The sequence below is a fragment of the Apium graveolens genome, chromosome 9 (genome assembly GCF_009905375.1).
Source record: "Apium graveolens cultivar Ventura chromosome 9, ASM990537v1, whole genome shotgun sequence".
Taxonomy (NCBI): Eukaryota; Viridiplantae; Streptophyta; class Magnoliopsida; order Apiales; family Apiaceae; genus Apium; species Apium graveolens.
The window spans coordinates 179,492,617-179,636,795 of NC_133655.1; the positions used below are offsets into that span (position 1 = coordinate 179,492,617).

Here is a 144,179-nt window from a genome sequence, read left to right on the forward strand (position 1 = left end):
TTGGACAAGTTGGTTCACATGTATTTGAAGGAAATAGTAGTTCGTCATAAAGTCCCTATGTCTATTGTATCTGATCGAGACCCACGATTCAATTCAAGATTTTGGAAAAGTTTTCAAGAATGTTTGGGAACTAAGCTAAATATGAGTACATCTTATCATCCACAAACCGACGACCAAAGCGAAAGAACAATTCAGACTATTGAAGATATGTTATGTGTTGTTACCATTGATTTTAAAGGAAATTGGAATAAGCATTTGCCCTTAGTAGAATTTTCTTAAAATAATAGTTATCATGCCAGTATTGGAATGCCTCCCTATGAAGCTCTTTATGGACGCAAATGTCGATCACCGGTGTATTGAGACAAAGTCGGAGAACGTAAGATACTTGGACCCGAGTTGTTGTAGCAGACAAAAGAAGTTGTGGAAGTCATCCATAAAAAGTTAATTGCAGCGCAAAATCATCAAAGGAAATATGCAGGCCAATCCAGAAAAGATATGGAATTTGAAGATGGAGATCTAGTGTTACTAAAAGTATCACCCTGGAACGGATTATCGAGATTCGGAAAGAAAGGAAAGCCGAGTCCTAGATACGTCAGACCTTTTGAAATTTTGAAACGTGTCGGCAAGGTAGCATATGAATTGGCGTTACCCTCGCAAATGGAGCACATTCATAATGTTTTTCACGTCTCGATGCTTAAGAGATATAATCCAGATTCTAAGCATGTAATCGAGTACGAGCCGATAGAACTTCAGGCAGATTTATCATATGTAGAGAATCCAATAGATATTCTAGAAAAGAGAGAAAAGGTATTGAGAAATAAAGTGGTAAATTTGGTAAGAGTATTGTGGCGAAACCCAAAGGTTGAAGAGTCAACCTGGGAGTTATAAAGCGATATGCAAGAAAAGTACCCTCTGTTGTTTACTTAGCAGATATCGAGGACAAAATCCTTTTAAGGGGGGAAGGATGTAATATCCGGGATATCGCGTGTAATTATCAATAAATGATTGTTATATAATTATTATGTGATTTTTGGTGAATTATCTGTTGATTGATATTGACAAATAGATGTATATATGTGATTAAATGTTACTATGTCAATTAAAATATGTCCAGAATAAAATATAGATAAGTATGGTATTTTTCTGATAATTTTTGGAGTGTTATATGACTTTATATTAATTTACGAATTTAATAATTATTTTCTGAATAATTATAAAATTATTTTATAAAGCCGGGAATCGTCCAACCTCAACCGTTTTTACGTTTTACAACCCGAAACTCTTCTGAAAACTCCTTCCTAACCTAATATGGTAATTCCAGACATTTTCCGTGTTTTGACTTTTTCGATCTGAATTACGGTTTGACCCGTACGCGTTCCGGCGTATAATTTTCGATACGATAATTATTTCGATATATCAACAAAACCCATATTCTCGAAAGACGGGATAATATTACATTATTTTTGTATAAAGTGTTTATAAAAAGCCCGGTTGGGATAATCATACAATACGGGTATTAAATCGGATCGTTTTTACAGTTACTTAGCGGCTAAGTAACTAATTTATCGATCCAAAACAATCCAACACGAACCAATATTCCATAAATATATATAGCCCTTTTATTATTTCATTTTATTCGTAAAATCATAATCGATCATTAAACATATAAGATTTGCATAGAAAAACCCTAAAAATATTGTGTTCTTCATAATCAAACCTACAAACGAAGGCGTTATCGAACTCCGATTCGGGCGTGCAATATATCAAAACGAAGCTCTCGAAAATACCTTTCTGAATCAACCATCAATTTTTGTGCAGGAATCAAGGTATTTTTCTTATTTAATTGTTTTATTTCAAATTATTTAAAGATTAAATTATAAAAATTTGTTCTTAATGTTGTTGATATGATTTGATGATTCCATCATATAGATAATCTTTTTCTGGTCAATTTGGTATATTTTATGTCAAAAATAGAGTTCATTAACATAAAGAAAATGATGTTTGATTCTGAACACTTGAAATTAAGGTTTAATAGGTTGAATGTTCTTAATTCAAAATTGGGGGTTTCTATTGTGATGATTCTGGGTTGAAACGAGTTACACCAGCTTATAGATCGTGTCAAGAAGAGTTGAATGATGGTACCCGTTTTAACGGAGGAAGTCGGAGTCGACTTCGCGGAAAAACGAGCCCAGCGGCGGCGCATTTTTCAATCGAAGTTTCCGTCCGTTTCTGTGAGTTGATGTTGATATTGTGTACATGAATAAGTTCCTGGAAGCAAGCCGGTTAATTCCCTGTAATTTGGTGATGTTCTGGGCTAGTTTCAGGCGACCGGAAAACCTCCATGGCGGCGGCCATGGAGTTCCAACCGACGGAAGGAAAAGGACGAGGATGGGGAATTACCATTTCCACCCCTGTCGTTTACAAAACCTGCAAATTTTGTATTTCAGTATTAAAATAGGTAAAAATCTTATTTATGTTTTAAAACTTTCAAAAATCAGATTCTTGTTTTATTATTTTCATGAATTGTATTTTCTTTTTATATTGTTTTTAAAAATTGATTTTTTATTATTTAGAAATTCTAAAATTCATTATTTAATTTCTGAAAATTATTTTTTTAATTTAAAAATAAATATTAATTATTTAATTAATTTATTTTAGTTGACAATTAATTATTTAATTAATCAATTAATTTAAAAATTAATTGATTAATTAATTTAATTAGTTAATAATTAATTTAATTAGTTAATAATTAATTTTAATTGATTTAATAATTAGATTTAGTTATTTATTTTTGATTTAAAAAAATTCCGAAAAATAGTTTTGAGCTTTAAAATATTATTTAAAATTATTTTCAAGGCTCGATAATTATTATAAAATTATTTTAAATCCATATTCGAGTGTTCGAACCCTATTATTTAATTATAAAATAATTCCGAGTCCCATTTAAATTTCAAAAAATATTCAGAAATTCGTATTAAATACCTGGAAAATGATTTTAACCCCGAATCTTCTTTGAAAAATTATTGTGATTGAATATCTTACATGCTACGTGTTATATGTGATCTGATTAATGCATAATATGACTATACGTGCATTGTTTGGCTGTTTTATTAATAACTTTCAATCCATACGTCGGATTTGGGTGAAATGAAAGGTAGTTAGAAGCTTGTAACGAATAGAACGAGATGAGAATGAGTATTGATAAGTACATGTGATGTTTATCAGAAGAAGCGAGACATAGAAAGGGAAAGCAAGTGATTGACGAGTGGGAACCAACTGACAAGTATTAGTAAAGTAAAAGCGGATTGATAAGGCAAGTGTTCCTATTCTTCTTGATTATATTACAAGTATTTTGAACTCTCTTCATTATGTTGCAAATATTCCAAAAAGTTCTTATTCTTATTATGTTGCGACACTTGCGGTGTTTCGAGGTGGATTATACAAGAGAAGAAAGGCATTCCTGATAACAATGATCCCCCAAAATTGATTTATAAGGTGCCATCAAATGTAATGAGGTACTTTCCACTACGACCAAGGTTACAAAGGTTGTTTATGTGCAAGGAATTCTCTGAAATTATGAGATGGCATGCAGTGGGAAGAAAAGAAGATGGAAAACTAAGACATCCGGCTGATGCTAAGGCATGGAAGTCAATGGATGCTCGTTATCCTAATTTTTCATCAGAAATTCGAAATGTTAGGTTAGGTGTCGCAGCGGATGGATTTAACCCATTTCGGTCTATGAATTTAAGTCATAGTACATGGCCAATAGTGTTGGTAAACTACAACCTTCCACCCTGGTTATGTATGAAACAAGAAAACTCATTCTTTCAACATTAATATCCGGTACAGAATCTCCCAAGAACAATATCGACGTATATATGCAATCCTTAATCGCGGAATTGAAATCATTATGGAATATCGGCGTTGAAGTCTATGATGCCTTGACTGATGAGAATTTTCAATTACGTGCAAGTGTGTTATGGAAAATCAATGACTTTCCAGGACATACTATATTGTCAGGTTGGAGCACGAAGGGGAAAACTAGCATGTCCTGTATGTAACTATGAGACTACATCAAATTACTTGAAATATAGTAAAAAAATGTGTTATATGAACCATCGGAAGTTTCTTGATCCTACGCATAAGTGGAGGCTAGATAAAAGGAGATTTAACGGAGAAGTTGAAATGGGGACCATTTCCAAATATTATCGGGCACGGATATTGATGAATTATTGTCGGGGTTTGAAAACCAGTTTGGGGTTAAGAGAAAGAAAAAGGGTAAACGTAATTCCCCTTTTTAAAAAGAAGTCAATATTTTTTAACTTGCCATATTGGTGTCATAATCCACTTCATCATAATCTGGATCCTATGCATATAGAGAAGAATATATGCGACAAAATATTAGGTACTTTACTTAATATTTGTGGAAAAACAAAGGATCACGTAAATGCTCGAATGGATTTGCAAGAGTTGGGAATCAGAAAACCCCTTCATCCTGTTGACTGTGGCGATGTGAAGCATCTTCAAATATGAGTAGCAATATTTGACATGACAAATAAGGAGAAAGAACAATTTTGCTCTGTATTGAAGAATGCCAGACTTCCCTACGGCTGTGCCTCGAATCTTAGTCGGTACGTGCACTTGAAAGAAAGAAAGGTTGTGGGGTATAAGAGCCATGATGCTTATTTCATACTTCACTATTTGTTATAATTTTCGGTGCAGAAAACACTAAAACCTCAGGTTGCTTTACCAATGATCAAATTTGGCGCATTCCTTAGAGGTCTGTGGAGCAAGGTTATTGATTTAGATGACCTAAAGAGGTTGCAAACAGAAATTGTTGAGGTACTTTGTGAATTTGAAATGATTTTTTCACAGGCTTTCTTCGATATAATGGTACACCTGCCCATTCATTTATGCGGAGAAGTCGAATATAGTGGTCCTGTACACCTCAGATGCATGTTTCCAATTGAGCGCTATCTAGGAAAGTTGAAATCTTATGTTCGAAATAGAAGTAAATCGGAGGGTTTCATTGCAGAAGGTTATTTGGTTGAAGAGTGTGTGACGTTTTGTTCAAGGTTTTTAAGCGTTGATGATGGAATAAAAAATCCAGTAACTGACTTTGGAAGATATCCAGCTAATGAGGAATATCATATTGGGACAAAAAATAATAAAGATAGAAAGATATTCGGTCACTGTGTAGGAGAAAGGAGCAGGTAAAATTTGTGGTTATCTTTTCACTTGTTCTTAATCGAGCTATTTAAATGATATGTTGGATTTCAATTTTTCCCTCTAAATTATTAACATATTTAACAAAAATCGTTAATGGGGGTGTATATTATATTTCATATTAAAAATTAAGGGTTGAAAACTATATCTTACAAAATAAATATATAATTTTGGTTTTAAATAGAAGGTGAGGGCTGTAAAATAAAATTAAGTCTTTATTTAATTATGCAATGCTAAACGTAAGTCTTTAATTATAAAATTCAACTACCAAAGAAGATAGTACATGAAGAACTTAAAAATTTATATATTATTTTATATAAAATAATAGGTATTTGTTTTAAAAATTAAGTCTTTCTTTAATTATACAATGCTAAACTTAAGTGATTGTATATAAACTTGCATGCATACTGCATTTTTCTGATAATTTCCTTCTTTATTTTGTTTGAACCTGACGTACTAAGTGCAAGCTCCAAGAAAACCTAACGGGCAGTCAAAAATGAGCAAGGTTCATGCAAGGGGTTCCGCCGAAAAAGTAGTCATTACTTTGAATAAAAATGGTCAGCCAATTTCTGATGATCAAAAAGTCATTACAGAGTTAAGTAATTTTCTCGGAACAGTGGCTAAGGATATTTTGTGTCTCTTACTTAGGTCAACTGGCACGTTGTTCCTTCCCAATTAAAGAAGCAAATGTGGGAGTACACTTTGGTAAATTTCATCACCTTAAAGCATAAGTCAGGTGAATTCCCATATTTATGTTTTCAGTAGTTCAAGTTATTTATTTAATTGTATGTTTCATGAAATGTAGGCTACGTATGTTATTCCAGATGAGGGGTACAAGTGGGTCATGCATATGATAAATGAGTCTTAGAAGCAGTTCAAGTGCCGTGTGAAAACAAAGTATTATAAGAAGTACGAAACTGATGAGGAAAGACTTGAGAGAAGTCCTGAAACAGTTCCACTTGAGGATTTTAAAATGCTTTTGAGGTATTGGGGTGATGATGCGGTTTAGGTACTGATACTAATTAATTAAATGCCGCTTTATAAGTAAACAAAAATTATAGAATTGAATTGCTTTCTTCTTGACCTTGTTTCCTATTTTGGCAGTCCCTAGCCGATGATAATGTGGCGCATCGAAATACAATAACTCAGACACATACCATGGGTCCTAGAACTCATGCACAATCTAAAGAAAAACTAGTATGTATTTTCCGAATATGTATTAATTAGATTGGTGAATTATTAAGGTTGCAAAATAAATTTGTTTAATTTTTTTTAAAAAAATTTTAAGTTTATTTTATTTTATTGTCCATTGTTCTATTTTTCAAAATTCTAATATGTGATAGAAAAGACTGGACCCAAATATTGTCGAGCCAGTTGATTGCTGAAATTTATCTGGAAACCTATAAGCGGAAACTGGACCGAAAGTATAAAACAGATATGGAGGAACAGAAAACCAAATATGTAAGAAATTTTTATTAGATAAATATCGAAGCAACCTGAATATATGTATAATTTTAAAAACTTGATGTTGTCGTTTCTTCTAGATGAAGATAAAGGCACTGGTAGATTCAGGAAATATTGCCGAGGAAAATGCAATGGTCTCTCGTAGAAAGAAGCATGGGAGGACCTGGCTTGTGGGAAGGCAAGGTCAAAAGTCTGTAGAAACTTCCACTCCTGCTGGCAAAGACAACTATGTGCATGAGATGACCTTAAAAATCAGGCAGGAACTTGAGGCTGATTTGGAAGCCAAGGTCAACTTAAAAGTGAAGGAGAATATGTCATGGTTAGTGCAAAAGCTTGGGGAAGCTAATCTAGGTCTTAAACTTGATGTTGGAGACTTTTGCGCAACCTTATCATGTGATCATTGCATATATATCATTATTATATTCATAAATATGTTTAAATATGGTGTGTGTTCGTGTGTGTGTTGTGGAACCCAAACTTCTGACCCGGGTTTGGAGGGCGTTACAGTACAGGGTTAGCATTCAAGGCTCCTGAAAGGTAGAAATCAGAAAGGAATTTAACAAAGCACTTGAAGGTATCAGGTGCTTAGTTTGCATCCACAAAAGCTAGGTAGTTGGTTCCATCCTTGGGAATAACAGCTCTAACATTTTTGGCAACCATTGAAAAAATTTGAGTTTGAGTGGGAAAGTGTTTAGAGGAAGAAAGAGCTTGAAACGGTTAAAAATGGTGAGAATTTGCATAAATTAGGTCAATTGAGATCTCGAAAGCGTAAAGAGGGGTTATGTCAAGATGTTTGGGTATTTATAGGCCAGAGATGTGACTTGTAGAGAAGTAAGGAATAAATGGTTGAAATTTGCTTATCGAGAAGTCACATGACCTAAAGAACTCATGTCGAGATGTCACTATCCTGACTTTTATCGAGAACCAGGTAGTGACTTATCGACGTGTTGTACAAATACCTAGTTTGTCCTGATTGGACTAAATTATTCTAATTTATATCGAATAAATCAACATAAAGTTAGAATTGATTTTATATCAAAAGTATATTACTGAAATAATTTATTAAATTAATTTATTTCAGTTCTGAGTTATCGAGAAGTCTAAAATTTGAACTTGTAGAGAACTCTCTATATATATATGTATATCGAGATCTCTACAATACTTATTGAGAATTCATAAAGAGGCTTATCGAGAAGTCCATCGAGAAATCATGGAAAAGATTTATCGAGAACTCTGTCGAGAACTCAGTTCTCAATATACTTTTGTTTTTTCTCAATTCCGTCTCATATTAATTTCACATATTGAAATGTGAATTAACATTTAGACATATTTACTTAGAATTAGAAAAATTCCAAGTTAAATTTAAATTTTGAAAAATAAATATACAGAGAATCCTGAAATATTTTTACATAATATTCCAGTTAATTTCTAATTAAATCAAATTAATTTTGATTTATCAGAAATTAATCTGCTGCAACGCATTAGCCGAGTTCATGCCTTTAGGATGAAGAATTTAATATACCAACTTCAGCTACAAGTCTAGTGAAAGTTGCTTCATCCAAAGGTTTAGTGAAAATATCAGCTAATTATTTTTCTGTTGGAACAAAATTAAGCTCAATAATACCATTTGCAGCATGTTCTCTAATAAAATGGTACCTTACATCAATGTGCTTAGTTCTAGAATGATTAACAGGATTAACAACAATATATATGGCACTAATATTGTCACACATGATTGCAATCATATATAACACTTGGCCATAGTCCATTAATTAATTTCTAATCCAAAGCACTTGAGCATAACAACTTCCAACAGCTATGTATTCAGCCTCAGCTGTGAAAGTTGACACATATTGTTGTTTCTCACTATACCAAGATACAAGTCTTTGACCAAGAAATTTATAGCTTCCACTTATACTTTTTCTATCAACCCTGCATCTAGCAAAATTTACATCTGTGTATCCAACAGCTTCATAACCAGTTCCCTTGGGATACGACAATCTCAAGTTTGTTGTTCCCCTCAAATATCTGAAAATCCTCTTGGCAGCTATCAAATGTGATTCATTAGGATTTTCTTGAAATCTAGCACACAGACATGTTGCAAACATGATGTCCGGTCTACTAACAGTTAAGTACAACAAAGATCCAATTATTCCTCTATAACCTGAAATGTCTACACTTTTTCCTTTCTTATCTTCATCCAAATTGGTAGCTGTAGACATAGGTGTTGATGCGGGTAAGCAGTCAACCATTCCAAATTTCTTCAACAGATCTTTGAAATACTTGGTTTGACTAATAAAGATGTCATTACTTCTTTGACTAACTTAAAGGCCAAGGAACTAAATTAGCTATCCCATCATGCTCATCTCATATTCACTCTCCATGAGTCTTGAGAATATTTGACACAACATTTCATTAATAGAACCAAAAATAATATCATCCACATAGATTTGAACTAAGATAATGTCATCACCATGCTGCTTGTAGAATAGAGTCTTATCAATTATCCCTCTACTGAATTCATGTTTGAGTAGAAATTCTAATAGTGTGTCATACCATGCTCTAGGTGTTTGCTTCAATCCATAAAGAGCTTTTAACAGTTTATAAATAAAGTTTGGAAATTATGGATCTTCAAAGTCAGGTGATTGTTGCACACAGACTTCTTCTTCCAATTCACCATTAAGGAATGCACTCTTCACTTCCATTTGATACACCTTAAAATTTAAATGTGCAGCAAATGCAAGAAAGATTCTTATTGATTCAAGCCTTGCAACAGGAGCACAAGTTTCATCATAGTCAATTCCTTCTTCTTGTGAGTAGCCTTTGGCAACCAGTATTGCTTTGTTTCTTGTCACAATTTCATTTTCATCCATTTTGTTCCTATACACCTATTTTGTTCCAATGATACTTTTGTTCTTTAGTGCAGGAACCAATTCCCAAAATTTATTTATTTCAAATTGATTTAGCTCTTCGTGCATAGTAGTTATCCACTCAGGATCAAGTAGAGCTTCCTTAGTTTTTATAGACTCAATTTGAGACAGAAAGCATGCATGTAAGCATTCATTTACAGAGGAAATTCTAGTCCTTACTCCAGCATTGGGATCACCAATTATGGCATCTCTTGTGTGACTTTTATCCCATTTTTTGGTGTGATCTTATTGCGTATAATTGCCTTCATTTTCTCCATTATTGGCATGACTTGCAAAACTGTCATTTCCTTCTCCCCTTGAGTTTATGCCATCAAATTTAGGTGTGCTTCTGTATTGAGATGAATTCTTATTTTCACAATTCACTAGTTCATTTGATTCTTCCTCCATTCTATTGCTTGTATTGATCTCAACTTCATCTTTAGAATCACTGTCAATATTGAGATTTACAGACTTTAGGGCTTCAGCTTCATTTTTATCAAGGCATTCCAAGCCTGGACACTTGTCATCATCAAAGGTTACATCCGTGCTTTCAATAATTTTCTTTTGCTCTAACACATAAACTCCGTAGGCAGTTCTTTCCAAAAAATATCCCAGAAAAATAGCTTCAAATACTTTAGATAAATTTTCCAAAATATTTAGAGTTGTCTTTGAGCACAAATCATTTGCTTCAAAACACATGCAGATGCTTTACATCAGGCTTTCTTTTTGAAAAAATTGAGTAGGGTGACTTGCCAAGGCTTTTATTGATTAAATATATGTTTTAAGTGTAGCATGTAGTGTTAACAGCTTTTTCCCAAAAACCTGTTGGCAAATTGGCATCTTGCAACATTGTTCTTGCAGCCTCAATTAGAGTTCTATTATTCCCTTCAACCATACCATTTTGATGAGGTGTTCTTGCAGCTGAGAACTCTTGAATAATGCCCTTGTCTTTACAGAATTCACTTAAAGTTGTATTCCTGAATTATGTGCCATTATCGCTTCTCAATCTTTTGACATAATTTTGATCCTCAGCCTGCTTCTCAACATTCTTTATGTGTTCAATGATCATGTGTGGAGTTTCATTCATTGAATGCATAAATTCCACCCAAATGTATGTTGAGTAGTCATCCACCATCACCAATGCATATTTTTTTCTGGATATAGATAAAACATTAATTGGTCCAAACAGGTCCATGTGAATAAGCTGCAATGAAGCACTTATAGAATTTACAGTTTTGCTCTTATGACTGGACCTCTTCATTTTCCCTTTTTGACAAGCCTCATAAACTTCATATTGAGCAAATTCCAGAGTTGACATGTCTCTCACTAATTTCTTTTTCACCAAGGTGTTAATTGCTTTGTAATTCATGTAAGAGAGTTTCTTGTGCCAAAGTTTGCTTTGCTCACTGGATGCCTTGGGGTAGAAGTAACATATTCCATCCTTGTTTGCTGAATTTAAATATGCGATAAACAGGCTTCCTTTCCTTGCTCCTTTCAGAGCAACTTCACCAGTTTTATTGTTAGTGATTGAAAAATCTTTTTTGTCAAATATTACTTTAAAACCTTTATCTGTAAATTGGATGACACTGAGAAGATTCACTTCAAGACCAGTAACTAATGCTACATTATCAATGACAGCATTACCATAAATCAACTTACCATATCCCACTGTGAATCATTTGTTGTTGTCTCCAAAAGTCACCAATGGGCCAGCCATATCTGTTATTCCCAAACAATCTAAACAAGAATTACAGTAGGGGGTTGAATGTAATTCTGGCTTTTTTTTTGATTTTAAGAATGATTCTTCTACCAATAACTAACTATGTTTGATTTGTAATGGTGCGGAATAAGAATATAACATAAATCAAATCACAAAGCAATTAAATACAAGTATTTAAAAACTTTCTGGTGGATTGAACTTTTCCACCAGAGATATATATTAATTAATGAACCCTGTAATACAAATAGTACACAGCTGCTTACAAATTAAATAACAAGAACTACAGAGAAATTCTTTACAGATTTTGATTTTTCTATTTCTCTAGTCTTTCTTGCTAACTTGGATACTTTTCAAGTTGCTACACTTTGGTTTATATATCACCAAGTTACATAATAAAAGACAAGATAATAAGACAAACTATATCTAGTCTAACTTCATGCTGCTACACCTTTCCTTCAAGCATCTTTGAATATCATCTGTTTAGCATGGAAATGCTTCTTTGTTCTCTAAATCCTTCAAACAGACTGCCACATTCCATTTGCATACAATCAACGCATGTGACTGTCAAGTCACTATCAACTGCTCTTTTGAATTTAAACATCCGTTGGAACTTTATCTGAGCATCCGTTAGAACTTTATCTGAGCATCCATTGGAACTCAGGTTGATCATCCGTCGAGACTTGTGTTGATCATCCGTTGAAGCTTTGTAAATCATCCGTTGAGACTGTCTTCTTGATAGTTAACTCTACTTCATTTACACAAGATTACAAGGCATCTAATATTTATAATTAACCATCCTATCTTGCATATCAATCTAGTAGTTAACATAACTTGGACAATCTACAATATTTAGTTCACTAAGCTATCCAAGTATGCAGAAATGTACTACTAGTCTTATTGTTACATAAGCTACTCTTTTAACGGATGTTGATAATGATCATCCGTTGAAAGCTACAAATTCACTTAACTACAATCTACTAAGTGTTTTGATCAAGTTATCATCAAGTACAAAACATATTCCTAACAATCTCCTCAAAATGTGATGGTAGGGCTTTATCGCCTGTCATATTCCTGGAACATCCACTGTTAATGATCCATATGAATTTAGTCTTTTCCATGCACATAATGAGGATTAAGTGTGTTTAGCTACCCAAGTAGTGTTGGGAACTTTCTTTTTTTTCATAGAAGTTGCAGAAGTGGAATTTGAACATTCAAAAACAAAAGCATTCATAGTTTGATCAACATTATCCTTTTTAATTACATATCCAAGGTTGACTTCCTTAAGATCTTTTCTCATAGGTTGTCATAACTTTCATATTGTAAGGGATGTAATCAAACTTATCACAGAAGGAATAGGGATCTTCATCCAGTGCCTCATTGCACTTGCATGCTCCGAATTTTGACTCACTAACAACCTTTTTACAAAGGTGAATTAGGTGATTTGTTGAGCTACATTTATGACATTTCTTCCTTGGAGCATATGTAACATAGGCATAATTGTTTCTCTTGTTTACACCTATTTTTCCAATTCTGTTCTTTTTCTTTTTCACAGTGTTTTCAGTCTTGATCTCCTTTTTTGTGTTTTATTAACTTGATCTACTACAGGCTTCTTCTCACATTCAGTGATGGGAGTAGATTCTGCATCTTTCTTCTCTTTGTCTTCATCTGCAATTTCTTGCTTGATTTCCAACTCTATGTTAGTCGCTAAACACGCGCTAATAATACACACAAGTATACGAGCTCGCAAGTAGTATATAATCATTTCTAGTTCGTTCCCACATAGACTGTATTGGTTAACTAATTAATTCACACACTTAAGCAACAATGTATGGTTTTTATTCAATGCTAAGATGATAACTAATTGAGGTTGTTTATAACTAAGAATTAACTAATAATTATAACTACGAGAATAAGATTGATTGAATTAATAATTATGACAAACATGGGATTCTAACTTTATTAAATACTTCATTCAATAGCCTTATTGATCTTAACCTTAGCATGCAATGGTGATGACACTAATCAGATAACACAAAACTGATAAATGCCAACTTTCATTGCGCGAGTACCATACTAACAGACATCCATAAAAGAGATAGAAGCTGAATAGACACCAATTATATTGAGACCCTATATGTCTATAGAATTTGACAACACAACGGTTTAAGCAGAAGTTATCTATCTTGATTACATAGGGCAAGTAAGATGGTTAAAATTACCTACGAATCATGCATAACAAATACATGAACCTATACTATCATGGCAAGTTCTAAATCCTTAAATTCACTTTCGCTTCATTAAGAATTAACACACTATCTTATAAGTTCATGACACTCATAAGACGAATACACACAACCAATACTAGGATATCATACAATCACCACATACTAAGACATCAATCAATTTAACTAAAGAAATCCATAAATAAATCCGCTAGAACCCCACGATAAAGACTAGCCCATAATCGGACTCATCATCAATGTGGATTCCGATGAAAGCATGGTATATAAATTGTAGTCTTTATAACAAATAAATAAAACCAAGTACAAACAAGAGTATAGGTTCAACAAAACAAGAAACGAGCATCCAAGATTACAACTCAAAACAAAGATTCACAAAAATAAACTAGATCATCTTCGCCTTTGTTGAATTGTGCTATATCTCTTGTCGTCTTCTCCTTGTGCTCTGGTAAGTCTCCTTATTAAAAAATGATCTTGAGTTATCAATATATAGCAGTCCAATTAGCCCAGGAGTCCAGATTATAGAATTGTAATAGAATCAGGATTTTATTATCCCGACACGGTGCGGTGGCACGCTTCATTTGTGCGGGCGCGCTGGCTTTCTGTACTTCGGCGCGACCGCGTGCTTCATCAGCGCGGGCGCGCTGGCCTTCTGCTAAAATTGACTTCTTCCATTTATTCTTGCAGATTCGACCGATCTTCACGAGCTTTTATTCCAACACCACCTAGACACTATATTAGCACCAAAACAATGCTAATTCACCTGATTTCCTAGATAATGCCTGAAATGCAAAAACACTAGAAAACATGTTAAAACACTTAACAACTTGAGTACAAATGCACCAATCCAAAGCTTATTAGAGCATTATAAAGTGTCATAAATGCCACTCAACATACCCCCCAAACTTGAATCGATGCTTGTCCTCAAGCATAAACAGACTCAAAGAACAGGAAATAAAAATGCATGAATGCAACTATATAATGATCCCCATAGAGTAACTAAACCAACCAATAAGCAACACCTCAGCAAATGCAATTATTCGCATAAAGATCAATAAAATCTCTCAAATCAACCTACAACCCAGAGACGTGCGTGTGTGCAAATGCTTATAGATATACTATTGCTACTAGATCGGCAATCATGACTCACTACTTATCAAATCAATCGCAAGTTTATAAATAGAATAAAAGTTAGACTCAAAATAACTTATAACACTTCAATTTTTATATCATAGTTTTTATGGATTTATGCTTTTATACACAATAACACAACACAAGTATGCTTATTTGATCGTGCAATTAGCGAGGTCCACAAAAGACTTATATAATAGTACCCATGTAGCGAGCGTTAGGTTAGCATATCCCAGACTATAAAAGCCTTAGGTACTAGGCACAAAGTCCCCTAAGAACTTAATAAATCGAGTACTAAAGAGCCCACTCGTGATCAATTATACATAACTCTTATTCTTTTTTTTCTTCTTTTTTTTTATATTCACAAATTTCTGAACGAGTGCGTTTCGCTCCATCTCATTCAACCCTAGACTACTCATATAAATATGAGCTGACTACTAACCATTTGACGTCTAGCCTTATTCACAACTAGCAATGAAATCCAATTTCTCTAATTTTTAAATATCCATGTCTTTTATTATTAAGAGAATATCCTAAATTTCAAATATAAACAAGCGATTAAACCTCGATAATCAAACAAATCATGACTATGATCTAGCACCTCTAGCAACCTATAAGACTTAGTGAAATACAAGTGTCTCTAACATGCAAATTAATAATCCAAAAAGACTCAATATCACCAAACACGCCATCACTACACTAGCATCAATATCACAAGTTAATCGGAAAATTATCTAAGGGATTATGTTATAATATAAATGCATGAAACTACATGAACAAAATATCATAAAACTATCAAAAAAAGACTACATGGCAAAATATGCAACTAAAAGAATTAAAACTATCATGAACATGCAAACTATATGAGACTCACACAAACTATATTCCTTCAACTACTACCCCCAAACTTAAAATGTTCACTGTCCTCAGTGAAGGTAATAGTAAGAAATCAGGCATACCTACTGTGAATCAGAATCCTCACCCTCAACGGGTGGAGTGTCAGGCGTGTCTGGAGGCGGATACACTAAATCCTCACCAAAAACTGGCCACTGGATGTCAACACTGGTGGCTCTAAAAGCTGTCCCAAGTTCCTGGGTGAGATCGTGTGCAAACCGACTATGGATATCGTGCATCGTATCCATCCTCCTCACGAGACACATATACTACATCGAACTCAAACCAGCTCTCAACTCTGCTCCTACTGCCTCCTCCTACTGCTGCTGCTGCAACAAACTAGCCTCCTCTCCATATTGAGCTCTCCAAGCTGCTCTACGGGCGTGCTGAGAACCTTCTTCTGTAGCTGCTTCCATAGGCACACCACCTGGAAAATGATCATATGAATAACCAAGCCCCTTAGAATCGGTCTTCCCTCCATACCACTCTTGCATGCTCTGCAGCGTAGCACTATCAATAGGAGCACTGGGAAGCTGAAGCTGCTCATGTGCTGGCCAATAAACTCCAACCACCGCGCAGAACTTCATCACAACTAAAGCGTACGGAATAGCACCTATAGTACCTCCCCTCAAGAATCTCAAAATCCCCTGATGTATCACCATCCCCAAGTCAATGTAATCACCCTGCAGAATACCCCACAGCAGACGAGCACGCTCCACAGTAATCTCATGCACATGCGAAGATGGCATGATGTTAGCACAAATAAAGGAGTTCCAAGCCCGTGCAAACCTGTTCATGCACGCCGCCGGGAATGGGAGCAATCAATAGTGCCCCTCTTGAACTTCCAATGAGTCTTAGGCATACAGAGAGTAGCAACGATAAGATCCAAATCAAAGTCCTTCGGAGTCTTATCGTTTCACGTGTCCTGACCCATCTTCCTTGAGGGCTACTCAATCACTGCCCTGATAGCATCAGCACTGTACTCTACAGTCCTCCCCCTCACCACTGTGAACCCATTATTCTCTGCCTTGGCATTTACATAGACCTCCCGCACAACACTTATAGGCACAGCAACGGGAGCCTCACAGAAAGGTACCCAGCCCATCTCGAGAATCATCTCTAATAGCTTACCATCCTTCCCTGATGGTAGAAAACCTCGCTCCTTAGCAATAGGCTTCGAGAGAAGTCTCGTGTACTCCTCAGCCTTAGGAGTAGAAAACCTGGGCCTCACACCACCCGCAGATGAAGAATCGGTGGTGCTGCTGTCAACTTGTGTTCTTTGTCACTTGAGTGCCATCGAGATTGAAGAAGAAAGAATAAAAGCTTAAGTGTTTAGAGAGAATTTGTGTTTGAGAGTTTGTGAATTGGTGGAGAAGTTGTGCGTAAGTGTATGATATATAGGTGGAGAGGTGTGAATTCTATAAGGAATATAAGTGGGAATTGATTATGGGAATCGTGGGAATATTTGAATTGATTAGGAGAGGGAATTATGGGATGTGAAAGAGTAAAAATCGGGTTGGAATTGATTTTGGTATAAAAGTCCCTATTTCACTTTTATTATTGCTTCTTCTACCTACTAATGTACAACATATTTGGGTTGCCTTTCAAGAAGCGCCTCTTTTACGTCGCTAGCTCGACGTAGACTCTTGTGATCAAATGTACAATAAAACGGCACTAACCACCTCGCGGTTTGCCGTGTCACCATAATAATGCTTCAACCTCTGACCATTTACCTTGAATGCTTGGGCCGGATCATTTTCAAAAATTTCCACCGCTCCATGTGGAAACATAGTTTTGACAATAAACGGCCCTGCCATCTTGACTTCAACTTACGAGGAAAAAGACGGAGACGAGAGTTAAATAAAAGAAATTGTTGCCCCGGCACAAATGACTTGAGCAATAGACCCCTATCGTGCCACCTCTTGACTTTCTCCTTATACATTTTATTATTCTCATAAGCTTGAAGTCGGAATTCATAAAGTTCATTTAATTGAAGCATCATCTTCTTTCCAGCCGCATCTAAGTCCGGATTCAACTTTTTCAAAGCCCAATATGCCTTATGCTCGAGCTCCACAGGCAAATGACACCCTTTACCATAAACCAACTAAAACGGTGACATTCCCAATGGAGTCTTATATGCTGTTCTATACACCCAAACAACTTCATCAAGCTTCAAAGACCAATCCTTCCTTGATGGACACACCACTTTCACTAAAATACTCTTGATCTCTCTGTTAGATACCTCAGCTTGACCATTCGTCTAAGGATGATAAGCCGTAGCAATGTGATGATTCAAATTATACCTTTTCATCATAGCAGTGAACTTGCGATTGCAAAAATACGACCCCTCATCACTGATTATGACTCTTGGAGTTCCAAACCTTGTGAATATCTGCTTGTGAAGAAAATTAAGTACCACTTTCGCATCATTCGTTGGAAACGCCTTAACTTCAACCCATTTCGACACGTAATCAACCACCAACAAGATATACTGATTGTTACAAGACTAGACAAATGGCCCCTTGAAGTCAATTCCCCAAACATCGAAGACCTCAACCTCGAGAAGCGCATTAAGAGGCATCTCATCCCTCTTAGACATATTACCCACACATTAACATCGATCACATTTCAAAACAAATTGATAAGCATCATTAAAAAACGTCATCCAAAAGAAACCTGCTTGAAGAACACGAGATGCTGTCTAATCTCCACCATAATGTCCTCCATAAGCCGTTGAGTGACAATCTCGCAAGATCACCCCCATTTCGCTGTAAGGAATACATCTCCTGATAATTTGGTCAGCTTCTTGGCGAAAAAGAAACGGCTCATCCCACATATACCACTTCACCTCATGTAGAAACTTCTTCTTTTGAGCATAAGATAAGTCGGGAGGCATGATATTACTCACAAGGTAGTTCAAAATGTCTGCAAACCACGGTTCTTCTTCTTGTACTCCAAATAGTTGCTCATCAGGAAAAGACTCATTTATCAATGTCTTATCTAATGAAGTAGCATTAGGATTATCTAAACGCGAGAGATGATCGAAGACTTGATTTTCAGTTCCTTTTCTGTCCTTGATCTCTAGTTCAAATTCTTGGAGCAAAAGAACCCATCTAATTAATCTAGGCTTCGAGTCCTTTTTTGAGACGAGATATCGAATTACGGCGTGATCAGTGAAAACTGTCACCTTAGTCCCAAGTAGATAAGATCGAAATTTCTCAAAACCATAGACAATAGCCAAAAGCTCTTTCTCCGTAGTACAGTAGAAACTCTTTAAATTAATACTCGTTAAATTAATAAACTCTCTAAAATAATAAATTTGTCCAGTCCCAACTTGAGCCAATGTAAAAAATTGAAAAACTCGATAAAATAATAAGATAATAATTTTTCGGGAAATCCCTTTATAGCTTTTAGTCCCAAGAAAATCATAAATTAATAATTCATATGAACTGAAAAAATATATTACACCTTATTGAAATATGATTCAATAGTTATTTTTTTTATTTTAAAGTTCAAGTCTATTTGGAGCTTATCTCTAACTTTTCTTATTGCATCCAATAACTCAGGTGTTGTATTTTTGTATTATATCATAAAGTCGTGAAGAGTATTCGACGCCATAAGAGCTTCCTTTCTCATAACAGGCTCTAAAGACACTGTATCATCTTCGCTGTCATCATTTGTATTATCCTCAATGATAGTACCCACAATATCTTCTAAACTCTGAACCTCAGAACATGCTTCATTTTCACCTGGGTAGTTCATTAGATTGTTGATATCCATCTTATTATGATAGCTACATTGATTGATTATAGTCTCGAGGTCTTGAGTTTCTTCATTAAAAGCGGGTTCATCCAAATTTCTTGCAACGTCACTAGTTGAACAAATTTTACAGTGTCGGAAACAATTCACTATTGTTTCTTTTCGAACATCTATCATCCAAGCTGGGATTGCCAAATTGATAGCATCAAGGACATTTATCTTCCCTGGATCAAATTGTCCTACCTCATAACCTTCCAATATTTTACGATATAACCTTCTACGATAATGCATCTTGAAAGCCCTTATTATCCCAGCATCGCAAGGTTGAATCTTTGATGTCATGTTGGGTGGCAAGAAGAACAATTCAACATTTTTTAGCCCTTCAATATTTTTTGGATGTGCTGGACAATTATCCATCACAAGCAGAACTCTTCTACCATGCATCATTTGGTCAAATGAACGAACATATTCATCAAAAAACACACTAGTCATCCATGCTCTTTTGTTAGCTCGATACTGACAATCCAAGCTATTCATGTTGATATTCTTGAAGCAACGAGGCTTTGCATATTTCCCAATAATCCATAGAGGGATTTTTTCAGAGCCATCTTCATTGCAACAAATAACTATCGTAAGCCATTCTTTATCTTATTTTCTTCCTTCAAGTTATTTTGTTTCCTGTGAATGATTAGCTTGTAGCCTATAAAACAACCCAGTTTCATCCATATTGAAAACATCTTTTACAAGGAATTGATCAATTTTCTCCCGAATCGATACCAATTTCTGCTCCATTTCTTGTACATCAACAGACCCACTCTCGCCAAAATGACGAAATGACTTTATGTCATGCCGCTGCTTGAATTTCCCAAGCCATCCTATAGAGAAGTTCAAATCTGAATCATCGTGAGGGTACAAGAGTTTCATTGTTTCTCTTGCCTTCTGCAAAATTAATTCTCCTGTGATATTTACTCATTCTTGATGCTGGAGAAACCTGTTAGGGCGGAAAACATGCGCTAATAATACACGCAAGTATACGCGTTCGCAAGTAATATAGAATACTTTCTAGTTCGTTCCCACAGAGACTCAGACATTTTATGTTCAATTAACACTCACTCACCAATGTATAATTACTTCTCAATGTCAAGACAATAACACTTAGATTTGATTAACTAATTATTAACTAGAATTAACTACAAGAATTAAACACTTAATTGACACTTGAATTAACAATATTAAACACACATGATATCACAACTTCATTACTACTTCCTTCAATAGTTATTGTTATTACCCTCAGCATGTAACGGTGATGATATTAATCGAACAACACAAAACTGATAAAAGCCAACTTTCATTGTACTAATAGCATTCTACCAAGCATCCACAATTAAGATAGAAGTTGAATAGTCATCAATTATGTTGAGACCCTATATGTCTACAGAATTTGACAACATAACGACTTAAGCACAAGTTATTCCTTATGATTACACAGGGCAAGTAAAACAGTTAGAGTTACCCACTAATCATGCATACACATACATGAACCTATGCTAGCATGGCAAGTTCTAAACCTCAAGATCCACTATCGCTTCACAAGAGATTAACACCCTATCTTATATGTTCGCGACGCACATAAGATGAATAAGCACAACCAATACTAGATATCATACAATCATCACACACTAAGGTATTAAACAACTAACTAAAAAATTCCATAGTAAATCTGTTACGACCCTATGATCACGATTAGCCCATGATTGAATTCATCGTCACCATGGGTTCATATGAAAACATGATAATAACACACGAGAATAATTAAATAAACTACTTATATTAAACCAGAGTACGTCACAAGATTAATTAGGTTCAAAGTAAAGAAAACTAGCATCCAATGTTATAACGAAATAAAGAATCACAAGAAAATATGCTTCCTCTTCGTTGCTATGTGCTAAAACGGTCTTCTTCCTTATCTCCTCGCTCCTTGATTGATACTACGATTCAACACCACGTGAAATATCTCTGAAAACTACTTATATAGAAGTCCCACAAAACCCAGATATCTCAGAAGTTGGAAGCTCAACAGAATTAGGAGTCTAAAAATAATTATTCTAATTTTACGTCCCTGAGCAGCCGCTCAGCAATCCTGAGCGGGCGCTCAGCTTCCAGAGCGGTCGCTCAGCAGAGCTGAGCGGGCGCTCAGACCCCTTCTGGAAAAATCTCTGTTTTGCTCCCATTCTTCGCTGCATTCTGCTCCTAACTTCCCACTTGCAATGCCAAACACATGCCAAAACTTATTCTTGATGAAATCTCTCCACAAATGCAAGTAATACCCTGAAATGCATAAACACTAGAAAAACGCATCAAATACACAAAATAATTGATTTCAAGACATCAATTTAAGCTATTATAAGACGTTCTAAGTGGTATAAAATGCCACTTATCACACCCCCAAACTTAAATCGATGCTTGTCCTCAAGCGTCACGGACTCAAAAACAAAAAAAAAACATGCATGAATGCAATCTATATGAAATGCAGCGATCCCCCTTACTACGACCAAACCAACCAATTCACGACATCTCAACAAATGCAATTAGGTGAATAAAGATCAATCAAATCATGCACACTAACATGCAACCAGAAACTTGGTGTGTGCGGATGCTTAACATATATGCTTCGAAACTAGATCAATTATCATAACTCAACTATCCTCAAGGTAATCATATGATTATACGAAGAATAAATTTCTAGGCACAAAATGACTTATAACACTTCAAGATTACTGGAGCTTATTACGGAATCGTGATTTTTATTTAACACAACAATAATGCTTATTTGACTGTGCAATGATTGAGATCCACAAAAGACTTATACAATGGCATCCATGTAGCGAGCGTTAGGTTAGCAAATCCCAGACTTTTAAAGCCTTAGGTCATTAGGCACAAAGTCCCCTAAGAACTTAATAACTCGAATACCAAAGAGCCCACTCGTGATCAATTATGCATTAACTCTTTATTTTTATTTTTTTTCTTTTTTTTTTATTTTTTTCTATTTCTGAGCAAGTGCCTTTCGCTCCATCTTGCTCAACCCTAGACTACTCGCATAAAAATACGAGCCGGCTACTAGCCATTTGACGCCTAGCCACACTTAGCAATAACTTCCACTTTTTACTCCAATTTTTTTTTCTTTTCATGCCTTTTATCACTAAGAACCTATTATAAATTCTAAGCATAATCAATAGATTAACGTTAAAAACTATCAAACCATGACAACCATCTAGTCCTTAAGCATTCTCTAAGACTTAGTGAAATTACAAGTGTTTCTAGCATGCACGTCAACCTACAAGACTCAACATCACTCTAACACTATCACTACACTCGCATCAACATCACAAATTAATTGGTAAAGCAACGCAAAAGGGATCATGGTATATGCATGAGCTACATAACATGATAAATAAAGCAATAAAAATAAAAATAAAATAAAATAAAATAAAACTATATGGCAAAAATATGCAATTATATGAACTAAACTATCATGAATATGCAACTATATGACACACACATAAAATATTCCTTAACTACCACCCCCAAACTTAAAATCTTCACTATCCCCAGTGAAGGTAGTAGAAAGAAACACAGGGTATACCTACTCGGAGAAATCATCATCATTACCCTCAGAGGGTGGAGTATCAGGAGGCGGATACGCAGAGTCCTCACCAAAAACGGGCCACTGGATGTCAGCTCCAAGGCCTCTAAAAGCAGTCCCAAGTGCAAGGGTAAGCTCCTGAGCAAACCAGCTCTGCGTCTCGTACATATCATCCATCCTCCTCGACAGCCTCCTATACTGGACATCAGCCATCCCAGCACCCTCCTGAGCTCTAGAAGAGCCTGCCTCATCATGCCCCGTTCTCGCCATGGTAGCACCGCGTGCTGGACGCCCTCCTGGAAGACGATAACCCAACCCATGCTCCTCGGGCTCTCCACCAGTCCACTCCTGCATCGCATTCAGAGTCCCAGAATCAATAGGAGCGGCCAGCAGCTGCAACTGCTCATGAGAAGGCCACTGAACTCCCACTTATCGGCAAAGCTTTGTAATAGTAGATGCATAAGGGATGTTCATGTGCTTCGCTCCCCTCAAAAACTTCAGAATTCCTTGGTAGATGAACTCACCAAGGTCCACATAGTACTCTTCATTCAAAATACCCCATAACAACTGTGCTCGCTCAACTGTAATCTCATGTGCATGTGAAGTAGGCAGAATATTAGCACAAATAAAGGCATTCCATGCATGGGCATACCTATTCATCGCAATCGCCGGAAAATGACGATACTCGTTAGTCCCGGTCTTGAACGTCCAAACCATGCCCGGCCTACAGAGAGTAGCACAAATTAAATCCAAGTCAAAATCTTCAGCAGTCTTTTCATTCCAATTCTCCTTCGTGGGCTTCCTCTAGCGCTGCCCAATCACACGGCGAATCGCCTCAGGATGATAATCCACCGTCAGCCCCCGCACAACAGAAAACCCATTCTTTTCAGCTTTCGCGTTCGCATAGAACTCGCGAACCACACTCATCGGAACTGCCTCCGGTGACTCACAGAAAGAAATCCAACCCTTTTCAGCAATCATTGGCAACAACTCACCATCCCTCCCCGATGGTAAGAATCCCCTCTCCTTCAAAATCAGCTTACCCAGAAGCCTAGTATACTCCTCCTCAGCAGCCCTATCAAACAAACGAGGTCTCGCAGCAGTACCCCTCGAAAAATCAGCAGTAGGAATAGTGCTGCTGCTATCAATCGTCCTGGATCTCTTGGGTGCCATTGAAACTGAGAAAAAGTGCTTAAGATTTGTGTTTTTGAATATGGGAGAGAGTTTAAGGTTTGAAAGTGTATGGGGGAGTATATGGAATAGTTGTATGTATATATAGGGTAAAGATTAGGGTTAAAATTTGATTAGGAGTGGGGTTGAAGGTTAAAAACGTGGGTAATGGAAAAATAACTCGTGGGTAGTGGGTTTGCGTTTTGATTTTTGTATTTTCTGATTAGAGGTATTCCTCAAGTGGAGTTTTCTAAGGATGGATTGTGTGATGTCTATCAAAAAGGAAAGCAGATTAAAGCATCATTCAGGAAGAAGCTTGATTCAACAATTGAAGAACCTTTGCAACTGCTATACATGGATTTGTTTGGACCAGTCAATGTGTTGTCCATTTCAAGGAAAATATATTGCCTAGTAATTGTAGATGATTTCTCAAATTTCTCTTGGACATATTTCCTAAAGTCTAAAGATGAGGCTAGTGAAATCATCATCAATCACATAAGGCAAGTCAATAATCATCCTGATTTCAAAGTGAGAAGAATCAGGAGTGACAATGGAACTGAGTTCAAGAATTTTGCCATGAGAGCTTTTTTTGAAGAAAATAGAATTTTGCATGATTTTTCAGCAGCAAGAACTCCACAACAGAATGGAGTAGTGGAAAGGAAGAATAGATCACTTATTGAAGCTGCTAGGACAATGCTTGAAGAATATAAATTACCAACATATTTCTGGGCTGAAGATGTAAATACTGCATGCTACACTCAGAATATTTCTCTGATTAATCAAGAAAAATGCATGACTCCCTATCAATTGTTCAAGAACAAGAAGCCAGCTCTAAATTTTCTTCATGTCTTTGGCTACAAATGTTATATCTTGAGAAATCAAGCTGATCAGAATGGGAAGTTTGATGCTAAAGCAGATGAAGGAATTTTTGTTGGATATGCTGTTGGTAAAACATATAGAGTCTACAATCTAAGAACCAACATTGTTGTGGAATCAATACATGTTATGTTTGATGATAAAAAGATTGAAGGACTGCAAGATGGAGACTACCATGAGAGCCTTAAATTTGACAATGTGGAGATGGTTAGTGATGATAGTGATGATGAAAGTGATCAAGAAACAGTATCAAAGGATAATGCAGAAAAATCTACTACCAATGAAGCACAAAATTCAACATATGTCGAGTTGTATAATGCTTCATCCGTCAAGAGATAATCTTCCTTATCCGTCAGAAGGCAACCTGCTTCATCCGTCGGTACTCAAAATTCACCATCCTTCGGGTTATCAAAAGAAGCCGGGAGTCAGGATAGATCACTTACAGAAAGCACCCCTTTCTCAAATCAAAGATCCATTAACTCAGGGGGAGTTTCTAACAATCAAAACTTAATCACACATCAAGACAACAATGAGGCCTCGTCATCTAGAGCTAATCTACCTCAACAAAGAAAATGGACAAAAGATCACCCCTTTGAGCTCATCATTGGTGATGTATCTTCTAGAGTTCATACAAGGAGAACAACTCAAGAAGAATGTTTGTACAACAGCTTTCTTTCTAAGGAAGAACCAAAGAAGGTAGAAGAAGCTTTGTTGGATCTTGATTGGATCTTAGCTATACAGGAGGAGCTAAACCAATTTGCGAGGAATAAGGTATGGAAGCTGGTGCCCAAGCCTAAAGGAAAGAATCCAATTGACACCAAATGGGTATTCAGAAACAAGATGGATGAAAATGGTATAGTAGTCAGGAACAAAGCTAAATTGGTTGCTAAGGGCTATTGTCAACAAGAAGGAATAGATTTTGATGAAACATTTGCTCCTGTTACAAGACTTGAAGCCATCAGAATCTTCTTAACTTATGTAGCCCATGCCAATTTCAAGGTCTATCAAATGGACGTCAAAAGTGCCTTTCTGAATGGAGACTTGGAGGAGGAAGTCTATGTTAGTCAGCCTCCTGGTTTTGAAGATCCAAATTTTCCAGAATATGTCTACTATCTTTTGAAAGCACTTTATGGATTGAAGCAAGCACCTAGAGCCTGGTATGACACTTTATCAAAGTTCCTTTTGGAAAATCACTTCAAAAGAGGTACTGTAGATGAAACTTTATTCTTTAGAAATGTTAATGGCTCTAGTATACTTGTTCAAATTTATGTAGATGATATTATTTTTGGCTCTACAGATGAAAAACTTTGCAAAAAGTTTTCCAAATTGATGCAGAGTAAGTATGAAATCAGTATGATGAGAGAAATAACTTACTTTCTTGGTTTGCAAGTTAAGCAAGTTAGTGATGGAATATTTATTAGTCAAACTAAATACATTTATGATCTTTTAAAGAAGTTTGATCTAATGGATTGCACATCTGCAAAAACTCCCATGGCCACTGCAACTAAGCTTGAATTAAACACTACTGAAAAGTCTGTGGATATTTCAAGTTATAGGGCCATGGTTGGCTCACTTCTGTACTTAACAGCTAGTAGGCCAGATATAATGTTTGCTACATGTTTATGTGCTAGATTTCAGGCTGATCCTAGAGAATCTCACTTAGTAGCTATTAAGAGAATTTTCAGATATATCAAGGGAACACCAAAACTTGGCATTTGGTACCCTAGAGATTCTGGTTTTGATCTAACTGGTTATTCAGATGCAGATTATGCAGGTTGTAGAATTGATAGAAAAAGTACAACATGAACCTGTCAATTTCTAGGAAATAAGCTTGTGTCCTGGTTCAGTAAAAAGCAAAATTCAGTTTCTACCTCTACAGCTGAAGCTGAATATATTGCTGCTGGCAGTTGCTGTGCACAGATTCTGTGGATGAAAAATCAATTGCTAGACTATGGTCTGCAAGTTGAGAGGATTCCTATTTTCTGTGATAACACAAGTTGAATTGCCATCACTGAAAATCCAGTACAACATTCAAGGACAAAGCACATAGACATCAAGTAACACTTCATAAGGGAACATGTAATGAATGGTACTGTGGAACTACATTTTGTTCCAAGTGAAAAGCAGCTTGCAGATATTTTTACCAAGCCACTGGATGAATCTACCTTCTCAAGGTTGGTAAGTGAGTTAGGTATGCTTAATTATTCTTAAATCTCTTCAGATAATTTGCAGGTTGTTATGCAGCCAGAAATTTAATTGATTTTTCAGTCTAAGATGGAATTTTGGCTAAGTCAAAATTTACATCTCGACGGATGATCTTTATCCATCGAGTTTGATCATCCGTCGGAATATTGCTTGTAAATAAAAATCAATTATTTTTCTGGAATATTTTATAACTCGACGGATAACAGTTTATCCTCATCCCTCGAATTGTCTTAATCTTAGCCGTTAATTTCCTGAACATTATCCATCAAGTATACTTACAGTTTGTATGCATAACACGACAGATAATTGATGGAATTTTTACAGTTTATTTTTAAACGGTTATTTTAGGCAATTTTCATTGGTTACTTTATATTACTTTATTATTTTTTATCGTTATTTTTGAGATAGTATAAAAGCTTATTTCATTTACATTGCTTTTCTTTTATCATTCTCAAATTATCTGCTCTAAATTCTCTCTTTCTCAAAAGCAATTAGCATCTCAATCTCTGCAATTTCCACTCACTAAAAATGGCACCAGTAGTCAAGATCATGTCACAAACTGGATACATCTATGAGAAGAACAACTTCACGGCTCTAGTTAACAAGGGGATTCAACATTCAAGTGACTACCACAAAATGATGGATTTTGTGAAGAACTGCAAACTCAGCTATGCAATGCTAGAATCACCCACCATCTTCTGTGAAGTTGTTGAAGAGATGTGGACTACTGCTTCATATAACTCGACAGATAAGACCATCACACTTACCATTATAGGTAAGGAATTCTGTATTAATAGTGATGTTATCAAAGCATGTTTCAAGATTCCTGATAATACTGTGACCTCGCCACACACAGATACTAATATAGTTAATATGCTTAATTCTATGAACTATGCTCTCTCTACTTCTAAGTTGAGTGACATTAGGATATTGGATCTTAGGAAGGAATGTAGTTTCATGTGTGATGTAGTGACCAAGGCCTTTTCTGGTAAAATCAGTAATTTTGATTATGTCAATATTTCCATGCTTAATATGCTTTACATGCTATTTATAGATAAGTTCTATAATTTCAATGATCTTTTTTTGTTTGAGTTGGGATTTAAATTAAGAGAGTTAAATAAGAGGGGAAAAAATGTTTATTATGCTAGATTTTTCATGATGTTAGCTAACCACCTCTCTGAGGAAATTGTACTTGAGAACCCAAACAACAAATTAGATTGTTGGGTTCAAGAGAGAAGAATTATTGCATATTTGAACAGGGCAAATCATCATAGAGAAGTGCCACTCTTCTATTTCCCTGTAATGGACCACCTCAGGTAAGTGAGGTAAGTTCATCTGTCCCTACTATTCCAACCTCACAAATTTCTTTGAATACTAGTGTAGCAATGGAAACTATGTCAATGAGCCAACAGTTGCCTACCCAAGCTACTAAATCATCAAAAATTTCAAAATCCAAATCAAAGAAAGCCCCCTCTGGTATCTCCCAAAAGATGCGAGTTGCAAAATCTACCAAAATCAAAGAGGGGAGTGTGAAGGTGGGTAAGGTAGGTGAGGGATAGGGTGAACATAAAAGAAACCCTAAGAATAAGGATGGAGAGTTGAGTGGTTCCCGACCTAGCCACACTGCAGTTTCCCAACAAACTGCAGTGATTAATAAGGATAAAAGCTCATTTCTAGTTGCATCCTCCCAAAAGGATGTGGCTATTGAACAAAACTCTCAGCCAAGAGCACAGGCCAAGAGGGTAAGGGACACTAGCTCACCCCAAACTTATGCCAGAAAGAAGAAATCCAAAACCTTTGGGGATGCACAGGGTTCACACACTGTACAAACTGGTGCTAAAGACACAGTCACTGCACCTTCACAAATTCAGCTTGATGTGGCTCCAATAAATGTGGAGTCACAGCCAAAATCATTAGTTATAGAAGCACCTCAAACATCAAATTCTCCCACAAACTCTCTGGATGTGGACATGATCAACATATCAATTCCTAATTCCCCTTCTTTAACTTTGCTGGGGATGCCAAAATCTATTGTAAATGAGCATCATCTTTTGGATGATTTGTTGGCTCACTTGCCAATTCTTTCAGGAACTATTGAAACATCTGTGCCCAAAATCTCATTAATCCGCACAGAGTCCACAATAGTTTCGATTCCAAGTTCATTCATTTCTACTCTTTCGATGGATATTGCTCATCCGTCGAGTAGTGATTGTATCCCGACGGATAAGCTTAACAGCATTTATCCGTCGGATAGTCAAACTGCTAACCCGATGGATATTCCTCATCCGTCGGGTGTCTCTGCATAACTTCAAATTTCATCTATTATCTCTATTGCAGAAGACTTAGGTGGTAGTACAGTCACTATTAGGATTGAGGGAAGAGAGTGTTATGAGTGAGAGTCTGGATTGCTCCCAGGAAAAAGGAGAGCAAAAGAGTGAAAATATGCAATCCATTCCTTCAGGATTGGAAAAAGAGAGTGAGAGGAGTCCCACCTTAGATGGTGAAGGTGAGGGTGTGAGGGTGGGAAGCCAGGGTGAGACCCTGATACAACAAAAGAGAGAACAAGAGAGAAATGCAGGTACATAGCTATAATGATGGATGTCATTGCTAGTGAGTTAATGAATGTCCAGGATGCAGACAGGGAGGGATTATCTCAGCAATCTCAAGCTGTTATAGATACCACCTCCCTTGATGCTGAGGCATTTACTCACCCTATTCCAGCTTATCAACTTCTAGCTGAACAGGACAATGACAATGCAGAAAGGATGCTCAATTTGGTGCATACCACTCAGTCAATGCTAAGAGCTAAGGATGCCATCACAGCTTTTCCCTCTACAGATGGTGATGTTGATTATGAGACTGGTGGTTCAGCAGATTTCTTTGGAGATGAAGGTGGAGATAGTGAAGAAGAACCATTGGACATAGGGGGGAAGTAGGTTCCAGTTCAAGATCAGGCATGCCATCATGGGCATTTTCAAAACATTGTGATAAACACTACTTCAAGACAACCCTGATCCAACTCATAAATCAGACAAATTATGCCCTTCAAACCTCTACAAATGCCAACACCAAGAAGCTCCTTCAAGCACATCTTGCTTCTCTGCAACTACAACAGATTCAAGGTTTCCAACATGCTAGAGATGTCAACACCATCAAGGGTGATATTGATGAGATGAAAAATGCTATTTCTGATAAGATGGACTCTAAGCTTCCAGAAGCTACAATGCTTGACATCAAGAGACAACTCAGGAAAAATTCTAATCTTACCACAAAGATTGATGCCTTAGATACAAGAATGTCAGCTATAAAAGCATCTCTAACATCCATTCATCTGCATAAAGCCCAACAGACAAACTTGCTTCAGAAACTGGTGGCTGCTCAAACCTTCTCCTCTACTCAACTTGATGATAACAAAAAGGGGGAGAAAGGACCAAGTGAGGGGGAGAAACAGCTTAACATTCAAATTAGTAAAGTAATTATGCCTACAATTGCTTTCACCAAGCCACCAGTTACAGACAGTATTGATCTGATCAATGCAGCAGCAGCCAATTTAAGAGAAGCTGAAAAAGAGCAGTTGAAGCCAATCAACTGGGAGAAAATTGATGAGGACATACAAAAGAATTTTGAGATAGTAAAGGAGCCAGTAAAGTCAGCCATTCATCACTCAAAAGTCAAGCAGATCTCTGTGAATGAAATGAGCATGAACTATCTGGAAAGAGGACAACCATCCCGCATCAAATATCCAAAGGCTGAAATTATTCTGAAGCCAAGGGTGAACTATCCAAAATCATCATTAAAGAACCGTTTGGATACAGTATACTATCCAAGTTTATCTATCAAGATCAATTGCCTTCTACAAGGATCCAGCTGATTCAGCCTTAAAAAGGAGAATTTCTAAAGTTTTCAGGAATGGGAAAGAAATTTGTGTGGTGGTTGGACATCCTCAATTTGCTCAAGCAAAGAGAGAAGAAAAGGCAAGATTGAAGTAGGAAAAGAAGCAAGCTATTCTAAATGCCAAAAAGGCTAAGCAAGAGAAAGAGCAAGCTGCTATCTTGGCCAAGCTACAAGCTGTGAAACCAACACAACAGATTCCTGCTCAGCCATCTGAAATCACTGAATCTCAAGATCCAAAAAAGCAAGTTGAATCACAACAGAAGAAATCTCAGATATACAAGGAATTGGAAAAAAGAACCAAAAGGAAATTGAACTTTGTTGGTAAGGAATTGGAGGATCAATTTCCTAAGGAATCCACTCCAACTACAACTCAAGCATCAAAACCCTCTGTAGTATTTGAAGACATCAAGGTGGTGGATCCTTATAGGAACATTCATGGTGAACCTATTGTGCCTAAGGATGAACCAATAGACTAGGAGAGCCTACCAATTCCTGACTTCAATCTGCCAATCCTTAACAAGCCAAAGAGAACAAAGTCAAGAGCAGTCAAGAAAGTGAAGTTGTCACCTCTCAAATCCAAATCTCTAGTCAAATCTCAATCTAAAGTCAACAAGGGAGATTACATGTACTTGTGTGACTCAAGGAATTCTCTGATCTAAATCTCTATCTAGATGAACTAGAAGAAGTGAGAGGAATTGATGCATACAGAAATCTACCTGAAAGGTTAGTTTTCAAGTACAAGGGAGGAAAGGAGATTCAATGGCCACTTCACAGGATCCTTCAAGAAAGCCAAGATGTACTGATAAAGGTTTATTCATCTTTCAAGAAGAACTTTGGGTTCAATGTAACTGCAAGAAGACTGGTTCTAAAGAAGATTGAAGAACTGAGGAGTATTAGAGCTAAAGATGCACTCCCAAAGACTCTAATTATTCCTTACACAGGGAGAAGAGTGCATCTAAGGCCCTACTGGCTGATGGAGTTCATGGATGACAAATGAGTTAGAAGATTTTTCAGATTAGAAGACCAATTGAGCATCTCTAGCAATGAGACTCTCTTGGAGATGCAAGAAAAGCTGAATCTCTCAGAATCTGATGAACTGGAATCCCACAGACAGCTCCAAAATCAGATAGAAGAAAATAACAGAAAGCTTGGAAAGAGATCCAGACCTTCAAGGAACTAGATAAATCTGCTCAGGCTAGAGGAGCACCTTGAAAATGACTGTGAGCTAAACTTTGTACATTTTGTTAAATGATGCACTTTACAGTTTTATCTACTTATTTTCAAAGGTGTATTTTTAGGGTGTTTTGTTATCATCAAGTTTCTCTTAATTTATGGCTACAATTCCAGTAGACATAAATTCGAGGAGATTGTTGTGTATATGTTGTGTACTTGATGATTTCATTAACAAAACACCTTGGTAGATTTTACTTAGTAAAAAATGTAGCACTCGACGGATAAGGATTATAGTTCCGACGGATAACTCAATATAGTCTCGACGGATGATGATTTATTATCCATCGAGTGAGTAGCTTATGTAACAATAAGTCTGTAGCACATTTTTGCATATATATTGTTTAGATTCTGTAGTAGTACTCAAGTCATGTTAACTTTAACTAGATATGCATAATAGGTTGATTAATTATACATAGATGATGTATTGTAATTTTGTATAAATGAAATGAAGTCAAGTGCCGGATTGCTACCCGACGGATAAACAACAATGCCATTCGACGGATGATCAACAAGACAACCCGACGGATGATCATGAACTCGACGGATGATCATGAACCCGACGAATAAAGAATTCAAACATCTGTTGACAGTGACAACACAGTCACATGCGTCGAGTTTATGCAAATGGAATGTGAAAGCCTATTCAACTGGGTTTTAGAGAACAAAGAAGCATTGCCATTTCCATGCTATTATGAAGATATTCAAAGACGCTGGAATAGAGTAATGAAGTAGCATAGTATTAGACTTGATAGTTTTGTTTTATTATCTTGTCTTATTGCTTTGTAATCTTGGTGATATATAAACCAAGAAGTAGCAAATAGAACAAAAAAAACTAAGCAACCAAGAGAGAAACATTTGTAAGCTATATTCTTAGCATTTCTCTACAATCTTAGTTGTTGACAATTTGTAAGCAGCTGTGAGCTAATTTCTACACAGAGTTCTCTTGATATATTATATATCTCTAGTGGATACATTCAAATCCACCAGAAAGTTTTTAAAGACTTGTGTTTTTAATTACTTGTATTTTGATTCATTTCAAGTTATTATTCCGCACTCTGCAAATCAATTCACACTGATATATATTTAAGTTAGAACAATTTTATTTATGAAAAAGTTTCAAGAATTCCATTCAACCCCCCTTCTGTAATTCTTGTTGCATTGTTAAGGGACTAACAAGTATGTTTGATATTGTTCCTTGACTAACTTTTAACTGAAACTTTCCCTCAAGCCACTACGCCATAGATGGCCTATCGCAATGGTTTAATCATGAGTGTTACCAAAATATGTTATATTAGGTATGTAAATTTCACCCTACCGTAACATAGTACTTTTGATGTTACCATAGCCTTTGCAAAATGTTATTATAGCTACAAAGTGTTAAATGCTCTAACATGTGGAACCTTAGGTTACAATACGGTATTAATGAATTTAAAAAAATAACATTTTACAAATAATTAAATATATACAATTACTTGACTTCAAAATTAATTAAGTTTGATAATACAATTAAGCAATAATATTAAAATATACTTTCGGATCAATTAATTGAGTAATTATATTATTTTAAATATTAAAGTAAATATAAGTTTTGAATTATTAATTACACCATTTTTAAAAATAAAAATATTATAAATAATCATTATATTTGACTTTAAAATTAGTAAATTTTGATTAATTAATTTTTTGTTTAATTTTATAAACCGTACTATGTAACTGATTTTTTTTATTAATAAAAATTTGAATAATATTTATAATTAAAAATTCTATAAAATAAAAAAAAAGTTAAATTACCAATTTTTAGTTGGGCTAGGCGTGGTAAAAATGCTCTAAAATTTTGGACAAGCGGGCGATTTCTTTTTCTATTGGGCGGGTTAAAATTTCAGATCACTCAAAACTTAACATCTCTCTGCAAACAACTCTCTACCTACCCTATCTAAACACCTCTCTTTTTATCTTTCTCTCTCGCAGCTCTTACTCTCTGTGCCAGCTCTCTTCTAATTGAAAGTAAAATTAAAGCTAAACTTTCATAGATCGATGAAAACGGGTACTACTTCAACCGATTCGTGTTCAAACAAAACTAGGGTTTTATGTTTGAATTAGGTATTTTTTTTCTTTGTTAATTTCCTTTGTTCTAGTACTAGTTTCTTTTTTTTATCTCTTTTTCTAGTGCTAATTTGGGGTCAAATTAGCTTTAAGGTCGAAGCAACTTTTGGATCGAATCAACTTTAGTTTAGGTTGCGTTTCTACTATAATGATGATAATGATTTTGATTCAAAATGATTTGGATTTTTCGGATGAGGTGAGAGCTCTGGGAATTATGGGGAAGAGAAGGTTACGAAGAAGTGAAAAAGGTATTTTATAATTTTCGATGGTTTTCTCAAATTGGTAATTGAATGCTACTATTTTTTAGAGTTTTTAGATTTTGGTACATTGTTTGGGATTATAGCATAAGTTTATATCTTGTAGTAGTTCATATGAACCCACATGGTCAATAAAGGCAAGAAATTTAAGTTAGCCACTTTAGCATAACAAGAAGAAGAGGTCTGCTCTGGAGTCTCCTCATAACCCCCTATCATCGCTGTGTATTAAGATAAAAAATGAGGGAAATCCAAGAATGCTCAAACCACCACTTCAAACATAAATCCAAGAAAAGGGTACCTTTTTTTACTCCTTGTGTATATACATATATGCGTTTGTTGTGAATTTATCGGTGTTTATTTTGTCAAAGACATACTACAAGAACAGGATCGTAGTAACCACTCACGAACCGAACTGTGTCCCTACACAGTTTGGTTTTGTGACCATCGATGAGAGTTCATCTCCTGAACTTCATATTGAATTTACCTATCATAAGAAGGGTCCAAAAATGGAGACGAGAACAATGTTAAATAATATGATGAATTACATAAATGGTTGGCATAATCGAACTATGGTAAGAGGATATGTGTTTAAATACTGGGAGATTCAACCAGGGATGGAGGGCTGAGTAGACAACCAAGAGGAGTGAAGTGAGTTATTCTTATCATTCTTTTAGATAATGAATGTACTTTCGTTATCCATAGATAGTTGTATAAGAACATCGATTTGCAATTTAGCATTAGTAAACTTAGTCAACTTGAGCCAAATCTTCTTCTTTTAGTTTGTCCGTGTGTATATGTAATTGTGCTAATTTGATTAGTTTTTATTATAGTTTGTAGATTGTCCTGTTAATTTGATTAATCCGTGTTTGCCAGTTCCATGGTCTTGGGTACAGTGTAATTCAGATCCTCAACCCAGAATAATTTCAATGTATATTCATTTCCCTTCTGTTCATGTAATTTTGTATCGAGCCTTTTAATACAAAACAATATATGCCACAATTAGAACTTATTGCTTTTATCTCATCGTTACATGAAAATGCATAAAATTTACTAATCTTATTTCTTCCGACTCTCAACAAGTATATTTATTGTAACCTATCAGCAATATATCGGAGAAGAATTTGACGGGGAGTATTCCATTGGACTTGACAAAATTGGGCAGCTTAACTGAGTTGTAAGCTTTAAATCTCATTTGCAATTTTCTCCAGTAAAGTTTTCCTTTGCTTTCTGCTTTATTTTTTACTATCTTCTACTAACTCGAATATTTTTTATAAACATTTTGAAAATAATCAGTTGAGCAGGGAGCTGCCTTCCTCATTAGGTGACTTGCCCAATTTGAGAGAATTGTAAGTTTCTAGAATAATGTTTGCAATTGTTGATAGAGTCAATTTGTTTCATTATTAATTTAATTTCACCAGATAACAATTTCTAAGGGATTATATTTCATTTGTACTTTCAAAATAAACTTGTTGTTGACCTCTTGACTGGAAGATATTGCAGTGTATATACTTTATAATACAAACCATATTTTTGACTTTATGGTTTTCTCTTAATGTTTCTATTCATTCATTACTATTTTTTTCAGTATGTTTTCTCTTCAGTACATGTCTATATAATTTCTGATATTGGACGCAGGTACTTGCAGAATAACAGATTATCTGGAGCAATACCATCATCTCTTTTAAAAAAGAATCTGGTTTTAAAATGAGTACCTTTCCTTTGTTTACAGTCTAGTCTGATAAATTGTTCAACATCATATCCTATCTGCTATTTTTTGGTTTAATGCATTAACTGATACTTAATTGCAAGTCAATTACCACCAGGTCTGTTATTCTGCTATTTTTTTGGTTTAATGCGTTTGTTTAGCATCAGAAGTGTTGTATAACTAATTTGTGCATTGTTATCTTTGGGGTCTCCTGCAGTTAGGGACATGCTGGTAAAGGAGGACACTTAACAAAAAGTGGACCAAACACTTGCGTCTGAAGTCTAGGAGAATGTGAAGAGTTTCTAGTGTTACTATTTTATTAAGTTTATCTTTTTTTCTAATGTTTAGTAAGGAACCTGAACTACTTTTTTTGTTAAAATAATTGTTGTTGTCGTAGTTTTAGACATATGGTGGTTTGAATGTTTGAGTTGGTTTGGATGTAATACATTTTGTGGTATGTATTGATATTTTGGGATTGTTCGATTTGGAATAGCGGAATTTCATGTAGTATTGTTTTTTACATATGAAATATATGTTAATGGTACAATTTACAAACGAATCCTCTCAAATTAATATAATATAAATCATTATAAAAAATGGGGTCCACTAGTGTGCCCCAATATGGGCCCCACAAGTGGGCCCCATTTTTTTTTGCAAATTCAAAGTGTGTTAGGTCCCAAAGTGTTTGTAGAAGGGGGGTTGAATATAAACAATACCGAATAATCGAATTTAGTGCGGAATAAAAATGTGAAACAAAATTCAAGTTAAATAAAAATATTATTAAACTTAAAAGGTGTTACAACAACGGTATCGATTACAAGGGATTAATCTCAAATTAATTATCACAAATCTAGAATAAATTTGACATGAACTTTTTCTATTTTTGCTATAAAAAGATTCAAATGCTAAACGCAATTTGAGATTAAGTTCTAGGGATTTTGATCTGCTAGATAGTTACACAAGAACAAGAGAATGATTTCTAGTTGTTTGGATTTAACTTTAAAACTAGAAATGATGATCTTGAAGTATGCAGATGAAAATGAAATATTGTCTGCTTCTTTTCTTTTTGTTCTTGGTTTGTTGACTTGTGTTCTGTTGGATAAAATGTGTCTTCTGCTGCTTCTGTCTTTTTAATTCAATCAACAGAATTACTTGAACTGGAATGACAATCAGTTGAACTGGCAAGACAATCTGCTGAACCAGTAGAACTTTCGGTATGACAATCAGTTTAAGCTAGTATGACTTTCGGCAAGACTATCTGTTGAACTAGCAAGACTATCAAACTGAACTAGCATGACTATCTCCTTCCAGTAGAACTTTCGGTGAGACAATTGAAATGACTTGGCATAACAATCGGTATGACAATCCAGATTGTCATGCTAGTTTAATTTCAATTGTCTTGCTGAATTAAAACTGATTTTAATCCAATTAAAATTCTGAAAATTCTTAATATTAATTCAGAATTAATTAATCAATTAATTCAATTAATCAATAAATTTATCTTTGCAGATATAATTTATTTTCTTAATTAAACTATATGACTTAATTAGAGAATTAATACTACTCTTGAACTGTAACCATTCTTCTGAAAATCTTCTGAAAATCACTGAAAATTATGAATCAATTCCGCCACTTTAATGTTGACACTCGATGTACTGTCTGGTTCATGAGTGACTAACTTCCGTGACGTTTCTTCATGTCTTGACTTTGATACTTGATTTTCTTCAGATTAAATCCCTGTAATTATCTGATACCCTAACAAGATCTCTGTCACTTGATTAAATCCACAATCTTGATTTATATCACTAAGGCTTGATCAATTTCTTGAACTTCTTCCAGTGAAGTAATTCCTCAAGTCTGTAGATGAACCTTGTTTCTGAATCCTTTGACAGATGTTACTTTAAGAGATCTCTTTGACGGTAGATCCACTATTTACTTATTACATTCTTATTTGAGTTGAGTTAAATCCTCGAATATACAAATAGGCTATGACATATGCCTTACAATCTCCCCCTATTTGTTTGTTAGACAATAACAACAAATACCTAGAGGATAACTCAACTAACAAATAAGAAAAAGATGTAATCAGAAATGCAAAGTAAATAGCAGAAAAGTTCTGGATTATATTTAACATTTTCCAGATTCCAAATAGATGTTCCTATAGACTGAACATATCTTCAAGTAGTTTTATCTTCTTTTGTACAACCATATTTCCTGTTGAGAAGCACATATCTCTCTTGCTTCTCCCCCTATGAGAATTAACTGATTAAAGAAGATCACCTTCATTTACCACATCTCCCGTACAATAGGATCCACAGATAAAAACCAATGGTACTCCCCTTTTGGAAAACAACTTCTTCCCTTACTAGAAAATCACCTTGTGTTTACCACCTCTTCCGTACAATAGGATCCGTAGTTACAAACAACAATGGTGTGGTGTAGTGTACATATGTAGGATCTTTTTCCTCCTCCCTGCTATTTCTCCCCCTTAGTTGAGGAATCCTCCAAACTATTACTTAAGCTTTTATCTCCCCCTTTGAGAAGGAATGTATGCCGTTGTCTGAAGGAGTTCTCATGTTTCACTTGGTTGGAAAAGAAATAACAAGTAGTTTCTCTTTCTTCCTCACTATGAGTGTGTGATTATATTTTAGTGTACCTCACATGTGTTTCACTCTTCTCTCCACTCGTGTTTACAGTCATTCTTACAAGTGTATCACTCCTCTCATAGCTCCAACATTCAGCTGTACCTGCAAGGAAATCACCTTAGCCATCCTTAAAGAGGTCACAGGTGGTGCAATGAGAGTTCGCAAATCCCCATCCTTGTTAAACTCATCAGATGAATCTGAGTCATAATCTACAAGTTGTTAGTTTCCCTTTTAGGGTTCCAGATTTGAATTCTGGGAAGGTAAACAATGATCCAACGAATTTAGCATAAAGATCAAAGTTCCCTTCTAATGTCTGTGAAGACATTTCCTTATAACTCATCAGGTAATATCTGAATCATTGTCAACAAGTTGCCGATCTACACCTATGCCAGATCCACTATCCGCAGATGCATCCAGGAGATTTAAGCCTGAGGAGGTAGACACTGACCACTAACATATGGCTTTTGGATCAGTATCCTCTCCTAACACCTGTAAAGGCAATTGGTCCATTAATGAATCTTGAACCATCGAATCTGACCTTAAAATGGTCGAAACTCTTATTTCCGTCAACTCATCCTTTGTGTGTGTAACCTTTCCTTGTGCATCAAGAATTGTTTATGTTTGAAGTGGTGACACTACATCGGATACCTTGGCCGATAGGCAAATTTCAATAGATGCACCCTGTTGAGAGAATGAATCTAGTAACTATTTTTGAGCCTTTTCAGCCATTACATCTTTTTGAGAAGATGTATAGGGGCTAGCAGTTGTCTCGGTTTAGATACTACTCATCTTTGTAGGAGACAGAGCTGCTGGATTGACTTCAGAACCTTCCTTATGTGGTGCACTAAGGCACTATCTCCCTCACGCTCATTTATACTACATTTTAGTGGTAAGAGAGTGTTGGTTGGTTCTGTTTATGTGTTTGTCTTTACAGTCTGGGATAGAAGTTGTTGGTTTTCAACCTCATGACTGTCAATGAAAGAAAGTCATTGGAGACTGAACCTGTATCACAGAACATATGGCAATAGAGATATATAATGTACTTAAGATCTTTAAGGAATAAAAATTATTCATTTAATCTTTTGAGAGAAATGATGTACAATAGTGATTTCAAAAGATTTTAATGAAATAATAAATCACTAATGTAGAAAGAAGTTTAATTTTCTCCTAAAACTCACTGCACATATAAAACAATATGTTTATGCCTAGTGATAAGACAGTTATTAATATGACGACTCAACTAGTTCATATTAAACTGTAACTTCAGTTAGAGTGCCATACCATGTTCTTGACGATTGCTTGAGTAGTACACTAGTTCATACCAACCTGAAGTGAGATTGTGAAGAAGAGATTGCATAGTCCAATAGATCTGCAGCTGCAAAGTCCATGAACTGTGGTGCACTGACTTCCTCTTTTGACTCACCAACCAGGAGTACACTTGTACACATCTTACTAGAGTCCAATTCCAACTGTAATGTGCATCAGGTGCCTGATATATCGTAATATTCTCAAGTCTCGTCACTGGTGCGATATGTTAGATACAGCTTCCTGATAATAACCTAGCACAATACACACATTTTCAATGATAACATTCCCAGCTTGCAAATAGCCATATCCCTCAGATAAACCTTTGCTATTATCTCCAAAGGTAACCAGTGGGCCAGCTTTCTCAACCACATTTGATAGCAGGGCTCTATCTCCGGTCATATGTCTTGACGATCCACTGTCAAGAATCCACACTACCGGTTCCACCTGTTTAATGCCCTGCACTACAAATGGATTAGACCTTCTTCGGAACCCAAACTTGGTTGGGCCCGGCATACTTGTAGAATTGACCTTTTTCAGGCAAAACAACATTCTTAACTTTAATGGTCTCAACTTTCTCAATGACTGAACATTTGACCTTGTAAACAGCCTTAACAAATTTCTGTTTAGGCTTAGGCACAAATGTCTCCTTTCTAGCCTTAGAAGGACTAGTAGTCTTAGACCTATCATGCTTCCTATTATTCAAATGTTGACGAGGAGTAGTCTTATCACTATAAACATGCTTACCATTAAAATAAGCATACATCAAATTAAAAGCACAAGACATACAATTAGCAACACCACATGCTTTATGAGAGGGATTAACAACAGGAAAAATATGCATGGTAGACATGGCAGTTTTTTTATCCAACTCATGTGTGTCTGAGTTAGTCTGAGTTGCTTTCACAACTTTGACTGGAACTTTCGACACACTTGACTTGGAAACAACCTTCTCATTAGCATGATCTTCAGCACGTATTTCTTCTTGAATAATAGAGGAGGTCGCATCAAATGGTTCAGCAATTGATGTTTTATAGAGGGGTTTATCAACACCCTTAAGCACATGTGGTACTTCCCTACCTTTAGCACATACATGAGGAGGGGAGTTTATGCCTAATTCTCCAATAGCAGCATTGTAATCATAACCTATTCCAGATGTTTGATTAACAGCTTGCTTACTGTAGAACTCTTAAGCCTTCGAACAAGAATTGAAGTAGGCTCTAACCTTAGTCTCAAGACCGGTGATCTTGTCTTTGAGAATAGTTTCGAGTTGTCTATAACAGTTAACTCTATTCTCTAGAAAAGATACTTGTTCTTTTAACTTGTCTTGATTAATGTGCACAAGTCTTAATTCATTGACCTCTTTCTCAAGGTCTTTGATCTGCTGACTTAACAATTCATTATCACGACGAGCACAATCTAAGGAACCTCCTAGATGATAAACTAATTCAGCATCAGTAAATTTTACCTCTTTTCTTGACGATGAAGCTTTTCCATCAATAGCCATAAGAGCAATATTCTCATCTTCTTCATCTTCACTATCAGTATCATCTCAACTTCTTCCCTTTGCCAGGTAAGCCCTTTCAGAGTTACTCTTCTGATTTGAATCATAAGAGTTCTTCCTTACTTGCTTTGGCTTCCTGCATTCTATGGCAAAGTGTCCCAACTCATTGCAGTTATAGCATCTAATGGTGCTCTGATCAACCATCCCTATTTTGTATCCACCACTACTGGTGTTAGAGGATGAAGATCCACCTATCTGGAATCTGTTATAGTTGGACTTGTACTTGAACTTGGGATTTCTCTTGAATCTGACATTGGAGAATCTCTTGACAATCTGGGCCATTGACTCATATTCCAATTGCTCCAGCTCTTCCAAGGAATAAAAATCATCACTGGATTGATTTGTAGTAGGAGGATCATTGTAACACCCCCAAATCCGGGGTCGGGAATCCGGGTTGTCACGAGTTCCATTTCCCTTAATAATACTTAATCTTAATAATCAACCAACTACTGCGTACTGTGACCCCAAAATATACAAACACACCATAAGTTATAGTCTCAGAGATGAATACCAAACAATAACACAAGTCATTTTATTCCACAATTATAAGTCATTACACCTCAAAAGGGTTTCTGAATAAATTTACATATTCTTCGCCATTATTACAATTCATAAATATACATAAGTCTGGTACATCAAAAGTTGAAAGCCTAGCCTATTGGTAGACCCTACCTCACCTACAACGGCATCAACGCCTACAGGAAACTACAGAACGTTTCCTATCCGCTCGCAAATTGGGAGCTTGATCCTGTTCATCTTGTCTATCTGTTGTTGTGTGATGAAAGAAGAAAGTAAGGGTGAGCAACAAGCCCACCGAAATAATATGTATTATAATTAATAATATATGAGCATTCTCATAGTACTCATGAAAGTCTTGGTCAAGAAAAAATGAACCAAGTTTGTTATTTTAATGCGACAAAGTCGCAAAATATTCAGTATACATATATACTTCTCAAATCTTTGAAATTCTCTGACATGTATAATATACACAGAGTTCCAGTTTATAACTGTATAAAAATATCGTTGCAAGGTGATCTCATATATCTAACATTATCTCAACGTTTTTCCGAAAATCTTTGACATGCACAAGATAATCATTTACTAGATATAAGTTTAAAAGATGAAGTTACAAGATACTCCAATATACTTATATCTTTCCGAATACTTCTTGAACTACCACCGTTCAAGTTATAATTAGTTTCAAAAGTTAATTACCCATGTAATATCCGGGATATATCGTGTAATTATTTTTGCTAATTAAATAATTATTATGTGTGTTCAGTATCTATTCTGTGAATTAATTGCTAAGTGTTATTTATATTTGGATATTCAAAAATAATATTAATTGAGTATTTTAATTTTTATATGTTCAAAATAAAATATAGATAATTGTCATATCTTCCTAATTGTCTTTATGTTGATTTATAAATTTATAAGAATCATATGAAATTTATAAAATCTTTTTCCGAGTATTTAAAATCTATTTTATAAAAACGGGAACCAATCGACATCATCTGTTGTTACGTTTTTGGAACCCAAAACTCTTCCGAGAACTCCTTCCTAACCTAATTATAATATTCCGAGCATATTCCATGTTTCGACTTTTTCGATCCGGCGTACGGTTTGTTCTGTGCGGGTCCCGGCGCACCATTTTCGATACAATATTCATTTCGGTAAATCAATAAAACCCGTATTTTCGATAAACGAGAGCTTTTTATTAAACTATCACAATTATCACTTCGTAATACGTGTAACTAGGCGCTGAGACCAAGACCGCAGTACAAATTGTACTGATTTAAATAATTATCCCGAAAACCGATACCGTTTGGATCAATTTTTATAAATAAACGTACTGTTTTATATCCGGAATGATCGAACGGGATACTAATTTTCCGTAAATATAAATAGCCTTTTACCATATTTTATTTCGTATCAAAATCATTTGCAGACAGATAATTATATAATTTTACAGAGAAAAATTATATATTCATAAACCCTTCTGAGAATCAAACCATAAATTCAAGGTGTTAGTGAAATCCGTTTGGAAAGTTGGAGTAACCAAATTGAAGGTCTCAAGGAGTACTATCAGATTCCAGAACCTATTTTACTGCAGAATCAAAGGTTGATTTTATATAAATTTATTTATTTTTGAATTATTTTGATTAAAAATAGGAATTTTTGTTCGGATGATTGTTTGTATGATTTGATGCTTGCATGTTGTAGAGCTTGTTTTCTTGATGATTTTCATATGTCATACGTCTGATTTGGAGTTCAATAACATGCTCAAAAGTGAGTTTAATTTTTGAATTTCAAAATTAGGGTTTATAACCCGTATGAAAGTTCTTAATTGAAATTTGGGGGTTTCTTATTCTGGAATAGATTGATGTTGTGGTATAGTGGATTGTATTCTCTGTGAAATTTGCAATCTAGTCGTATAAGTTTCATGAATCACCGAGGTCTGTAGAGAAGGGAGTTGTCATTGTGACTTGCTGAGCTAGTTAGCTCATTTGTGCGATGTTGTTTATATTCTTTCCAGTTAAAAAGGAACCAGTTGGTAGCAAGGATCCCCAGTCCAGCGCGAGAGCTAGGGATTAAGGTTGAGGAAGCTGAGCTAGTAGGCTTCTTTTGGAATAAAATTAAGTTAGTAAAGGTTTGTAATAATGTTTAATACTCAGTTTGAGTTTGAATGATTGGGATTTGAACGATATGTAATATAAGTAGATGTGTTTGGCTTGTGTGCATACTTTAACCTGTTGCGATCCGTGGTAGTTGATAAGTAGGGTCACTGCATATTATTATTATCTTGATTATTGATATAAGCAGGTTATAAATAAGGTGTGTGTGGACCCCAAACTTCTGACCCGGGTTTGGGGGGCGCCACAGGTTTGGTATCAGAGCTACAGGTTATAAGTCACTGACACAAGCCTAGTATTGACGGGAATGGGTAGAGGGTTAGGATTAGAAGTAAGGAATAGAAAGATAGAACATCGAAAGGTTGAGTGCTTCGGTATAACAGGTATTAGTATAATTCGCGTCGTGGTTCGAGATTCTTATATTGCGATATGATTTCAGATAACAGCGATGGCCGACTCTTTTATCCCCGTATCAGCTGATCACTCAGAGCCTTCAGTTGGAGTACCGTCTTCGGATCCACGTCATGTTGTTCCACCAGTGCTGGCTATTCAACCTCCACCTGCGTTGCAGCCCGTACCACTGCAGGCTATTCCACCTCCAGGCATGAGGCCACCTATCAGAGGACCCCCACCTGCTGATTCAGTCTTTACTGGTCATTCAGTTACAGGAGTACCTTTCCAGTTCTCTTCTTATCCTGTCCCATATTATCAGTTTGAGGCTTGCCTTATGGAGCAGCGATTCCTACAGGGTCAGATTCAGGAGTTACTACATATCATGCGTACCAGAGAGGTTGGGAGTGGTGAGAGGAGACTTAGAGAGAGGCTCCAGGTATTTCGTAGAATAGCTGCTGTGAGGATTGCTGAGGCTACACATGAGGACATCACCCCTGATTTCTTAGTGGAGTAGGCTAAGTGGGTTCTAGAGGAGCTTGAGGAGATTGGAGGTCCAGACTTGCCATGAGTCAGAGATCCAGAGATGGAGAGGCTGAGCAGTATTGTATGTTGGTGTAGTATGTACAGTAGTGTGTAGTGTGTATTAGTAGACTTTTGAGTTGTATTTATAGACTAGCTATGCTGACTAGTGAGTAGGTTGTTGTACCCTTTTTGCTTTTACTTTCGAAGCGTCTTTACGCTTGTACTACCCAAAACTTTTGATCTATATATATCTGCACCTTTCCTTTCCAGTATTATCATTCATTTTACTGCACCTGTTTTACTTTACCTTATTTATTGCACCAGTTATACCCCTGTGATACCATGTACCCTGTTTACCATAACTGTTTATATTCTGTAAAGAAGCATGCAATTTACTTAGTTATAACTGTTTTCAAAAAGAAATATTTCTGTTTTACAAAACTTTTCTTTTCTGCAAAGAATTTGGTTTAAAAGCTAAATAAGTTGTTTGATTCTTTACAAAAAATGCCTCCCAGAAGAAATACCCGCACCAACACCCAGAATGAATAAACCAACAACAACAACAACCAAGATGATACAAACCCGAATGTGAACCCAGGACCCATGGACCCAGCAATAGCCCAGATTCTTCAAATCTTAGCCCAATAAACAGTTCACCTGGTACAACAACAACAAAGACAGACCAACCCCCAGGTAACTTTTAAAACTTTTTAGGCAGTAAACCCACCAGAATTCAAGGGTTCCTTAGAGCCAATTGAAGCAAATGTTTGGTTAAAGGAAATAGAGAAGGCATTTGCCTTGGTGAAAGTAAAGGAAGAACAGAAGGTTGAGTTTGCAAGTTACTATCTGAAGAATGAGGCCACATATTGGTGGGAGATGGTGAAGACATTGGAAGGTACAGATGTAATTACTTGGGAGAGGTTTAAGGAATTGTTTCTAGAAAAGTATTTTCCCCAGTTTGTTCAGGATCAGATGGAGCTGAAGTTTTTAGAATTAAAGCAAGGGAACATGTCGGTGGCAGATTATGAAAGTAAGTTTGAGGAATTGTCAAGGTATGTGCCGTCGTATGTAGATACTGACCGGAAGAAAGCCAAGAGATTCCAGCAAGGCTTGAAGCCATGGATCAGAGGGAAGGTAGCTATTTTTGAATTGGAGACCTATGCAGGAGTCGTACAGAAGGCTATGATTGCGGAGACAGAGAGTGAGATGTCCCAGAAGGAGAAAGAAAGCAAGAAAAGGAAAGTTGAGGGAAGTGAGGGTCAGCCACAACCAGGGAAGTTTTTAAATTTTAAGAAGGGCAAGTTTCAGCCAGGGAGAAATTTTAATTTCAGGAGACAGAATGCAGGAGACGAAGGCCAGAGCAACCGTCCAACTAATAAAAATCAGCCAAATCAGTTGAGATTAACTTTTCCAGATTGTCAAGTATGTGGAAAGAAGCATGGAGGAGTTTGTAACAAGTTGAATGTAGTTTGTTTCAAGTGCAATCAGAAAGGGCACTATTCGAGGGAGTGCCGAAATCAACCAGCAAAAGAACCAGCAAGTAAGGATCAGTCTATCCGGAATCCAGCAGTGAAGGTTCCAGCCATTGGATTTATGTGCTTTAAATGTGGAAAGCCCGGACATATAGCCAGGGATTGCAAGACACCAGCCCCAGTCAGTAATGCATTAAGGATTATGGGATCTACCCCAGCAGTAAATGAGACTCCAAGGGCTACAGTTTTTGACATATCTGTGAAGGATGCTATCCAGGATACGGATGTCGTGGCAGGTATGCTTAATGTGAATTGTTTATATGCCAAAGTGTTAATAGATTCGGGAGCAACTCGATCGTTTGTTTCACAAGATTTTGTTAGTAAGTTAAATTGTCCAGTTGAGTATTTAAATGAAATAGTGACTGTGGAATTAGCAAATCAAGAACGTGTAACTGTGAATCAAGTTTGTGGGAATTGTGAGGTTGAGATTTCAGGTAGTAAGTTTTGTGTAGATTTGATACCATTTAAGTTAGGAGAATTTGACGTTATATTAGGGATGAATTGGTTATCTAAGCACGATGCCCAGATAGATTGTCGAAATAAGAAGGTAATGGTGAAGACGCCAGACGAAAGAATAGTAACGTTCAAGGGTCGGAAACAAGTAAAGAAGTTTTTCACGATGATTCAAGCCAAGAAGTTGTTACGACAAGGATGCGATCATTTCATGGCATATGTGATTGACAGGAGTCAGGAGCCAGTGAAACTTGAAGATATTCCAGTAGTAAATGAATTTCCAGACGTGTTTCCCGACGAATTACCAGGACTTCCTCCAGATAGAGAAATTGAGTTTGCAATCGACTTAGCACCTGGAACAGAACCGGTATCCAAGGCCCCGTATAGAATGGCGCCCGTTGAGATGAAAGAGTTAGCGAAGCAATTGCATGAGTTGTTAGAGAAAGGAGTAATCAGACCCAGTGTGTCCCCGTGGGGTGCACCAGTATTATTTGTCAAGAAGAAAGACGGAAGCATGAGACTGTGTCTCGACTATAGGGAGCTTAATAAGCTTACAATTAAGAACAAGTATCCGTTACCCAGAATTGATGATTTGTTTGATCAACTAAAGGGAGCCAAGTACTTCTCCAAGATTGATTTAAGATCGGGATATCATCAACTGAAGATCAAGCCAGAAGATATACCAAAGACAGCTTTCCGAACAAGGTATGGACATTATGAATTTTTAGTAATGTCTTTTGGATTGACTAATGTCCCGGCAGCATTTATGGACCTGATGAACAGAATTTTCAAGGAGTATTTTGACAAGTTCGTTGTTGTGTTTATAGACGATATTTTAATTTATTCAAAGACGGAAGAGGATCATGCGAAACATTTGAGAATAGCTTTGGAGATTTTAAGGAAAAAGAAGTTATATGCTAAATTCTCGAAGTGTGAGTTTTGGCTACAGGAAGTTCAGTTCTTAGGACACATAGTTAGTAATGAAGGGATCAAAGTGGACCCAGCGAAGATCGAGGCAATTACGAATTGGGAGAGACCCAGAACACCCACCGTAGTAAGAAGTTTCTTAGGATTGGCAGGATATTATCGACGATTCGTCCAGAATTTCTCAAGAATTACAACACCATTGACAAAGCTTACACGGAAGAATGAAAAGTTTATATGGAACGACAAGTGCGGAGAAAGTTCTCAGGAGTTGAAACGAAGATTAATCACGGCACCTGTTTTGTCACTTCCAGACGATCAAGGGAATTTCGTAATTTATAGCGATGCTTCTCACAAAGGATTAGGATGTGTTCTAATGCAGCACGACAAAGTGATTGCGTATGCGTCAAGGCAATTGAAACCACACGAACAGAAGTATCCTACTCATGATTTGGAACTAGCAGCCATAGTGTTTGCTTTGATGATCTGGAGACATTACCTGTATGGAGAGAAGTGTGAGATTTATACGGATCACAAAAGTTTGAAGTATATATTCACACAGAAGGAACTTAATATGAGGCAAATGAGATGGTTAGAGTTGATCAAAGACTATGATTGCTCGATTAATTATCATCCCGGTAAAGCGAACGTTGTAGCAGACGCATTGAGTCGGAAGGAAAGGTTGAATGTGTTATCAGTACCTGAAGATATATATAAGGAATTTCAGAAATTAGAATTGGAAATTAGAGTTTGCAAACCTGAGAAAGAGAAAGTATACAGTATGACTTTCCAACCGGAGTTATTGGAGAAAATAAAGAAATGTCAGGAAGATGTAATGGATCAAGATATAAATCGTTTGGTAGGTGAAGAATTATGCACGCAAAAGGATGACCAAGGTATTCTGAGGTTTTCATCTAGAATTTGGATTCCACCGGTGACGGAGTTGAAGAATGAAATTCTACAGGAGGCACATAATTCAAGGTATTCCATCCATCCAGGAAGTACCAAGATGTATAGAGATTTAAAGAAGAACTATTGGTGGCCAGACATGAAGAGGGTAATTGCAGAATGGGTTAGCAAATGTTATACCTGTCAAAGAGTTAAAGCAGAGCATCAGAGACCAAGCGGATTACTACATCCATTGGAGATTCCAGAGTGGAAGTGGGAACACATTGCCATGGATTTTATAGTTGGATTACCAAGGACAAAGGCTAATCATGATGCCATTTGGGTTATAGTGGATATACTTACCAAGTCAGCTCATTTTATGCCTATAAATGAAAGATTTTCGCTCAACAAGTTGGTCCATATGTACCTAAAGGAAATCGTAGTTCGTCATGGAGTTCCAGTGTCTATCGTATCTGATCGAGATCCCAGATTTAATTCAAGATTTTGGAAAAGTTTTCAAGAATGTTTGGGAACAAAACTGAATATGAGTACGGCCTATCACCCCCAGACAGACGGCCAAAGTGAAAGAACGATCCAGATAATCGAGGATATGTTACATGTTTGTGCTATTAATTTCAAAGGAAGTTGGGACGAGCATTTACCTCTGGTAGAATTTGCTTACAACAACAGTTATCACGCCAGTATTGGAATGCCACCCTATGAAGCCCTTTATGGACGCAAATGTAGATCTTCAGTATACTGGGACGAAGTAGGAGAACGCAAAATACTTGGACCTGAATTAGTGCAGCAGACAAAGGAAGTTGTTGACATTATCCAGAAGAGATTAATAGCCGCACAAGATCGTCATAGGAAGTATGCAGACCAGTCAAGGAAGGACATGGAATTTGAAGAAGGAAACTTGGTATTACTGAAAGTATCACCATGGAAAGGACTAACAAGGTTTGGGAAGAAAGGAAAGCTAAGCCCAAGATATGCCGGACCTTTTGAGATCCTAAAGCGCGTTGGCAAGGTAGCTTATGAATTGACGTTACCACTGCACATGGAGCACATTCACAATGTTTTTTACGTATTAATGCTTAATAAGTACAATCCAGACTCCAGGCATGTAATAGAATATGAGCCAATAGAGCTTCACGTATATTTGTCATATGTAGAGAGTCCGATAGAAATTCTAAAGGAGAGAGAGAAGGTACTAAGAAATAAAGTGGTAAAGTTAGTAAGAGTATTGTGGAGAAACCCAAAGGTTGAAGAGTCAACCTGGGAGTTAGAAATTGATATGAGAGAAAAGTACCCTCAATTATTTTCTTAGGAGATTCTGAGGACAGAATCCTTTTAAGGGGGGAAGGATGTAATATCCGGGATATATCGTGTAATTATTTTGGCTAATTAAATAATTATTATGTGTGTTCAGTATCTATTCTGTGAATTAATTGCCAAGTGTTATTTGTATTTGGATATTCAAAAATAATATTAATTGAGTATTTTAATTTTTATATGTTCAAAATAAAATATAGATAATTGTCATATCTTCCTAATTATCTTTATGTTGATTTATGAATTTATAAGAATCATATGAAATTTATAAAATCTTTTTCCGAGTATTTAAAATCTATTTTATAAAAACGGGAACAATCGACGTCATCCGTTGTTATGTTTTTGGAACCCGAACCTCTTCCGAGAACTCCTTCCTAACCTAATTGTAATATTCCGAGCATATTCCATGTTTCGACTTTTTCGATTCGGCGTACGGTTTGTTCTGCGCGGGTCCCAGCGCAACATTTTCGATACAATATTCGTTTCGGTAAATCAATAAAACCCGTATTTTCGATAAACGGGAGCTTTTTATTAAACTATCACAATTATCACTTTGTAATACGTGTAACCAGGCGCTGAGACCAAGACCGCAGTACAAATTGTACTGATTTGGATAATTATCCCGAAAACCGATACCGTTTGGATCAGTTTTTATAAATAAACGTACCGTTTTATATCCGGAATGATCCAACGGGATACTAATTTTCCGTAAATATAAATAGCCTTTTACCGTATTTTATTTCGTATCAAAATCATTTGCAGACAGATAATTATATAATTTTACAGAGAAAAATCATATATTCATAAACCCTTCTGAGAATCAAACCACAAATTAAAGGTGTTAGTGAAATCCATTTGGAAAGTTGGAGTAAACAAATTGAAGGTCTCAAGGAGTACTATCAGATTCCAGAACCTGTTTTACTGCAGAATCAAAGGTTGATTTTATATAAATTTATTTATTTTTGAATTATTTTGATTAAAAATAGGAATTTTTGTTCGAATGATTGTTTGTATGATTTGATGCTTGCATGTTGTAGAGCTTGTTTTCCTGATGATTTTCATATGTCATACGTCTGATTTGGAGTTCAATAACATGCTCAAAAGTGGGTTTAATTTTCGAATTTCAAAATTAGGGTTTATAACCCGTATGAATGTTCTTAATTGAAATTTGGGGGTTTCTTATTCTGGAATAGATTGATGTTGTGGTATAGTGGATTGTATTCTCTGTGAAATTTGCAATCTAGTCGTATAAGTTTCATGAATCACCGAGGTCTGTAGAGAAGGGAGTTGTCATTGTGACTTGCTGAGCTAGGTAGCTCATTTGTGCGATGTTGTTTATATTCTTTCCAGTTAAAAAGGAACCAGTCGGTAGCAAGGATCCCCAGTCCAGCGCGAGAGCTAGGGATTAAGGTTGAGGAAGCTGAGCTAGTAGGCTTCTTTTGGAATAAAATTAAGTTTGTAAAAGTTTGTAATAATGTTTAATACTCAGTTTGAGTTTGAATGATTGGGATTTGAACGATATGTAATATAAGTAGATGTGTTTGGCTTGTGTGCATACTTTAACCTGTTGCGATCCGTGGTAGTTGATAAGTAGGGACACTGCATATTATTATTATCTTGATTATTGATATAAGCAGGTTATAAATAAGGTGTGTTTGGACCCCAAACTTCTGACCCGGGTTTGGGGGGCGCCACAACCCAGATGAGACTACAAGATAAGACTTGAATAGATTCAATCTTTGAAATATTATTGAATGAAATGAAGTTACGAGATACTTCATTAAGTCCCGATATATATCCATATATATATATATATATCTCTCTCTCATACATTTCCTGAAAACCTTTGTCATGTAAAGTATGAACAGAGTTGTAATATCCAATGAATTTTGGAAAGAAAAGAATTTTGGCATAAACCCGATATCTTGCTGATCAGGCAAAGATACCAATAAGTAACATTTTCTACTGTAGATGGATGAATTCCTCGCCGGTCATCACCCAGGCCGCATTAGGACCTCGCGCTAGACCGTTACCCGGCCACTCACGCGTGGATGGACTGTCACCCAGCCTCTTACACCTTCATAGACCGTACCCCGGCCTGTCGCTTATGCCGACTCAATTAGATGGACTTACTTCCCGAACATTAGGCAAGTAATCAAATTGTTTTCTCAAAACAGCAACCTCGTTGCGAATATAAAATACACCACAGAGCCGGATCCCTAAGATTTTTGAGCGAATATTCAAGTCTCCTTCGAAAGGAAGATCTTAAATCTGGAAACGAGTTTTTGGGATCCGCTCTAACTTTTAAAATCATTTTGAAGACTCGAAAACATTTTTAAGAATGTTTGGAGTAATGCTGATTTAATAAAATAAATCAGTCCCAATATATTAGAAAATATCTGAATATTATTATTTAAATAATATTTCCATAAGGATAATCCTTATAAAAATAATTGAAGTAAAAGTTTTAAAACTCATACTTGAAATGAATAATAAATAACCAAAGATATACTTATACAAAAGTACGATCTTTATCGAAAATAGGTTTGATTATCGAAACATTATTCTTTAATAAAATAAAGAATATTATTTAGTAACTAAACGGAGTCATAAGTCCTCGAATAAATATTCAACTAATATTCATTAATTAAAATAAACGGAGTCATAAGTCCTCGAATAAATATTCAACTAATATTCATTAATTGAAATAAACGGAGTCATAAGTCCTCGAATGAATATTCAACTAATATTCATTAAATAAAATAAAGTTATTGAATAAAAATTATTCGATTAATAGTTTTCAAAACTATATCAATATATATAAGTATATATATATATAATATACTCGGGAACATCGACTCCCAGTTTTAGAAAATGTTCACCTTTGGGTCCCCTATACTAAGGGTATACGCAACTACTGCTTATCTCTAGCATAGGTATTATGCAACTTATAAGCAATTGAATCAACAATATATATCAAGATTACGAAACAGACATGCATATATACCATATCACATGCTCCAATATATCGCAAGATTTGCTAATTAACCAGCATGCATCTATCACAAGATAATGCATATACATATGTATACATCACAACAACAGTATAACGGGTAGAAAACTTGCCTGAGTGTTCCGGGGTAGACTTAGGCTTAGAGTGGGTCCGGTAACCTATAAACAACAACATAAGTCGGAATTAAACCACGATCGCTTAAGAAACTAGACTTTAACCATTTAGAGCCCTAACGTTCGCTTTCGCGTTTAATGATTCACTTAAGTCGCTCGAGTACCCTCGGCTCCACCATTTTTAATAAATTAACCATTAAGAGTTTTAAGGCGATTCTTTCGCGAGTACCTTACCAACTGCCTAATCCACTTAACATAATTGTTTCATACCCTAATTAGTCATTTAAAGTCCTTAACCAAGGTTTCAAAGTAAGGCAAGGGGTAATGGTTCGGTCGCGAGCGCCGTTACTTAAAACGGTCGTTTCTCCTAAACCGTACATCGGATTCAAACGAACCACATATCAAAACGAAGCTCGTAACATGAAATATCTAATCATGGTAATGGTCAGAACCTAACAGTGAGTTCATGGGTCCTGATGTTAAGAACAAAAATAGTTTAAAGTAAATCGGGCATTACGACAGCTATGTTTACGCGATTACCAAATTTTATCCTACTCCAAATCAATCCACAATCAACCACAATTCAACCATACAACCAAACTCCATCCATACATTACTAAAACAGCCCCAACACCTCAAGTTCTCAAATTTATATTATTCTCAAACATGAACTAAAACTATTCTTAAGTTCATTAACTAATAACCAGGATTTACAACTCCAAAAACATCACAAAACCAACTAATCTCTACATATTCAATCACCATGCTTCTCATGAACTATCCTACTCATAATAAGCTCTTAATATTCAATAACAATGCTAGGTTAAGAGATTATACCTTCCTTGGTGAGTAAGAATAACTAAGGAGCTTGGAATCACCCTTGAAAGTCCTTACCAAAGCTTAATCTAACCAAAAACACAAGATCAAACAATTTAAATTTCTTGAAAACACTATTAACTCTCTTCTTAAATGATTTATTGAAAGAGATTGTGAAGGAATTTGGAGCTTAAACTCCTAGGATAGCCATAACTAATCATAAGGAATCTTGGATAATTACCTTGCAATTTAACAATGGTTGGATCTTGGATTTTGAAATTTTCCTCTTTGAAAAATAAGAAAAGCCGAGAGATTTGTTGCTTGAAATGAAGTCAAGATGTGTTTTTGTATTTGTGATTTTTTTTTCTTGGTTGCTAGGCTTTTGTTTTGTTTAATTACCCTTTTAACCATGTAAAATTGTGTGGTTAATAATCAACCACACTTCCTTCCTTTTTGGCCATGCTTAGGTCATCAATCTTATGTCATCTTCCCATGCTTGTCCTCTTCTTATTGGTTTGATGACATCATCCTCACTAACCTCTTTGATTAGCTTCTAATTACTTGGCTAATGACCGTTGATCTGTTATACGGTTCGCTTAACTTTCATTTTCGTTTATCGTTTGAAGGATCATACCCGGGATCTTATTACTTGGGTTCCCTTAACCTTTCTCAATACATTATATTCCTTTTATGATCCTTTCTTATAATCCTTGAATTTAAATCCTTTTTATCCTGTTCCCTTATATTCAATTCTTTCGGTATCTGGTGGATTTTCGGGAAAAATCAAAGTGTTCGAATTTGGATTCTGACGATCTTTACATACACTTATATCCCATATAAAGTACTAATAAGATCTCAGAATAACAATAGAAGAACCCCTACATAGTGTGGCATGGAAAGTTTTTTTATTCAGCATAATCAGCAAATCACTATTCATAAGGGTTACTAAAAGTTCAAAAATTTTGGGGTTATTACAATCATATTCTGCTATTAACACATTTTCCTCAGCCTTGGAAAACTGTACCATTCTCTGCGACTGTTGAGATTGTTGTTATTGTTGACCTTCAGCTACAAGAGCAGTAGATGTGCTGACCATTCTATCTTTCCTGTAGACTTCCTTCTGTTGAATCTGCTCCAACTCATAGGTTTTTAACACACCATAGAGTCTATCCAAAGAAATCTCACTCAGATCTCTAGCTTCTCTTATGGCAGTGATTCTATGTTCAAGATGAGTTGGCAGTGTTAAAAGGAACTTTTTGTTGACCTCCCTGATTGAATAATATTTTCCATTTATGTTCAGGTTGTTGATCAATGCATTGTACCTCTCAAACACTTCAGTAATTCCTTCTCCTGGATTGGATTTAAAATGTTCATGCTCAGAGGTTAGGATCTCCAACTTGTTCTCCCTAACTTCCTCTGTACCTTCATTAATCACCTCAATAGTTTCCCAGATGTGTTTGGAATTTTTACAGTTCATCACATGTCTGTTCATCAAGGGATCGAGGGAATCAACTAAAATTAACTGAAGGCTGGCATCCAAGGAGGCTTCTTCTTTTTCAGCAGGAGAAAAATCCTCAGGCTCTTTTGGATAGGTTCTAGCTTTGGTAATCACAACATCATCTACTATCACCCCTGGTTCAATAACCATCGGAGTTTTGGACCCTTCTTTAACAAGTTCAGATATTTGGGATTTGTAACTTGTAAAAATAAGAGCATCTTCTTCTTCCACATGATATAATTTTCTTTATCAAATAGTGGAATTTTAACGGTTCCAACTTTTTGTGAAGTCATTATGAATTTTTGAATAAATAAAAATTCAAGGAGTTGAAAAATCATAAAAGTCTAGGATCTTGATTTGTTCGTTAATCAGAAGGCTCTGATACCAATTATTAGGTCCCAAAGTGTTTGTAGAAGGGGGGGTTGAATACAAACAATACCGAATAATCATATTTAGTGCGGAATAAAAGTGTGAAACAAAATTCAAGTTAAATAAAAATATTATTAAACTTGAAAGGTGTTACAACAACGATATCGATTAAGGGGGATTAATCTCAAATTAATTATCATAAATCTAGAATAAATTCGACATGAACTTTTTCTATTTTTGCAATAAAAAGATTCAAATGCTAAACGCAATTTGAGATTAAGTTCTAGGGATTTTGATCTGCTAGATAGTTACACAAGAACAAGAGAATGATTTCTAGTTGTTTGGATTTAACTTTAAAACTAGAAATGATGATCTTGAAGTTTGCAGATGAAAATGAAATATTGTCTGCTTCTTTTTTTTTTCTTGGTTTGTTGACTTGTGTTCTGTTGGATAAAATGTGTCTTCTGCTGCTTCTGTCTTTTTAATTCAATCAACAGAATTACTTGAACTGGAATGACAATCAGTTGAACTAGTAAGACAATCTGCTGAACCAGTAGAACTTTCGGTATGACAATCAGTTTAAGATAGTATGACTTTCGGCAAGACTATCTGTTGAACTAGCAAGACTATCAAACTGAACTAGCAAGACTATCTCCTTCCAGTAGAACTTTCGGTGAGACAATTGAAATGACTTGGCATGACAATCGGTATGACAATCCAGATTGTCATGCTAGTTCAATTTCAATTGTCTTGCTGAATTAAAACTGATTTTAATCCAATTAAAATTCTGAAAATTCTTAATATTAATTCAGAATTAATTAATCAATTAATTAAATTAATCAATAAATTAATCTTTGCAGATATAATTTATTTTCTTAATTAAACTATATGACTTAATTAATTAATAGAGAATTAATACTACTCTTGAACTGCAACCATTCTTCTGAAAATCTTCTGAAAATCACTGAAAATTATGAATCAATTCCACCACTTCAATGTTGACACTCGATGTACTGTCTGGTTCATGAGTGACTAACTTCCGTGACGTTTCTTCATGTCTTGACTTTGATACTTGATTTTCTTCAGATTAAATCCCTGTAAGTATCTGATACCCTAACAAGATCTCTGTCACTTGATTAAATCCACAATCTTGATTTATATCACTGAGGCTTGATCAATTTCTTGAACTTCTTCCAGTGAAGTAATTCCTCAAGTCTGTAGGTGAACCTTGTTTCTGAATCCTTTGACAGATGTTACTTTGAGAGATCTCTTTGACGGTAGATCCACTATTTACTTATTACATTCTTATTTGAGTTGAGTTAAATCCTCGAATATACAAATAGGCTATGACATATGCCTTACAGAGTGGAAAGGTAACATACATAGTGTGATACTATAGAAATATATTGATGTTACCTTTGATGTCTATTGTAACACAAAAGTCTATGTTGCATCAGGGCAAAGGAAATGTTACCTTATGGGTCAAAGGTAACTTGAAAAAAAGCAACTTAAATTTTATGTTACCTTAGGTCTTTTGGGTGGCTATGGTAACATTTTTTTGGCCTATTGTAACATTTTTTGGGTGTTGATGTAGGCCATCTATGGTGTAGTGAGCCATCTCTGTAAGTCTTTTTGTGTGCTTGCAGGATTATCTCTCTTGTACTCACACAACTCCTTACATATTTGATCTGACACAGTTGATTTTGCAACACCTTTTACATGAGAAGCCATCTTGTGAGATATGTTTTAAATACTTTAACACGTTCATGTAATTTATATATGCCAAACTTGTTTGAGAATACATTGAACACATTATTAATCTTGTTTACATTAATTATACAGTACAACTTCAAAAGTCATTGTTAATTTCCCAAGGTTAATAATTACGTTGAATCCCAAGGTTCGTTGATTCTAAGAGGTATGTACATTATAATTGGTTAAAAACTCTTTAAATTAATAATTATTAATTTATTGATAAATTAATAACTCTCTAAATTAATAAATTTCTCCGGTCCCGACATTATTAATTTATAGAGTTTTTACTGTAGTATAATTCAGTTGGGCACCATTTAAGGTCTTACTAGCATAGTAGAACACATGAAATATGTTATTCTTCCTTTGCCCAAGAACTGCTCCAACTGCATAGTCACTTGCAACGCACATCATCTCAAAAGACTCATTCCAATCAGGTGCAGTTATGACCGGTGCCGTGATTAAACTCTTCTTCAATGTCTCAAAAGCTGCAAGGCACTCGTCATCAAACTTGAAAGGAACATCTTTCTCTAACAGACTGCACAAAGGCTTTGAAATTTTCGAGAAGTCCTTCATGAAATGCGTGTAGAAACCCGCATGACCAAGAAAACTGCAAATTCCCTTTACAGAAATGGGTGGAGGAAGATTCTCAATGACCCCCGCCTTGGCCTTGTCCACATCTAGACCTTTACTAGAAACGTTGTGCCCGAGAATGATACCCCGTCGCAGCATAAAGTGACATTTTTTCCCAATTGAGAACTAGATTGGTCTCAACACACCTTTTGAGAAATGTCCAAGATTTTGCAAGCATTCATCAAAAGAATCGCCAAAGACTGCGAAGTCGTCCATGAACACCTCCACATTATGGCCAATCATGTCAGAAAAGATGGCCATCATACATCTCTGAAATGTGGCTGGTGCCCCACACAGACCAAAAGAAACTCGTCTAAAGGCGAAAGTACCAAATGAACAAGTGAAGGTAGTCTTCTCCTGATCTTCTTGAGCGATACAAATCTGATTATAAACCGAATATCCATCCAGAAGATAATAGTACTCATGACCGGCCAACCTGTCAAGCATCTGATCAATGAAGGGCAAAGGAAAGGATCCTTCCTATTGGCTTTGTTTAGCTTCCTATAGTCCATGCAAACTCTCCACCCCGTGACTGTCCTCGTAGGAATAAGCTCATTCTTCTCATTTGCTACCACAGTAATTCTACCTTTCTTTGGTACACATTGAACCGGGCTTACCCATGAACTGTCAGATATAGGATAGATGATCCATGCGTCTAGCCACTTAAGAATTTCCTTCTTCACTACTTCCTTCATGATAGGATTAAGTCTTCTTTGCTGCTCGACTATAGGTTTGTTACCTTCCTCTAGCAGAATTTCATGCATACAGTAAGAAGGGCTGATTCCCTTGATATCTGCTATAGTCCATCCGATTGCAGACTTGAACTCTCTCAGAATCCTCAAAAGCTTTTCCTCATCACTACCTGAAAGGTCAGATGCAATAATAACATACAGAGTAGATGCATCACCTAAAAATGCATACCTCAAATGTTTAGGTAAAGGCTTAAGCTCAAGAGTAGGAGCTTCCTCAATAGAAGGCTTGAGGCATTTAGGAGCTTTGTTTAATTCCTCCATTCCAAGAGATTCGAAAAGCATATCAATTTTCCTTTTCCATGGGGAAGCATTCAAATATTGCAATTTTTCTTCCCCTTCGTCATCTTCACTATCTGAATTCCCCAATAAGGCTTTTTCTAAGGCATCAGACCTTAGAAATTGATCAAGTTCCAATGTGACCACCGAATCGACCAACTCCACTTTTAAGCACTCTTTATTATTAGTAGGAAATTTCATAACATTGAACACATTAAAAGTAACATCCTGATCCAGCACTCACATGGTGAGCTCACCCTTCTGCACATCTATCAAGGTTTGGCCAGTCGCTAGGAAAGGTCTTCCCAAGATTATGGGAATCTTCTTATCCTCCTCGAAATCAAGAATTACGAAATCAGAAGGAAAGATGAGTTTATCAACCTTGACCAAGACATCCTCCATAATACCTCGCGGATATGTAATAGAACGGTCGACCAATTGTAAGGTCATATAAGTCGGTTTGGGATCAGGTAAATCCAACTGCTTAAAAATTAACAAAGGCATCAAATTGATGCTAGCTCCCAAGTCACATAAGCATATGTCAAAAGACACTTTTCTAATAGTACATGGAATAGTGAAGCTTCCTGGATCTTTAAGCTTCGGAGGCAACTTCTGTTACAGCACAGCACTGCATTCCTCCATGAGAGCGATTGTCTCTAAATCATCTAGCTTCACCTTCCAAGAGAGAATACCTTTCATAAACTTTGCATAATTAGGCATATGCTCGAGAGCCTCGGTGAAAGGTATGTTGATATGAAATTTCTTGAACACCTCCAGAAACTTCTCAAATTGCTTGTCCAGCTTTTTCTTCTGTAGCCACTTGGGAAAAGGTGGTAGAGGGTAGATCTATTTCTCCCCTGTATTACCCTCAGGTGGAGTGTGCTCAACAGTAGTCTTCCTTGGTTCCACTTCTTTGTCCTGCTGCACTACTTCTTTCTCAGTACCAACTTCTTCAGTCAACTCTTAAGTTTGTTCGGGATTCGCAACCTTTCCAGACTTTAAGTGATTGCCTTTACCTGCTCCTTAGCTTCCCTCTTTCCTGGCACTTCAGTGTCACTAGGTAATGTACCAGGATGATGATTTAGCAAGGCATTGGTAATTTGCCCGATTTGATTTTCTAAGGTCTTGATAGAAACAGCTCGACTCTTGTACATAAGCTTCAACTCCTCTGATTTAGATTTTTTATTAGCTTGTTGCAGCTGGAGTTGCTGTCTAGGTGCATACAGGGTGGTTGCTGAAAACCAGGGGGGTTGTACTATTTAGCTGGGTATTGCTGATAAGGTTGTTGAACCGCATTCTGAGCATTGCTCCAACTGAAATTAGGATGATTACGGTTGTTGGGATGATAGGTGACTGGCGCTGGATGCTGTGTTCGCTGGAAGTTGCTCACGAACTGAGCTGATTCACTAGAAATTACGCATTGATCAGTCTCATCGGCACCAGCACAAAGCTCACAGACACTTGTGATTTGATTTACTCCATAATTAGCCAAAGTGTCCACCTTCATCGTCAAAGCTTTAAGTTGGGCAGCGATAGCAGTAGCTGCGTCCAACTCCAGAATTCCTGCGACTTTTCCTTGAGTTAGTCTCTGGGAAGGATTATGGTACTCATTAGCAGCCATCAGTTCAATAAGTTCATATGCTTCATCATAGCTCTTAGCCCACAAGGCTCCTCCTGATGCTGCATCAAGCATGGGTCTAGAAGTAGCACCCAATCCATTGTAGAAGTAATTAATAATCATCCAATCAGACATGCCATGGTGTGGGCACTTCCTTAGCATCTCCTTATATCGATCCCAAGCCTCACACAGAGATTCCCCTATTTGCTGAGCAAACTGGATGAGAGCATTCCTGATTGTAGCAGTCTTCGCCACGGGGAAGAATTTAGTGAGAAACTTTTGTGCAAGATCCTCCCAATTGGTGATAGATCCTGCTGGCAGAGAGTGTAACCAGCACTTAGCCTTGTCCCTTAGAGAGAATGGGAACATGCGTAGCTTGATAGCATCTTCAGTTACATTATTGAATTTGAAAGTATCGCAGATCTCAATGAAATCCCTGATGTGCATGTTGGGGTCTTCAGTAGGAGAACCCCCAAACTGAATTGAGTTCTGTATCATCTGAATCGTGCTTAACTTGATCTCAAAAGTGTTAGCCCTGATGGCTGGTCCGATGATGCTTGACTGAATGTCATTAATCTTAGACTGAGAATAGTCCATCAAATTCTTCAGATTTTTTGCTTGATCTCCCATCGCTACTACAACTGGTTCTTCGACTTTCTATTCTTCTTATACCTTCTTTTCTTCCTCAAAAACTTCCTTTTGAACTACCACAACTTCTTCATCGGCTTTATCCAGTGTTCTCTTATGAGTACGCGAACGCGTATGCATACACCCTCGCTAGAGTACCTGAAATAAGACAAGGAAACAGATAAGTAACAATGTACGAGTCAATGAACTTTAACGACCACTGATGGAAAACACATAAACTATCAATTAACACTGCAATCCACGGCAGCGGCGCCAAAAACTTATCAGTCGCTAAACACGCGCTAATAATACATGCAAGTATACGAGTTCGCAAGTAGTATAGAATCTTTTCTAGTTCATTCCCACAGAGACTGTATTGGTTAACTAATTAATTCATGCACTTAAGCAACAATGTATGGTTTTTATTCAATGCTAAGACGATAACTAATTGAGGTTATTTATAACAAAGAATTAACTAATAATTATAACTACGAGAATAAGATTGATTGAATTAATAATTATGACAAACATGGGATTCTAACTTCATTAAATACTTCATTCAATAGCCTTATTGATCTTAACCTTAGCATGCAATGGTGATGACACTAATAAGATAATACGAAACTGATAAACGCCAACTTTCGTTGCGCGAGTACCATACTACCAGACATACATAAAAGAGATAGAAGCTGAATAGACACCAATTATATTGAGACCCTATATGTCTATAGAATTTGACAACACAACAGTTTAAGCACAAGTTATCTATCTTGATTATATAGGGCAAGTAAGATGGTTAAAATTACCTACGAATCATGCATAACAAATACATGAACCTATGCTAGCATGACAAGTTCTAAATCCTTAAATTCACTTTCGCTTCATTAAGAATTAACACACTATCTTATAAGTTTGCGACACTCATAAGACGAATACGCATAACCAATACTAGGATATCATACAATCACCACATACTAAGACATCAATCAATTTAACTAAAGAAATCCATAAATAAATCTGCTAGAACCCCACGATAACGACTAGCCCATAATTGGAGTCATCATCAATGTGGGTTCCGATGAAAGCATGGTATATAAAACGTAGTCTTTATAACAAATAAATAAAACAAAGTACAAACAAGAGTATAGATTCAACAAAACAAGAAATGAGCATCCAAGATTACAACTCAAAACAAAGATTCACAAGAATAAACTAGATCGTCTTCGCCTTTGTTGAATTGTGCTATAGGTCTCTTGTCGTCTTCTCCTTATGCTCTGGTAAGTCTCCTTATTAAAAAATGATCTTGAGTTATCAATATATAGCAGTTCAATCAGCCCAGGAGTCCAGAAAAGAGAATTACAATAGAATCAGGATTTTATTATCCCGACACGGCGCGGCCGCGCGCTTCATCAGCGCGGGTGCGCTGGCTTCCTGTACTTCGGCGCGAGCACGCGCTTCATCAGCGCGGGCGCGCGCTTCATCAGCGCGGGCGCGCTTGCCTTCTGCCAAAATTGACTTCTTCCATTTTTTCTTACAGATTCGAGCCGGTCTTCGTGAGCTTTTATTCCAACACCACCTAGACAATATATTAGCACCAAAATAATGCTAATTCACCTGATTACCTAGATAATGCCTGAAATGCAAAAACATTAGAAAACATGTTAAAACACTTAACAACTTGAGTACAAATGCACTAATACAAAGCTTATTAGAGCATTATAAAGTGTCATAAATGCCACTCAACACTCCACTTCACTGAAATTTACTTCACAAGCTTTAAACAAAGGTGCATTTACCCTTTTCAGCATCACATGAACATCTTGGTTCATAATTTTGTTTTTCTTTGTGTACTTCATTTTCTTATGAGTGTTCAAAGCCTCATAGTCCAAACCAATAGCTATGTTTGTACATAGTTTGTTTTTCTCATGATACTGCTCAATCAACTAAGATGCATTATTGAATGACATGAGCTTCAAATCATTTTTCTCAATTCTTTCTCTCAAAACTACCACTACTTCTCCAGCACACTTAAGCTTGTTCTTCAGGTACTCATTTTCTTGCTTGACTGTTTCAAGACCCACAAGCTACAGTTCTAGCTCCTATTTCTCAATCTCAAGCTTTTCATTAATTTTTGACAGCCTACTCACTTCCTCAATAGCTGCCATCATGCTTGTGTGGATATGAAATATATTTACACTCATTTTCTCAACAGTTTCTTTATACTTAGTGGAATTTAAATCAATTGTAGTTATAATAGGTACCTCTGATTTGGATGCAGATGATTCTCCTTGCTCTAGAGCCATGAGGGTATAATTCCCATATTCGTCACAATCATCCTCATCATCTGTATCATCCCAACTTTTGCCTTCTGCAATATAAGCCTTTCCCTATTACTTTCTCAAGAGTGCTTCATACTTTGCTTCTAATTCCAAATAAGCCTTCTTTTTCTTCACCTTCTCTGGCTTTTTGCACTCTATGGCATCACTAAGCTTCATCATTATGTCACACCCCAACTTAAACATCAAACTAAATATAACTATCACAACAATAAATAAACATACCCCAATCCAAGATCTTACAGTTTAGGGTTTGGAACAGCCCAACACTACCATCTATTACAACTGATTTAAATACCGAGTCCTCACACAAACTACTATCACTTATTCTACCTGAGCTCGAACATAAGCATCAGCATCACAGGTCTTACGGGTAGTCTGCTTGAATCTAACCATAGCTGCTAGCTGAAATATCATGGTAAAGCAAGGAGTGAGCCAAATGCTCAAGAAGTGCCAAACAATACGATACAAATCATAAATCGAGATATATATTAAAGAATGTCAATGGGAAGACATAACCAGTGATAACGAGAGATAAAACTTTGGGTGATGGCATCATTCTGTTTGTATCAAAATAATTTCAAAATCATATCTTAATCAAAATCATTTTATGACGCTACGGATTACAGCCGGTGATCAGCCGCGAAGTAATCCCGAACCTCGTTGGGTTCTAAAACATTAATGGGAATCCCTAGGCAACTTTTAAGCCTAATATAAGTCTGGAAAGGACTCGCGTCTCAGTCCAGATCCACTATTCAAAGAAAACATTTATCCCCCTTTGGGACTGAAAACCCACATTTTATTTATTTCAAAAATTGATGCCGATTTATAACAAAATCTCTTTTACAGTAAACATTTTTTTTTATCAAGGGATTATAGATCAACTCGAAACACGGGAAATATGGTACTAAATCTCAGGGCCATGATTCATAAAACTATACTTTATTAAAGTAACTGAATGGTTTTCATATATCAAAGATTAGACAAGGGGATTTAGTGAGGCTATTGGATATTATAAAGGGTAATGCCAAATTGGGCTTAAACCAATGGTTTCTCATCAAGGTTCAAGTGCTGGATCATTAAGAAGATAAGCTTCATGAATACTAAGGGTGTTAAGGTATGCAGAAATGATCTTTAACTCAGGATATATCAGAATTGTCAAGCTTCAGGATAAGAAAGAGGAGTATCAATCAATGAGGAATCACTTTGATAAGTATCTAGCTTTTAGGGTTCAAGGTAATGTTCTATAGGGGTTCAAGTATCAGGATGAGATATCAATACTTAGGAATCATCAGCATGTAAATCAAGAGAATCAATCAAGAGTTATAATTACCCTTTCTTTTATCCTGGCATTCGAATTACTTTAATATACTATCATGATAAGACCACTTTGAAATACGTACTCGAGGGTTCATGAAATTTTTATATAATTCAAAGATAAACATAAGATATGCTTGATTTAATATATCAAATGACACAGGATAGTTGCGGCAATGTATGAACTATTAGCAGTAAATATGAAGGACAAGTTGAATCACTTGCCTTGAGAAAGGCTGGTCTAGTCTGACTAATAGGAGCAACAACTGGAGCTTCACTCGACCTTTATGGCAAGTTTTCCCTCGTCTCGAGATCCTACATAAATAATAATAATCCTCATTATAATATACTCTCACCAACTTAACCTATTTACAACCCGAATTTAAACACGGATGGCACTTACGCCTATATGCACTTAATTTATATTCACCTTTAATTTATAGTTGCACACACATAGCCACATAATCACATATCATATATTAATACCAAATAACACCATATACACCATAATGTAACACTAGGCTTGGATGATCTCGATCCCCCAACTTAAGTCATTGTCGCTAAACTAGACAAAGTCTTCTAATTTTGGCTTCCTCACTCGATGTGCCTTTACTAAACTATCCAAGAGCTATTGACCCTCACTTTTGCCTTTTATTCTACTGACCTTATACTATCTTACAACTATGGTGGTCAGCCTAAATCTCACTCCTAAGTATTCTAAAACTATGTGCTAAGTGAAAGTGTTCACTGGTGCAAATTTCAGAATGACAACTATGGTTTCTTGAGTGCATTTGACACCCTTAAACTATAGGTTTTCCTTTAAAATTCTTACACAAGACTCTCCTGACCTAAGGGCATCTCCCAAACTTGATGTGGCTCAAGGGCCTGGCTTGGGCCTTCTTGGGCCTAAGCTCAAAGTCCATGGTTCCCCTGTTTTCCTGGGCAGAAAATACCCTAACTTGAATTAACTTGTGACACATGGTTCTAACTCATATCCTATGAAATATGGTTGGAAAAACTTCTCTGACACTCCCTCTAACTAAGTCCCAACAGTGCCTAATGAGGGCCTACCCATGACATGGTCAAATCTGCCTATTTCTAAGTTGCAACAAAACTGTCCCCTGCTGGACAGATTTTTTATTCTACTTGTGCACCTAACCAAATGACATGCAAACCTCCAACCAACACCTAAAACCTTTTATATACTCCCAATACTAACTTATGGTGGCTTGGGCCTTAAAGTGCACATCAATGACATGGTCAAAACTCACTCTAAACCTCAGGGTACTAAACTGATTTTCTGCAGAAACTATAACTCTCCTTCCTCCAAGGTTTTGACTAGACAAACTCAACCACCAACAACCCAATACCCAACCCAAGACTTAAACATGGTGATCTACTGAACTAACTCCCTTAAACTCAAAATAATCTTGGTGGAGATCATCCTTACCTAAGGTGCAATCATGGCAAAATAAAAGAAACCACATTTCACAACTCACAAATCATCAAGTTTTTGAAACAACAAGTTATGCATTTTATAAAAGATATACACGACTTATTACCATGCATCAAGAAGCATTAATCAATATTATCACATTATTCCTACTGAAATTAAAGCTTACTAATAAAATCTTTCCAAATGATCAAAATCTTATAACATTCTAAATGAAATCCACATGCATGCATGCCTTTGAGTTTTGTAAACCAAAACAACATATTTTCTAAATATGTTTTACCAAGAAATTTACATGCAAGCCTAACATGAGCTAAATCTAGATGATCACTTAGCATGCAAGGAGTTTCATCAAATTTTTACTAAAAAATTCAAGCCATTATCACATAAACATGCAAAAATTGAACAAAGCAACAAGAATGGTCTCAAGAACCATTCATTCGGCTCCCCTATGGTCATGGCCGAATGAAATGGAAGGGAATGGCCATTTAACATCAAGAGTTTTCTTCTCAAGACTTGGCACTTCACCATTCCTTGTAGTCCTCTCAAAAACAACCTTAAACTCACAAGAATCAAGGTTATACTTTGAGTTTCAACTAAAACCTTAACATGCAACCTTAAAACTTAAACTTCCTACTCAAAACTCTTTAAAATATAAGTGATCATGGCATGTGAAGTAACATTTACTTGTTGTAGAAGGTGGAACTTGATTGAGAAAGAAAGAAAATGGGGAGGGGGTTGATCTCGGCAAAACCCGAGAGTGAGGGGGGAGAAAACCGAGAGTGAGAGAGAGGAGGGAGGGAATAAAGAGTGTGGTGGTGAGTGATGTGTGAAATGATCATGTCTTTACTTGTTTTATGGTTTTTGTTTTGACAAATGTGAGTGGAAATAGGAATTGACATGACCACCCTTCCACTTAAACTTGGATCATTTTGCATGCAAGGGTAAAGGAGGAATTTGGCTAGAAAATAGGAGTTAGTGGGGTGGTAATTGTCTCTTTAGCCCTTTTGGATTGAATAGAAAGGATTTGCATGCAAGGATAACTATGTAATTTGCTAATTATAATAATTAACATTGATAAAGATTTATTTTTATAAAATAAAACACAAGTTCAAAAATTATAAAATTTATACCATAAAATAACTTGGATTTTTAGAAATTTTATAAAACTACTTTTGAATTTTGTGAACAAATAACTTTTAAAAAGATATTTATTCAAGGTTTAAAAATATTCCTTATAAATCAAAAATGAAAGAAATAAATAAATTTTTTGCTTTGAAAATTCATATACCACATAATGAAAATTTAAGACGCAGAAATTCTCATTCACACAAGCATACAATAGTTGAATATATTGGCATTCGGCTTTATAATTACACCAAATTTACAATTAATATTACACAGAAATGCCGGGTGTAACATCCTCTCCCCCTTAAGGGATTCTGTCCCTAGAATCTAAGAGAACAGATGAGGATACCGGGAACGCATATCAGAATCTAACTCCCAAGTCGATTCTTCAACCTTAGGGTTCCTCCAAAGTACTTTTACTAACTTTACTGACTTATTTCTAAGACTCTTCTCTTGCCAGTCGAGTATTTTGACCGGTTGCTCCACAAATGACAGGTCTGCCTGAATTTCTACTGGTTCATATTCTATTATATGGCTAGCGTCAGGGTTGTACTTCTTAAGCAATGACACATGGAACACATTATGCACGTGCTGATACTGAGGTGGTAAGGCCAACTCGTAGGCCACCTTCCCTACTTGACTCAAAATTTCAAAAGGACCTATATATCTAGGTGCTAACTTCCCTTTCTTGCCAAATCTAGACAACCCTTTTCTAGGTGACACCTTCAACAAAACAGCTTCGCCAATTTGGAATTGAACATCCTTACGTGCCGGATCCGTATACTTCCTCTGTCTATCTTGAGCAGCAAGTAGCCTTTTCTGAATTAACTTGACTGAGTCATGCAATTGTTGTACCAATTCTGAGCCGAGAATCCTTCCTTCTCCTACTTCATCCCAACTTGTTGGTGATCTACATTTTCGCCCGTACAAAGCTTCGTATGGTGGCATGCCGATACTGGAATGATAACTATTGTTGTAAGAGAATTCAATTAACGACAAGTTGTCATCCCAACTTCCTGCAAAATTGATTGCACAACTGCGTAACATGTCTTCGATTGTTTGAATTATCCTTTCGCTTTGTCCATCAGTCTGCGGGTGGTACACCGTGCTCATATTCAATTTCGTGCCAAGACATTCTTGAAATTGCTTCCAAAATCTCGAGTTAAATCGGGGATCTCTGTCTGAAACTATTGATACAGGTACTCCATGCCTTTGTACGATTTCGCGCACAAACAGATGAACCAATTTGTCTAATGACGACTTCTCGTTAATTGGAAGGAAATGCGTTAACTTTGTAAGACGGTCAACTATAACCCATATAGCGTCATGCCCGGATTTCGTTCGCGGTAGTCCTACTATAAAGTCCATAGCGATATTTTCCCATTTCCATTCTGGAATCTTTAGGGGCTGAATTAATCCGCTTGGTCGTTGATGTTCTGCCTTCACTTTCTGACAAGTATAACACTTCACAACCCATTCCGCTACGTCTCGCTTCATATTTGGCCACCAAAAGTTTTTCTTTAAGTCCCGATACATCTTGGTACTTCCCGGGTGGATTGAAAATTTCAAATTGTGGGCTTCGTGTAGGATCTCATTCTTTATTTCAGGTACATGAGGAATCCATATTCTGGAAGAAAACCTTAGTATCCCTTGCTCATCCCTTTGAGTATTAATCTCTTCTCTAGATAACTGATTCTTCTCTGTCTCCATTACTTCTTCTTGACATTTCTTTATCTTTTCCACTAGTGTTGGCTGAAAAGTCACTGCACAACAAACTTCTTCAACTTTTCCACAATCACAAAGTTCTAGTTCAAATCTCTTGATTTCTTCAAATAATTCCTTTGATGTTGTCATCATATTCAGTCTCTCCTTCCTACTTAGAGCATCGGCCATAACATTCGCCTTTCCAGGATGGTAATTTATCGAACAGTCATAGTCCTTGATCAATTCCAGCCATCTCCTCTGCCTCATATTGAGCTCCTTCTGAGTGAAAATGTACTTTAAACTCTTGTGATCCGTGTAGATTTCACACTTTTCTCCGTAGAGGTAATGTCTCCAAATCTTTAGTGCGAACACTATGGCGGCTAGTTCCAAGTCATGCGTCGGGTACTTCAACTCATGCGGTTTCAACTGTCTTGACGCATACACGATCACCTTACTGTGTTGCATTAACACACAACCCAATCCCTTATGTGAAGCGTCGCTGAATATCACAAAGTTTCCTTGATCATCTGGAAGTACTAACACCGGAGCTGTTACCAATCTCTGCTTCAACTCTTGAAAGCTATCCTCACATTCTGCATTCCATTCAAACTTTTGATTCTTTCTGGTTAAATTGGTCAATGGCGTGGCAACTTTTGAAAAATCCTTGACGAACCTTCTATAGTATCCTGCCAACCCTAGAAAACTTCGCACTTCCATAGGAGTCTTTGGCCTCTCCCAGCTCATAACTGCCTCAATCTTTTCGGGATCCACTTTAACTCCTTCATTCCAATGACATGCCCCAAAAATTGAACTTCCTTTAACCAAAACTCACATTTGGTAAACTTGCGTTACAACTTCTCTTGACGGAGTATCTCCAATACTATCCAGAGGTGCTGTTTATGTTCTTCTTCCGACTTAGAATAAATAAGGATGTCATCAATGAACACCACGACAAACTTGTCCAAATACTTCTTAAATACTCGATTCATCAAATCCATAAATGCGGCCGGGGCGTTCGTCAATCCAAACGGCATTACTAGGAATTCATAATGCCCATATCTGGTCCTAAATGTTGTCTTGGGAATATCTTCTTCTTTGATCTTTAATTGATGGTATCCCGATCTCAAGTCAATCTTTGAAAAGCACTTTGCTCCCTTCAGTTGATCAAAAAGGTCATCTATTCTTGGTAGCGGGTAGCGGTTCTTGATCGTTACCTTATTCAACTCTCGATAATATATGCATAGTCGCATACTCCCATCTTTCTTCTTGACAAACAGAACAGGTGCTCCCCATGGCGACGTACTTGGCCGTATTACTCCTTTATCTAACAATTCTTGTAGCTGGCTCACCAACTCTTTCATTTCTGCTGGTGCCATCCTATATGGGGCCTTTGAAACTGGTTCCGTGCCTGGAGCAAGGTTGATCTCGAACTCGATTTGTCGATCTGGTGGTAAGCCTGGTAGTTCACCGAGAAACACATCTGGGAACTCGTTAACTACAGGGATATCTTCTATGTTGGGGTTGCCCTTTTCTGAATCCACTACATACGCTAGGAATGACTCACAACCATTTCTAAGTAGCTTCTTTGCCTGAACGATTGTGATAAATAGTTGTTCTTTCCTCTGCCCCTTAAGTACTACCTTCTCTCCACTCTTCGCCCTTAAATACACTTTCTTGGTCTTACAATTAATCTGAGCGTTATTTTCTCCTAACCAATCCATGCCTAAAATTATATCAAACTCTCCCAACTTGAAGAGTATCAAGTCGGCTGAGAACTTATACCCCGAAATATCAATCTCACACTTCGGACAGAATTGATTTACAGGAATCTTCTCTTGGTTCGCAATTACCACATTTACTACCTCACTCATAATCATTTTATCACATTGAAGCTTATCAACAAAAGATTCTGATATGAAAGATCTTGTTGCTCCCGAATCAATCAATACTTTAGCTTTGACATTATTGAGTAAAAGTGTACCTGCTATCACCTCAGAATTCTGAATAGCATCCTTCATCTTCAGATCAAATGTCCTTGCTGTTGCTTGCGGAGTTGGTGTAGGTGGTGGAGGTAATGCCAATACCTCAGCTGGCACGCTTGCGCTGGTACTTGCCACGTTCATTAGAGCTTTGACTGGTCCGATTGCCTTACACTCCCTAGCCATGTGTCCAGTCTTCCCACACTTGTAGCACGTAACTCCTGGCTTCGGCATCTTGCACTCATTCGCCAAATGTCCCTTCTGATTGCACCTATAGCATGTCATACTCAACTTATTACACACTCTGGGGTGCCTTCTTCCACAGTGCTTGCATTCGGGTCTCTGGAACCTGTTTTCTCCAACTTGCCCTTGGCTTGCCTGGATGTTCCCCTTTGATTCTTGCCTTTTTCCCAAATTTCCCTTCTTTTGAAAATTTCCGCCCTTATGGAATCCGATCCTCTTTACATTCCGATCTTATGAACTTCTCGCTTCAGACTTTTCTCCATAAAATGGAACCTTCCTCTTCTTGTTATCCCTTTCCTTCCTTGACTGTGTCCCATTATTTTCAATCAGAGCAGCTTTCTATACTACTCCCGCATAAGTTTCAAGCTCAAACATAGACACTCTATCTCTTATCCAAGGCTCCAATCCTTGCTGAAATTTCTTCACTTTTTCCTCCTCGGTACTGGTATACTTTGTCACAAACCTTGACAACTCAGTGAACTTCTTCTCATACTCCAGTACAGTTATGTTCCCTTGCTTCAGCTCCAAAAATTTAAGCTCCATCTGATTCTGCATGTACTTAGGGTAATACTTGTCCAGAAATAACTTCTTAAATCTCTCCCAAGAAACCTGTTGAGTTGCTTCCATAGCTTTTACTGATTCCCACCAATAGATGACTTCGCCCTTCAAGAAGTAAGTAGCATACGACATCTTCTGATCGTCTCCTAACTGTACCAACTCAAAAGCCCTTTCCATCTCCTTGATCCATGTGTTAGCTATTATTGGATCAGTGGTATCATGAAATGCAGGTGGATTCACATTCTGAAAAGCCTTGAAAGTGACAACTTGTCTAGGTGGTACTGGTGGTTCAGGTGGTTGGTGTGGTTCATGGTTATCTTGGTTTTCAATTCGCTGTTGAAGAGTTAGTTGTTGTTGGGCTATAACATTGGTTTGCTGTTGCAAGGTTTCCAGTAGTCGTAGAATATTTGGGTCTATGGTGGATGTGGTTGTTGGGTTCTTCTTTTTGGGAGGCATGATCCTGAAATAGGAGTTATGTCAAAACAGATACGAATAATAAAATAATTTGAGGGTATCGCATGGCATTCTTATTTACATATGAGGTCAGGTTTCAAATTAAGCAGATATGATGATGCATATAAAAGCGTATAATAACAGTTGAGAGCAATTGGAACAATAGAGCATGATTATTGAAATTTAAAGGTCACAATACATGGGATTAGAACAAAGTCTGATTCTAGGATCAACAGGCTTATTTAAAGGAAATAACGGAAACAATTGGGAAATTCTACGGAGTCTGATAGTACAACAACATGAAAGGTAAATGGAAAGAACTAAGGCTCCACTCCATCTGAATGGGGCTTGGTAGTCTTTTCCTCTCGAAGCGTCTTCACAATGCTTTGGAGCTCATCCGCCACCATCTGAATGACATACTGGCTGGTACGGTCCCGGTGCGCTGGCATCTCCTCAAGCTTAGTGTTGATGTACTGAACCAAGGTATCAAGTCTCACAGTCATCTGCTCCTTGGGCTTCCCTTCGTAGTTTCGGCTGTCCGGGTACACGTTCTTCAGTCGGTATATCAATCGGTCGTACTTTCCCTGAAGCATATCAAACTCGCGCCTCAACTCAGCATACACGGTGAAAGCAATAGTGTCGTCCGAACCAGAGGATGATGAGGAATGCGCCCTTTGCTGACAAACCAATAAGAGGAGTATTAATAATAAGCTTACTTAACCTACTCTCTCGCATATTATCTATAACCTACACATATACCCTTTAACCTATTTGGGCTGTCCAGCGACTCTAAACCGTAGCTCTGATACCAAAACCTGTCAGACCCCAACTTAAACAGCAAATTAAAATAACTATCACAACAATAAATAAACATACCCAAATCCAAGATCTTACAGTTTAGGGTTTAGAACAGCCCAACACTACCATCTATTACAACTGATTTAAATACCAAGTCCTCACACAAACTACTATCACTTATTCTACCTGAGCTCGAACATAAACATCAGCATCACAGGTCTTACGGGCAGTCTGCTTGAATCTAACCATAGCTGCTAGCTGAAATATCAGGGTAAAGCAAGGAGTGAGCCAAATGCTCAACAAGTTCTAAACAATACGATACAAATCATAAATCGAGATATATATTAAAGAATGTCAATGGGAAGACATAACCAGTGATAACGAGAGATAAAACTTTGGGTGATGGCATCATTCTGTTTGTATCAAAACAATTTCAAAATCATATCTTAATCAAAATCATTTTATGACGCTACGGATTACAGTCGGTGATCAGCCGCGAAGTAATCCCGAACCTCGCTGGGTTCTATAACATTAATGGGAATCCCTAGGCAACTTTTAAGCCTAATATAAGTGTGAAAAGGACTCGCGTCTCAGTCCAGATCCACTATTCAAAGAAAACATTTACTCCCCTTTGGGACTGAAAACCCACATTTTATTTATTTCAAAAAATGATGCTGATTTATAACAAAATCTCTTTTACAGTAAACATTTTTTTCTTTTTTTTGTCAAGGGATTATAGATCAACTCGAAACACGGGAAATATGGTACTAAATCTCAGGGCCATGATTCACAAAACTATACTTTATTAAAGTAACTGAATGGTTTTCATATATCAAAGATTAGACAAGGGGATTTAGTGAGGCTATTGGATATTATAAAGGGTAATGCCAAATTGGGCTTAAAGCAATGGTTTCTCATCAAGGTTCAAGTGCTGGATCATTAAGAAGATAAGCTTCATGAATACTAAGGGTGTTAAGGTATGCAGAAATGATCTTTAACTCAGGATATATCAGAATTGTCAAGTTTCAGGATAAGAAAAAGGAGTATCAATTAATGAGGAATCACTTTGATAAGTATCTGGCTTTTAGGGTTCAAGGTAATGTTCAATAGGGGTTCAAGTATCAGGATGAGATATCAATACTTAGGAATCATCAGCATGTAAATCAAGAGAATCGATCAAGAGTTATAATTACCCTTTCTTTTATCCTGGCATTCGAATTACTTTAATATACTATCATGATAAGACCACTTTGTAATACGTACTCGAGGGTTCATGACTTTTTATATAATTCAAAGATAAACATAAGATACGCTTGATTTAATATATCAAATGACACAGGATAGTTGCGACAATGTATGAACTATTAGCAGTAAATATGAAGGACAAGTTGAGTCACTTGCCTTGAGAAAGGCTGGTCTGGTTTGACTGGTAGGAGCAACAACTGGAGCTTCACTCGACCTTTATGGCAAGTTTTCCCTCGTCTAGAGATCCTACATAAATAATAATAATCCTCATTATAATATACTCTCACAAACTTAACCTATTTACAACCCGAATTTAAACATGGATGACACTTAGGCCTATATGCACTTAATTTATATTCACCTTTAATTTATAGTTGCACACACATAGCCACATAATCACATATCATATATTAATACTAAATAACACCATATACACCATAATGCAACACTAGGCTTGGATGATATCGATCCCCCAACTTAAGTCACTTGGTCGCTAAACTAGACAAAGTCTTCTAATTTTGGCTTCCTAACTCGATGTGCCTTTACTAAACTATCCAAGACCTATTGACCCTCACTTGTGCCTTTTATTCTACTGACCTTATGTAACACCCCCAAATCCGGGGTCAAGATTTGGTGTCACTAAACAATCTTTACATAAAATAAAGAAATAAATAAGTAACCCCTTGAATCCAGATCGTTTACAGGTTATGGTATGAAACAAGAATCTAACCTACTACAACTTACAATAACTAAAATACAAATGAGAATACCTTTGAACTAATGCTCTTGTCACAATCTTCTAACACCTTCAATCTTTCGCAGCGGAAATTTTTCTAACTCCTGTTGTCTATCGAAGCTATTCATTTTTATCCTTATCTGTTTCTGGTAGAAATAAGAATTTGCGAAGCAAGAGTGAGCCAAAAATGTCTAGCAAGTATATATTTTGAGTTTCAAACATTAACATCAAAGAAAACTTCCGGACAAAATCTCTGAAATATTTTTGGAAGAGCGAGACAGGAAATCATTTAAAGGATATACTTTATCAACTTAAAGTCAATTTGATTTGCATTGCTATAAATCACATAGGGAATAACGACATTTTTGTAAGAGCTTCCGAGATCGCGTGTTTTCAAAATAGTTTCTGGTAACACTTCATACTTGAGCAACGAATGCAATAACTATTCATAAAACGACGTTCAAGAAATCCCTAACTATTCAGTATCCATCATTATTGACTAAGTTTCCATAGACTTAGCCTGCTAAACCAGCCTGATAAAGACGGGTTGAATAATTAAGAAGATCTCAATTCATTCAAGATTCTAACTATTACTGAGCAACTAATGCTACAACAACAATCTGAACCTCGAATTTATTTAGAAACATTGTAATTTCCCGAAACTGAGTGCTAAGAAAGAATAACTTTAATCCATAATCACATTTTATTTCAAGAAGGAATGCCATTAATGGCGATCAATAACAAATTAGATTGGACACTAGTTCACACTTACATCCTGCTGATCAGTCAGAATACAGTGCAGATCTATACCTACCCGTATAGATCCAGTCGGGTCCCCAGGCACTACGGCCCATCTCAAGGCACCGATTATGTTTCGGTCCTTAGGATTAAGTAAAACTTAATCCCCAAAGTATCACTATCCAGCCCATAGAGTGTTTTGATGTCAAACCATTTTGAAGTCAAAACTTCCCGATTCAGGGTTCGCAAATAACCTGAAAGAATGGGTATTTGCTCAAGAGAACAATCGAGTTATAGGAACAATAATGAAAAGAACTGGCATCATAAGAGTAATTGCAGCGAAATATAAAACAGTTAACTTTTCTGAACTTAGAATAGGAGCGAATAAATATTTACAGTATTTAAGGAGAAAGGTTAAGAATACTTGCAGTACTTAAAAGAAAATCACGAATACTTGCCTCACTTGATAATCATCTGATCTTTAACTAGCTGCCGTACCACTTAGTCCTGTTGCATTTGTATTTCCCTTGACAGGCTTCTTGACCTTTTTTATCATCTACCTTCTTAGGTTTATCTTTACTCTGAATCCACTCGTTTCATTACTACACGCAATCAGGCTTTACTTCTATAATTTCTATCTGGCTTTGAGCGTCTCCCACTATGTGCATCTATCATAAAGAATGCTATTCAATGAACTGACAATATATAATTGAGTAGTCTATACACTTATCCCTATCGTCTACCCGCCCAATAATAATATATATATGAATCACATCTCATTCAAATAACGTTTAAAAGACACGCTGATTCATTATCCACATAACACGTACACATATGACATGTAATCATATAATTCACATAACACATAATCACGTAATTCATGTAGCACATAAGTTGAATCGACAAAAGATAGGTCTCGATATGTTTTGAATTGAAATCAGGTCAAAAAGAATATTTTATCGATCCATTATTGACTCAGAATGATCCATAAAACAAACGTCATTTAGATACGAAGGAATTTAGGTCTCAAACGCATTTTTAATAGGAGCAAAATATTTTTCTGAGTCTAGAGGCGTTCGTTTCGTATTAAACGGACGAACGGTTGATTTATTATGAATTTTTAAACATTTTTCGGAATTAAAACGGTGTACGAATTATTTTATAATTAAATAATAGGGATCAAATACCCTAATCTAACTTTAAAATAATTTTATAATAATTTTCGAGTCTTGAAAATAATTTAAATAATATTTTAAAGCTCGAAACTATTTTTCAGAATTTTAAATCAAAATAAATAATTAAATCTAATTATTAAATCAATTAAGATTATTTAATAATTAATTAAATGAATTAACCAATTAATAATTAAATTAATTGATTAATTAAATAATTTATTATCACTTAAAATTAATTAATTAAATAAGTAGGATTTAAATTCGAATTAAAATTAATTTTTAGAATAAAGATAATGATTTTAGAATTAAAATAGGATTTTTGGAATTATTAATAAAAGGAATTCTACAGAAACAGTTTTACAGCTTTATTACTCGTTCCAACAGATCAAACGGCGGTCTTCGTGGGGAAGGTGGCCGGAACACGGCCACCGGAAATTTTGTAAATTCCTGAATCCGGCACCGCCGGCGGACCTCAGGCCAGCCTCATCCGGCCACAAAACACCACGGTTTTACGTGGTTTCCGACTCAATCACCTCCTAATTTCTCCTAACAACTCGGATATGGCAATAACAACAACAAACAATCAACCCCGCCCATTCTCCGATCAAAACCGAAGCTTCATTCAAGCTTCTCCGGCGAATTTCCGATTTGGGCAAAAACTGAACAAAACTTATCGATATATACACGAAATCAAAGCTTATAACCATACAAAGCTAACCCAAGAATCACAACAATCAAACAATCAAGAACGAGTTCAGAAAAACAATTTAAAATTTCACACAAACCCATGAACTCGGTTTCACTACTCTTGGGGTTATAATCGGCAATTATATATACCAATCGATTCTAAATTCAATCATAAAGCTCATCCAAACATCAAAATTATCAAACTGTTCATAGATTAAAAACCCCCAATTCGGATCAAGAACCCTAAAATTACAAATTACTAATCGTTTGAATGATTTGATGGCATAAACAGGAAGAGCATGAAAATCTGAACATTTTGGTTACTCATACATTGAATTCTGAAGTCTGCATCACCCTCAAATTTGGGTTTGATTTACTGAACTCTTCAAGAACACCAAGAACACATATTCAAAGAATTTTTAGAGAACCAAACCTTAATTTCTACATGATACTGAGCTCTATTTTTGAAGTATAATATACCAAATTGACCAGAAAAATATTATCTACACGATCGAAGCATCAAATCACATCAACAGCATCAAGAACAAATTTTCATATTTTAATTATCAAATAATTCGAATATAATTAAATAAATAAGAAAATTACCATGATTCTTGGGCAAAAACTGATGATTAATTTAGAAAGAAGATTTCGAGAGCTTCGATTTGATATATTACATGCCCAAATCGGAGTTCGATAACGTCTTCGTTCGTGTGTTTGATTCTCGGGAACGTATCGGTTTTCTAGGGTTTTCTCTGTATTTACGGTATTTTTACTGGTTGTAAATGAATAAACGAATAAAATGAAATAAGAAATATGCTATTTATATTTACGGAATATTGGTTCGTTCTGGATCGTTTTGGATCGTTAAATTAGTTGCTTAGCCGCTAAGTAACTGCAATAACGATCCGATTTGATAACAGTTTTGGATAATTATCCCAACCGGGCTTTTTATAAAACACTATATACAAAAATAATGTTATAATATCTCATCTTTTGAAAATACGGGTTTCGTTGATTTACCGAAATGATTGTCGTATCGAAAATCTTGCGCCGGGCCGCGCACGGGTCAAACCGTAATCCGGATCGAAAAAGTCAAAACACGGAAATTGTCCGAAATTACCAGATTAGGTTAGGAAGGAGTTTTCGGAAGAGTTTCGGGTTGTAAAAACGTAAAAACGGTTGAAGTCGGATGATTCCCGGCTTTTTAAAATAATTTTGTAATTATTCAGAAAATAATTAATAATTTCATAAATCATTATAAAATCATATAACATTTCTATAAATCACCAGAAAATTACCTCAATTATCTATATTTTATTCTGGATATATTAAAGTTAACATACTCACATTTTATTACATACAAACATCCAGATATTATTATCAAACATCAAATAATTCACCAAAAATTCATATAATATTCACATAATAATCATATATTGATACAAATAATTACACGATATTTCCCGGATGTTACACCTTATACTATCTTACAACTATGGTGGTCAGCCTATATCTCACTCCTAAGTGTTCTAAAACTATGTGCTAAGTGAAAGTGTTCACTAGTGCAAATTTCAGAATGACAACTATGGTTTCTTGAGTGCATTTGACACCCTTAAACTATAGGTTTTCCTTTAAAATTCTTACACAAGACTCTCCTGACCTAAGGACATCTCCCAAACTTGATGTGGCTCAAGGGCCTGGCTTGGGCCTTCTTGGACCTAAGCTCAAAGTCCATGGTTCCCCTGTTTTCCTGGGCAGAAAACACACTAACTTGAATTAACTTGTGACACATGGTTCTAACTCATATCCTATGAACTATGGTTGGAAAAACTTCTCTGACACTCCCTCTAACTAAGGCCAATAGGGCCTAATGAGGGCCTACCCATGACATGGTCAAATCTCCCTATTTCTAAGTTGCAACAAAACTGTCCCCTGCTGGACAGATTTTGTTATTCTACTTGTGCACCTAACCAAATGACATGCAAACCTCCAACCAACACCTAAAACCTTTTATATACTCCCAATACTAACTTCTGGTGGCTTGGGCCTCAAAGTGCACATCAATGACATGGTCAAAACTCACTCTAAACCTCAGGGTACTAAACTGATTTTCTGCAGAAACTATAACTCTCCTTCCTCCAAGGTTTTGACTAGACAAACTCAACCACCAACAACCCAATACCCAACCCAAGACTTAAATATGGTGATCTACTGAACTAACTCCCTTAAACTCAAAATAATCTTGGTGGAGATCATCCTTACCTAAGGTGCAATCATGGCAAAACAAAAGAAACCACATTTCACAACTCACAAATCATCAAGTTTTTGAAACAACAAGTTATGCATTTTATAAAAGATATACACGACTTATTACCATGCATCAAGAAGCATTAATCAATATTATCACATTATTCCTACTGAAATTAAAGCTTACTAATAAAATCTTTCCAAATGATCAAAATCTTATAACATTCTAAATGAAATCCACATGCATGCATGCCTTTGAGTTTTGCAAACCAAAACAACATATTTTCTAAATATGTTTTACCAAGAAATTTACATGCAAGCCTAGCATGAGCTATATCTAGATGATCACTTAGCATGCAAGGAGTTTCATCAAATTTTTACTAAAAAATTCAAGCCATTATCACATAAACATGCAAAAATTGAACAAAGCAACAAGAATGGTCTCAAGAACCATTCATTCGGCTCCCCTATGGTCATGGCCGAATGAAATGGAAGGGAATGGCCATTTAACATCAAGAGTTTTCTTCTCAAGACTTGGCACTTCACCATTCCTTGTAGTCCTCTCAAAAACAACCTTAAACTCACAAGAATCAAGGTTGTACTTTGAGTTTCAACTAAAACCTTAACATGCAACCTTAAAACTTAAACTTTCTACTCAAAACTCTTTAAAATATAAGTGATCATGGCATGTGAAGTAACATTTACTTGTTGTAGAAGGTGGAACTTGATTGAGAAAGAAAGAAAATGGGGAGGGGGTTGATCTCGGCAAAACCCGAGAGTGAGGGGGGAGAAAACCGAGAGTGAGAGAGAGGAGGGAGGGAAGAAAGAGTGTGGTGGTGAGTGATGTGTGAAATGATCATGTCTTTACTTGTTTTATGGTTTTTGTTTTGACAAATGTGAGTGGAAATAGGAATTGACATGACCACCCTTCCACTTAAACTTGGATCATTTTGCATGCAAGGGTAAAGGAGGAATTTGGCTAGAAAATAGGAGTTAGTGGGGTGGTAATTGTCTCTTTAGCCCTTTTGGATTGAATAGAAAGGATTTGCATGCAAGGATAACTATGTAATTTGCTAATTATAATAATTAACATTGATAAAGATTTATTTTTATAAAATAAAACACAAGTTCAAAAATTATAAAATTTATACCATAAAATAACTTGGATTTTTAGAAATTTTATAAAACTACTTTTGAATTTTGTGAACAAATAACTTTTAAAAAGATATTTATTCAAGGTTTAAAAATATTCCTTATAAATCAAAAATGAAAGAAATAAATAATTTTTTTGCTTTGAAAATTCATATACCACATAATGAAAATTTAAGATGCAGAAATTCTCATTCACACAAGCATACAATAGTTGAATATATTGGCATTCGGCTTTATAATTACACCAAATTTACAATTAATATTACACAGAAATGCCGGGTGTAACACATTAGATTTGAGAAAATATGTCCAAGTAATCATCAACAATCACTTAACATTATCTTTCCTTTGCGATTGACAACACATTGACTGGTCTAAACAAATCCATGTACAGTAGTTGCAGTGGTTCTTCAATTGTAGATTCAAGCTTCTTTTTGAATGATTCCTTGATCTGTTTTCCTTTCTGGTAGGCATCACACAGTCCATCCTTTGAGAACTCAACTTGAGGAATGCCTCTTACAAGATCTTTCTTGACTAGTTCATTCATAGTCATGAAGTTCAGATGGGATAGTTTCTTGTACCACAATCAACTTTCATTTTGATTTGCTTTGCTGAAAAGACAAGTAATAGAATTTGCACTTGATGAGTTGAAGTCAGCTAGATACACATTTCCTTTTATCACTCTAGTGAGAACTATTTTGTTGTTCTTTTTATTTGTAATAACACAGGCTTCTGAATTGAATGTTACTGAGTTGCCCTTATCACAAAGTTGGTTGACACTCAAAAGATTATGTTTGAGTCCATCCACTAGAGAAACTTCTTCAGTGATGACATTGTTTTTAGAAATCAAGCCATATCCCACGGTATATCCTTTGCTATCATCTCCAAAAGTAATACTTGGGCCAGCTCTCTCCTTGAATTCAGTGAGCAGGGTAGAATCTCCAATCATGTGCCTTGAGCAACCACTATCCAGATACCAAAAAATCTTTCTATTTCCCTGCACACATCAAAATCAAATCAAGTTGATTTTGGTACCCAAGTTTCCTTGGGTCCTGCCTTATTAGTCTTCTCTTTAGGTATCTTAGGCTTTTCCTCATTTGACTTAGGTGATTGAGATTCAAACTTGGTCATTTGAGTACGGCTTTGAAAACTATTCATAATTATAGAATTATCATGCACATGTTGGTTAACATGAAATGGCATATTATGTGCAAACATGTTATTCCAATATGGCATGCTAAATGGCATTTGAGGCATACTGAATGCAGCATAGTAGGGATTTTGTGTAAATAGAATATTAGCAAATTGTGCATTCAAATTTTGTACAGGAATAACATTCATAGGCATTGTGGGCATGTTGGGAAATGAGGGAGGTGTAGACAAGGGTGCAGGCATAGCAGATTTGCAATTAACAGACAAATGATTAACACTACCACACTTAACACAGATTTTTCTTGGTGCATATTTATCAGGTGTGTAGTCGTTATATTTTTTAATTCGTACTTTCCCATTTTTGTTATTTTTCCTTTTGGAGTCTACCTTGACCTCAATTTTCTCCAATCTGTTACTCAGTTGCTTCATTGACAGATGCCCCGCATTAACTCTTTTATTTTCCTTGACTTGACTTGAGTCACTTGTGACAAAGTTCTTGGAAACTGATCCATATTTCTCATTGAGTTTGGATAGTTTAGCTTTGCTAATTGGTTTTCTTTCATTCGACGTATGTGGTTCTTTGTCTTTCGACGAATAATTCCTTTTATCATTCGACGGATAACTTTCATTATCCGTTGAATCCACATCCGTTGAAAGTCCTTCTTTCAAACCAGGATCCAGTTTCTCCTTGCTCTTTTTCCAGGCTTCTTCACAGAAAGATTCTATGCCTTGAACTTTAGCAATTTATGTGTGTACATCTCTTCATGACTTCCAAGCTTTGATTACCTCTTGCTCTCGTTCAAGCTGCTTTCTTAAAATTTCCTCTTCCTTTAAAGATTCAGTCAGTTCTTCATTAGCAATTCTACACTCTATTTTCAGTTTCTCAAACTCAACAAATTGAGATTCTAACACGGTATTTCTTTCATTTAAAACACATTATTTTCCTTAATTTTTATGTTTTCTTTAGTGAGGGATTTAAGAGTAACACGCAAGTGATATAATTCTGTTGAAATGTCATTTATAGCATCATTACACTCGTCTTTAGAAAGATGTGCTAGATTAGTAGTGATTACCTGATTGCTTGAAGAACTGACTTTTGATTCATCTTATTTGGCCATCAGGGCTAGGTTGACATAGCTTAGTTCCTCATCTTCATCTTCCCCATCTGCTGCCCAATCATTTTCTTGAGTCAAGAAAGCCCTTTCTTTCTTTTTAAGCAACTCAAAGTATTTCTTCTTATAGTCAATTGGCTCAAACTTCTTTTTCTCAAGATTAGGCTTTTTGCATTCATTTGCAAAATGACCACTCAAGCCACATTTGAAACACTTGAATTTTGATTTATCCACCATGTTTCTATTTGGCTTGGATGCTTCAAAATTCTTTTTGAATTTGAGCTTGGCAAACCTCCTTGACCGAAAGGCTGGATGTTCATCTATGTCTTCCATTTCATCTTGGCTTAGATTATCTTCATGCTCTGCCACTAGCCCATTTCCTTTGCCTTCACAAACCCTAGAGTTTGGTGTAGATTCCACAGCTTCAACCTTCATCTCTTTCACTCTCTCTTGTTCATCCGTCAAAGCTATAGATCCTCCCTTCTTCCTTCTTTTCTCTATCGGCTCATCTTGTTCCAACTCAAGCTCAAAAGTTTTTAGAATACCATACAGTCTCTCCAAAGTATTTTTTTGTAATTTTGAGAATTTCTAAGAGAGACAGTCATGGGCTTTCATTCTTTTGGTACAGATCTAAGGAATTTCAGGTTTGAATCCTTTATCTGATAGACTTTTCCATGCAACTTTAGTGCATTTAGTAGTTTTTGAAACCTACTAAAGATGTCACTCAAAGATTCACTGTCTTCACAATGAAAGTGCTCATACTGCTGGATTAGAAGTTGCATCTTGTTGTCTCTCACTTGCTCAAATCCATCACATATGATTTGAATTGTATCCCAAATTTCTTTAGCAGATTTACAATTGATGATATTGTCAAACATATCTCCATCAAGACCATTGAACAGAATATTCATAGCCTTTTTGTCTTTGTGCACTTGTGTTCACAATAAAACACACGTGAAAATACACATAAGCGTACGCGATCACAAGTAGTATAAGATTTAAGTCAAGTTCATTCCCACAGAGACTGGTTTAGGTTAAGTTCAGATTATGCAATTATGCAACAATGTATGATTATCGTTCACAGCTAAGACAAGTAACAAATTTGAGTTGATTAACTACTTAAGAGATTATACTAGCATACATTAACTAAGAGATTAAAAGCGAATTACTTATATGAGAATAAAACATGGGATTCTAAATTCATTAGGTACTTCATTAAAAGTTTATGTCTTTATCAATAGTATGCGATGGTGATGATAACTAATCAAATAACACGAAATTAGTATACACTACCTTTCGATATACGTATACCCTACTACTAAACATCCACAATCACGATAGAAGTTGAGTAGACACCAATTATTCTTAGACCCTATATGTCTATAAAATTTGAAAACATAACGGTTTAAGAACAAGTTATCTATTATGATTACATAGGGTGTGTAAGATGGTTAAAATTACACTAAGAATTATGCATGTCAATTCATACATAAACCTATGCTAGCATGGCAAGTTCTAAACCTTTATATTCACTTTCGCTTCAATAGAGATTAAAAAACAATCTTAGATGTTAGCTATGCATCAAAGACGAATAAGCACAACCAAAACTAGGAAATCATAAATCACCACACACTAAATATTTAAAACAATCAACTATTGAAATCCATAAATAAATCCGCTAGAACCCCAAGACAACGATTAGTTTATGATCGAACGCATCGTCACCATGGGTTCCAATGAAAACATGATAATAATAAGTTCAGAATACTACGCAAGAATATATAAAAGTACTAGGGTTTAGAACAAGAAAAAACAATAATACAAAAGTATCACCTAAATCGAAGAATACAAAAGAATGAACTAATTCTTCTTCTCCTTAGTCGTCTCGTGTACTCTAGGTCTTCTTAATGTTCTCCCTGGCTTCCTTTCTTATTAAAAACGTCTTTTTTTCTTTTATATATAGGCCCCACGATCACATAGACTCTCCAAATCTTCAAATCAGAGTAGAAATAGGATTCTGCAGCTTTTAACTGGCGCGAGCATGCTGCTTCTCTGGAACACAAGGCGTGGGCGTGCTTGGTTGGGCGCGGGCGCACTGATCTTCTAGATAATTTTCTGCATTTTCTTGTTTTGTGCTCTGATCTTCGTGCAATCTTCCGCAACTCAATTCCTGACCTCTTATTAGCATAAAATCATTATAAAGCTCCTTTCCACCTCTGACTAATGCCCTACAATGACTCAACAAAAAACACATAAAAACACCAAATACTTGAGTTCAAAACACCAACTTAAGCCGATATGAAGCATTCCAAGTGGATATAAATTACACTTATCACACTCCCAAACTTAAATTGATGCGTGTCCTCAAGCATAAACAGACTCAATAATAAAAATACAACTAATGCAAGAATGCAATTAATATGAATATGCAACGATCCCCTTGGAATAACCATAACCAATCAACAAGCAAATGTCTCTAAGACTGCAATTACTCGAAACAGAGTTCAACTAAACCCCATAAAACAATTTACGAACAAGAAATGTGTGTGTGTGTAATGCTTAACAGATATACTCTCCATACTAGATCAATAATCATATCTTATTCTTCACCAAAATAATCACAAGTTTATAAATAGAATGAATGTTAAACACATAATGACTCAAAACACCTCAATTTTACTAGAGTTAGACAAGGATTCATGCTATAATATAGAACACATCACAAAGCAAATGCTTATTTGACTGTGCAATGAATGAGGTCCCAAAAGATTTATACAATAATACCCATATAGCGAGCGTTAGGTGAGCGGATCCCAGACTATAAAAGCCTTAGGTCACTAGGCACAAAGTCCCCTAGAACTTAATAACTCGAGTATTAAAGAGCTCACCCTTGGTCAATTCTGCATATACTAACACATAACAACACATATTTTTTCTATTTTTCTCTATTTTTTTTTTCACTGATTTCTGAATGAGTGTGTTTCGCTCCATCTCATTCAACCCTAGACTACTCATAAAAATGAGCTGGCTACTAGCCATTTGACTCCTAGCTTTATTCACAATAATCAATGAAATCCAAGATTTCCCCCCAGTTTAAAAATCAGCGTTCCTACGTCATTACGGGATTAGCAAAAATTCTAAATATAACCAAGTGATTCAATTTCAACAACAAGTATGATCATGATCTAGTTCAAAAACAACCTATAAGACTTGTGAATTTTTTTTTCTGGGCATGCAAATCAATTCATTAGGACTTAATCATCCCTCTATTAGACATCACTACACTCAAATCAACATCAACCTAGCAATCGGAAATAGCTCATCCTACGTGATCATGTTATATGCATGCGAATGCAACTAAATGGACTCACATACAAACACGAACAAATATGCAAAATAAAAATGCAAAAAACTATACGAACAATTATGTAAAAATATGAATAAACTACAACTAATCATGCAATATGAATCTATATGAACACACACACACACACACTACTAATCCTAACATTATCACCCCCAAACATAACATTTTCAATATCCTCATTGAAGGTAATAATAAGGATACAAGGCATACCTAGTCGTCGTCAGGATCACCCTCCTCGGGTGGAGTATCAGGTGGCGGGTATACAGATCCAGCTTAAAATACAAGCCAATCGACCTCGACACCAGTGGCCTAGAATGTGAATGTCGTGCATCGCATCCATGCACCTAGCCAATTGCATGTACTGCACATATCCATGTCTAGAACTATCCCCTGTCTGCTGAGCACGAGAAGATCTAGCGGCTCCATGAGAGGATCTAGTAGTTGCCTGTTGTGCCTGAGAAGAACCCCCAGCATAAGTTTGATCAGCTGGCTGGCCACCTGGTAAATGATCATATAAGTAACCCCAACCCTTCTCATCGGCTTTACCGCCATACCACTCCTTCAGTTATTGAATCGTAGAGCTATCAATGGGAGCACTCGGCATCTGTAGCTGCTCATGCTCAGGCCACCGAACACCAACCGAAGCACATGGCTTCGTAACATGGAGGTATGAGGAATCTCCCCCATGGTCCCTCTCACATAAAGCACAGCATACTCTGATGAATCACAAAGTCGAGATCCACATACTCTTCATTCAAAATCCCCCATAGCAGAATAACACGATCCACGGTAACCTCATACGAATGCGAAGATAGCATAATATTAGCACACACAAACAGGTTCCAAGCCCTAGCATACCTGTTCATACACGAAGCAGGAAAAGTAAGCGGCTCAATCGTGCCCGCCTTGCACTTCCACTCTGTGCCTGGAACACATAACTCTGCCACAATATAATCCAAGTCTAAATCATCCCTAGTCTTCTGCCCCCAATCCTAAGCAATCGGAAGTCTCGCGGGTTTATTGATAACCCGATGAATAACGTCAGGAGTATAATTAACAGTCAACCCATGAACTACAGAAAACCCATTCTTGTCCTCCTTAGCATTTGCATAAAATTCCCGCACAATGCTCAACGGGACTATAGCGGGTATCTCGCAGAAAGTCTGTCAACCCATCTCAACAATCATCTCCAAAAGCTTTTCATCCTTAGCCGTGGGTAAAAAACCCCTCTCCTTCGCAACTGGTTTAGACATCAATCAGGTAAACTTTGTCTGTGCCTCCGGAGAAGAAAATATGTTCGTCGTGCCTCCCACACTGGAATCCACGGTAGCCGAGGGATTAGTGCTACTACTACCTGCGGTTCTCGCTCTTTCGGGTGCCATAACAATAATAGAATAGAGATTAAAGCGTTTGAATTGTGTTGGAGGAGCTAGGGTTTTGTGAGAATAGAAGATGTATGTATATATCAAGATGTGATGTATATATATATAAGAGAGGTATAGGATGGGTGTGGGTTAGAAGTGTTTAGGGTGTAGAATTAGGGTAAATTTCGGGTTGGGCTTGAGTTGTAACTGATTTTTCTATTTTTCTCTCTCTTTCTTTTCTTTTCCAAACAGGTCGTACGACGACCCTGCTTCAAGCGCAGGTGCTCCGTGCTTCTGTAAAAAATTTCATTTTTTAAATTTTTTTTCTTTCAAAGCTACTATACAAAAAAACATGGGTTGCCTCCCACAAAGCGCTTGGTTTACGTTGCTAGCATGACGTGAAACTTCGATATCATGTTGTCGCAAGAACGACATTGACCACCTCACGGTTCACCGTATCACCATAGTAATGCTTCAACCTCTGCCCATTTACTTTTAACGCTTGGTCCAGATGCTTATCAAAAATCTCCACGGCTCCATGTGGAAAAACAATTTTGACAATGAACGGACCTGACCACCTCGACTTAAGCTATCCTGGAAAAATTCAGAGATGAGAGTTGAATAATAGAACTTGTTGACCAGGCACAAATGACTTTCACACTAACCTCCTATCATGCCATCTTTTGACCTTCTCCTTGTATACTTTATTATTCTCATAAGCCTGAAGACGGAACTCATCTAGTTCATTAAGTTGAAGCATTCTCTTCTCTCCAGCAGCTGCCATGTCCAAATTCAGCTTCTTCAAAGCCCAATACGCTTTATGCTCTAACTCCGTAGGCAAATGAGACGCCTTCCCATACACCAACTGGAAAGGAGACAAGCCTAGAGGAGTCTTGAATGCTATTTTATAGGCCTAAACAGCTTCATCGAGCTTCAACGACCAATCCTTCCTTGATGGACTCACAACCTTTTCCAAGATTCGTTTAATCTCTCGGTTAGACACTTCAGCTTGCCCATTAGTTTGAGGATGGTAGGATGTGGCAACATGATGATTCACATGATACCTTGCCATCAATTTCGTGAACTTGCGATTACAAAAATGTGATCCCTCATCGCTGATTATGACCCTTGGAGTACCGAAACGTGAGAATATCTGCTTATGAAGAAAATTTATCACCACCTTAGCATCGTTGGTTGGTAAAGCTTTAACCTCAACCCATTTAAACACATAATCCACCACCAAAAGAATATACAGATTGTTGCATGACGAGACAAATGGCGCCATGAAGTCGATTGCCCAAACATCAAAAATCTCAACTTCGAGCGTGAGCGCACCGTGCTTCTGTAAAAAAATTCATTTTTTGATTTATTTTCTTTCAAAGCTACTATACAACAAAGCATGGGTTGCCTCCCATAAAGCGCTTGGTTTACGTCGCTAGCTTGACGTGAAACTTCGATATCATGTTGTCACAAGAACGACGCTCACCACCTCACGGTTCACCGTATCACCATAGTAATACTTCAACCTCTGCCCATTTAATTTGAACGCTTGGTCCGGATGCTTATCAAAAATCTCCACGGCTCCATGTGGAAAAACAATTTTGACAATGAACGGACCTGACCACCTCGACTTAAGCTATCCTGGAAAAAGTCGGAGATGAGAGTTGAACAATAGAACTTGCTGACCAGGCACAAATGACTTGCACACTAACATCCTATCATGCCATCTCTTGACCTTCTCCTTGTATACTTTATTATTCTCATAAGCCTGAAGACGGAACTCATCTAGTTCATTAAGTTGAAGCATTCTCTTCTCTCCAGCAGCTGCCATGTCCAGATTCAGCTTCTTCAAAGCCCAATACGCTTTATACTCTAACTCCGTAGGCAAATGAGACGCCTTCCCATACACCAACTGGAAAGGAGACAAGCCTAGAGGAGTCTTGAATGCTGTTCTATAGGCCCAAACAGCTTCATCGAGCTTCAACGACCAATCCTTCCTTGATGGACTCACAACCTTTTCCAAGATTCGTTTAATCTCTCGGTTAGACACTTCAGCTTGCCCATTAGTTTGAGGATGGTAGGATGTGGCAACATGATGATTCACATGATACCTTTCCATCAATGCCGTAAACTTGCGATTACAAAAATGTGATCCCTCATCGCTGATTATGACCCTTGGAGTACCGAAACGTGTGAATATCTGCTTATGAAGAAAATTTATCACCACCTTAGCATCGTTGGTTGGCAAAGCTTTAACCTCAACCCATTTAAACACATAATCCACCACCAAAAGAATATACTGATTGTTACATGACGAGACAAATGGCGCCATGAAGTCGATTCCCCAAACATCAAAAATCTCAACTTCTAGAAGCACATTAAGAGGCATCTCGTGTCTCTTGGACATATTACCAACCCTTTGGCAGCGATCACATCTCAACACGAACTGATGAGCATCTTTAAATAACGTAGGCCAGAAAATCCTGCTTGAAGGATACATGCAGCTATTTTCTCTCCACCATATTGGCCACCATACCCAGTAGAGTGACAATCTCTCAAGATACCCTCCGTCTCACTATACGGGATGCACCTCCTGATAATCTGATCTGCTCCCTGTTTGAATAAGAATGGCTCATCCCACCGATACCACTTCACCTCATGTAAAAATTTCTTCCTTTGAGCATAAGAGAGTTCTGGGGGAATAACGTTACTCACAAGATAGTTCACAATGTCTGCAAACAATGGTTCATCTTCTTGCACCCTAAAAAGTTGCTCATCGAGAAAAGATTATTTGATCAATGTCTTATCTTGTGAAGCCTTACCTTGATCTTCCAGTCATGAGAGATGATCCGCTACCTGATTTTCTGTACCTTTCCTATCTTTGATTTCCAGCTTGAAATCCTGAAGCAATAGAATCCATCGAATCAAATGAGGTTTTGAATCTTTCTTCAGGACCAGATATCGAATAGCAGCATGATCAGTGAAAACTGTCACTTTTATCCCAAGCAAATAAGATCGAAATTTCTGAAAACCATAGACAATCGCCAAGAGCTCCTTCTCTGTAGTAGTGTAATTCAGCTGAGCACCATTGAGAGTTTTACTAGTATAGTAAACCACATGGAAAATATTCCTCTTCCTATGGCCAAGAACTGTAAAATCACTAGCATCACACATCATCTCGAAGGGCTCATTCCAATCAGGTGCAGTAATAACAAGTGTTATAGTCAAACTCTTCTTCAAGCTCTCAAATGCAGCCAAACATTCTTCATTAAATTTGAAGGGAACATCCTTCTCCAATAGATTGTACAAGGGTTTAGATATTTTGGAGAAGTTTTTGATGAATCGCCAATAAAAACCCGCATGACCAAGAAAATTGCGGACTCCCTTAACTGAGATTGGTGGAGGAAGATTTTTAATAACCCCCACCTTGGCCTTATCCACTTCAAGACCCTTTCTAGACACCTTTTTCCAAAGAATGATACCCTGTTGCACCATGAAGTGACATTTTTCCCAGTTGAGCACCAGATTGGTCTCAACACAGCTTTTCAGTACCAAGCCAAGATTATGCAAGCACTCATCATAAGAAGTCCCGAAAATAGAGAAGTTATCCATGAACACCTCCATATTAGTGCCAATTATATTAGGGAATATGGACATCATGCATCTGTGAAAAGTAACAGGTGCAACACAAAGTCCGAAAGAAACTCGACGGAAAGTGAAAGTGCCAAAAGGACAAGTAAAGGTGGTCTTCTCCTGATCTTCTGGGGCAATGCAAATCTGATTATAGCCCGAGTACCCATCCAGAAGACAATAATACTCATGATCAGCCAACCTGTTAAGCATTTGATCAATGAATGGAACCGGAAAATGATCCTTCCTGCTGGCTTTATTCAGCTTCCGATAATCCATGCATACTCTCCATCCTGTGACTGTCCGAGTAGGAATGAGCTCATTTTTTTCATTAGCAACAACTGTAATGCCTCCTTTCTTAGGCAAACACTACACTGGGCTCAACCATGAACTGTCAGAAATCGGATAGATGATCCCTGCATCCAGCCATTTAAGAATTTCCTTCTTCACAACCTCTTTAATGATAGGATTGAGTCTTCTCTGTTGTTCAACTGTTGGCTTACTTCCTTCCTCAAGCAGAATTTTATGCATGCAATAAGAAGGGCCGATTCCCTTGATATCTGCTATAGTCCATCTGATCGCTGATTTAAACTCTCTTAGAACTTGCAAGAGCTTGTCTTCATCACTACCTGAAAGGTCAGATGTAATAATAACAGGCAAAGTAGATGCATCACCTAAAAAACCATACCTCAAATGATCAGGCAGTGGTTTGAGCTCAAGTATATGAGCTTTCTCAATAGATGGCTTAAGACGCTCCTGAGAATTTTTAAGCTCTGTTAATCCGAGAGACTCGAATGGCAAGTATAATCTCCTTTTCCATAGAGAAGCATTCAAATACTGTAGCTGCTCTGCCCCTTCTTCATCTTCAATATCAGATTCCCCTATTAAGGCTCTCTCTAAGGCGTCAGTCCTTAGCATTTGATTAAGCTCCGAAGTCACTATAAAGTCGACCAACTCTACCTTAAAGCACTCCTCTTCATCAGTAGGGAATTTCATTATATTGAAGACATTAAAGGTAACATCCTGATCCTGAACCCTCATAATAAGCTCACCCTTCTGCACATTGATCAGAGTTCGGCCTATAGCTAAGAATGGTCTTCCCAAGATAATGGGAATCTTCTTATCTTTTTTAAAGTCTAGAATGACAAAATCAGCAGGGAAGATGAGTTTATCCACCTTAACCAAGACATCCTCCACTACGCGTCGCAGATAAGTGATGGAACGGTCAGCCAGTTGCAAGGACATGTTTACCAGTTTGGATCAGGCAGACCAAGTTTCTTGAAAACGGACAAGGGCATCAGATTGATGCTAGCTCCCAAGTCACATAAACACTTATCAAAAGATAGACTGCCAATGGTACACGGTATCGTGAAGCTTCCTGGATCTTTAAGCTTAGGAGGTAGTTTCTGTTGTAGCACAGCAATGTACTCTTTCGTTAGAGCAACGGTTTCCAACTCCTCAAATTTTAGCTTCTGAGATAGAATACCTTTCATGAACTTAACATAGCTCGGTATTTGTTCTTGAGCTTCCGTGAAAGGTATGTTAATCTGCAACTTCTTGAAAACCTCCAGCAACTTAGCAAATTGCTTGTCAAACTTCTCCTTCTGAAGTCTTTTAGGATATGGGGGTTGCGGATATACTTGTTTGTCTCCTGTATTCTGCTCAGGAGGAGTGTTTTCAACTACTTTCTTTATCGGTTCAGCTTTTCCATCCTTTTTCTCAACAATCAGCAAAATTGTCATTTTCTAAAATTGGAGAGGGCGGGGGCGCGCTGCTATAGAGCGTGGGCGCGCTCTACTTCTGGAATTTTTTTCAGATTTTTCGTTTTGATGATTTTGGGGGCTCACGACCTTTGCAGACCTCAGGGTGATTGCCTTAAGTTGTTCTTTGACTTCTCTCTTGCCTGGATTGTCATCTGTGTCACTTGGAAGAGTTCCTTGAGGTCTGTTCAATAAGGCGTTGGCAATCTGCCCTATTTGATTCTCCAGAGTTTTGATAGAAATCGCTTGGCATTTGCACATAAGCCTCAACTCATCCAATTCAGATTTTTCATTCGAAGATGGACCGGCACCTCCGTGAGATTGTCGTTGCATCCCTGTGGCTGAAATTGCTGCCTTGGTGAAAACTATTATTGAAAACCAGGAGGATTGAATTGCTTGTTTTTGAACTGCTGGTATGGCTGTTGTGGCTGTTACATACCATCCTGATTATTTCTCCAGCTAAAGTTCACATGGTTGCGGTTGTTATGATGATAAGTGGCAGGAACAGGTTGCTGCGACCTCTGAAAGTTGCTCACAAACTGAGCTGATTCACTAGATATAGCACATTGTTCCATCACATGCGAACCTACACAAAGCTCACAAACACTGGTTATCTGATGAACACCATAGTTAGCCAGAGAATCTACCTTCATAGTCAACGCTTTTAGTTGAGTACCGATAGCCATAGCTGTATCCACCTCCAGAATTCCTGCTACCTTGCCTTGTGGTAGTCTCTGAGTTAGATTCTGATATTCATTCGCAGCCATCATCTCAATCAGCTCATAAGCTTCCTTTTTAGCTCTTAGCCCATAAGGCTCCACTGGATGCTGCATCGAGCATAGGTCTTGATTGTACTCGCTAACCATTATAAAAGCAATTGATCACCATCTAGTCAGGCATTCCATGATAAGGACACTTCCTAAGCATCTCCTTGTAGCGCTCCCAAGCTTCACATAGAGATTCACCTGATTGCTGCGTAAATTGAGTAAGTGCATTCCTGATTGCAGCTGTCTTTGTCATAGGGAAAAATTTAGTAAGGAATTTCTGAGCAAGATCCTCCCAAGTTGCAATAGAACCAGCGGGTAGAGAGTGTAACCAGATCTTACCTTTATCCCTCAGAGAGAATGGGAAAAATCTCAGTTTCACATCATCTTCAGAAATATTATAGAACATGAAGGTGTTGCAGATCTCAATGAAATCCCTAATGTGCATATTGGGATCTTCCGTTGGAGAACCCCCAAACTGTACTGAATTCTGTACCATTTGAATCATGCCAGGCTTGATCTCAAAGGTATTAGCTGCGATAGCTGGCCTGACAATGCTAGATTGAATGTCATTGATCTTTGGTTGAGAATAATCTATCAACGCTTTCGTTGTTGCTGCTGGTTCTTCCATTGTAACAAAAACTTCTTCTTCGACTTCTTTTACTTCCTTATCTTCTTCAATTGTTTCCTTACAAGATTGAGAACGTGTCTGCATACATGCTCTCTAGTGTACCTGAAACACACGAACAAAGTAACCGTGTAAGAAAATAATCCAAGTCAATGAATTTTAACGACCACTGATGACAAGCACATAAACTAAATTTAACACCGATCCCCGGCAGCGGCACCAAAAACTTGTTCGCAATAAAATACATGCGAAAATACATGCAAGCGTACGTGATCACAAGTAGTATAAGATTTAAGTCAAGTTCGTTCCCACAGAGACTGGTTTAGGTTAAGTTCAGATTATGCACTTATGCAACAATTTATTATTATCGTTCACAGCTAAGACAAGTAACAAATTTGAGTTGAATAACTACTTAAGAGATTATACTGGCATGCATTAACTAAGAGATTAAAAGTGAATTAATTATATGAGAATAAAACATGGGACTCTAACTTCATTAGATACTTCATTCAAAGTTTATGTCTTTATAAATAGTATGCGATGATGATGATAACTAATCAGATAACACGAAACTAGTATACGATATCTTTCGATACACATATACCCTACTACTAAATATCCACAATCATGATAGAAGTTGAGTAGACACCAATTATTCTTAGACCTTATATGTCTATAAGATTTGAAAACATAACGGTTTAAGAACAAGTTATCTATTATGATTACATAGGGTGTGTAAGATGGTTAAAATTACACTACGAATTATGCATGTCAATTCATACATTATTGTGTATATGTTGTGTACTTGATGATTTCATTAACAAAAAACCTTGGTAGATTTTACTTAGTGAAAAATGTAGCACTCGACGGATAAGGATTATAGTCCCGACGGATAACTCAATATAGTCCCGGCGGATGATGATTTATTATTCATCGAGTGAGTAGCTTATGTAACAATAAGTCTGTAGTACATTTCTGCATACACGTTGTTTAGATTTTGTAGTAGTACTCAAGTCATGTTGACTTTAACTAGATATGCAGAATATGTTGATTAATTGTACATAGATGATGTCTTGTAATTCTGCATAAATGAAATGAAGTCAAGTGCCGGATTGCTACCCGACGGATAAACAACAATGACATTCGACGGATGATCAACAAGACAACCCGACGGATGATCATGAACTCGACGGATGATCATAAACCCGACGGATAAAGAATTCAAACATCTGTTGACAGTGACAACACAGTCACATGCGTCGAGTGTATGCAAATGGAATGTGGAAGCCTATTCAACTGGGTTTTAGAGAACAAAGAAGCATTGCCATTTCCATGCTATTATGAAGATATTTAAAGATGCTGGAATAGAGTAATGAAGTAGCATAGTATTAGACTTGATAGTTTTGTTTTATTATCTTGTCTTATTGCTTTGTAATCTTGATGATATATAAACCAAGAAGTAGAAAATAGAACAAAAAAAACTAAGAAACCAAGAGAGAAACATTTGTAAGCTGTATTCTTAGCATTTCTCTACAATCTTAGTTGTTGACAATTTGTAAGCAGTTGCGAGCTAATTTCTACACAGAGTTCTCTTGATATATTATATATCTCTAGTGGATACATTCAAATCCACCAGAAAGTTTTTAAAGACTTGTGTTTTTAATTACTTGTGTTTTGATTCATTTCAAGTTATTATTCCGCACTCTGCAAATCAATTCACACTGATATATATATATATATTTAAGTTAGAACAATTTTATTTGTGAAAAAGTTTCAAGAATTCCATTCAACCCCCCTTCTGTAATTCTTGTTGCATTGTTAAGGGACTAACAATTGGTATCAGAGCAAGCTCTTGATAAACAAAGAGTTTAAAGATCACAACAAAACAGCAAGATGAACAAGAAGGATGTTGGAGTCAAGATTCCTTTTATGGATAAAGATAATTACCATCACTGGAAGGTAAAGATGCATCTTCATTTACTTTCTCAAGATGAGGCCTATGTAGATTGCATAGAAAGAGGCCCTCATATACCAATGAGAGCTGCAACTGGAAATGAGCCATCTGTCCCCAAGCCAAGGCATGAATGGTCTGATCCTGATATTGAACAAGTCAGGAAAGATAAGAAGGCCATGAATATCATGTTCAATGGAGTTGATGGTGATATGTTTGACAACATCATCAATTGCAAAACTGCCAAGGATGTTGGGATATAATACAGATTATCTGTGATGGCACTGAGCAAGTTAGAGAAAACAAGATGCAGCTACTGATTCAGCAATATGAGCATTTTCATAGTGAAGAATGTGAGTCTCTCACTGACATCTTTAGTAGGTTTCAAAAACTACTAAATGCTCTGAAGCTGCATGGAAGGGTGTATCAGACAAAAGACTCCAATTTGAAGTTCCTTAGATATCTTCCAAAGGAATGGAAACCTATGACAGTCTCATTGAGAAACTCTCAAGATTACAAGGAGTTTACTTTGTAGAGACTGTATGGCATCTTGGAAACCTATGAGCTTGAAATAGAGCAAGATGAGAGGATGGAGAGAAGAAAGAAGAAAGGAGGATCCATTGCACTAGTTGCTGAGTTAGAAAAAGAGAAGGAGATGAAGATGGAAGCTGTTGAATCAACTTCAAAGGTCTGTGAAAACAAGGGCAAGGGGCTGGCAGCAAAAAATGAAAATTCTTTGATCCAAGATGACATGGAAGATATTGATGAACATCTAGCATTTCTTTCCAGAAGATTTTCCAAGCTCAAGTTCAAGAAGAACTTTGGAGCAGCTAAGCCAAATAGAAATATGGTGGATAAATCAAAATTCAAGTGTTTCAAATGTGGCTTGGCAGGGCACTTTTCCAGTGAGTGTAGAAAGTCAGATTCCAACAAAAAGAAGTTTGAGCCTGTGGATTATAAACAGAAATACTTTGAGCTGCTCAAACAAAAGGAAAGGGCTTTCATTACACAAGAAAATGACTGGGCTACAGATGGTCTGGATGAGGATGAGGATGCCAGCTATGTCAATCTAGCCCTAATGAACAAGTCTGATGAAACAGAGACAAGTTCTTCAAGTAATCATGGAAACAGAAAGAATCTATGGTACTTGGATAGTAGTTGTTCAAGACACATGACTGGTGATTCTACCCTGCTCACAGAGTTCAAGGAGAGAGCTGACCCTAGTATTACTTTTGGAGATGACAACAAGGGTTATACTGTGGGATATGACTTGATTTCAAAAGACAATGTCATTATTGAGGAAGTTACCTTAGTGGATGGTCTCAAGCATAATTTGTTGAGTATCAGCCAGCTTTGTGATAAAGGAAATTCAGTAACCTTCAACTCAGAAGCCTATGTTGTGACTAACAAGAGGAGCAACAAAGTGGTTCTCACTGGTGTGAGAAAAGGAAATGTGTACCTAGCTGACTTCAACTCATCAAATGTAGAATCTGTTACTTGTCTTCTCGACAAAGCAAGTCAGGATGAAAGTTGGTTATGGCACAAGAACCTATCCCATTTAACCTTCAAGACCATGAATGAATTAGTAAAGAAAGAACTGGTTAGAGGTATTCCTCAAGTGGAGTTTTCTAAGGATGGATTGTGTGATGCCTGTCAAAAAGGAAAGCATATCAAAACATCATTCAGGAAGAAGCTTGATTCAACAATTGAAGAACCTTTGCAACTGCTACACATGGATTTGTTTGGACCAATCAATATGTTGTCCATTTCAAGGAAAAGATTTTGCCTAGTAATTGTAGATGATTTCTCAAAGTTCTCTTAGACATATTTCCTAAAGTCTAAAGATGAGGCTAGTGAAATCATCATCAATCACATAAGGCAAGTCAATAATCATCCTGATTTTAAAGTGAGAAGAATCAGGAGTGACAATGGAACTGAGTTCAAGAATTTTGCCATGAGAGCATTTTGTGAAGAAAATGGAATTTTGCATGAGTTTTCAGCAGCAAGAACTCCACAACAGAATGGAGTAGTGGAAAGGAAGAACATATCACTTATTGAAGCTGCCAGGACAATGCTTGAAGAATCTAAATTACCAACATATTTCTGGGCTGAAGCTATAAATACTGCATGCTACACTCAGAATATTTCTCTGATTAATCAAGAAAAATGCATGACTCCCTATCAACTGTTCAAGAACAAGAAGCCAACTCTAAATTTTTTCATGTCTTTTGCTGCAAATGTTATATCTTGAGAAATCAAACTGATCAGAATGGGAAGGTTGATGCTAAAGCAGATGAAGGAATTTTTGTTCGATATGCTGTTGGTAAAGCATATAGAGTCTACAATCTAAGAACCAACATTGTTGTGGAATCAATACATGTTGTGTTTGATGATAAAAAAGATTGAAAGACTGCAAGATGGGGACTACCATGAGAGCCTCAAATTTGACAATGTGGAGATGGTTAGTCATGACAGTGATGATGAAAGTGATCAAGAAACAGTATCAAAGGATAATGCAGAAAAATCTACTACCAATGAAGCACAAAATTCAACATCTGTCGAGTTACATAATGCTTCATCCGTCGGGAGACAATCTGCCTTATCCTTCTGAAGGTAACCTGCTTCATCCATCGGAAGGCAACCTGCTTCATCCGTCGGTACTCAAAATTCACCATCTGTCGGGTTATCAAAAGGAGCTGGGAGTCAGGATAGATCACTTACAGAAAGCACCCCTTTCTCAAATCAAAGATCCATTAACTCAGGGGGAGTTTCTAACAATCAAAACTCAATCACACATCAAGACAATAATGAGGCATCTTCATCTAGAGCTAATCTACCTCAACAAAGAAAATGGACAAAAGATCACCCCTTTGAACCCATCATTGGTGATGTATCTTCTAGAGTTCAAACAAGGAGAGCAACTCAAGAAGAATGTCTGTACAACAACTTTCTTTCTAAGGAAGAACCAAAGAAGGTAGAAGAAGCTTTGTTGGATCCTGATTGGATCTTAGCTATGCGGGAGGAGATAAACCAATTTGAGAGGAATAAGGTATGGAAGTTTGTGCCCAAGCCTAAAAGAAAGAATCCAATTGACACCAAATGGGTATTCTGAAACAAGATGGATGAAAATGGCATAGTAGTCAGGAACAAAGCTAGATTGGTTGCTAAGGGCTATTATCAACAAGAAGGAATAGATTTTGATGAAACATTTGCTCCTGTTGCAAGACTTGAAGCCATCAGAATCTTCTTAGCCTATGCAGCCCATGCCAATTTCAAGGTCTATCAAATGGATATCAAAAGTGCCTTTCTGAATGGAGACTTCGAGGAGGAAGTCTATGTTAGTCAGCCTCCTGGTTTTGAAGATCCAAATTTTCCAGAATATGTCTACTATCTTTTGAAAGCACTTTATGGACTGAAGCAAGCACCTAGAGCCTGGTATGATACTTTATCAAAGTTCCTTTTGGAAAATCACTTCACAAGAGGTACTGTAGATAAAACTTTATTCTTTAAAAATGTTAATGGCTCTAGTATACTTATTCAAATTTATGTAGATGACATTATTTTTGGCTCTACAGATGAAAAAGTTTGCAAAAAGTTTGCCAAATTGATGCAAAGTAAGTATGAAATGAGTATGATGTGAGAACTAACTTACTTTCTTGATTTGCAAGTTAAGCAAGTTAGTGATGGAATATTCATTAGTCAAACTAAATACATTTATAATCTTTTAAAGAAGTTTGATCTAATGGATTGCACATCTGCAAAAACTCCCATGGCCACTGCAACTAAGCTTGAATTAAACACTACTGAAAAATCTGTGGATATTTCAAGTTATAGGGGCATGGTTGGCTCACTTCTGTACTTAACAGCTTGTAGGCCATATATAATGTTTGCTACATGTTTGTGTGCTAGATTTCAGGCTGATCCTAGAGAATCTCACTTAGTAGCTATTAAGAGAATTTTCAGATATCTCAAGGGAACACCAAAAGTTGGCATTTGGTACCCTAGAGATTCTGGTTTTGATCTAACTGGTTATACAGATGCAGATTATGCAGGTTGTAGAATTGATAGAAAAAGTACAACAGGAACCTGCCAATTTCTAGGAAATAAGCTTGTGTCCTGGTTCAGTAAAAAGCGAAATTCAGTTTCTACCTTTACAGCTGAAGCTGAATATATTGCTGCTGGCAGTTGCTGTGCACAAATTCTGTGGGTGAAAAATCAATTGCTAGACTATGGTCTGCAAGTTGAGAGGATTCCTATTTTCTGTGATAACACAAGTGCAATTGCCATCACTGAAAATCCAGTACAACATTCAAGGACAAAGCACATAGACATCAAGTACCACTTCATTAGGGAACATGTAATGAATGGTACTGTGGAACTACATTTTGTTCCAAGTGAAAAGTAGCTTGCAGATATTTTTACCAAGCCACTGGATGAATCCACCTTCTCAAGGTTGGTAAGTGAGTTAGGTATGCTTAATTATTCTTAAATCTCTTCAGATAATTTGCAGGTTGTTATGCAGCCAGAAATTTAATTAATTTTTCAGTCTAAGATGGAATTTTGGCTAAGTAAAAATTTACATCTCGACGGATGATCTTTATCCATCGAGTTTGATCATCCGTCGGAATATTTCTTGTAAATAAAAATCAATTATTTTTCTGGAATATTTTATAACTCGATGGATAACAGTTTATCCTCATCCGTCGAATTGTCTTAATCTTAGCCGTTAATTTCCTGAACATTATCCATCGAGTATACTTACAGTTTGTAAGCATAACACGACAGATAATTGATGGAGTTTTTACAGTTTATTTTTAAATGGTTATTTTAGGAAATTTTCATTGGTTACTTTATTTTACTTTATTATTTTTGACAGTTATTTTTGAGATAGTATAAAAACTTATTTCATTTTCATTGCTTTTCTTTTATCATTCTCAAATTATTTGCTCTAAATTCTCTCTTTCTCAAAAGCAATTAGCATCTCTATCTCTGCAATTTCCACTCACTAACAATGTCACCAGTAGTCAAGATCATGTCACAAACTGGATACATCTTTGAGAAGAACAACTTCACGGCTCTAGTCAACAAGGGGACTCAACATTCAAGTGACTACCACAAAATGATGGATTTTGTGAAGAACTGCAAACTCAGCTATGCAATGCTAGAATCACCCACCATCTTCTGTAAGGTTGTTGAAGAGATGTGGACTACTGCTTCATATAACTCGACAGATAAGACCGTCACACATACCATTAAAGGTAAGGAATTCTGTATTAATAGTGATGTTATCAAAGCATGTTTCAAGATTACTGATAATATTGTGACCTCGCCACACACAGACACTGATATAGTTAATATGCTTAATTCTATGAACTATGCTCTCTCTACTTCGAAGTTAAGTGACATTATGAGATTGGGTCTTGGGAAGGAATGAAGTTTCATGTGTGATGTAGTGACCAAGGTCTTTTCTGGTAAAATCAGTAATTTTGATTATGTCAATATTTCCATGCTTTACATGCTAGTTATATATAAGTTCTTTAATTTCAGTGATATTGTTTTGTTTGAGTTGGGATTTAAATTAGGAGAGTTAAATAAGAGGGGAAAAAATGTTTATTATGCTAGACTTTTCATGATGTTAGCTAACCACCTCTCTGAGGAAATTGTACTTGAGAACCCAAACAACAAATTAGATTGTTGGGTTCAAGAGAGAAGAATTATTGTAGATTTGAACAGGGAAAATCATCATAGAGAAGTGCCACTCTTCTATTTCCCTGTAATGGAAGCACCTCAGGTAACTGAGGTAGGTTCACCTGTCCCTACTATTCCAACCTCACAAATTTCTTTGAATACTAGTGTAGCAATGACAACTGTGTTAATCACCCAACAGTTGCCTACCCAAGCTACTAAATCATCAAAAATTTCAAAATCCAAATCAAAGAAAGCCCCCTCTGGTATCTCCCAAAAGATGCTGATAAGTGGCATTTTATACCACTTAGAATGTCTTAAATTGGCTTAAATTGGTGTCTTGAAATCAAGTATTTTGTGTATTTGATGCGTTTTTCTAGTGTTTATGCATTTCAGGGTATTAGTTGCATTTCGGAGAAGGAATCATTAAGAATAAGCCTTGGCATGTGTTCACCATTGCGAGAGGAAAAGAACGGGCAGATTACGGCGAAGAAACGGAGCAAACCTGGAAATTTTCCAGTAGGGTCCTGCCCGCCCGCGCAGCAATGCTGAGCGGTCGCGCAGCAGCCTTGCGCGCCCGCGCAGAAATGTTGAGCGGCCGCGCAGGGTCGGGGAAAAAGATATATTATTTTAGACTTCTACTTCTGTTTGGCTTCCAACTTCTATGTAATCTGAGTTTTATGGGACTATTATATAAGTAGATTTGAGACGTTTTTCACAGAGTATTAAGAGGAGATTATGTTTTAGATTGTGTTTTGCAAGAAGCGAAGGAGATAAGGAAGAAGACCGATTTAGCACACAGCAACGAAGAGGAAGCATATATTCTTGTGATTCTTGTTTCGTTGTAACGTTGGATGCTAGTTTTCTTGCTTTGACTTATTTACTCTTGTGACGTACTCTGTTTTAATATAATCAGTTTAGTTGATATTTTCTTGTGTTTGTTTATCATGATTTCATATGAACCCATGATGGCGATAAGTTCTATTATGGGCTAATCGTGATCATGGGGTTGCAACGGATTTATTATAGAATTCTTTAGTTAATTGTTTAATACTTTAGTGTGTGATGATTGCATGATATCTAGTATTGGTTGTGCGTATTCGTCTTATGTGCGTCGCGAACATATATGATAGGGTGTTAATCTCTTGTGAAGCGACGGTGGATCTTGAGATTTAGAACTTGCCATGCTAGCATAGGTTCATGTACGTTGTGCATGATTAGTGGGTAACTCTAACAGTTTTATTTGCCCTATGTAATCAAAAGGAATAACTTGTGCTTAAATCGTTGTGTTGTCAATTTCTGTAGACATATAGGAACTCAACATAATTGATGACTATTCAACTTCTATCTTAATTGTGGATGTTTGGTAGAATGGTATTAGTGCAATGAAAGTTGGCTTTTATCAGTTTCGTGTTATTCGATTAATATCATCACTGTTACATGCTAAAGGTAATAACTATGGCTATAGAAGGAAGTAATAATGAAGTTGTGATCTCATGAGTGTTTTATTATTGATAAATTGAAGTGTTAGTTAAGTGGTTAATTAAGTAGTTAATTATAGTTAATATTTGATCAACAATTTTAAGTGTTATCTTAACATTGAGAAGTAATCATACATTGGTGAGTGAGTTTAATTAGACAATAAATTAGTCTGAGTCTCTGAGGGAACGAACTAGAAAGTATTCTATATTACTTGCGAACGCGTATACTTGCGTGAATATTAGTGCGTGATTTCTCCCTAACAAGTTTTTGGCGCCGCTGCCGGGGACGCGGCGTATTTGTTTAGTTTATGTACTTACCATCATTGGTCATTAGGACTCAGTGATTAGGACGTAGTAGTTAATTACTCTTTTCGGTTGTGTTTCAGGTACTTTAGCAACCATTTATGCAAACTCGTTCTCGTGCTCGCAAGAGGACCTTAGATACAGCTGAGGAGAAAGACGAAGTTCTTGATACACCGGAGAAGTTAGATTTTGAGGATTCGGATTCAGGAACTGAGCAGAAAGAACCAGTAACATGGGAGATCGTATTGTTCAAGCTGATCCAGCTCTTATGGATTTTTCTCGGCCTAAAATTGATGACATTCAGTCAAGCATCCTTCATCCGGCTATTCAAGCTAACACCTTTGAAATCAAGCCGGGCACTATTCAGATGGTGCAGAATTCTGTTTCTTTTGGAGGAGCGGCAACTGAAGACCCCAACATGCACATAAGGAATTTTGTCGAGATCTGCAGTACTTTTAAGTATAATGGCGTGACTGATGAGGCTATCAAGTTGAGGCTTTTCCCATTCTCACTGAGGGATAAAGCTAAAGACTGGTTACATTCTGAACCAGCTGGGTCCATCACTACGTGGCAAGATCTTGCGCAAAAGTTTCTGGTGAAGTTTTATCCAATGGCAAAGACTGCTGCTATGAGGAGTGCTCTTACTCAGTTTGCGCAGCAACCTACAGAATCTATGTGCGAGGCTTGGGAACGCTACAAGGAAATGTTGAGAAAATGTCCACATCATGGAATGCCGGATTGGATGGTAATCACTGGTTTTTATAATGGTTTGGGGGCCCAATCTCGGCCCATACTCGATGCAGCAGCTGGAGGAGCCTTATGGGCTAAAAGCTATACTGAGGCGTACAATCTTATTGAGACGATGGCTGCAAATGAGCATCAAAACCCAACTCAGAGGATGACAACAGGCAAGGTAGCAGGTATTTTGGAAGTTGATGCAGCCACCGCTATTGCAGCCCAGCTCCAAGCGCTATCAATGAAGGTTGATTTTTTGGCTACGTATGGAGTTAATCAAATAGCTATGGTTTGTGAGCTTTGTTCAGGTTCTCATGCTACGGATCAGTGTTCTCTTGTCAACGAATCTGTTCAGTATGTGAATAATTATCAGCAACAACAGCAGCCTGTGCCAGCGACCTATCATCCTAACAACAGAAATCATCCAAATTTCAGCTGGGGTAATAATCAGAATGCTATTCAACCACCATATCAGCAAGGAGTGAGTAAACAGTTTAACCCACCTGGATTCCAGCAACCACAGCAGTATGCTACAAGGCAATCATATCCTCAACAGGGAAGTGCAGCTGCACCTACTAGTGCTGACTTTGAGGAACTTAAGCTGTTGTGCAAGAGTCAGGAGGTTTCTATCAAGACCTTGGAAAATCAAATCGGTCAATTAGCCAATGCAGTGCTCAATCGTCAACCTGGCACTCTTCCCAGTGACACGGAAGTACCAGGCAGGAAGGAAGCCAAAGAGCAAGTCAAGGCTATTACCTTAAGGTCTGGAAAAGTAGCTGATGCTGAAAAGGCAAAAGAAGTCGAAGCTAAAGTTAGGGATGAAGAATCTAAGCAAAAGGAGAAAGCGGCGGAACCAAGGAAGACTACTGTTGAACACACTCTGCCTGAGGCTAATACAGGGGAGAAATAGCTCTATCCTCCACCACCTTTTCCTAAGAGATTGCAGCAACAAAAGCTGGATAGACAGTTCAGGAAGTTTCTGGAGGTGTTCAAGAAACTTCACATCAATATACCTTTCGCTGAGGCTCTGGAACAAATGCCAAGTTAAGCGAAGTTTATGAAGACTATTCTTTCAAGGAAGGTGAAACTGGATGACCTTGAAACCGTTGCTCTCACGGAAGAATGCAGCGCGGTTCTGCAACAAAAGTTACCACCAAAGCTGAAAGATCCAGGAAGCTTCACCATTCCTTGCACCCTTGGCAATCTAACTTTTGACAAGTGCCTTTGTGATTTGGGAGCAAGCATTAATCTGATGCCGTTGTCGATCTTTAAAAAGCTGGATCTGCCTGATCCAAAACCCACATACATGTCACTACAATTGGCGGACCGTTCCATTACTTACCCAAGGGGCATAGTTGAGGATGTGCTCGTCAAGGTGGATAAGCTCTTCTTTCCTGCTGATTTTGTTATTCTGGATTTTGAGGAAGATAAGAAGATTCCCATAATCTTGGGGAGGCCTTTTTTGGCTACTGGCCGTACCTTGATAGATGTGCAAAAAGGGGAACTTACTATGCGGGTTCAAGATCAGGATGTGACCTTTAACGTATTTAAGGCAATGAAATTCCCTACAGAAGATGAGGAGTGCTTAAAAGTGGATGTGATTGATTCTGCGGTTACTGCGGAACTCGATCACATGCTAATGTCTGATGCATTGGAAAAGGCCTTAGTGGGGGAATTTGACAGTGATGATGAAGATAGCAACAAGCAATTACAATATCTGAACGCTTCTCCCTGGAAGCGAAAGCTAGATATACCATTTGAATCTCTTGGTACTTCTGACCTCAAGAACGCTGAAGGGAAGCTCAAACCATCAATAGAGGAAGCACCTACCTTGGAGCTCAAACCAGTACCTGAACACTTGAGGTATGCCTTTTTAGGTAATTCATCTACGTTAACTGTTATTATTTCAGCTGACCTTTCAGGTAGTGTGGAAGACAAGCTCTTAAGGATTTTGAGAGAATTCAAATCGGCTATAGGATGGACCATAGCAGACATCAAGGGGATAAGTCCTTCATATTGTATGCATAAAATTCTGTTAGAGGAAGGTAGTAAGCCAACTGTGGAACAGCAGCGAAGACTGAACCCAATCATGAAGGAGGTGGTGAAGAAAGAAATTCTGAAATGGCTAGATGCAGGCATCATTTATCCTATTTCTGACAGCTCGTGGGTGAGCCCTGTACAATGTGTTTCTAAGAAAGGAGGTATCACTGTGGTCGCAAATGAAAAGAATGAGCTCATCCCTACTCGAACAGTTACAGGATGGAGAGTATGCATGGATTATAGAAAATTGAACAAAGCCACAAGAAAGGATCACTTCCCTCTCCCATTCATTGATCAAATGCTTGACAGATTGGCGGGACATGAGTATTTTTGTCTTCTGGATGGTTATTCCGGGTATAATCAGATTTGTATTGCACCAGAGGATCAGGAAAAGACTACCTTCACTTGTCCATTTGGCACATTTGCTTTTCGAAGAGTTTCGTTTGGGTTATGTGGCGCCCCGGCCACCTTTCAGAGATGTATGATGGCTATATTCTCTGACATGATTGGAAATAACGTTAAAGTGTTCATGGATGACTTCTCCGTCTTTGGACACTCATATGATGAATGCTTGAATAATCTGCGCGCCGTACTCAAAAGATGCGTGGAAACTAATTTGGTGCTTAATTGGGAGAAATGTCATTTTATGGTGTGTGAAGGCATTATCCTTGGGCATAAGGTCTCTAGCAAAGGTCTGGAGGTGGACAAGGCCAAGGTGGGAGTCATTGAAAATCTTCCCCCACCTAATTCAGTGAAAGGAATCCATAGTTTTCTCGGTCATGCGGGTTTTTATCGGCGATTCATCAAGGACTTTTCAAAGATATCTAAGCCGTTGTGCAATTTACTTGAGAAAGATGTGCCTTTCAAATTTGATGATGAATGTTTGGCAGCATTCGAGACTCTCAAGGAGAGTTTGATCACGGCACCAGTTATTACAGCACCAGATTGGACAGAACCGTTTGAAATGATGTGTGATGCGAGTGACTATGCGGTAGGTGCAGTTCTGGGACAGCGCAAGAAAAATCTCTTCCATGTGGTCTACTATGCGAGTAAGACTTTAAATGGGGCCCAATTGAACTATACCACTACTGAGAAGGAGCTTTTGGCTATAGTCTTTGGCTTTGAGAAATTTCGATCTTATCTGCTTGGTACGAAAGTAACAGTATTCACTGATCATGCAGCTATTCGCTATCTGGTTTCTAAGAAGGATTCGAAGCCGAGACTCATTTGTTGGGTACTTTTACTTCAGGAATTTGAGTTAGAGATCAAAGATAGAAAAGGTACTGAGAATCAAGTAGCTGACCATCTCTCTAGGTTGGAGAATCCCGATTCTACTTCACAAGATAGGACGTTAATCAATGAATCTTTTCCGGATGACCAGTTGTTTGCAATTCAGGAGGAAGAACCATGGTTTGCAGATATTGTAAACTATCTTGTCAGCAATATAATGCCTCCTAATTTGACATCCGCGCAAAAGAAGAAGTTTCTGCATGAGGTGAAGTGGTATATGTGGGATGAACCATATTTATTTAGACAGGGAGCTGACCAGATCATCAGGAGATGTATCCCGTTCTGTGAGATGGAGGGGATATTACGAGACTGCCATTCCACGGTTTATGGCGGACACTATGGAGGTGAGAAGACGGCAGCTCGTATTCTGCAAGCAGGTTTTTTCTGGCCCACCTTGTTCAAGGATGCTCATCAGTTTGTTTTAAGGTGTGATCGTTGCCAAAGAGTGGGAAATTTGTCAAGGAAGGATGAGATGCCATTAAATGTGATGCTTGAAGTCGAAGTCTTTGATGTATGGGGAATCGATTTCATGGGGCCTTTTATCTCGTCTTGCAATAATCAGTACAACTTGCCGGCAGTCGATTATGTCTCAAAATGGGTCGAAGTTAAAGCTTTACCGACAAATAATGCAAAGGCAGTGCTAAATTTTCTTCATAAGCAAATTTTCACAAGGTTTGGAACACCTCGGATAATCATAAGTGATGAAGGATCGCATTTTTGCAACCGTAAGTTCACTTCTATGATGCAGCGTTATAATGTGAATCATCGAGTAGCTACTGCCTATCATCCGCAAATAAATGGTCAAGCGGAAGTGTCTAACAGAGAGATAAAGCGCATTCTAGAGAAGGTTGTTTGTCCGTCAAGGAAGGATTGGTCTTTAAAGCTCGATGAAGTTGTTTGGGCTTACAGAACAGCATACAAAACTCCACTTGGGATGTCACCGTTTCAGTTGGTGTACGGTAAGGGATGTCATCTACCGGCGGAGCTTGAGCATAAGGCCTACTGGGCATTGAAGAAATTGAACCTGGATTTAGATGCAGCTGGTAAGAAAAGAATGCTTCAGCTTAATGAACTTGATGAATTTCGACTTCAAGCGTACGAGAATAACAAAATGTATAAGGAAAAGGTGAAGAGGTGGCATGATAGGAAGCTACATCCTAAGTTATTTGTGTCAGGGCAACAAGTTCTGTTATTTAACTCTCGGCTCTGACTTTTTCCTGGGAAGTTGAAATCAAGGTGGTCTGGACCTTTTATTGTCAAAACTATGTTTCCACATGGAGCGGTGGAAATTTTTGAGAATGATTCGGACCAAGCATTCAAGGTTAACGGTCAGCGGTTGAAGCACTACTATGGGGACATGGCAAACCGAGAGGTGGTTAGTGCCATTTTGTTGACTACGTGAGAAAGGTACGGAACGTCAAGCTAATGACGAAAAAGAAGCGCTGCGTGGGAGGCAACCCATGAATTGTTGTTACAGGAACCCTTAGAAGTTAATAACCTATCCAAAAACACAAAAAAATCAGAAAACAGGGGCTGAAAAATTTTTTTTCCAGAGACCCTCTGCGCGCCCGCGCAGATATGCTGAGAGGCCGCGCAGGGGTCGAGTTCCAGAATTTTTTTTTTTACAGTTCAGAAAAAAAAAAAAACAAAAACACAAAAACCCATTACAGCCCATAAACCCACGAATTCTTTTCCCATTACCCCATGATTTTATCCCTCAACCCCACTCCTAATCTAATTTAACCTACTCCACACCCTATATATACATACACCTATCCTACATATCTCCCACAACTTCCTACACTTAAACCCTCTCATAAACATCAAAAAATCAGTTCTTATACACTTTTATTCATAAATCAATGGCACCCAAGAGAGCACGCACTATTGACAGCAGCAGCACAGTTCCTACTGCTGATTCATCAAGGGGTACTGCTGCAAGGCCTCGGTTAACTAACAGAGCCGCGGAGGAGGAGTACACTAGGCTGTTGGGGAAGCCGATTCTGAAGGAGAGGGGGTTTTTACCATCAGGGAGGGATGGTGAGTTGTTGCCCATGATTGCAGAGAAGGGGTGGATAGCTTTTTGTGAGTCACCCGAAGCAGTACCGATGAGTGTTGTTCGCGAGTTCTACGCGAACGCGAAGGCTGAAAAGAATGGGTTTTCTGTAGTTCGTGGGCTGACGGTTGATTATCATCCTGCGGCGATTCGCCGTGTGATTGGACAGCGAGAGAGGAAGCCCGAGGAGGAGAACTGGAATGAAAAGACTGCTGAGGACTTTGACTTGGATTTGATTTGTGCGACTCTCTGTCGACCGGGCACAGTTTGGAACCGCAGTCCAGCCAATAATGAGTATCGTCACTTTCCGGCGATCGCCATGAACAGGTATGCCCGTGCATGGAATGCATTTATATGTGCTAATATTTTGCCTTCTTCACATGCACACGAGGTCACAGTTGAGAGAGCACAGTTGTTGTGGGGAATTCTGAATGAGGAATACTATGTGGACCTTGGTGAGTTTATCTACCAAGGAATTCTGAAGTTTTTGAGGGGAGCAAAGCATATGAACATCCCTTATGCATCCACGGTTACGAAGCTATGCCATGCAGTAGGAGTGAACTGGCCGGCTCATGAGCAGTTGCAGTTGCCAGCAGCTCCTATAGATTCTGGCACTCTGAATGGGATGCAGGAGTGGACCGGTGGTGAGCCTAAGGAGCATGGGCTGGGTTATCGTCTTCCAGGAGGGCGTCCAGCACGAGGTGCTACTATGGCCAGGCCAGGGCGTGGTGAGGCTAGTTCTTCGAGAGCTCAGGAGGGTGCTGGGATGGGTGATGCCCAGTATTGGAGGCTTTCACGGCAGATGGATGCCATGTATGAGACGCAGAGCAGGTTTGCTCAGGAGCTCACCCTTGCGTTAGGGACTGCTTTTCGAGGCCTTGAAGCTGATATCCAGTGGCCAGTTTTTGGTGAGGACTCTGCATACCCGTCGCCTGATACTCCACCCACTGAGGGTGATGATGATGATGACTCCGAGTAGGTATACCCTGTGTTCCTTTCTACTACCTTCACTGGGGACAGTGAAGATTTTAAGTTTGGGGGTGGTAGTTAAGGAATATTTTGTGTGTGTCATATAGCTACATATTCATGATAGTTAGTTCATATAGTTGCATAATTCTTGCCATATAGTTTTTTTTATATAGCTTTATTTGTTTGTCATATCATATAGCTCATGTATATACCATGATCCCTTTTGCAATGATTTATCGACTGAATTGTGATATTGAGGCGAGTGTAGTGATAGCATTAAAGTGATATTAAGTTGTGTAGGTTGATATGCATGCTAGAAGCACTTGTATTTTCACTAAGTCTTAGAGAATGCTTAAGGACTAGATTGTGTTATGATCTGATTATTTTCAAGGATAATCTATTTATTATGCTTAGAATTTAATAATAGGTTCTTAGTGGTAAAGGCATGAAAAAAGAAAAAAAATGGAGTAAAAATGGAATTGTGTTGCTAGTTGTGGCTAGGCGTCAAATGGCTAGTAGCCGGCTCGTATGTTATGCGAGTAGTCTAGGGCTGAGCAAGATGGAGCGAAACGCACTTGCTCAGAGTTATTAAAAAAAAAATATATATATATATATTTATGCATAATTGATCAAGAGTGGGCTCTTTGGTATTCGAGTTATTAAGTTCTTAGGGGACTTTGTGCCTAGTGACCTAAGGCTTTTAGAGTCTGGGATCCGCTAACCTAACACTCGTTACATGGATACCATTGTATAAGTCTTTTGTGGATCTCACTCATTGCACGGTCAAATAAGCATTTGAGTTGTAAATAAAAAGCACGATTCCGTAGTAAGCTCCAAAGTTCTTGTAGTGTTGTATATCACTTTGTGCCTAGAATTTTTATTCTTTGTATAATCGTAGGATTGCCTTCAGGATAGTCTAGTCATAGTAATTGGTCTAGTTCCGAAGCATATCTGTTAAGCATTTGCACACACCACGTTTCTGGCTGTATGTCCGTTTGCATGAGTTTATTAATCTTTAATGCCTAACTGCATTCGTTGAGACGTGACAAATTGGTTGGTTAATTGTAGTAAGGGGGATCGTTGCATTTTCATATAGATTGCATTCATGCATTTTTTTTATTTGTTTTTGAGTCTGTGACGCTTGAGGACAAGCATCGATTTAAGTTTGGGGGTGTGATAAGTGGCATTTTATACCACTTAGAACGTCTTAAATTGGCTTAAATTGGTGTCTTGAAATAGGTATTTTGTGTATTTGATGCGTTTTTCTAGTGTTTATGCATTTCAGGGTATTAGTTGCATTTCGGAGAAGGAATCATCAAGAATAAGCCTTGGCATGTGTTCACCATTGCGAGAGGAAAAGAACGGGCAGATTACGGCGAAGAAACGGAGCAAACCTGGAAATTTTCCAGTAGGGTCCTGCGCGCCCGCGCAGCAATGCTGAGCGGCCGCGCAGCAGCCTTGCGCGCCCGCGCAGAAATGCTGAGCGGCCGCGCAGGGTCGGGGAAAAAGATATATTATTTTAGACTTCTACTTCTGTTTGGCTTCCAACTTCTATGTAATCTGAGTTTTATGGGACTATTATATAAGTAGATTTGAGACGTTTTTCACAGAGTATTAAGAGGAGATTATGTTTTAGATTGTGTTTTGCAAGAAGCGAAGGAGATAAGGAAGAAGACCGATTTAGCACACAGCAACGAAGAGGAAGCATATATTCTTGTGATTCTTGTTTCGTTGTAACGTTGGATGCTAGTTTTCTTGCTTTGACTTATTTACTCTTGTGACGTACTCTGTTTTAATATAATCAGTTTAGTTGATATTTTCTTGTGTTTGTTTATCATGATTTCATATGAACCCATGATGGCGATAAGTTCTATTATGGGCTAATCGTGATCATGGGGTTGCAACGGATTTATTATGGAATTCTTTAGTTAATTGTTTAATACTTTAGTGTGTGATGATTGCATGATATCTAGTATTGGTTGTGCGTATTCGTCTTATGTGCGTCGCGAACATATAAGATAGGGTGTTAATCTCTTGTGAAGCGACGGTGGATCTTGAGATTTAGAACTTGCCATGCTAGCATAGGTTCATGTACGTTGTGCATGATTAGTGGGTAACTCTAACAGTTTTATTTGCCCTATGTAATCAAAAGGAATAACTTGTGCTTAAATCGTTGTGTTGTCAATTTCTGTAGACATATAGGAACTCAACATAATTGATGACTATTCAACTTCTATCTTAATTATGGATGTTTGGTAGAATGGTATTAGTGCAATGAAAGTTGGCTTTTATCAGTTTCGTGTTATTCGATTAATATCATCATTGTTACATGCTAAAGGTAATAACTATGGCTATAGAAGGAAGTAATAATGAAGTTGTGATCTCATGAGTATTTTATTATTGATAAATTGAAGTGTTAGTTAAGTGGTTAATTAAGTAGTTAATTATAGTTAATATTTGATCAACAATTTTAAGTGTTATCTTAACATTGAGAAGTAATCATACATTGGTGAGTGAGTTTAATTAGACAATAAATTAGTCTGAGTCTCTGAGGGAACGAACTAGAAAGTATTCTATATTACTTGCGAACGCGTATACTTGCGTGAATATTAGTGCATGATTTCGCCCTAACAGATGCCAGTTACAAAATCTACCAAAACCAAAGAGGGGAGTGTGAAGGTGGGTAAGGTAGGTGAGGGATAGGGTGAACATAAAAGAAACCCTAAGAATAAGGATGGAGAGTTGAGTGGTTCCCGGCCTAGCCACACTGCAGTTTCCCAACAAACTGCAGTGATTAATAAGGATAAAAGCTCATTTCTAATTGCATCCTCCCAAAAGGATGTGGCTATTGAACAAAGCTCTCAGCCAAGAGCACAGGGCAAGAGGGTAAGGGACACTAGCTCACCCCAAACTTATGCCAGAAAGAAGAAATCCAAAACCTTTGGGGATGCACAGGGTTCATACACTGTGCAAACTGGTGCTAAAGACAAAGTCACTGCACCTTCACAAATTCAGCTTGATGTGGCTCCAATAAATGTGGAGTCACAGCCAAAATTATTAGTTATAGAAGCACCACAAACACCAAATTCTCCCACAAACTCTTTGGATGTGGACATGATCAACACATCAATTGCTGATTCCCCTTCTTTAACTTTGTTGGGGAAGCCAAAATCTATTGCAAATGAGCATCATCTTTTGGATGATTTGTTGGCTCACTTGCCAATTCTTTCAGGAACTGTTGAAACATATGTGCCCAAAATCTCATCAATCAGCACAGAGTCCACAATAGTTTCAATTCCAAGTTCATTCATTTATACTCTCTCGATGGATATTGCTCATCCGTCGAGTAGTGATTGTGTCCCAACGGATAAGCTTAACAACATTTATCCGTCGGATAGTCAAACTGCTAACCCGATGGATATTCCTCATCCATCGGGTGTCTCTGCACAACTTTAAATTTCATCTATTATCTCTAGTGCAAAAGACTTAGTGGTAGTACAGTCACTATTAGGATTGAGGGAAGAGAGTGTTATGAGTGAGAGTTTGGCTTGCTCCCAGGAAAAATGAGAGCAAAAGAGTGAAAATATGCAATCCATTCCTTCAGGATTGGCAAAAGAGAGTGAGAGGAGTCCCACCTTAGACGGTAAAGGTGAGGGTGTGAGGGTGGGAAGCCAGGGTGAGACACTGATGCAATAAAAGAGAGAACAAGAGAGAAATGCAGGTACAGGAGCTATAAGGATGGATGTCATTGCTAGTGAGTTAATGAATGTCCAGAATGTAGACAGGGAGGGACTATCTCAACAATCTCAAGTTGTTATAGATTCCACCTCCCTTGATGCTGAGGCATTTACTCACCCTGTTCCAGCTTATCAACTTCTAGCTGAACAGGGCAATGACAATGCAGAAAGGATGCTCAATTTGGTGCATACCACTCAGTCAATGCTAAGAGCTAAGGATGCCATCACAGCATTGCCCTCTACAGCTGGTGATGTTGATTATGAGACTGGTGGTTCAGCAGATTTCTTTGGAGATGAAGGTGGAGATAGTGAAGAAGAGCCATTGGACATAGGGGAGAAGTAGGTTCCAGTTCAAGATCAGGCATGCCTTCATGGGAATTTTCAAAACATTGTGATGAACACTACTTCAAGACCACCCTGATCCAACTCATAAATCAGACAAATTCTGCCCTTCAAACCTCTACAAATTTCAACACCAAGAAGCTCTTTCAAGGACATCTTGCTTCTCTGCAACTACAACAGATTCAAGGTTTCCAACATGCTAGAGATGTCAACACCATCAAGGGTGATATTGATGAGATGAAAAAGGCTATTTCTGACAAGATGGACTGTAATAACCCCAATTTTTGGAATTTTTGAAACACTGATGAATAGTAACTTTTGATGATGATGCTGATTAAGGAAAATTATCAGACCATACTATATAGGAGTACTGTTATGGAAATTTTAAGATCGTATTAGTATTTCATAAAGTAAATGAGTGCATGTAAAGATCGTCAGAATCCAAATCCGAACACTTTGATTTTTCCCGAAAATCCACCAGATACCGACAGAATTGAGTATAAGGTAACATGATTAAAAGAATTTAAATTCAAGGATTATAAGAGAGGGATTATAAGAGAGGATCATCTGAGGAATATAAGATATTGAGAAAGATTTAGGGGAACCCAAGTAATAAGATCCCGGATATGATCCCTCAAACAACGAACGAGAACGAGAGTTAAGCGAACTGTAAAACAAATAAACGACCAAGGGACAAGCACATGCAAGTAGAATGGGAAGGAAGCTTCCAAGAGAAGCTAAAACAAGTGGTTAAAAGAGAAGGTGACATCATCAAACCATAAGGGAAAGACATGTGGCTTGGAGGTGAGGTCATCCAAGTGATGTCATCACTTTATCAAAGCAATCTCCACCAAGTATTCATTTCACAAACACAAAAATCAAAAGCAACCAAAACAAACACATTTTCTTCTTCCCCCATCTATTTGCTCTCGGCCTTTTGAAGGAAAACAAGAAGAAAAAATTTCCAAACCTAAGCTCCACTCAATCATAATTCAAGAGGTTTGTTTCCCTGGATTCTATATTTCATAACTAAGAAGAGAAAGTAGTTTGAGTGCTTGAATCCAAGGTTTGCTAACTCAAATAAATCATTTTAGTTTGGGGTGAATAGTAACTTTCAAGAACAAATTTTTGATTCTTGATTTTATTTGTAAGGTCAAGGTAGCTTAAGCATAGATCAAGGCTTCCATGGGCATTCCAAGGATCTTTCATTGATTAAAAGCTTCAAGAAAGGTATAATACCTCAAACCCTAGCTTTATTATTGAGTATTAGGAATGGTTTTGATTGTTATAGTAAATGAGAAGCATGATCCTTGTGTGTTTAAAGTTTGGATTGAATTTGTAGTAATTTGGATGATGGAATCTTGTTTATAGTTAATGAAACTTAAGTATAGTTAGTAATTCATGTTTGTGGTTGAATGAATTGGAAAATCTTGAGGCTTGGGACTGATTTAGTAAGGTTTGGGTGAAATTTGGTTGTATTGGTGGTTGTGAGTTGAATTGTGGTTGTTTGGAGTGGTTTAAAACTTGGTAATCGCGTAAACAAAGCCGTCGTAATGCCCGTTTTATTCAACCGCTAGTTCTTAGTGTTCAGAACAGGAAACTCAACAACCAATCTGTAACATTGCCATGATTAGCAAGAGCGTCGTAAGCTTCATTTTGATATGTGGTTCGCTTGGTTCCGATGTACGGTTTAGGAGACACGACCATTTTAAATAACGGCGTTTCGCGAACGAACCTTTACCCCTCGCTTTACTTTGTGACCTTGTTTAAGGCCCTTAAAGGACTAATTGGATTACAAAACAATTATGTAAGGTGGGTTAGGCAGTTGGTAGAGTATTTGCGAAATAGTCGCCTTAAATTTGTAACGGTTAATTTATTAAAATTGGTGGAGCCGAGGGTACGCAAGCGATTAACGCAAATCGTTAAGTGTAAAAGCGATCGTAAGCGACCGTTAGAGTATGAGTGAGTTTTGACTAGTTTCTCAAGCGACCGTGGTCTAATTCTGGATTATGTTGTTGTTCATAGGTTACCGGACCCAGTCTAAGCTTAAGTCTATCCCGGAACACTCAGGCAAGTTTTCTACCCGTTATACTGTTGTTGTGATGTAAATATATTGATGCATTATCTTTAGATAAGTGCATGAATGTTATTAGCAAATATTGCGATATATTGGAGGATGTTGATATGGTATATATATGCATGTTGTGAAATCTTGATATTTTATTATCAATTCAAATGCTTATAAGCTGCATAATACCTATGCTATAGATAAGTAGTAGTTGCGTATACCCTTAATGTAGGGGACCCAGAGGTGAACATTTTTCTAAACCGGGAGTCGATGTTCCCGAGTATAATATATATATATATATATAGTCTTCTATAACTACTAATCGGATAAGATATATTCGATAGTTTTGAATAATAATCAAACTTATTTTCGATTATTCAAATAAAGATCGTACTTTCGTATAAGTATATCTTTTGTTATTTATTATTCATTTCAAGTATGAGTTTTAAAACTTCTACTTCAAATATTTTTATAAAGATTATACTTATGGGAATATTATTTAAATAATAATATTCAGATATTTCCTAATATATCGAGATTGATTTATTTTATTAAATCATCATTACTCTAAACATTCTTTAAAATGTTTTTGAGTCTTCAAAATGATATTAAAAGTTATAGCGGATCCCAAAACTCGTTTTAGAATTTAAGATCTTCCTTTCGAAGGGGATTTAAATACTCGCTTAAAAATTTGAGGGATCCGGTTCTGTGGTGTATTTTATGTTTGTAATGAGGTTGCTGTTTTGATAAAATAATTTGATTACTTTCCCAACATTCGGGAAGTAAGTCCATCTAATTGAGTCGGCATAAGCGACATGCCGGGGTACGGTCTATCAAAGTGTAAGTGGCTGGGTGGCAGTCCATCAACGCGTATGAGGCCGAGTGGCGGTCCAGCACAAGGTCCTAATGCGGCCAGGGTGATGGCCGGTGGGGGATTCATCCATCTACTAGTATAAAAGGTTACTTAATGGGTATCTTTTCCTGATCAGCAAGATATCGGGTTTATGCCAAAATTCTTTTCTTTCTAAATTCATTGGATATTACAACTCTGTTCATACTTTATATGACAGAGGCTTTCAGGAAATATATGAGAGATATATATGGATATATATATCGGGACTTAATGAAGTATCTCGTAACTTCATTTCTTTCAAATGATATTTCAAAGATTGGATCAATTCAAGTCTTATCTTGTAGTCTCATCTATGTGATGAACTTTTGAAACTAATTATAACTTGAACGGTGGTAGTTCAAGTAGTATTCGGAAAATATATAAGTATATTAGAGTATCTTGTAACTTCATCTTTTCAACTTATATATAGTAAATGATTATCTTATGCATGACAAAGATTTTCAGAAAAACGTTGAGACAAGGTTAGATATATGAGATCACCTTGCAACGATATTTTATACAGTTATAAACTGGAACTCTGTGTATATTATACATGTCAGAGGATTTCAAAGATTTGAGAAGTATATATGTATATATATATATATACTGAATATTTTGCGACTTCGTCGCATTAAGATATCAAACTTGGTTCATTTCTTCTTGTATGAGTACTATGAGAATGCTCATATATTGTTAATTATTATATATATTATTTCGGTGGGCTTGTTGCTCACCCTTGCTTTCTTATTTTATCACACAACAACAGATAGACTAGATGAACAGGATCAAGCTCCCAATTAATGAGTGGTTAGGAAACGTTCTGCAGTTTCCTGTAGGCGTTGATGTCGTTGTAGCTGAGGTAGGAACGACCAATAGGCTAGGCTTTCAACTTTTGTTGTGCCAGACTTATGTATATTTATGAATTGTAATAATGGCAATGAATATGTAAATTTATTCAGAAAACCTTTTGAGGTGTAATGGCTTATAATTGTGGAATAAAATGACTTGTGTTATTTTTGGATATTCATCTCTGAGACTATAACTTGTGGTGTGTGTGTGTATATTTTGGGGTCACAGTACGCAGTAGTTGGTTGATTATTAAGATTAAGTATTATTAAGGGAAATGGAACTCATGACAACCCGGATCCCCGACCCCGGATATGGGGGTGTTACAGAAATGGTATCAGAGCTAAGCGTTATAAAACTCAGAGATGATGTGACGTTAAAATAATAAGTTCACTAAGATAATAAGAACTCTTGCCAAGTTCATAGTCGGACTACCTAACGTAGTACTGACAGTTAAAACCCTTATGGGAACCCTTATAAATATCGTGATAGAAGCGTAGTTCATTATCGTATATGGTAGCGGGACTCCAAACCTTGAGGTTGAGGAGCAACAACGCGATGATGTTTTATTATTTATTGGAGATCAGATTGTGGATCCGATAGAGCGTCCTAACACGGGACCGGATGATGTTCATATTGAGGATGTAGCGGTTGAGGATGTTATCCTAGAAGGGATTATTGCTGAGAAAGATCCCGTGGAGGATCCTGACAAGAATGAATAAAGGACCACTGAGGAATTGATGACCATGGTTAGGGCGACTACCAGAGATAGGATTGGCCGGTCACTACTGGAGGTTCGTTCAAGTTTGTAAAGATGTTAGCCCCTTTAACGCGGCTTACTCGTAAGACTGAGAAGTTCGAATGGACAGAGAAATGCGAGAACAGCTTTTAAGAACTAAAGAAAAGGTTGGTGACGGCCCCTATGTTAGCATTGCCGGATGGAAAAGGAGATTTTGTGATGTGTAGTGACGTTGCACATAAGGAATTAGGGTGCTTCTTATACAGCACAGCAAGGTAATCGCGTACGCGTCAAGACAATTAAGGGAATATAAAATTCTATGTCCCCACCCATGAGCTTGGGCTCATGGCAATAGTTTTGCCCTAAAGATTGGAGGAACTACTTGTATGGAGAGAAGTGCGAGATTTACACAAGCCATAAGTGCTCTAGTGCATTTTCACGCAGAAAGAGCTCAACATGCGCCAGAGTAGGCGGTTAGAGCTAATCAAGGATTACGATTATGAGATTCTTTATCATACAGGGAAAGCCAAAATGGTGGCTAATGCCCTTAGTATAAAAGAGAGATTCAAGATTAAAATGTCTATGGAGAGTTGATAAGAGACTTTGAGAAAATGGAAATAGAAGTGAAGATAACCGGAGCCGGTACCGAAAATCTGTTTGAGGTTGCAATACAGCCCAAATTATTGGAAAAGATCATATTGTGCCAAGAAAAAGTGATGAATGAAGGTAGAGAGCCAACAAATAGAGAAGAGATTAATACCGAGAAAGATGATAAGGGAATAATGAGGTATTCCTACAGAATTTGGGTTCCAAACGTTCTAGAGCTTAAGGACGAGATCTTAGATGAAAGCCATAGTTCGAGGAATAAGATTTAGGGCAAACCCTGAATGTGATAGTCTGGGAGGTCGCCATCAAGAAAGAAAGAACCCATAACATAATGAAATGGAAAATAAGGATTTTAACGTATAAGATAAACCTGATTATGGGAGAAGGATGAAACATTTCATACTGAGAAAACAGAAGTCGAGCAAGATAGGGAGAACCGGGATGGTACTCCTATGGGCAATTCATGGACCTACCTAAATAGAAATTATACTTTTATTCCCAAACACCACCCAGAGGAAACAATGCGGTGGGAAATTTTTTCAGGACCTCTAAGTCACTAAGCTCTCAGAGTTCCAAGGAACAAGCTGACCTAGCCGAGGCAAGAGCCTGGCCAAAGGAAATAGAGGAATGATTTTATATTCTAAATGATTGATAAAGCGCAAAAGACTATTTTTGTCACTTACCTTCCTAAGAGAGAGGCCACCCGCTGGTGAAAAGTGAAGAAAGACACGGGGCCAGAGGTTATAATAAACCGATTAAAGTTCAGTCAATTATTTTTGGGAAAGTACTTCCCAAGGTTATGGAGATAGTGTAAAAGCTTTAGAGCTAGAACAAAGGCGGACGAGTATGATGAGTTATGAATCTAAGTTGTAAAAGTTGGCAAGATTCGCCCTAAGGACACGAATCCCAAAACGACTTGATGTTTGAAGTAAATGATTAGTGGGTTCATGAAATGATTGTAAGAGAAAGGAAAATAAAAAAGAAACTGAAGTGGAAAGTAATATAAAGGCAATAGAGTTTGAGGAATGATAAGGGAGTTGGGTATGAGGAAACCCTAAGACTCGTAGCAATAGAAATAGAAAAGTATGTAATCATCAGGATGAGAGTGATTCACCATGAGTTAAAATTGATGGTTGAAGGCATAAGAGATACATATATTTTATCCCCTTTAAGTTAGGAGGATTCGAGGAAACCTTGAGATAGCTCGAAGTATAAATAATGAGACACGGATAGACTGAGGAGACAAGAAAGTAAGAAATTAGGAAATTGGATGAATGAAGTGACATTTAAGAATGTGAAGTGTGAGTAACGTATGTGAATTGATACCCAAAAAGAGGGACACTAGGCATAAAAGATATCCCAGCGCTGAGATGACTGTTGAGATAAATAAAAGAGGTAAATGAGTAGTTAGAACTAAAAGGTTCACGTTGAACATGACAAATATCTTCTAGAACATCCTTGTTATCATTACTGAATCAGGCAAGAAAAGCGGATAACCGTTGTTTTCTTTTGGAGGCCATATTGATTGACCTCATTTTGAATACAGGTATTATTGTAAAATTAGGCATATACTATCGAGGTGGGAATAATTGAATAAGATACCCTTATCAGGGATATATGACTTGATTTATCCATGTAAGGATGCAAGTACCTTTTTAAAGGTGGAATTAAGGATATAACCTCAATAACTTGAGATGAATCCTAGGGGAATGCATAAAGGTTAGCATTTCACCTTTAATAGGGACAATATGAGTTTTGACAGTACGAATTGGAAAGGATTAAGGTAACAACGACCTTTAAGGATCAGTGGAGAAACTTTTCAGAAGTATATAGATAATGGTTCTAATATTAGTAAATGGTATTTTGATATGCCCTTTATCTAGGGAATACAGGAGGAACGATTCAAGGATAACCTTAGAGGTTTTACAAGGAGAAAGGTAATATTCGAAGTTCTGAAGAATAGAAATTTTGATAAAGGAAATATGTCATAATTACAATAATGCCAGGTGGGCACGTGTTGAACCATAAGAAAGTACAGATCGACCCAATGAGGGTCGAGATTGGTGAAAACAAGGACCCAAGATAAAAGACGTCCTAAGTATGATCGAGAGTCAGTCGTGACAATGATCACCTCTAAAGACCGAGGAAATAACTTATGCAAAAATGGTGATATTTTTTTTTCTTTTCTCACCAAAGCTTAAGGAAGAGCATCTTCACACAAGCCGTGATTGGAAATGAGGTAGAAAACAGAGTACGTCACAAGAATAAATAAGTCAAAGCAAGAAAACTAGCATCCAACGTTACAACGAAACAAGAATCACAAGAATATATGCTTCCTCTTCGCTGTAGTGTGCTAAATCGGTCTTCTTCCTTATCTCCTTCGCTTCTTGCGCAAAACACAATCTAAAACATAATCTCCTTCCTATTCTCTATGAAAACTTCTCAAATCTACTTATATAATAGTCCCATAAAACTCAAATTACATAGAAGTTGGAAGCCAAACAGAAGTAGAAGTCTAAAATAATTCATTTTTTTCCCCGACCCTGCGCGGCCGCTCAGCATTTCTGCGCGGGCGCGCAAGGCTGCTGCGCGGCCGCTCAGCATTGCTGTGCGGGCGCGCAGGACCCTACTGGAAAAATTCCAGGTTTGCTCCGTTTCTTCGCCGTAATCTGCCCGTTCTTTTCCTCTCTCAATGGTGAACACATGCCAAGGCTTATTCTTGACGATTCCTCCTCCGAAATACAACTAATACCCTGAAATGCATAAACACTAGAAAAACACATCAAATACACAAAATACTTGATTTCAAGACACCAATTTAAGCCATTTTAAGACGTTCTAAGTGGTATAAAATGCCACTTATCACACCCCCAAACTTAAATCGATGCTTCTCCTCAAGCGTCATAGACTCAAAATAAATAAAAATATGCATGAATGCAATCTATATGAAAATGTAACGATCCCCCTTACTACAATTAACCAACCAAATTATCACGTCTCAACGAATGCAATTAGACACTAAAGATCAATAAACTCATTCAAACGGACATACAGCCAGAAACGTGGTGTGTGCAAATGCTTAACAGATATGCTTCGGAACTAGACCAATTACTATGACTAGACTATCCTCAAGGCAATCCTACGATTATACAAAGAATAAAAATTCTAGGCACAAAGTGATATACAACACTACAAGAACTCTGGAGCTTACTACGGAATCATGCTTTTTATTTACAACTCAAATGCTTATTTGACCGTGCAATGAGTGAGGTCCATAAAAGACTTATACAATGGTATCCATGTAACGAGCGTTAGGTTAGCGGATCCCAGACTCTAAAAGCCTTAGGTCACTAGGCACAAAGTCCCCTAAGAACTTAATAACTCGAATACCAAAGAGCCCACTCTTGATCAATTATGCAAAAAAAAATTTAATTTTTTTTTTCTTCTGAGCAAGTGCGTTTCGCTCCATCTTACTCAACCCTAGACTACTCGCATAACATGTGAGCTGGCTACTAGCCATTTGACGCCTAGCCACAACTAGCAACAAATTCCATTTTTACTCCATTTTTTTTTCTTTTTTTTTTGATGCCTTTACCACTAAGAACCTATTATCAAATTCTAAGCATAATAAATAGATTATCCTCGAAAATAATCAGATCATAACAACAATCTAGCCCTTAAGCATTCTCTAAGACTTAGTGAAAATACAAGTGCTTCTAGCATGCATATCAACCTACACAACTTAATAACACTTTAATGCTATCACTACACTCGCATCAATATCACAATTCAGTCGATAAATCATTGCAAAAGGGATCATGGTATATGCATGAGCTATATGATATGACAAACAAATAAAACTAAAAAAAAACTCTATAGCAAAAATTATGCAACTATATGAACTAACTATCATGAATATGCAGCTATATGACACACATAAAATATTCCTTAACTACCACCCCCAAACTTAAAATCTTCACTGTCCCCAGTGAAGGTAGTAGAAAGGAACACAGGGTATACCTACTCGGAGTCATCATCATCATCACCCTCAGTGGGTGGAGTATAAGGCGGCGGGTATGCAGAGTCCTCACCAAAAACTGGCCACTGGATATCAGCTCCAAGGCCTCGAAAAGCAGTCCCTAACGCAAGAGTGAGCTCCTGAGCAAACCTGCTCTGCGTCTCATACATGGCATCCATCCGCCGTGAAAGCCTCCTATACTGGGTATCACCCATCCCAGCACCCTCCTGAGCTCTCGAAGAACCAGCCTCACCACGCCCTGGCCTAGCCATAGTAGCACCTCGTGCTGGACGTCCTCCTGGAAGACGATAACCCAGCCCATGCTCCTCAGGCTCACCACCGGTCCACTCCTGCATCCCATTCAGAGTGCCAGAATCTATCGGAGCTGCTGGCAACTGCAACTGCTCATGAGCCGGCCAGTTCACTCCTACTGCTCGGCATAGCTTCGTAACCGTGGATGCATGAGGGATGTTCATATGCTTTGCTCCCCTCAAAAACTTCAGAATTCCTTGGTAGATAAACTCACCAAGGTCCACATAGTATTCCTCATTCAGAATTCCCCACAACAACTGTGCTCTCTCAACTGTGACCTCGTGTGCATGTGAAGAAGGCAAAATATTAGCACATATAAATGCATTCCATGCACGGGCATACCTGTTCATGGCGATCGCCGGAAAGTGACGATACTCATTATTGGCTGGACTGCGGTTCCAAACTGTGCCCGGTCGACAGAGAGTCGCACAAATCAAATCCAAGTCAAAATCCTCAGCAGTCTTTTCATTCCAGTTCTCCTCCTCGGGCTTTCTCTCTCGCTGTCCAATCACACGGCGAATCGCCGCAGGATGATAATCAACCGTCAGCCCACGAACTACAGAAAACCCATTCTTTTCAGCCTTCGCGTTCGCGTAGAACTCGCAAACAACACTCATCGGTACTGCTTCGGGTGACTCACAAAAATCTATCCACCCCTTCTCTGCAATCATGGGCAACAACTCACCATCCCTCCCTGATGGTAAAAACCCCCTCTCCTTCAGAATCGGCTTCCCCAACAGCCTAGTGTACTCCTCCTCCGCAGCTCTGTCAGTTAACCGAGGCCTGGCAGCAGTACCCCTTGATGAATCAGCAGTAGGAACTGTGTTGCTACTGTCAATAGTGCGTGCTCTCTTGGGTGCCATTGATTTGTGAATAAAAGTGTGTAAGAACTGATTTTTGATGTTTATGAGAGGGTTTAAGTGTAGGAAGTTTGTGGGAGATATGTAGGATAGGTGTATGTATATATAGGGTGTGGAGTAGGTTAAATTAGATTAGGAGTGGGGTTGAGGGATAAAATCATGGGGTAATGGGAAAAGAATTCGTGGGTTTATGGGCTGTGATGGGTTTTTGTGTTTTTTTTTTTTTTCTGAACTGCAAAAATTTTTCTGGAACTCGACCCCTGCGCGGCCGCTCAGCATAGCTGCGCGGGCGCGCAGAGGGTCTCTGGAAAAAAAAAATTTCAGCCCCTGTTTTCTGATTTTTTTGTGTTTTTGGATAGGTTATTAACTTCTAAGGGTTCCTGTAACAACAATTCATGGGTTGCCTCCCACGCAGCGCTTCTTTTTCGTCATTAGCTTGACGTTCCGTACCTTTCTCAAGTAGTCAACAAAATGGCACTAACCACCTCTCGGTTTGCCATGTCCCCATAGTAGTGTTTCAACCGCTGACCGTTAACCTTGAATGCTTGGTCCGAATCATTCTCAAAAATTTCCACCGCTCCATGTGGAAACACAGTTTTGACAATAAAAGGTCCAGACCACCTTGATTTCAACTTCCCAGGAAAAAGTCGGAGCCGAGAGTTGAATAACAGAACTTGTTGCCCTGGCACAAATAACTTAGGATGTAGCTTCCTATCGTGCCACCTCTTCACCTTTTCCTTATACATTTTGTTATTCTCGTACGCTTGCAGTCGAAATTCATCAAGTTCATTCAGCTGAAGCATTCTTTTCTTACCAGCTGCATCTAAATCCAGGTTCAATTTCTTCAATGCCCAGTAGGCCTTATGCTCAAGCTCCGCCGGTAGATGACATCCCTTACCGTACACCAACTGAAACGGTGACATCCCAAGTGGAGTTTTGTATGCTGTTCTGTAAGCCCAAACAGCTTCATCGAGCTTTAAAGACCAATCCTTCCTTGACGGACAAACAACCTTCTCTAGAATGTGCTTTATCTCTCTGTTAGACACTTCCGCTTGACCATTTGTTTGCGGATGATAGGCAGTAGCTACTCGATGATTCACATTATAACGCTGCATCATAGAAGTGAACTTACGGTTGCAAAAATGTGATCCTTCATCACTTATGATTACCCGAGGCGTTCCAAACCTTGTGAAAATTTGCTTATGAAGAAAATTTAGCACTGCCTTTGCATCATTTGTCGGTAAAGCTTTAACTTCGACCCATTTTGAGACATAATCGACTGCCAGCAAGATGTACTGATTATTGCAAGACGAGATAAAAGGCCCCATGAAATCGATTCCCCATACATCAAAGACCTCGACTTCAAGCATCATATTTAATGGCATCTCATCCTTCCTTGACAAATTTCCCACTCTTTGGCAACGATCACACCTTAAAACAAACTGATGAGCATCCTTGAACAAAGTAGGCCAGAAAAAACCTGCTTGCAGAATACGAGCTGCCGTCTTCTCACCTCCATAGTGTCCACCATAAACCGTGGAATGGCAGTCTCGTAATATCCCCTTCGTCTCACAGAACGGGATACATCTCCTGATGATCTGGTCAGCTTCCTGTCTAAACAAATATGGTTCATCCCACATATACCACTTCACCTCATGCAGAAACTTCTTCTTTTGAGCGGATGTCAAATTAAGCGGCATTATATTGCTGACAAGATAGTTTACAATATCTGCAAACCATGGTTCTTCCTCCTGAATTGCAAACAACTGCTCATCCGGAAAAGATTCATTGATTAACGTCCTATCTTGTGAAGTAGAATCGGGATTCTCCAACCTAGAGAGATGGTCAGCTACTTGATTCTCGGTACCTTTTCTATCTTTGATCTCTAACTCAAATTCTTGAAGTAAAAGCACCCAACGAATGAGTCTCGGCTTCGAATCCTTCTTAGAAACCAGATAGCGAATAGCTGCATGATCAGTGAATACTGTCACTTTCGTACCAAGCAGATAAGATCGAAATTTCTTAAAGCCAAAGACTATAGCCAAAAGCTCCTTCTCAGTAGTGGTGTAGTTCAATTGGGCCCCATTTAAAGTCTTACTCGCATAGTAGACCACATGGAAGAGATTTTTCTTGCGCTATCCCAGAACTGCACCTACCGCATAGTCACTCGTATCACACATCATCTCAAACGGTTATGTCCAATCTGGTGCTGTAATAACTGGTGCCGTGATCAAACTCTCCTTGAGAGTCTCGAATGCTGCCAAACATTCATCATCAAATTTGAAAGGCACATCTTTCTCAAGTAGATTGCACAACGGCTTAGATATCTTTGAAAAGTCTTTGATGAATCGCCGATAAAAACCCGCATGACCGAGAAAACTACGGATTCCTTTCACCGAATTAGGTGGGGGAAGATTTTCAATGACTCCCACCTTGGCCTTGTCCACCTCCAGACCTTTGCTAGAGACCTTATGCCCAAGGATAATGCCTTCACGCACCATAAAATGACATTTCTCCCAATTAAGCACCAAATTAGTTTCCACGCATCTTTTGAGTACGGCGCGCAGATTATTCAAACATTCATCATATGAGTGTCCAAAGACGGAGAAGTCATCCATGAACACTTCGACGTTATTTCCAATCATGTCAGAGAATATAGCCATCATACATCTCTGAAAGGTGGCCGGGGCGCCACATAACCCAAACGAAACTCTACGAAAAGCAAATGTGCCAAATGGACAAGTGAAGGTAGTCTTTTCCTGATCCTCTGGTGCAATACAAATCTAATTATACCCGGAATAACCATCCAGAAGACAAAAATACTCATGTCCCGCCAATCTGTCAAGCATTTGATCAATGAATGGGAGAGGGAAGTGATCCTTCCTTGTGGCTTTGTTCAATTTTCATAATCCATGCATACTCTCCATCCTGTAACTGTTCGAGTAGGGATGAGCTCATTCTTTTCATTTGCGACCACGAGCTCACACATTGCACAGGGCTCACCCACGAGCTGTCAGAAATAGGATAAATGATGCCTGCATCTAGCCATTTCAGAATTTCTTTCTTCACCACCTCCTTCATGATCGGGTTCAGTCTTCGCTGCTGTTCCACAGTTGGCTTACTACCTTCCTCTAACAGAATTTTATGCATACAATATGAAGGACTTATCCCCTTGATGTCTGCTATGGTCCATCCTATAGCCGATTTGAATTCTCTCAAAATCCTTAAGAGCTTGTCTTCCTCACTACCTGAAAGGTCAGCTGAAATAATAACAGGTAACGTAGATGAATCACCTAAAAAAGCATACCTCAAGTGTTCAGGTAATGGTTTAAGCTCCAAGGTAGGTGCTTCCTCTATTGATGGTTTGAGCTTCCCTTCAGCATTCTTAAGGTCAGAAGTACCAAGAGATTCAAATGGTATGTCGAGCTTTCGCTTCCATGGAGAAGCGTTCAGATATTGTAATTGCTCGTTGCTATCTTCATCATCGCTGTCAAAATCCCCCACTAAGGCCTTTTCCAATGCATCAGACATTAGCATGTGATCGAGTTCCGAAGTAACCACAGAATCAATCACATCCACTTTTAAGCACTCCTCATCTTCTGTAGGGAATTTCATTGCCTTGAATACGTTGAAGGTCACATCCTGATCTTGGACCCGCATAGTAAGTTCCCCTTTTTGCACATCTATCAAGGTACGGCCAGTAGCCAAGAAAGGCCTCCCCAAGATTATGGGAATCTTCTTATCTTCCTCAAAATCCAGAATAACAAAATCTGCAGGAAAGAAGAGCTTATCCACCTTGACGAGCACATCCTCAACTATGCCCCTTGGGTAAGTAATGGAACGGTCCGCCAATTGTAGCGACATGTATGTGGGTTTTGGATCAGGTAGATCCAGCTTTTTAAAGATCGACAACGGCATCAGATTAATGCTTGCTCCCAAATCACAAAGGCACTTGTCAAAAGTTAGATTACCAATGGTGCAAGGAATGGTGAAGCTTCCTGGATCTTTCAGTTTTGGTGGTAACTTTTGTTGCAGAACCGTGCTGCATTCTTCCGTGAGAGCAACGGTTTCAAGGTCATCCAGTTTCACCTTCCTCGAAAGAATAGTCTTCATAAACTTCGCATAACTAGGCATTTGTTCCAGAGCCTCAGCGAAAGGTATATTGATGTGAAGTTTCTTGAACACCTCCAGAAACTTCCCGAACTGTCTATCCAGCTTTTGTTGCTGCAATCTCTTAGGAAAAGGTGGTGGAGGATAGAGCTGTTTCTCCCCTGTATTAGCCTCAGGCAGAGTGTGTTCAACAGTAGTCTTCCTTGGTTCCGCCGCTTTCTCCTTTTGCTTAGATTCTTCATTTCTAACTTCAGCTTCGACTTCTTTTGCCTTTTCAGCATCAGCTACTTTTCCAGACCTTAAGGTAATAGCCTTGACTTGCTCTTTAGCTTCCTTCTTGCCTGGTACTTCCGTGTCACTGGGAAGAGTGCCAGGTTGACGATTGAGCACTGCATTGGCTAATTGACCGATTTGATTTTCCAAGGTCTTGATAGAAACCGCCTGACTCTTGCACAACAGCTTAAGTTCCTCAAAATCAGCACTAGTAGGTGCAGCTGCACTTCCCTGTTGAGGATATGATTGCCTTGTAGCATACTGCTGTGGTTGCTGGAATCCAGGTGGGTTAAACTGTTTACTTACTCCTTGCTGATATGTTGGCTGAATAGCATTTTGATTATTCCCCCAGCTGAAATTTGGATGATTTCTGTTGTTAGGATGATAGGTCGCTGACACAGGCTGCTGTTGTCGCTGATAATTATTCACATACTGAACAGATTCGCTGACAAGAGAACACTGATCCGTAGCATGAGAACCTGCACAAAGCTCACAAACCATAGCTATTTGATTAACTCCATACGTAGCCAAAGAATCAACCTTCATTGATAGCGCTTGGAGCTGGGCTGCAATAGCGGTGGCTGCATCAACTTCCAGAATACCTGCTACCTTGCCTGACATCATCCTCTGAGTTGGGTTTTGATGCTCATTTGCAGCCATCGTCTCGATAAGATTATACGCCTCAGTATAGCTTTTAGCCCATAAGGCACCTTCAGCTGCTGCATCGAGCATGGGCCGAGATTGGGCCCCCAAACCATTATAAAAACCAGTGATTACCATCCAATCCGGCATTCCATGATGTGGACATTTTCTCAACATTTCCTTGTAGCGTTCCCAAGCCTCGCACATAGATTCTGTAGGTTGCTGCGCAAATTGAGTAAGAGCACTCCTCATAGCAGCAGTCTTTGCCATTGGATAAAACTTCACCAGAAACTTTTGCGCAAGATCTTGCCACGTAGTGATTGACCCAGCTGGTTCAGAATGTAACCAGTCTTTAGCTTTATCCCTCAGTGAGAATGGAAAAATCCTCAACTTGATAGCCTCATCAGTCACGCCATTATACTTAAAAGTGCTGCAGATCTCGACAAAATTCCTTATGTGCATGTTGGGGTCTTCAGTTGCCGCTCCTCCAAAAGAAACAGAATTCTGCACCATCTGAATAGTGCCCGGCTTGATTTCAAAGGTGTTAGCTTGAATAGCCGGATGAAGGATGCTTGACTGAATGTCATCAATTTTAGGCCGAGAAAAATCCATAAGAGCTGGATCAGCTTGAACAATACGATCTCCCATGTTTACTGGTTCTTTCTGCTCAGTTCCTGAATCTGAATCCTCAAAATCTAACTTCTCCGGAGTATCAAGAACTTCGTCTTTCTCCTCAGCTGTATCTAAGGTCCTCTTGCGAGCACGAGAACGAGTTTGCATAAACGCTTGCTAAAGTACCTGAAACACAACCGAAAAGAGTAATTAACTACTACGTCCTAATCACTGAGTCCTAATGACCAATGATGGTAAGTACATAAACTAAACAAATACGCAGAGTCCCCGGCAGCGGCGCCAAAAACTTGTTAGGGCGAAATCACGCACTAATGTTCACGCAAGTATACGCGTTCACAAGTAATATAGAATACTTTCTAGTTCGTTCCCTCAGAGACTCAGACTAATTTATTGTCTAATTTAACTCACTCACCAATGTATGACTACTTCTCAATGTTAAGATAATAACACTTAAAATTATTGATTAAATATTAACTATAATTAACTACTTAATTAACCACCTAACTAACACTTCAATTTATCAATAATAAAACACTCATGAGATCACAACTTCATTATTACTTCCTTCTATAGCCATTGTTATTACCTTTAGCATGTGACAGTGATGACATTAATCGAATAACACGAAACTGATAAAAGCCAACTTTCATTGTACTAATACCATTCTACCAAACATCCACAATTAAGATAGAAGTTGAATAGTCATCAATTATGCTGAGTTCCTATATGTCTACAGAAATTGACAACACAACGATTTAAGCACAAGTTATTCCTTTTGATTACATAGGGCAAATAAAACTGTTAGAATTACCCACTAATCATGCACAACGTACATGAACCTATGCTAGCATGGCAAGTTCTAAATCTCAAGATCCACCGTCGCTTCACAAGAGATTAACACCCTATCTTATATGTTCGCGACGCACATAAGACGAATACGCACAACCAATACTAGATATCATGCAATCATCACACACTAAAGTATTAAACAATTAACTAAAGAATTCCATAATAAATCCGTTGAAACCCCATGATCACGATTAGCCCATAATAGAACTTATCGCCATCATGGGTTCATATGAAATCATGATAAACAAACACAAGAAAATAATAACTAAATTGATTATATTAAAACAGAGTACGTCACAAGAATAAATAAGTCAAAGCAAGAAAACTAGCATCCAACGTTACAACGAAACAAGAATCACAAGAATATATGCTTCCTCTTCGCTGTAGTGTGCTAAATCGGTCTTCTTCCTTATCTCCTTCGCTTCTTGCGCAAAACACAATCTAAAACATAATATCCTTCCTATTTTCTATGAAAACGTCTCAAATCTACTTATATAATAGTCCCATAAAACTCAGATTACATAGAAGTTGGAAGCCAAACAGAAGTAGAAGTCTAAAATAATTCATCTTTTTCCCCGACCCTGCGCGGCCGCTCAGCATTTCTGCGCGGGCGCGCAAGGCTGCTGCGCGTCCGCTCAGCATTGCTGCGCGGGCGCGCAGGACCCTACTGGAAAAATTCCAGGTTTGCTCCGTTTCTTCGCCGTAATCTGCCCGTTCTTTTCCTCTCTCAATGGTGAACACATGCCAAGGCTTATTCTTGACGATTCCTCCTCCGAAATACAACTAATACCCTGAAATGCATAAACACTAGAAAAACGCATCAAATACACAAAATACTTGATTTCAAGACACCAATTTAATCCATTTTAAGACGTTCTAAGTGGTATAAAATGCCACTTATCAAGAGCATCAATTGAAGAAAGCTGGAATTGGCACAAGAAACTCTCTCATTTAAATTTCAACAATATAAATGAACTGGTCAAGAAAGATCTTGTGAGAGGACTGCCAAAGTCAGTATTTGCTCCTGATGGCCTTTGTGATTCTTGTCAGAAAGCCAAACAAAGAAAATCTTCATTTAAAAGCAAAACTGAATCATCAATTCTTGAGCCTTATCATCTGCTACATGTTGATCTATTTGGTCCAGGGAATGTCATGTCTATTGCAAAGAAGAAATATGCGTTGGTCATAGTGGATGAGTTCACCAGATACACATGGGTGTATTTCTTGCACACAAAAAGTGAAACTGCATCTATCTTGATTGATCATGTCAAACATCTGGATAAATTGGTCAAAGATTCTGTGAAAATCTTAAGGAGTGATAATGGCACTGAGTTCAAGAATTTGATAATGGAAGTGTTCTGCAAAAACCATGGAATAAAGCAGGAATTTTCTGCTCCTGGAACTCCACAGCAAAATGGAGTTGTTGAAAGGAAGAATAGAACTCTCATTGAAGCTGCACGTACAATGCTTGAAGAAGCAAAGCTTCCAACCTATTTCTGGGCTGAAGCTGTGCAGACTGCTTATTTTACTGAAAATGCAACACTCATTAACAAGCATGGAAAAACACCATATGAGATGGTGAAGAAAAAGAAGCCAAATCTGAAGTACTTTCATGTATTTGGATGCAAGTGTTTTGTTCTCAAGACTCATCCTGAACAGTTATCCAAGTTTGATCTAAAAGCTGATGAAGGAATCTTTGTTGGATATCCACTTTCCACAAAAGCCTTCAGAGTCTATAATTTGAGAATAAAAGTGGTCATGGAATCTATCAATGTCTCTTTTGATGACAAGAAGATTACTGGTCTTGAAGATTTCATTGACCATGATCAGTTGAGATTTGAAAATGAAGACTCAAATTTTGATACTGAAAATCCTGACAGTCTAAGTCCTGATACTGTAAACTCTGATGGATTAAACTCTGATGTTATTAAAACTGTGGTGACTACGTCAAAGGAAGATGCACCTATGCAGGGGGATCATACTCAAGATCTTACCACATCTCAAGAAACATCAGAACATACATCTGGCTCTTCAAGTTCTGATTCGTCAAGTTATGATAAGCCAAGTTCTGATAGTGCTGAAAATCTAAATTCTGAATAATCCAACTCAGAGAGCATAGTTTCAGGGGGAACATCAGAAAATGAAAATGAAGGCAGCATGGATCATGGGGGAGCATCCAGTTCTAGAGAAAACCTTCCATCTGCAAGGAAGTGGACAAAATCACATACACCTGATTTGATAATTGGAAATCCTGATGCAGGTGTCAAAACTAGAACAGGTACTTCAAATGAATGTCTTTACAATTCTTTTCTCTCTCAGACTGAGCCAAAGAAAGTGGAAGAAGCTCTTCAAGATGCTGATTGGGTGCAAGCAATGCAGGAAGAGTTAAATGAATTTGAAAGAAACAAAGTCTGGACCCTAGTGCCAAGACCAAAGAATAGATCTGTTGTTGGTACAAAGTGGGTATTCAGAAACAAAACTGACAGTGATGGCATAATTACAAGGAATAAGGCAAGGCTGGTTGCAAAAGGATATTCTCAACAGGAGGGAATTGATTATGATGAAACATTTGCACCAGTTGCTAGGTTAAAGCCATAAGGATATTTTTGGCTTATGCTGCTCACAAAAAGTTTACTGTCTTTCAAATGGATGTGAAAAGTGCTTTTCTCAATGGAGAATTGGAGGAGGAAGTATATGTTGAACAAGCTCCAGGCTTTGTAGATTCCAAACATCCAGATTATGTCTACAGGCTTGATAAAAGCACTTTATGGACTTAAGCAAGCTCCTAGAGCATGGTATGAGACTTTAGCTCAGTTTCTTCTGGAAAGTTGATTCAACAGAGGAACAATAGACAAAACACTGTTCTACCTCAACCATGGAAAGGACTTACTTCTGCTCCAGATTTATGTTGATGATATCATTTTTGGGTCTACAAATGACAGACTTTGCAAGAAGTTTGCCAAACTGATGCAGTCAAGATATCAGATGAGTATGATGGGGGAACTTAGCTATTTTCTGGGCCTTCAAGTCAAGCAGAATGAAGAAGGTACTTTTATTTGTCAAACTAAGTACACCAGAAACTTGCTGAAGAAATTTGGAATGCAAGATTGTTCAAGTGCATCCACTCCTATGGCCACTGCAACAAAACTGGATAAGGATACTGGTAAATCAGTAGATATTACTGATTACAGAGGTATGATTGGCTCTCTACTCCATCTAACTGCTAGTAGACCTGATATCATGTATGCTACCTGTCTTTGTGCAAGATTTCAAGCAGATCCAAGAGAACCTCACTTAACAGCTGTGAAAAGAATTTTTAAGTATCTTAAAGGAACAGCTGATCTGGGATTGTGGTATCCTAGAGAATCAGATTTTAAACTAATAGGTTACTCAGATGCAGATTTTGCAGGTTGCAAAATTGACAGGAAAAGCACAAGTGGAAGCTGCCAATTCCTCGGAGGCAGATTGGTTTTTTGGTTCAGCAAGAAACAAAAGTCAATTTCCACATCAACTACAGAAGCAGAGTATATTGCTGCAGGAAGCTGTTGTGCACAAATTCTTTGGATGAAGAATCAGTTACTGGATTATGGGTTAACATATTTCAAAATCCCTATTTACTGTGATAATCAAAGTGCTATTGCTATGACATGTAATCCAGTTCAACACTCTCTGACAAAGCACATCAGCATCAGGTACCACTTCATAAGGGAACATATGGATGAAGGTACAGTGGAATTGCACTTTGTTCCAACAGATCAACAACTAGCAGATATCTTCACAAAACCATTGTGTGAAGCCACTTTTACAAGATTGGTAAATGAACTTGGAATGGTTTTAGGTTCTTTTTCTAAATCTGCCTAGTTTTGTTCTGATGCATCAGACTTTATGATCAGTATTTACAGAATGTAATCTCTTTGTGTATTCTGTGATTAATTGAAATATGCGTTTAAGTACTGATTGTTGTCTGATATATGTTTCTAAACTCTGATAAGTGATATGTCTGTTTAAGTAACTATTCAATCCTATGAGGATAACTGTGTTAGATACTGACCTAGTAGTCTTCAATAAACACATGATCCCATGTAAGAAGTAATTATTTCTGTGGAAATCTTATGACACAAGCAAATTCTGATAATTGAGCTTAGTTGAGTTTACTTTGTTTATCTTATTACTAAGTCACAAATTAGAATAATGCTACTCATCTGTTAAGTTCTGATACTAGTAAAACTGCTGGGTGTACTAAGTGCTGATAAACCTCACTTATCAAAAGAAAAAGCAAAAGGATCAAAGAATAAAATCAGGTACTCCTTTGAGATCTAGAGTAAAAATGTGGAAGGGACGACCCAAGTGCATTGCTGGTATTAAATAAATATGCATTAGAAAAGCAAAATATTTTCTTGGTGACTTTTCACACTCTATGATTACTGGAGAAATACTCTGATAATAGCATAAATTCTGATAAGCAGTCGTGACTCACTTACACTGAGAAGCCACTGTAAAATAGAATTTAAAAGATGCATAAAATTAGCACAAAACAGTTGAGGTGGACTCAAGCATGAACTCATTCATCAATAGGTTTCAGGATAATGACAGCTCTTTAGCAAAATTTTAGTTATGCCTTATTTCTAAGATGTACTGAAGTGAATCAGACTTTACTCTTTATCTTCTATTTAGCTTGATGCACACACTAATCACTCCATCTGAATGATGAAAATTACTGTGGTGGTCTATGTTGTTTTAGATAAACAGTCATTGTGTCATTTTGCACTAATTCTGAGGACAAGTTCTGGTTGCATATTCTGAAGATTAAGTTCTGAAGAGTATAACTCAGAACTTGTATGAGGATTTACTCAGATAGGCATTCCTTTTTCGAGTTAAGAAATTATGTTCTGATGACTGTTAAGTTCTGATATAAGTCTAAGTTCTGATATTACAGTCTAAATTCTTTACTTGACTTATCTGTGGATAAAATTTGATAACAGTCTCGGTTCAAACTAGAATATGTTGAAGTGGAAGATTAATAGTCACTATGGTTAGGGTTAATGGTATTCCTACTTGAACAGTCCACTTTTACTTGTTTCTTGTGCGCATTAAATCATGTTTTCTCTTTCCAATGAATGTTATTCTTTTTGCAAGTCTGGGGAGACGAGGTAGAATTAATTCTACCTGTCAGCATTAAATTCCTTTGCGTCTCCTGGCATTCACTTGCCTATATAAGCAACCACTTCCCATCAGCCTTCCCATCAAATTCTTTCTCATAAACTTACCTTCATACTTTTTTTTCAAAAACACAATGCTCAGATACAACATGTTTTTGAATTACCAAACATTTAATATGGAGCTAAGCTGTGCTGAATGGCAGCAGGAATGGCACGTCACGGCCATTCCTGAGGAGATATGGGACTCTGTCCCACAGGAGGTACTGACCCACCTCCTGTTCTTCTATATGGATTACCATCGCCATCTGGAGCGATTGGAGGAGGAAAAGCTGGAAGCTCTCCGCCAGCAAAGCGAATCATCCGACTCGCCATTCTCTTTGTCGAGAGTAGGAAGAAGAAATGATTTATTTTCTTCTTCCTATTTTTCTTCATCATCAGCCTTGCCCTGCTTCTTGAGCTAGGACAAAGGCTGTTGACGTTAGGTTTAGTAGCTTAGGGAAATCTTGTACAAGTGCTGATGTAATTTCAATTTCATGCATGTATTCACTTGATATATTAATGAAATTTGTTTTTGTTTTAAGATTTTGTCTCTGAGATACTTTGTAATGCATTGATAAATCCTGATAGATATTCATATTCTGATGACCATATAAATTCTGTTTTAATTTAAGTTCTGATTTTCCTTTATCAGTACTTACTCATATGATTTATCTTGGTCATTTTCACTTGATTTCTTTTCAGAATATTAATGTTGCAGTGAAAATTAATTAAATAAGTGGGAACGGTTTCAATTTTGAATTAAAACTGTTTCACCTTGATTAATGGAATATCTGGGTAAGTGGAACGGTTTTTCCTTGAAAACATGCAAGTGGGTAAGTAATGATTACTGTTTTCTCGAGCCTAGTAACTATCCGTTATTACTGCATGTCTGACAGGTGTCCCAACGGTTAATTTTTGTGTATAAGTAACAGAGAGAGAATATTGTCAAATCTTTTATTTACTTTTCTCTTTTATCTCTCTCTCTTTACTTTCATCCTTTCTCATCTACTGACAATTTTTCATATAGACATTTTTTCAAACACAATACAGGCAACCGTATTTCTCTCAAATTTTAATGGCACCCAAGGACATAATCTTCCATGGAGCAAAGTTTGTTCCTAATAAAATCTCTGCTATACTCAACACGTCAGAGGCACCCTCTGAACTTCATTTCATTCAGGACTTTCTCACTAATCCTGATATTGGGTACGCTTTAACTGAGCCTGAATCAGTCTCTGGAGTTCAAGTACTGGAGTTCTGGAGGAGTGAAGTATATGATGATGGTGGTGCTCAAGGGTCCCCGAGTATTATCTTTTCATCAGGGGAAAATGAGTATGTTGTGACTTTGTCTACGGTTCGACAAGCACTGCAGCTACCTGAGAACTGTGTTTATTCTACGGTTGACGAACCAGTTCTTCAGAACATGATGGCCAGTCTAGGATAGGAGGGAACATTGGCAAAACTTGGCAAGTTGAAGAGATCTTTCATGAGGAGGGAATGGAGTTTCTTCTTTGACTGCATTACCAAGGCTTTCGCCAATAAATGCTCAAATTTTGATGCAATTCCCATATTCAGCCAACAAATCGGGTATGCTCTTATAAATCAAACTGATTTTGATTATGCAAGTGCTGTCTTAGGTTTTATTGGGGATAGGATGACAGAAGATCGAAATACTGTATATTTTGCCAGATTTTGTCAGCTTATTTATAAGTTCTGTTGTAATCAGCCCCAAAATTTTGGTGATTTAATTCCATCCTTCAGAATTGCTAAAAGAGCTTTCACTGACTTATTATCTACTGATAATAAGAAGGCTGTGTTAAGACCCCTCTTAATACCTTTATCTGTCAAACAAGCCTTAATCACCTATGACCCTGTTAAGTACACTGCACTTTTTCCTGATGTTCAACCATCGGAACCTCATCCCTCAACACCTACTGTGAAGCCTTCATCTTCTAAATCTAAGAAGACAAAGAGTGTTCCTAAAACACTTCAGAAGAGAAGGAAGATTGCCTTGAGAGATGAATCTGATACTGAGGACCAGGTTCCTTCTTCAGAACCTGTTGTAAGTGAAGCTGAGAAAGAGACTTCTCAGAAGGATTCTGGAATTGAGGGATCTAGGCTTCTCAAAAGGCTTTGAAGAATGACAGTTCCTGAACCTCCCAAGGAATCCAAATCAACAAAGAGATACAAGAAATAGAGGGCAAAAAGGCCAGTTTCAGATGATGAAGAGGATGCAGCTAAGGAAGGGGATCAGGAATCTCTGATCTCACAAGACAAGGAATTTGCTACATTCACTTCTTCTCCATCAACTCCATCTAAGGAAGCTATTTCTGAAAAGGCTACCACACCATCTGTGTCTCCTGTTGATCCAGGCACAAGTGCTGATACTGATGTTCAAAACTTGGTTGTGCCTGAAGTAATTCTCTTAGAAGCTCCAACAACAACTAATCCTTCAACAACACCTGTTACTGATGCTGTTCAAACTCCAGAGTTATCTACAACACCTTCTCTGCATCAAGATGCTGATGATCAGACTTTAGGTGAGCATCAGGATATGGCTGTTGATCAGAAATTAGAACCAGATCAGCAATTAGAGGATGCTGAAGCCTCCATTGCAACACACATTGTTGTCTTATCAGAAGATACTGATTCTTTAAGTTCTGATGCTGTAAATGTTGGAGATACTGGTGATGCTGCTCCAACTGCAGATGCTGATGTAGCAGGTCCTTCAGGACATGCTCCTCAACAAACTATTCTTAAGTCTGAACTTATTAAGAAGTTTGTTACCCGAGAAGCACCAGTGCCTTGGAGTGAAACTCCTGCAGGCCGGGAGTGGACTAAGTAATGGAATTCAGTTTCATGTGTTCCAAATGATATTCATCTTGCTGAGCACTTGACTAAAGCTGATGAAATGTTAAATTCTGATAATTTCAAAACCCAGCTTAGAGTCACTACATTGAGTACTAAACATCTACAAGGTCTTCATTCAACTACTCGTGCAGAGCTACACAAGATTCAGGAAGAATTTATTAAGCAAGGAGAAGTTTGCAAAATTGATAAGAAAAAGTTCATCCAACCTACCTTTGACATGATTGCTTCTATTGAGAAGACTCAAGATCATCAACAAGCTCAGATTGGTGATATTCTGAAAAATCAAGCTTCTCAGCAATCACAACTTAATGAAATCCAATCTTCAATGGAATTGCTTGTCTCTCTTCTATTACCTGCTGATGCCAAAAAGGGGGAGAAAGTAATTAAGTCCAAATGCAAGACAGACAAGACACTGAAAGGGAAGGATGATGGAAAAGATGATCGAGGAAGCTCTGGAATGGGTAGAGGTCATAGTCAAGGTAGAGGATTCACATCAAGACAAGCTGAAATCACAAGTCACAGGACAAGTTCTGATACTGGGAAAAGAATAAGTTCTGCTACTGGTAAAAGGATAAGTTATGATGAACTTTTAGATCTTGATGAGGAAATGTCAAGACAGTTATTTCTTCAGGAAAATCCAGGAATGGACTTGGAGAGTTTAATGGAAGAAGAAGCCAGACTTAAATCAGAGAAAGTTGCATCTAAATCTGAAGCTTCTGGTAAAAAGGCACTTCCAAAACTCAAAGGCATTGTGATCAAAGAAAGAACACATACTGAAGCTACATTGGCTAAATCACAACCGCAGATAGATCCAAGATCCAAGGGTAAAGAAAAGGTTGGTGAACCTATCAAGGTTTATGTGCCTCCTGAGAATGAAAAATTTACTGATGAAAAGGATGATCTTGCTATGACTTCAAGAAAAGTTCTTAAAACAACCTCTAACATGGCTCAAGTTGTTCAGAGTCAAGAAATTGTAAGTTCTGATATTCAGAAGAAGCAAGTAACCTCTGACATAGCTCAAGTTAACTTGATATCAGAAGATAGACCAAAGACACTCCTACCAGGATTCACTAAAGCAAAACAGACTCAACCTTTGAAGACTACTGCAAGTGGTTTTGAAGCTAGAGTAGTTACTGGAAAGGAAGCAAGAGATAAAACTGGATTGGGAAGTGCTAATGAAAGAAGAATACATAACACTACTAATGATCCAACTTCCTTGAGTGAACCAGGTATTGGAGCAGCTCCTGAGAGATTGAATCAACTAGAATCTGTACAAATGGTTTACCATACCTACTTGAAAGAATACATCTTGTTGTATTTCATGACAGATGGTAGGGTTTATCATATAAGACAAAATGCCATTCCATTGAAGTATTTTGAAGAATTGGAGCATGTACTATTCTTACTTCAAGTGGATGACAGATTGACAGGGACTGCTGCAAACTATTTGAAGGATCGGATTCAGAGACAGAAAAGGCTTTATTCTGTTAAGTCTGACAGTACATACGTTCCAAAGTACAGAGATCACAAGGGTGATATAGTTGAAATGAAGCCCAATTCTGCTCAAATTATAACTACCTTTCTAGGGTACAAGGCTGTAGAATTCAATCTTGAGTCTGATAAAGCTTATTTGATCAGACTGGATCAGGATATAAGAAAAGCAAAGATCAATGATCTCAGAGCTGCAATCTTTCAAATTGGTGAAGATACTGCAGAGCTTAAAGATGCCAAAAGGAGAATAATTGATGAACTTAGATATGCTGAGAGATGTTTGTTGAAGAACTATCTCAGAACAACTCCTGACATCAGAGAGATCAGATAATGAAGCCAAGTCAAAGATCTACAACTGCTTAAATTCTGATATTTGTACAGACTGAAGTTGTTATCAGAAGTTAAATATTGGTAAAGCTTTAAGGACTGTAAGTTGTAGTTATCTAGTCTAATTCTCATGCATTTGTACTTAATGTTTTTGATATCATCAAATATCTGTTAAACTTGTATATTATGCTAATTTACAAGTTGGGGGAGATTGTTAGATATATTTGATAATGCCATGACTAATATGATTTATGTTTAGATTTCAGACTTTACTTAACAGGACAAATCAGTACTTAACCATTAATCAGTACTTATACTGGAAGTCAGGACTTAAGGATATCAGTACTTATATTATCAGGAGATAATCATCAGAAGTTAGATATCAGAACTTAAGTGCTGAAGGACGTTCAGATAAGGACAGTAGCTGATTAAAGAAAAGAAGATCGAGATAAACATAAGAAGAGATATGCATGAAGAAGGAGTTCCGTGAAGAATGGAATACTTGGAAGAAAAGATATCTGATTGATATATTTTAGGAAGCAGAATTGTTAGGTCCCAATGTGTTTGTAGAAGGGGGGGTTGAATACAAACAGTACCGAATAATCGAATAAATGCGGAATAAAAAATTTGAAACAAAATTCAAGTTAAATAAGAATATTATTAAACTTGAAAGGTGTTACAACAACTATATCGATTACAAGGAATTAATCTCAAATTAATTATCACAAATTTAGAATAAATTCGACATGAACTTTTTTTATTTTTGCAATAATTAGAATCAAATGCTAAACGCGATTTGAGATTAAGTTCTAGGGATTTTGATCCGCTAGATTGTTACACAAGAGCAAGATAAAGATTTCTAGTGGATTGGATTTAACTTTACAATCTAGAAATTTAATCTTGAAGTATGCAGATGAAAAGATGAAATATTTCTTCTTGTTTTTCTTTTCTGCTTTGTTCTTGACTTCTGTGTTCAGGATGATTGATTGTGTTCTGCTTCTGCTTCTTTTAAAACAAACAACAGAATAGAATG

The 144,179-nt window shown here is 37.4% G+C and overlaps 1 protein-coding gene, 4 non-coding genes and 1 pseudogene across 5 annotated transcripts; 3 read left to right on the top strand and 3 right to left on the bottom strand.

Moving 5' to 3' along the window:
* Positions 1–19,046: 19,046 nt before the first annotated feature.
* Positions 19,047–89,824, bottom strand: LOC141685761 (CENP-B homolog protein 2-like; annotated as a pseudogene).
* Positions 61,600–61,706, top strand: LOC141688585 (small nucleolar RNA R71). The gene has a single exon (XR_012562019.1). It is a non-coding gene; the product is annotated as a small nucleolar RNA R71 (small nucleolar RNA).
* A 129-nt stretch (positions 89,825–89,953) lies between the features above and the next one.
* On the bottom strand, positions 89,954–94,412 carry LOC141685762 (uncharacterized). Its single transcript, XM_074490846.1, has 7 exons — positions 94,031–94,412; positions 93,359–93,749; positions 92,593–92,704; positions 91,055–91,240; positions 90,776–90,952; positions 90,527–90,676; positions 89,954–90,382 (listed from the first exon to the last, which is right to left on the bottom strand). Exons 1-7 carry the CDS (start codon positions 94,410–94,412, stop codon positions 89,954–89,956), a joined length of 1,827 nt encoding a protein of 608 aa, XP_074346947.1.
* Positions 94,413–95,328: 916 nt separating this feature from the next.
* On the top strand, positions 95,329–95,435 carry LOC141688353 (small nucleolar RNA R71). The gene has a single exon (XR_012561800.1). It is a non-coding gene; the product is annotated as a small nucleolar RNA R71 (small nucleolar RNA).
* A 10,432-nt stretch (positions 95,436–105,867) lies between these two features.
* Positions 105,868–105,974, bottom strand: LOC141687865 (small nucleolar RNA R71). Its single transcript, XR_012561344.1, has one exon. It is a non-coding gene; the product is annotated as a small nucleolar RNA R71 (small nucleolar RNA).
* Positions 105,975–131,925: 25,951 nt separating this feature from the next.
* On the top strand, positions 131,926–132,032 carry LOC141687767 (small nucleolar RNA R71). Its single transcript, XR_012561251.1, has one exon. It is a non-coding gene; the product is annotated as a small nucleolar RNA R71 (small nucleolar RNA).
* The last annotated feature ends 12,147 nt before the right edge of the window (positions 132,033–144,179 follow it).

Coding starts and splice junctions, on each gene's coding strand:
- LOC141685762 (XM_074490846.1), bottom strand. CDS start 94,412: ATGACAATTTTGCTGATTGTTGAGAAAAAGGATGGAAAAGCTGAACCG. Junction 93,750..94,030: donor AGGAAGCTTCACGATACCGT/GTACCATTGGCA, acceptor TCTTAGCTATAG/GCCGAACTCTGATCAATGTG. Junction 90,383..90,526: donor ATACGGTGAACCGTGAGGTG/GTGAGCGTCGTT, acceptor ATTTTTTTACAG/AAGCACGGTGCGCTCACGCT.